General features: G+C 35.6%; 4 protein-coding genes across 13 annotated transcripts; 1 reads left to right on the top strand and 3 right to left on the bottom strand.

Moving 5' to 3' along the window:
- Positions 1 to 34,955: 34,955 nt before the first annotated feature.
- LOC147079370 (DENN domain-containing protein 1B-like) lies at positions 34,956 to 46,504 on the bottom strand. The gene is made up of 12 exons (XM_085940234.1): positions 46,324 to 46,504; positions 46,071 to 46,229; positions 45,453 to 45,590; positions 45,134 to 45,302; positions 42,384 to 42,641; positions 41,993 to 42,094; positions 41,524 to 41,636; positions 41,173 to 41,281; positions 40,912 to 41,055; positions 37,919 to 37,989; positions 37,276 to 37,522; positions 34,956 to 36,937 (listed from the first exon to the last, which is right to left on the bottom strand). The coding sequence occupies exons 1-12, from the start codon at positions 46,338 to 46,340 to the stop codon at positions 36,797 to 36,799; spliced, it is 1,668 nt and encodes a 555-aa protein (XP_085796360.1). The 5' UTR covers positions 46,341 to 46,504; the 3' UTR covers positions 34,956 to 36,796.
- Positions 46,505 to 50,160: 3,656 nt separating this feature from the next.
- Positions 50,161 to 58,015, bottom strand: LOC147079369 (DENN domain-containing protein 1B-like). Its single transcript, XM_085940184.1, has 12 exons — positions 57,841 to 58,015; positions 57,588 to 57,746; positions 56,970 to 57,107; positions 56,651 to 56,819; positions 55,992 to 56,249; positions 55,601 to 55,702; positions 55,132 to 55,244; positions 54,781 to 54,889; positions 54,520 to 54,663; positions 51,527 to 51,597; positions 50,884 to 51,130; positions 50,161 to 50,545 (listed from the first exon to the last, which is right to left on the bottom strand). Exons 1-12 carry the CDS (start codon positions 57,855 to 57,857, stop codon positions 50,405 to 50,407), a joined length of 1,668 nt encoding a protein of 555 aa, XP_085796310.1. The 5' UTR covers positions 57,858 to 58,015; the 3' UTR covers positions 50,161 to 50,404.
- Positions 58,016 to 64,812: 6,797 nt separating this feature from the next.
- LOC147079368 (RNA polymerase-associated protein CTR9 homolog) lies at positions 64,813 to 93,137 on the bottom strand. Of its 9 annotated transcripts, XM_085940410.1 has the most exons (8): positions 92,877 to 93,134; positions 79,792 to 80,291; positions 78,809 to 79,585; positions 75,108 to 75,294; positions 68,837 to 69,078; positions 68,372 to 68,610; positions 67,145 to 67,340; positions 64,813 to 65,253 (listed from the first exon to the last, which is right to left on the bottom strand). In XM_085940410.1, the coding sequence occupies exons 5-7, from the start codon at positions 68,906 to 68,908 to the stop codon at positions 67,256 to 67,258; spliced, it is 396 nt and encodes a 131-aa protein (XP_085796536.1). In that variant the 5' UTR covers positions 68,909 to 69,078; positions 75,108 to 75,294; positions 78,809 to 79,585; positions 79,792 to 80,291; positions 92,877 to 93,134; the 3' UTR covers positions 64,813 to 65,253; positions 67,145 to 67,255. The 9 variants fall into 9 exon arrangements, with proteins under 9 accessions (XP_085796536.1, XP_085796554.1, XP_085796523.1 ...); XM_085940428.1 differs by lacking the exon at positions 78,809 to 79,585 and having other exon boundaries at positions 80,102 to 80,291; positions 92,877 to 93,137; XM_085940397.1 differs by lacking the exons at positions 78,809 to 79,585; positions 79,792 to 80,291 and having other exon boundaries at positions 83,977 to 93,137.
- A 1,517-nt stretch (positions 93,138 to 94,654) lies between these two features.
- Positions 94,655 to 131,149, top strand: LOC147079367 (E3 ubiquitin-protein ligase UHRF1-like). Of its 2 annotated transcripts, XM_085940169.1 has the most exons (17): positions 94,658 to 94,913; positions 95,419 to 95,560; positions 100,679 to 101,228; positions 102,743 to 102,886; positions 109,819 to 110,018; positions 111,315 to 111,415; positions 112,775 to 112,979; positions 115,115 to 115,203; positions 116,076 to 116,160; positions 116,269 to 116,395; positions 119,738 to 119,800; positions 121,770 to 121,919; positions 122,745 to 122,883; positions 122,978 to 123,266; positions 125,177 to 125,397; positions 127,993 to 128,091; positions 128,946 to 130,090. In XM_085940169.1, exons 1-17 carry the CDS (start codon positions 94,764 to 94,766, stop codon positions 129,087 to 129,089), a joined length of 2,898 nt encoding a protein of 965 aa, XP_085796295.1. In that variant the 5' UTR covers positions 94,658 to 94,763; the 3' UTR covers positions 129,090 to 130,090. The 2 variants fall into 2 exon arrangements, with proteins under 2 accessions (XP_085796303.1, XP_085796295.1); XM_085940177.1 differs by lacking the exon at positions 119,738 to 119,800 and having other exon boundaries at positions 94,655 to 94,913; positions 128,946 to 131,149.
- Positions 131,150 to 144,179: the final 13,030 nt, after the last annotated feature.

Here is a 144,179-nt window from a genome sequence, read left to right as displayed (position 1 = left end):
ATAATATTTTAAAAAGTACTAATGAATAGGTACCTACTATAGTGTATTGCGGGTAGATTTAAAAAAAATGTACATTATATAAAAACTGAGCTTATTTTTTATACTATTGTTATAGATATAATCAGTTCCCCAAAAACGTAAAAAAAAACAAATTATTTATGTGAATAGAATATTATTCTTCGTCAGGACGTCCTCATGACTGAGGATCATGGCCTGGATGATTTAGCTGTCGAATAGCCTATAAACGGGTTGGACACACTTCTCTCGGCATTCTTAGACCCGTGGCACTCATAAATTGGTGCAACTATCCGGGGCATCCATTTTTTGGTTTAACATTCCGATGAGACATGTTTGAAAGACAAGACAGCGCGGACGACACAAACTAACACTAACGGTCCTAATAAATATTACAAACCACTGGTGATGATAACCACTGGTGGATGCAACAACTCGCAGTAACTTATAAGTGAACGTTTAGCGCTATACTCAAAGGGTGGAGTGTCTGGGTAGGGGAATGTCCCTCTAAAAGTACGGTATTCCGTATTTGAAACGTCGGGAAATTATTTTCTTAACTCTGAACCCTTAAAGATCAATAGAAAAACATTATGGATATTTTTCAAAATGGACCCCCCCCCAAACCAATTTTCTATGTGCGCACCTAGATATATAATTAATACATTTTGGAACATGATATAGCGTTCCGGTTCGTGATATTTTCTATTTCGAGCACCAATTTCACCACCACGAGGCCATTTGTTATGTATAATTTCTACAATCAAAAATCGGCTACATAATGTATTATAAGCTCATTTATTTACGATTGTTCAATCAGCTTGGAAAGGCCCTCATTCGGCAGTGGATTGATCAAGGCTAATAATTATCACGATAAAATTGAGATAATATTTTTATAAACATATGCCATATGCTTGGCATATTGGCTATCATTATGAAAGTATAGAAAAGATATTTAACAAATAATATACATAATATGTATGTACATTATTATCCTTATTACTGTATCATTACTAAATTTACGTTTTTAACGTAAGTAGATAATACTAATAAACTGACAAAATACGTAATATAATATGTAGATACTATATAATAAATTATTGATTAGCAATGTTATTATTACATTTCTGTATAATTGTATTAATATTAATTAAAATAATATTATGGTAGCCCTAACATTCGATATTTGAAAATTTTGTTTTGAAAAAAATATTGTTTTGTTTATTCCACCATTAAAGGAAATAATTGAACTGTAAATCAAATTATATTCCCAATGACGTCCCTAGACAAAATGCCGCCCCTAGGCAGCGCTAAAATGCCACCCCATTTTTTATACAATATTTTTTATCATCCTTCCGTGACTCCAATATCTAAGAAATGTGTTGTATGGATAGAATATATAGACAAATAATATATAGGTCTATCAATGTCAATATAATATAAATGCCATCTCTACTTCAAAAGACAATATTGCGAGTCCACGGTTTTCAGACAACTTTCAAAACTCTTCGATAAAATAATTAGGTACTCTCCAACAAGAAGATTTAGGCAACACCCGGAAGGCGCTATTGTCGACTAAATGGGTGGAGCTCGTTAGTTTATAATGGAATTGCGGTAAAAAATGGGAGGAGCTTGTAGTTCGCAGTTTTAACACGTAGCCAAGAAGATGTTGTTCGAGTATAAGTACGAGTATGTACCTACCTATAATTCAAATATAATTTTCAAATCTGCACGTGCCATTGCTCGTCATCAAGGATGTGACGTCCAAAGACAACGGGAGTAAACTAGACATCGCAAACCTGACAATAAAATACACTCCGGTTAAACATTCCATGTCAATACATTTTGTTTCCAACCAGTGAGCTGTTTTTTTAATGGAGATATATTTCCGTAATTACTAAGTTAGGTACCTATTTCTATATATACCTAATGATTCTTCTCGATTTGCCGCCCTTCGAGTAACTGCCGCCCCCAAGCGACGCTCAATCTGCCTACCCCCACGGGAGGTCACTGTATATTCCGTAGTAATTCGTAAGGAAATATGTCATTTCCTGTTAAAACTTATCATACACCAGTACCCCAATTTCAGATTTAAGTGGTTTTCTAGAATTATATGTAATTATTCTGATTTTTTATATATTGAGTATATAGAGACTATAGAGAGTATTAAACCACATTACAATTATTTTGTGTCAGATTCACGGAAAGGTATAATAAATACGATTTTGAAAATTTATTATATATCTCTAAAAATTTAATTTCTTGAAGAGTATCCTCGATTCAAATTTATGACAATATTTCTGAAATGCATAAATCGAAATAAAAATCAACACAAACATGGACCCTTCCAAACCAACCGCCCCGCACCACACTCGGTCTTAATCGAAATCGAAATAAAAATCAACAACACAAATTATATGGACCCCTCAAAAACAACGCGCCCTGTGCCACATTCGGTCTTCATCGAACTATCACAGGCCCTATATTTAGTGTGAAGCATCAGCAGTTGTTTACGCCTGGATATGTCTCAGGAGCAGATGCCCAAGACAGGTCGCCACTCTCTTTAGTGAGCTTTGACTGAGTTTACTGAAAGACATAATTTAATAAGAAGTGCCATGGGAACGAAAGGTACGGAGACTTGACAGAAATAAATGAATTTAATGGTAGGTATATAAGATACAGAAAACAAAGCTAAAACAATACTATGTGAAGAGATATTCACGTCCGCAATAAGACAGCGCAATGTTTTTAAATGCAATATATTTGGCCTTTGTCGGACGGTTCGATGGCTCCAACAGCTGGTTGGGCTTTAACAACTCAAGAGCATACTTCAGTGAAACGGCAAATAATTTTCAACAATAGATAGACGCAATTTTGCATGCATTGCCAGTTGGAGAGCGATAGTCGACTTGTCAGCACGTCAATTTGTTTTGTGATGGCGTCGGAGGAATTAATTCTTAAATCGTGTAAAGATTACTAAAAAATGTTACGTATTTACTCGAAAAACAAAACATGTCAATGAATATATTATTATTATTACTTAAATAACAATAAACATAATATTAAATGGACGCATGTTAAATTTTTATGACAAATTATGTTTTGTTCTTCACGCGTCGTTTGCACAATCTGCGCGTCGTGTAGTCACGATCGTTTTAGACCGTGCCTCAGCTGAAGTATAGCCTTAAGCATCTCTTCCTTCTCGGAGCACATTCTCCGACATTCCCAGTGAATGTGGTTTACATCCTGTAGTTCTTCGCCACATGGACATGCTGGCCTTGTAGATGTAGACAGACCTTGGCAGCAATTCCACCATGGCCTGTCAAAAACTGACTGGTGTAGTGGTCAGGAGTCAATTTGGTTCAAAAAATCAACAAAGTGTTATTTTGATAATAAATTTGTGTATTATCCAAGAGGATTATGGATAATAGTTATACTGATTATTATTATAAGTTAATAGGGCCATAAATATATGAATTTAAAAATGATCAACCATAATGTTCTGAAAATTCATACCGATCTTATGTGGCTTAGGTACGTACAGTGGCGTTTCGTGGGGTTATGCAGGTCATGCGTTGCTTAGGGGAGGCACATTTATAAAGGGTGGCAAATGAAGAAACGAATTCGAATATTACAACTTTTGAAAGCAGTAGCGGTTTTACACGAAGCAGACGACGAGTTCGATTTATTAGACATCTTAAAGTAAATAAACACTGATAACATTACTATTGTTATAGTATTAATTATACTGAATGGCGTTTGTCGCACAGGAAACATTTTCAAAAAGGGAACCTCCAAACTTGTCAGACTCTTTGATCTCCAGACACAATATTTGTGTTTTTTTTAAAGATTGCCGTTGAATCTGTCTGTCTAATACCGGGTCCACACTGGCAACATGTCGCCGGCAACCTCGTTAAATTTTACGATAATTATCATACTTATCGTAAAATTTAACGAGGTTGCCGGCGACATGTTGCCAGTGTGGACCCGGCATGATGGCTGAAAATAAATAGTTAAATAAGAAAGTATGATACTTACCACTAGGGACGCCACTGTATTGGTATATAATATTAATAAATATATTATATGGGTATGCGAGTATTCACTAAATTTAAGTACTGACAATAAAACGGGAAAAAAACTTATTCTTGTGTTAGTTGCTTTATATTGTAAATCGGGCATTTCAATAACAGTATGGAAAGTACATGCATAAAAAATTCGTGCCAATGTGGGGAAATGAGCTTGCAACGAAATATAAATATAGAACTATATTTGAATCGTTTCTTAACGATTTTATTTTTAAGCGATGTGCCACTGTCTATATTATATTCTCGTCATATTTAAAATAAACAAATTACTTGCCTAGAATGTTATGTATTTATCTACTAACTGTATCCACAAAACAGATTAATAAATAGAATTCCGATAAGCTTGGCGCAGGGTTTTTAACGTGCGATTGTCCTGCAAAAATGAATGAATGCATGCAGGGGCGGCTCTACCTTAAGGGTTCGTAGGGACCATCCCCACATAATTATCATGTCAAAAATACACGTCCGATATTTTTATAATTATCATAATAATATACATACTTAATTACATGATTAAATCAACTATTTAATTTATTTTATCCATATAAAACCGTCGTAATTTTATTTAAGTATATACAGATACAAAAATGTCGTTCTACAAATAGTGTGAATGCATTAGCGTTAGTATACGCATACTGGGGAGGGAATGAAATAACCCCTAGGTGAGTAAAAATGCCCGTTGTATGTAGTTGTTCAAAACTGATAATGGTAAGACTTTAATAATGACTATCATTAATTATGTTAATATTTTAAGCAAGGTTTTTAGATGCGATTAAGTAACGACTCAGATAATCACATTATTTATTCTGAAAAATTATTCATTTCCTCATTAATAAAATCATATTATTATAATTAGCTTGGTATATAATGTATAATATGAGAAAGTAGGCAGGTATCTATATTTAATAATTAATGGCTAAACCACACCATCTAGAAAGTCGTCGAGCCGCCACTGAATGCATGTGTGTTGCAACCTTCAAATACACCAATATTAAATGAGCGTCAGTGCATGAACCGAGAGCAGTTGTCAGAACGAAGGACAAGCGTATCCTTGAACAGTGACGTCCCTAGACAAAATACAGGCAGCGCTAAAATCCCGCCCCATTTTTATAAAGTATTTTTCATTATCCTTTCATGACTAAAATATCTAAGAGATGTGTTGTATAGATACATTACCGAGTACCGACAAAATATCGTCGCCTCAAATGCAAAAGGGCACTTGTGCATAAATTGAGTTTTGAGAAAAACGCATTTTAAGTGTTTTTGGAGTGAAAAAAAAACGTGGAGAGGTTATTACTTAATATTTTTTAATGAAATTTGGAACACATGTGACCTAATTACTCAAGATTGAAATGCAACTTTTATTTTTTTTATAATTTTTCAATTTTTGATTTTTAAGAGGTTTTAAGTCACATGTTACCTTTTTCCTATATGCATTTATGAATAGCTTTATTTTTATCTTTTGATTTGCGAGCGTCCACTTTACGCTTGTTGTGATCTTCCAAAATATTTATTTGGGCCTCTTTGTCCGCTGCAACATGTTTTTAAATTTTGCACAAATTTCACAAGTGCCCTTTTTCTGCAACGAAATTATTTTTTTTTGTACAAAGGCCCTTACTCACTTTTAAATAATTACACTTGTTACCTATTTCCTATATTACTTTTGTAAACATTACACATAGTTCCTAAAATCGTGTACATGTTACCATTTTCCTATACATTAAATGGAGATCAGTTTACAAATACACAAGTAATCTTTATTTTCTTTGCTCAATTGTGAATTCATGGGTTTTGGTTCACAAATGCCGTTTTGCCCATAATGTAGAGAAAAAATTACGAAGAAAACTGCATTCATAACTCAAAACCGTCAAAATTGCACACGTGCCTTTTTGCTTTGGGGTGACGATATATACTAGTAAATTTAATTTGAATGCTATCTCTGCTTCAGTAGAAATATCCACGTCCACGTTTTCAGATACATCTAAAAATACACCTGGCAACTTCCAAAACTCGCGAGTGATTATATATTATATTATAATAATATATTATTTACAAACAAATTTCTTGGCACAAGTTTATTGGACCACACGTACTGAGTTGCATCGCTCGTTGCATCTGAGACTTGCGTACACAAACTGGTGACAGTATTTCCAACTCACCTCTAAGTTTTAAAAAATGATAGTAAATGCCAAAGGAAAAAATACTATACCTACTCAGAATCACTAAATTGTTCTAAAAATTACAAAAATATTACTTTTTATCGCATTTTATATGACCTATAATGAAATATATGATGATTACGTGGCTGGGACACGTATTCCGGATGCCGTCAAAGAGTGCGGCACTCCGTACCCTTGTGACACAGCCTCAAGGGTTCCGTCGCCGGGGCCGGCCCTCCCTCACCATGCAGCGGTGCTACAAAAGTGACCTACGTGCTGCAGGTCTGACATGGCGAGAGGCGCAGGAGTTGGCGATGGACCGAGGGAAGTGGCGCCAACTTTTGGGACATGACAGGTAGGAAGAAGAAGAAGAAGAAGATGATGAAATACTACGAAACACCGATTGAAAAGTTTTACATTAGATTAACCCCGACAGTCAAAATATTACAGAATGCACGTCGTCAGTATTAGCCTACAGGTGGCTTTTTTCAAGTATTAGGATAGGTCTTTCATCTTTGACCGATATTTCCTAAAATATCAGATCATAGTAAACATCAATAAGCAGTAAACTATTAACCAGCTGTTTGTTAAAATATGATGGCTTAGAATCAGAATCTTTAAATAGGACACGCTATTATCTGTCAGTATTTAGTATGTAATAGCCAATACGTATACCCATTATACTTTTGTAATTTGGAATTTTCTTCCATGCTAAAATTACAGTCTTAAGATTAACTTTATATTTAATTATTTGAAATAGTAAAAAATAGTTTCATTCATATTATATTTATTTTCTATTTCATTAATGCCTAAATCATGAAAAGCTGCTAAGTAAAATGCGCTGAAAAGGTTAATTCTCCCTACCAGTCATACTTACCCCCCCCCCCCCATGTTAGCATTTTTTAAAACATTAAGTTTTCAAAATACGTATTTGGCGTAGTGTTAAATCTAGCGCACACAGTGACGACCCAAGATAAAATGCCGCCCCATTTTAACACTTACATTTTTTTTATCATCGTTTCATGACTCCAATATCTAATAAATCTCTTGTATGGATAATTAAAACAAAAATTATAGGTAACACTAATACATACAAAATTAAATTTAGATATAAGCGTCGACCTATAAGTGTCGTGGGTCTCAGGTTCGAATCCTGGGTCTGGCAAGTACACGTATTGTTTTTCAATTTGTGTGTGAGTCAGATTAAGGACCTAATAGATTGAGCAAGTGGCTGACATCCATTTCTCGGAAAAACAAAAATCTGTTAACACAAAACCTCCACTCTGAGGCCCATGATATGATCTTCTTAGGATCGGACATGGTAGGAAATATACCCAAATCATCAGAGTCCGAGGTTCTATGTGGTTCATATTTTACACACATTGGTTTGTATTAGGGATTGCAATACCGGTATTTCAAAATCGGTATTCCAGTATTTATCAATACAGAAATACCGGTTTTAAAAATCCAAAATACCGGAATTTTCGGTATTAGGAAGCACACTCATTTACGTTTATGAAAATGAATGTGCTGCTAAAATGCAAATATATTGAGTGAATCCAACAGAGGTGAAAAAATAAGAAAACAAATTTCATCAAATATATTTTACAAATAATCATAATATTATTTTGAAAAAAAAAATGTTCAACTATTCCATACTTATTGATGACTGTACAAGCGATGAATTTAAGAAGCTTTTCCTGCAGCTGGACTTATTTGCACTTGATGAACTTTTAAGGGCAATAGTTAAAATTATCAATATATTCAAATTATTTGTAAAAAATCACTACCTATAATTATGATGAATATATATTTTTAAATTTCAACATAAAAATGTAGGTATGTAGGTTTTTGCTATAAAATAATATTTTTAAAAGATTTTAATAGCTATATTTATTGATAAACACCTACTTCTGTTTTTTTAATGTTTAAGAAATACCGGTATTCAATAATAAATACCGAAAAACCGGTATTGACATTTTCATTCGGTATTGCAATCCCTAGTTTGTACCATTAAATTTAGCAATACACAGATTTATTATTTCCACACCATTTTTACTAAGTATCTATGCTATTATTGTAGGCTTGTAAACAAAATAATTTTAGCTACCTATGTCTATATATACCAAATGATTCTTCTCGATTTGCCACCCTTCGAGTAACTGCCGCCCCCAAGCGACGCTCAATCTGCCTACCTCCACGGGACGTCACTGAGCGCACAGTTTAAAATTTCTCTTTAAAAGGCTAGATTTTTCACCAGATTTGTTTTAAAATCAACATGCTGTCCTTTGGACTTCATATCTTAACAATAAAATATGTGTAATGCAATATAATTTATACGATGGGCATTAATTTATATATTAAAATAATAAATTTTAAGAATATTAAGCATTTTTTTTTCAGCCAACAAGCTTATTTTCTAACGTCACTGGCATATTTTTATGGACGACAGTTGGAAACACTGCTTACCATGTTTCCACAGCCTTACGAACATAATAATATATTGTGATGTTACTAAAGAGAAACACTTTTTAACGTTGTGCCGGAAGTTTCGCACGAAGAACTTCTCAAGGTCCTGAATTTGAACGGTGAGCGCGAATTATTTTCCTTTAAATAACAAAATTCGTCAAACGATTAGTTTCCAACTGACCTTCTACAAGGCATGCTCGCTTTTCACTCTCTCTTTCAATCTCGTACGTCACTTCTGCTCTTCAGACATTTTTGCCTGACGTCCTAAAAAAATAAATTTTATATGCGCATGTCAATTGGCTACGTGGTCGCAGCCATGACTGAGTCAGAACTGTGTCTTCATGTCAAGCCTATCAGGCACTATTAGAGCGGGGTGCAAGACTAGTCAATGCATAGTCATTTTCAGTGATGTGCTGTGTATTTTGTTTTTGAAATTTTATTTTACTGTAATTGTCACTGTAAACTTGTTTATATTTTTTATTTTTTCTTCTTCTCTCTTGTCAGGGTAATAATATTATTTGTTATAATGTAAATCTCATGTTGTGAACGTCCTGAATTTTGATTTGTTATGTCCACAATGTTTTGTTTTCTTAAATAAATAAAGAGTGTGCAGGATTTTTAGTTCAAATATTCTTAGTGTTATTTCGATCGGGCCTAGGTGAAAAGAAACCTTCTCTCTCGCCGTATGACGCCGTAAACTTATGAATGCTAACTGCCTAAATTTCTATAAGGTTCATTATCGAAAATCTGTATACAAGTATGTACAGTATTTCTGTCCTATTCTGATAATACGTCTACAGCAGTGGTTCTCACGTGAAATTTAACTGTGGCTGCACAAGTAACATTGACAGTTCTATGGAAACGTCTGGTGGCCGCACCAAATTTCACTTTTAATTAGTAATCACTTTTTTTGTAAAATTTATTTACTAAAAAAATGGATCCATTTATCAAAGACAGTTCCATTTAATAAAAGACATTTGAACATTTTAGTACATAAGTATATATTTATTTAATAATAATGCCAATGAAAATTCCTCAATACTCATTTTTTCTAATGCGAGCCGCATGGCTGCCTCTAAATCTACATTAGTCAGTTTTTTATGAAGTGCATTACACTGAATGATCTTTCACAGTATACAGTAGTAGGAAAAATCGACAATATTAATAAAGCAATTGTTTCCATATTTGGTCCCACATTTAAACAAATGCGTAAAATTGTATACCGGCAGAAAATTAAGTCAGAAACGGACTATTTCACACATGATCTCATCACAAGAATACTTTATGGATTATTTGAGCGTGGAGAGAAATTTAAGACAAGTTATGTGTATTCCACCAATTTCATAATTTTATAAATATTTTTTTTAAATATAATTCTGGTGGCCGCACATGAGAACCACTGGTCTACAGTAATTCATCGAATGTTATCGTAGAAATACACATAACCTACACCTAATTTTCAATGGTATGTGCAGATAAAACTAAAATAAATACGTACCTGTCTACCTACTATAATATAATAATATAATGTGTCGTGTCTTATAAATATTATATTATATATTATATAAATAATATTATATATATTACGTAGGTATAAGACACAATACAACCAAGCAATTAATAATTGATAGAGTATTAATTAGTACATATTGTTTGAATTCGTCAGCTGTAATACCACTAAGTATGCCATTGCCACTGACTCGGTCTATATATACCAGGCCATATCATTTCAACCGGTTCAACTAAGTAACTTCATAAAATACACCGTAAATCTGAGAAATCAACTTATACCTATATTTTATAACAATAATATCACAAAGATAAAAAAATAACTAAATACAAGTTAAAAAGAACTTTTTTTATACCATGTTTGTAAATTTTCTGTTGAATCATAATATAAACTTAACAATTCTATGATAAATAAATAATTTTTTTGTACTTGATAAAAATACTGAATAAATATTGATTTCCATAGTAACGCACGTATATATTAATAATTTAGTTGCTATAATAGGGGGTCCCTTAGCAACCAATAATAGTGAGTAGTACCTACTTACTTTTAACGATTTTTTTTTCGAAACATACAAAACAGAATTAACTGAAAATGAATTAAATTCTGCCTAACGATGGCCAAAAGTATTAAAAGAATGCATTGTCGTCGCGTGTTTGAACATGTACTGTTTAAAAAAAATCGATTAGGTACATGTTAAAACACGCATGATCTTAATCCCTACTTCATTTATCGTTTGTCAATGTATGGCTACGGCCGTATGTTATAGCTTAGCCACTGGGAAATGCCAATAGAAATGGCGTATTTCAAAAAAACACTACCTTATTCTTAGGTCAATACTTATTATAAAGCAAACATTATTCGTAGGATGTTTATCACATTTGAATGGTCAAAGACATAACTTGTAATCAGTATCTTTAGAATTATTATCTTCAAATGTGTTAATGGTGAATTAAATAATAAAATGCCTAATTCTTGTCAAAATTGGGATCACAGAGATTATCAATATAATTTTTTATTGTAAATATTTCACTATAATAATGTCGACATAAATTTTACTAATGGTTTTTTAAATGTATTTAAAAATTAATAAATATAAAAAATCTTAACACCACTGCACATGGACGTACTGAAATATGACTATATTCTAAAACATTAGAGCGAGAGGCTTAAAATAATACTATTTTATGTAATAAAAATACTTTATGCAGTCATCAAATGTTTAATATAAATATAAAGGATAATAAGGCTTCAAAATTATATAAATGGATTATCTACAACGTTTAAGGAATATCCAGGGTTATGCTCTGAAAATACCATAAAAGCTCAATTTTGACCTACTCTGAGCATGTGGGCCGTTAAAAGAATGCATTGTCATCGAGTTCTGATATATTCTAAAAGTTTCAAAATGTCTATCTAGCGGGAGGTTAGTCAAAAATATTGGACAAATACGAAAAATTTGTACTGAACACACAAGACAAAATCTGTACCGGACAAACAAGAAGACGAGCTAATGAAAACGTGGTAAAAATACGAAAATTTCTTTTCGTAAACATAATGAGCGCGAATTTACAATATGCACCCATATTGCAGATTTGTATACACAATTTTGAAAAACACTTCTGAGAAAATATATTATAACCAATAGAAAAAATCTTTTTGAAAAAAGTAATACTCGGGCAGGGAATCGAACCCTGCATCTCCTGGGTTTACGCCCCATCCGAGCATTATCCTCTATGCTACAAGGTGACATAGTAATTGTAACAAATTTTAACTATTGGCCTTTTTTAATACCTAGGTACATATTGTTTTCGTTCAATTTGTTGACGCCGTTGATGGACCCATAGATGTAGGGTTTTGTTTTCGAAAAGTCAGAGTATTTCGATAAAAACATTATGTATAATATATTGATTTATTTTTACGACACGCGTTTTGTCTACATAGCAAACATTGTCAAGTATGAGTAGATACTAAAAAGATGCACATTTCTGTTTACATACCCTAACATTGAATCTAAGAATGACGAATTGTTGGCAACGACAATCGGTCTTATAACATATATTTTATGAACGGTGGAAATATCTTAAATAATCGCTGTATACCTACTATCATCAAAGATTTTAGGCTTACGCATCAAAGCCTATCGTTTTGCATACATTGGGATAGACATGTTGAGGTCACGTGACATTATGTCCACACAAAAAACACCAGCATCCCGGCGAATAATCCGATAAATACGTTATAGACAGATGGGGCGGGGGCGCTGTGGAATATTTTTTAAACCTTCAACAGATAGTGCTGTAACCTGTATTTATTTATAATAAATTCCTACATATACGACATATCATCATCATCAGCTTGAATCTATCCACTGCTGGATGAAGGCCTCTTCAAGCTGCTTCCACTTCTCTCGGTCCTGTGCATTGCGTTACCACGTACTTCCGCAGAACTTTATCATTGTATCGATCCAGCGACCTCTAAGTCTACCTTGCGGACGTTTTGTACTTCTTGGATACCACTGGATGACTAGATTTGTCCAACGATTGTCTCTTCTTCGAGCTATGTGTCCAGCCCATCTCCATTTGAGGCTTTTAATAAACTCTATTACATCGCAAACCCTTGTCTGCTTCCTTATCCACTCATTCCTCTTTTTGTCCTTTCGCGTTATGCTCAGCATGCACCTCTCCATACCACGTTGTGCTACTCTAACTTTCTGGATCTCTCTTTTACTTATGGTCCATGTTTCACACGCATATGTGATCACGGGAAGCACACACTGGTTGAATACTTTGCATTTTAGGCACAGTCGAAGGTCACTTTTGAAGACATTATTCAGGCGGCCATAAGCACTCCAGCCTAGCTTTACTCTGCGAACAATTTCATCAAATTAATATACATCCATCTATAGACACTTGTTGTCCCAGATAGATGCAGTTTTTCACCTGTTCGAACTGAGTGCCATTGATGAGGATTTCTTTTTGGCCCGCAAAGCAGTTGAACCTACTATATATACATATTATATTTTAATATGTGGGATATAAATAATATTTTAACTTGTGACATTACGCATTATTTATATATGCGTGCCTACTTAAAAATCCAACTCATTTTGTACGTGTGCTGGTATATGTATTTATACCAAATGCATTTCATATTAATCTCTTATCTTAATTTTGCCCGTTAATGTCTAGGTAGCCTGGGCGATCTGTTTTGAACTTACTCTGAAACGTGTTCAATTTTTTACTTTTCAACATCAGACAGATGACCAACTCATAATAATTTATCATTATGCTATTTTCGTATAAATTATACTTTAATCATCACATCCACCCTAGACGTAGCATATGGATACACAGTATGTTTTTGAGGTAGTATTTATAAAGTGAATTCCACAATCTAAATTTAACAATATCTTTGAAAAAATCTAGAATTATACCTAAGTCAAATTATTTCACCATTGTATTAATAATATATATCTCAACTAAATAAATTGATATCAAATAATATATTATACTATTTATGTATTAATAGTAAAAAGTTGTATCAATAACGGAAAGGTGGGCTATGAAGAAAGAATCAACACATTTTTAATTACAAATACAAAAGTAACATAACAGAAGTTTGTAACGGATTTTGTAAAGGATCACTCCAGAACAATAATTATCGGCCGCGTGTATAATCTATTATATGCACGTGTTGTTAGCTTCAAAAACTATTACCTACTTATTGTGAATAAACTTTATAATATGATGGCCAAGCGGTAACGTGTTGGCTTATAATGTCGCGGGTCTCGGGTTAAGATTCTGGGTCTGGAAAATTCACATGTAGTTTTTGAAGTTATACTTTTTTTGGGACGTAGTGAAATTGAGAAACCGTTACGGAAGTGGAAATGACGTCGGCCGAGCATGCTTAAAATTTCTTTTTCCCATTGTTTAGGTAAATTATTTTATAATGGTTAAACGATGACAAAAATATTAAAACTATACAAAATAAATTCAATAACTATAAAAACACAATTAATATAATTGAAAGTCTCTACAATTAGCGAATAAGTGATTTAGAGCCCGTGATTTTTCACGATATGGTAACACTGGACCGACGTTCGAACTCGTTGGACAGGAGCGATTTACACGAAGCTTACTGGTCAGACGGAGATTATTATTGATACTAATAGGCATTTAGACTGAGCAACTCATCAACTTCTTTTGCCATATATCCGCCCCTTAACTGAAGCATATTATGGACACCACGCGGCGCCTCCAAGAATCCCTGTCACTCGCCAGTCTTCTTGCTTTGTTCCAGGTCAAACCAGCATCCCGTAGCTCTGCCGTATACACTCTGTAGATTGTATTTAGCGGCCCTCCAGGACACCGGAATCCGGTCGGCTTGAAGAACAAACAAGCCAGGTTGATGTTCTCTTCTGGCATCCGCAGCACGTGGCCGAGCCAGGTCCAACGTCGCCTCTTCACTTTCAGCGTGCGTTCTCTTATCTCCGCATTGCTCCTAAAGTCATACCACCGCACACCCAGTATTCGTCGCAAACATCTGTTTTCGAAGCTCAGTATACGGTTGCTCTTAGCCTTCGTAAGGTGCCATGATTCGCTACCGTAAAGCAACACCGTCAGAATGCAAGCGTCGAATAGGCGGCATTTGGTTTTGACCGAGTACAATTGTGAGTCCCAGACATTCCGCATCGAGTTGAATGTTGCTCCAGCCATTCCCATTCAGATAGCGAGCTCTTTCTGCAAAATGCCATCTCCCGTGATGTGTACCCCCGGGTACTTGAAGCTGTCGACGCTCTCGATGTTTTGTCCGTCGCTAATCAGAGGAAAATCTGGATCAGGACAGGTGCTATTACTCATCCACTATGACCTGCTAATTATATAATGAATATACCTACGTCAAATTTCGACTCATTGTTGATAAAGTTTAGTTTGCTAGTGAGAAATCTGCTAGCCTCTGCATTATTGCACTTCGATGTTACGCGTATCGAATGTGCTGACTGTATATGCGACAATTGTGGGATAGTTTAAATGACATGCTAATTATTACAATGTTGAAATAATGATGACAAGGCACGAAGTCATTGACCACAACAAATGTCCAAATGTGTCCTTTATATTTTTTTTATTAGTAATTTTCTGGTGGACTGAATAATCCAGCAAATAGGTATAAATTAACAAAATATGATATGTCTCTTTCACCATTGTCCAACCATCGCTGTATATGTCTCCTAATCCTCCTGTTCCTTTCTGTTACATGAAAGAGGATACTCTCGTGTGATTGAGTGTGTTCCGTTCTTTGAATATGACCTGCCCAACGGAGTCACCCAACTTTCCCAAGTGAAACGAGGGGGATCATTGTACATCATGTATAGCAGTGGTTTACAAACTTTATGTTACTACGCCTCCCTTTTAAAAAAATCTAATCTTGGCGCCCCCCCCCCCCTTTATTTCATTAATAATAATAGACATCTTTTTAAATAGTGAAAAATGTACAAATACAAAAATGAAAAAAAATATAAAAATAAAAATAAACAAGGTTGTTATAATTTAAATTAATTTGTTTTTCATGCGATGAATGTGCTTGCTCTTTTTCTACTAAACGGGATCGATATTTGGATTTCATTGCAGCTAATACAGAAAATCCCGTTTCGCATAAATATGATGTTGCGAATGTTAGCCGTACTTTACTTACATCTTGCATTGCTTTTCTTGACAAAGTATCGTATTATTTCTTCACTCAGATACAACCAAAATTTAACTAGGGTTTTTGTTTCAATGAATTATCGCATGATAATTCTACCAATTTTTCCTTTTCAATCCAAATTCATCATCGTTCATTGACAAATGGATTCTATCATGGACCCCACATCCTGAAGCGGGCCCCCAGGCCAGGATCTTTTGCGGGCTTACCTACGTATCGCTGAGGTTAAGGGCAGTGTGGTGCTCTAAAGTAGTGTTTCCTAAATTATAATTATACGGGAGTTATCATTTAAGTATATCAATCATCATATATCTAGATAACACATCAAATTGCAACGCAAAACCACATATTTAAGCTATTTAATAGCTCTGAAATAAAGTAGCGCTGCAGGCGACTATTTTACTATTACAAAATTATATTATAAAATTAGTCTCCATATCAAACTCCAAACCTGTAGCTACATTAATTATGTTAAACTTTTCGCGCCTCCCAGTTTGGAAATCGCTGATGTATAGTTTGCGGTTGTACCTTCCTCGCAACATGCCATCTTCGTCGCATCTACCAATGGTAGAGCTCCCTGGTAATGAATTCTCCCGAAAATACAATATAGGCATTAATTATTGCATATTCTCGTTGTGCGTATTATAATATGCATTACTTTTTGTTTTGCTATAATATGCAAGGCTCACTTTTCATAGTCACGTAATATTATTGAAACGGAGTCCGACATATTTTTCAATCTTGAAGGAATATTAAGTATAGATAGATCTATTTTTAAATGTGAGCTGTATGGTGGTAGAGCGTTAAATTATTATCCACTTGAAAATTTATAATAGGATACCTACCTAAATAGCATACCATGTCCGGAAACTTATAGTCCCATGACTCCAATGTATCAATTGAGATCAATCATGAAAATGAAAAAGGAAAATTGTGACGAACAAGAAATATTTATCTCTATCCTATCCAATTGGCATTAAAGTTAGCAGCGATGACACAATAATATTAGTAATTTATTATTTTACAACGTTTTTTTTAGCTCGTATTCTTATTTGTCCTGTTGTTCTTTGTCCGGTACAAATCTTGCAATCGATTTTTAACTAACTTCCCGACTAGCTCTAGACATTTGAAACTTTTAGAATAAATCATAACACGATGCCAATGCATTTTTTAATACTTTTAGCCATCTTTACGTAGAATTGAATTCATTTTCAGTTAATTCTGTTTTGTATGAAAAGTTGTTTCGGAAGAAATCCGTAATCCAATCCACTATTATTGGTTGCTAGGGATCGGGGGTCCTAGCAACTAAATTATTAATATATACGTGCTTTACTATGGAGATCAATATGAATGTCAAAATGACATTTCAGTATTATTTCTATCAAGTACAAATTTTTTTGATCGTTTAAGCTAGTCAAGTCAAGTTTATATGATTCAACCGAAAATTTAAAAATGTTGTATATAAAGAGTTCTTTTTATCTTGTAATTATTTTGTATAAGTACGTATTTAATTGAGTGTATAATATTATTATTATAGGACATTTTGTTGTTAGTTGCAAGCATTTTGTTACGCTTCGGGTAATATTATTCAATTTGTGATAAATACCTACGCATATTTTATTTATTTATTTATTTAAAAAAGACACATTGAGCACATAACATATTATTAATTCAAGACGTTCACAGCATGACATTTAGAATAAAAAGTAAGTACAAGTAAATCAACTAGAGAAAAATACAAAACGAGAAATAATTTTCTAGAAAAGAAATAAAATTAAAAAAAAAACAATAATTCAATCAGAGATCAATCGTGAAATTCAAAAAATAAAATAATGACATTAATTTTTTTCTACAAGCCAAGTATTATCGTTTAATTCGTTACCCCACGGTGGACATTATTCGGACATTTGCATAAAATTGCTTACGTGTAAATTGTACGTATGACGTTCGCCGTGAGTTTTCTTAACGTAAAGAAATGACTGTCTACTAGGTATACGGTCCTCTCTATTTTCATAGCCGATTTTGGCAAAATTCATGAATTCAAGAATGAGAACCTAACTTAACCTAACCTAATCTAACAAATAATCCAGTATATCGGCTATCTTCAAAATTTGTTTGCCGTTGGCTTTCTGTAAACCGACAAGAACCGTGTTTATTTAGACATGAATTTTATCTCAGTAAAAGAGTTAAAGAGGTTGGACGGTCTTTAGTATAAGCCCATATTCAATCATACTCATCACAATCTACTATCAAACTCAGATACAACATTTGAAATGTGATACGGCGAACTGCATAAGATTTTTTTTTTTCATTCAAAGATAAACTTACAATAAAATTGTAAAAAAAAATGTTATAAAATGTGAATTCGTTGCAGGGTCCCATCTTATTATTATATTATATTTTATGGTCATATTTATTATTAAGGGCGGACGTGCTCAGCGTGGGTCAAAATGGAGCTTTTTTCTATTTTCAAAGCATGATCCTGGGCATACCTTAAACGTTGTAGATAATCTATTTATATAATTTTGAAGCCTTATTACCCTTTATATTTATTTTAAATATTTGATGACTGCATAAAGTATTTTTATTACATAAAATAGAATTCTTTTAAACCTCTCGCTCTAATGTTTTAGAAAATAGCCATATTTCAGTACATAAATGTGCAGTGGTGTTAAGATTTTTTACATTTATTAATTTTTAAACGCATTATAAAACCATCAGTATAATTTATATCGACATTATTATAGTGAAATATTTACGATAAAAAATTATATTGATAATCTCTGTGATCCCAAATTTGACAAGAATTAGGCATTTTATTATTCAAAAAATGGGCAAGATTAACACATTTGAAGATAATTCTAAAGATACTAATTATAAGCTATGTTTTTGACCATTCAAGTGTGATAAACATCCTACGAATAATGATTTCTTTATAATAATTATTGACCTAAGAATAAGGTAGTGTTTTTTTGAAATACGCCATTTCTTTTGGCATTCCCCAGTGGTTAAGCTACAACATACGGCCGTAGCCATAAATTGACAAACTATAATTGAAGTAGGGGGTAAAATGATGTTAACGCGCGTGTTTGAACATGTACCTAACCGATTTTTTTTAAACGGTACATGTCCAGGATTATGCTTTGAAAATGCAATAAAAGTTCCATTTTGACCTACGCTGAGCATGTACCCCGTTAAAATTTAGTTTATTAAATTTTAAAATTTTCGCCGTTCAGATTTTTGACTAATTCATAGTTTTAATATTTTTTATATCTATTTTAAAAAAACATCGATTTTTATAAAAAAAAAAATATAAATGAGTTATACACATTTATATTTTTTTATCTTTCCTTACCTTTCCTAAAATGCCTATGTGATAAACCGCCAATGAGTGTTTAAAATATAATAACGTATGTCTCACCAAGATCTCCAAAAGCTCTGATTTTCTTTTTGAAAAAAAGATTGTGAATTTGACGTGCTTTCTTTAACATTTTGTTTGGTACTTTATACGAAGCAACCGCTTCATCAGCGTCATAAAAATGGCCGATAACGAAGAAGCATGAGAGAAAAACGTCTTCTTAATCGTTCAATAATAATTCTCGATTTGATCAGTCCAGCGCGCGGATATTAATTTAATCTTTTGAAACGATTTGGTTCTAAGGGAATTATTAGGCACCCCCTAAGGAAAACCGTCGTCTATAAAAATAACTCTTACAATAAAATTCCATTCACACAAAAAATAATACAAAAGTCTATTTGACAAAATAAAATAAAAATTGACACAGAAAAATATGGATACGTCAATCTAACTGACATCTAATATATATTTGCACATTTTAGGGATAAAGAGAGGGAGACAAATTATTATTTTAATCAAAAATTTACATAGGTAGAATGGTGTCAGATTCTTCTGGCAGTGCAGGCGACTCATTCTGGTGTTGATATCGTTAGTTTCAAATGACACTAACACCGTTCCAAAATGATTTCGTTGTAGCCGCAATGCCAGAAGAATCTGTCTTTTATCTACATACTTTTACATTATTATTTAAAATTCTGTCAGAAAAATAAATTATAAATCTGGATACAAAAATTTTCCAGCACTACAGAAACGTAGAAACTTTAATCAAAAATATGTCATTGTATTATCATATTTAATTAAACTATAGATATTTCAAGTTGGATTCTTTAATTGTCTGGGATTTTTATTCGGTTAGTTAACGGCCGGGGAGTTTTTATCAAAAGGTTAAATACCATATTACCAATAATTTGTGTATATCAACTAGTACTATTTTTGATGCAATAAGGTAAATTTAATGCATGGGACTGGAACGAACAAAGATAATTACATTACCATACCTTGTTTCATTTAGGTATATAGACTTGGACTTGGACTAGGGATTGCAATACCGAATGAAAATACCAATACCGCTGTTTCCTATTGAATACCAGTATTTGTGAAATATATTATGGAAAAAAAAGTATCTACCAATTATACAACTATATAAAAATATCTATAAAATATTAATATTTTATAACAAAAATATCTAAATATGTATGCATATAATATGTAAACCTTTAAAAATATGTAACGGTTAAATATGGTAGAGATGCTGCGGCAGTGACGTCCCTAGATAAAATGCCGCTCCTAGGCAGCGCCAAAATGCCGCCTCATTTGTTCATACATTATTTCTATCATCCTTTCGTGAGCCCAATATCTAAGAAATGTGTTGTATACATTACTAACCAAATATCGGACTAATTTTATTATTCGCAAATCTGCTCGTGTCGTTTCTGGTAACCAAGGACGTCGAAGGGCGACGGAAGTAAACTAGATATCGCGAACCCGACAAAACCAGTAAGCTGATTTTTTTTAATGTAAAGATATTTTCGTTATTACTAAGTTAAGGTACTTAGCTATTTCTATATATTCCAAATGATTTTCCTCGATTTGCCGCCCTTCGAGTAACTGCCGCCTCCAAGCGACGCTCAATCTGCCTACCCCCAAGGGACGTAACCGTGCTGAGGTTTTTTTTGATAAACTTTTATGTTAATTAACACATTTTGTTTCCACTTTCAATAAAGAATATATCGGTATTGTCTGATTTCTAAAACCGGTATTTCGGAATCGAAAAATATTGGGATACCAGTATTGCAATCCCTGACTTGGACTAAGGATTTAAATATTTTTACTTACCGTAGAAGCAAGCCCGAGACAATTGTGATGGTCACACTTCGTAGCCAATATGGCATGAGGATGTCCGGATAATGATGTGATAATTATCATACACAGCACTATGAACATGCAAAGGACAATTGCCAGGATACACAAAGCTGTGTATCCGATCTTCTTGGCGCAGACGTGTAACGAAACAAATATTGATCCATCGTCATGGGAGACTACGTCTTCCAGTGGTTCCTCAGCCAGCTCGACCTCGATATCTTTACTGTCAGATGTTATTGGCTCAATTTCAATGTCGCAACCCTCTTCAGTCACCAAAGTCATTTTATGTTTTTTTTTTTACAAATTATATGTCACTCAATGCCACTGATTATCGTTCTTATCTTGTTTTGCATCACCTGTACCCAGGTAGGTAAATTTAATTGAAATTATTGAATCACAATATTCCCGACCAATTTCAAACGCGGATACTATGCGATCAATCGTATTGTACCAACAACCGATCGATTGCACTACGAACCGTTGACTGTAATATAAATAAATCCCTTTGCCTGAAAATTTCCTGAATTTGGATCACCTACTATGTTGCCAGATCCTCACTCTTATTCAGAGTTGATTTAAAATTTTGATGTTAAATTACAAAAAAAATATGTAATACAATAAGTTCCTAGAAAAATATAATTTTGTAACTACGATTTTCATGTTACGCCATCATAGGACGAATATTGTGATATTTTTGGGAGAAATCACATTTTTACAAAATTAAGATTTTTATGCCAATGTGTGTAAAGGATTGTGCTCTTTTTTTCGTGTCCGGAAACCTATACGTATGCAGTTCACCGTATCACACTTCACCGTGAAATGTTGTATCAGAAATATAATGCCGTATATTAAAGTCCGTCCAACCTCTTTGGGTCGTATAGTACCTACTGAGATAAAATTCATGTCTAAATAAAACACGGTTCTTGTGGGTTTACAGGAAGCCAGCAGCAAACAAATTTTGAAAATAGCCGATATACTGGATTATTTGTTAGCTTAGGTTAGGTTAGGTTTTCATTCTTGAATTCATGAATTTTGTAGAAATCAGCTATGAATATTGAATTGATGTTCATATTGAATCTGAGAAAATTCGGGACCGTCTAGTAAACAGTCATCTTTTTCCGATAAGAAAGCTCACGGCGAACTGTGCCACGGTGAAATGTTTTACGTACAATTTACATGTAACCCCTTATTGTGTATCATAGATCTTGTCACATGTAAGCAAAATAAATATATATTATGTTAATTTGTAGAAATAGTTTTAATTGAGAAAATCATTTTTAACTCTAGGTAAAATTACTTATTCAAGACATTGAATATAGCACAATATCAAAAACTTAACCATACATAAACACATAATTGAATAAGTATATATAATTTCGATAGGCTATACCCCAATACACTAATTTTTGTCGCAGAGTTTTGAACGTGTGTGTGTCATATTAAAATGAAACACACATTATATTCGTGCAATAGTGTGTGTTGCAACTTTCAAAAACACCAATAATGAATGAGCGTCAGTGCATAAACCTAGAGCAGTTGACAAGCGTATTCTTGACACTTGTTTAAGTTCATCTCATATTCTTCCACACTCGAGATCGGTTGCCTGTTACTCCACACCCGTTAGGTATTTCAGTTCCCATTATTTCTGAGTTTCCTGATAAATAATAATAAAGAAATTAATTTATAAGCAAGTATTTTAAAAACTATGATATATTTCAAAACTAGTTATCTCAGCTGCAACCAAACTGACTTAAGCACTATATATATATATATATATATATTTTTTTTTTTTTACTATAAATCCGGCTAGTTTTGTAAAAACCTTTTTAGAATTATATGAAGTTAATTAATTTTATGCACTTTACTTTTTCCACAAGACGGAACGATAATTTTGGGGGTTTCACGAACAGGAACTGCGCTCCTGTCCTTTCCGGTCCATTTCGAGAGTTGTAAATATTGCATGTACCATTATTGATCAAACCAAGATTATAATTTTAGGTATTTTATTTTTCCTAGGTAGAAGTAAATATTATGCTTTAAAGTTAAAGCAAAAAGTCAGTTCAATGTTGTAAAGAAAATTTAATGATATTCTGTTTTTTAAATTCTATTTTATTGTTTAATTTGTACTTTTTGAATCATTGTTGTTTTTTTTAATTTTATTTCTTGTGTATAAAACTATTTTTGCTTTCTTTTTTTCTTCCACTTTGTTTTTTCTGATTTTCCGAACTGATTACTTGTAATTTTTATTCTAAATGTCATGTTGTGAACGTCCTGAATTAATAATTTGTTATGTACTCAACGTGTCTTTTTCAAATAAATAAATAAATAACACTGCACTGTATTAAAATTAATTATTGTTAATATCTATTTCCTATATGCATGTCACATTATATACTATGCAATCTTTCTTTTAAACAGTAATTTAAATCTATCCAATCAATATCAATTAATTATAACATGCAAACCATTTTTTTTTTCAAATATGGCAACACTGAATTGATTGGTGACGTATGACTATGACTTACTATGGTTGATATAACATTTTTAGTTCTATGAATCCATGAGTTCCATAGTACATAGAGTATATTAAAATTATTATAGAGAAAAGATAGGTCAGGGTTGGCGAACCTTTTTACGTACGCGGGCCAAAATTTCCCAAATAATATTTTTCAACCGTCTGACGTGCCAAGTAGTTTTTTATGGCGAAACAATAAAGTTTTCTAAAAAAGTAATTTTAAAGAATTCTCCCACGGTGGCCGCGCGGCTTAAGCGTTGGACTATCACGCCGTGGGTCTCAGGTTCGAATCCTGGGTCTGGCAAGTACACATATTGTTTTTCAATTTGTGTGTGAGTCAGGGTATGGACCTAATACGTTGAGCAAATGGCTGACATCCATTTCTCGTAAAAAACAAAAATCTATTAATACAAACATCTACTCTGTGGAGGCCCATATGATCGTATTAGGATCGGACATGGTCGGAAAAAAAATATAAAAAATACAATTGAGTTCTTGATATTCTATCTTCCATCGTATTTCTAGCTTAAGGCATATCTTTTATTCTTTGAATATTTTTCCTTGTTTTCAAATTTCTTAAAGAGATCATGGAAATGTTTAAACCCCCTTCTTTCGTATTATATTCTCCATCATTGAACGGATTTCCATTTTTAGATGTTATGTTTGAGGCAAAATAACAAGCAGTTATTAAGCATATATAATTTTGAAAAACACTTTCTGAGAGAATATATTATTATAACCAATAGAAAAAATCTTTTTTTGAAAAAAAGTAAGCCAACCCGACGGGGAATCGAACCCCGTATCTCCCAGCTTTACGCCCTATCCGTTGCATCACCACTATGCTACGAGGTGACATACTAATTGCGAAAAATTTTAACTATTGGTCAATTTTAATACCTACTCATCAGTACTCTTCCAAATCAAGCTTCTTTGGCAATCGATTTTTGTTTCTTAAATCAAAGTAGTTATTGGGTCTAGGACGATTTGGCACCGCGAACTGGCCTCCGGTAATTGGCCGCCGGTACAATCGGACGCCGGCCCAATTGGACGCCGACCCAACTTGACGCCGACCCAATTGGCCTCCGAGTGGATTGGACGCCGCACAGTTGAATTAAATGCGCAAAGGAATAGACGTACGTTACGATTTGTTGGAGTAAATAAGCATGTCAGTGCTGTTTTTGGATTTTCCCAGTACCATGAAATTCTTAACTCTAGAGGTGGACTTCTGGATAGGATTTTCAGTAACGCTATTTTATCAATTTCGCGATGTGCATTACCTTTGATACGAGAGGATGTGTACCACCCTACATTGTTTTTTTTACACGTATTTCATGCAATTCGCCCGCTGCGAACAGAAATTCTCTCACACGGAGCTAATTGGTGTGGGGGATGGAAGTTTGATGGTGGAAATTTCAAGCTGCTTTACTCTTTAATGAGTGAAGTAGATTGGAGTGAGTTGCGTGAGATTTTTGATGTGAATGAGGCGGTACAATACTTTTATAATGTTGTATATAATGTGTTTAATAAATGTTTTTCAAGGAAGTCACTATGTCGAGGTGGAAGACGATATCCGAAGTGGTTTTCTCGGGAGATTATTAGAGACATTAGAGTCAAACACTACTATCATACAGCCTGGAAGGCTAAGCATGGTCAGCATGACTATGAAATGTTTGGCCTTTATCGTATGAGAGTGATACAAGCTGTTCGACTGGCCTATCGAACATATATGGAATCGGTAAAGGATTGCATTCGCGAAAATCCTAAATCGTTTTGGGATTATATAAAACCATTAAGAAAGGATGGTGGATTTGCCAATTCGATGACTTGGAAGGGCGAAGAGGTGACTGGACATAGAATGGCAGAAGCATTTGCTGGTCATTTCAGGTCCGTCTACGCAAGTAGTACTCCGAATCTGGATGTCACCTCAACGTCAAGAAAACGATCGTGCGGTGCTCAATCCGTTGACATCTTCCCAATTGATGAAGGTGACGTGTTTAGATTTATTAAAAAATCGCGAATTGCGCAATTTTTGCAAGAGACACAAAATCCATTCGTTCTATAAAATGGTCTCTCCTGAAAAAACCCATTTTTCGTAAAAAACGGGATTTGTCTCTCTTGCAAAAATTGCGCAATTATTGATGTTTATATTTTTTTTATTTTTCGGGATTTCGTCCGGCACCCATTACCTAAGTAGTTTATCAATCAAACTACTGAAACATTTATACTTAATATTTTGTTTTTAATTTCATACTATCTTAAAATACGCATTTATGCATAATAATATACATGTTTAAGCTTTATTATAATATTAAGTCGATAAAACGCTGAAATATAATGTTATTTTCATTCTAACATCTAACATTATTTTTAATATTTGTTGTAAATATAAATAAGTACCCATGTATAGACAATAAATTAATTGATTATGCACATCTTTAAGTTTTAGCGAGGGAAAAATTATTTTCTTTTAATAAACATCATAAGGCATAATAATTATTCTCAATCTATATTAAAAATGTGTCAAGCGCGAAATGTATAAGGTACAACTACTGAGAAAATAGAAGCATATTAAACTGACTTGCTTATTTACTCCAACAAATCGTAACGTACGTCTATTCCTTTGCGCATTTAATTCTACTGTGCGGCGTCCAATCCACTCGGAGGCCAATTGGGTCGGCGTCGAATTGGGTCGGCGTCCAATTGGGCCGGCCTCCGATTGTACCGGCGGCCAATTACCGGAGGCCAGTTCGCGGTGCCAAATCGTCCCATTCCCGAAAAACCGAAGAAAATACGCATGACCATACCGTTATTATTTTTTAAATGTAGTACTTAAGTAAGTAAGTACTTATATATTTATTTGTATTTTTTTTTAATATAAAAATACACTTTTCAATTAGGTATGTAGGTATAAAATAGTAATTTCATTTCTCTTCAAAATCAACATTCGCGTGCCATGAAAATTCATCTCGCGTGCCATAGGTTCGCAATTCCTGATATAGATAGTAGGTACTGGGTGTAAACCAGCGATACATCCACCGATCCAACGTACCCAGAAGCTATGCTAGAACATCCGACTTTTGTACCAAGGTGTTGTTTTCAACCGTTATATTATTTCAATGCATTAATCTAATAGTTTGAGTAAATAGTAAAAAACCAATCCTCGTATCAGGTAGATGGATATCGGATATATGTCACACTGTTGTAGTCTATTATATTTTTACCTTGTCACAGTGACGAAGGATGGAGTTAGGCTGTTAAGATCATACATATTTAAATAGTTCACACTAAACTTTGTCAGTCAAAAATATCTGTTGTCATTGGACTAAGACTACAATGTATTTGTTAGTTTTTAGCTTTAGCTTTTAGCGGCTTAAGCGTTGGACTATAACGCAGTGGGTCCCAGGTTCGAATCCTAGGTCTGGCAAGTACACATATTGTTTTTCAATTTGTGTGTGTCAGGGTATGGACCTAATAGGTTGAGCAAGTGGCTGACATCCATTTCTCAATAATAACGAAAATATTTTTCCATTTAAAAAATCAGCTCACTGGTTGGGAGCGAAGTAGTTTATTAACATTATAAAAGGTTGAACAAGACCGCATTTTTGTCGGGTCTAGCTTATTTCTGTTGTTCTTGACCGACGTCCTAGGAAAGACACGTGCAAATTTGCGAAGTACATTATCTTGAATTATAAAATTAAATCATAAGTGCGAGTGAGAAAACATTCGACACGCATGCTTCACGCATGTAACTGATAAATATTATTAGTTGGTCAAAAGTTGCGAGCACGTGTTGCTGAAATTCATAGTTTTTGTGTGAAATATAAAGTTAGTGGTACAAGTGGTAAGTACTTAATTATTTTTAGTTAATTTAGTAGAAAAAATGGTTAACTGTGATGTATACACATAAATGTGCTGTAGCCGTACTGAGAAGCAAGAAGCTGGTATTACGTTTCATAATATGTCAGTTAATACATGCTCGTGATAATTTATTTGTATATTATTATATACTTATTTTAGTTTATTAGTATATACAGTGATGCCACAGCATGCATGAAACTCCACAAACAGTCGTGTAAATTCCCCATTAACAAAGGTGTCCGGCAAGGTGATACCATTTCACCTAAACTATTCACCGCTACTCTTGAGGAAATATTTAGGAAACTTGATTGGGAGGAAAAAGGTGTTCAAATTAATGGGGAGCACCTCAGTCACCTGCGCTTTGCAGATGATATAGTTATATTTTCACAAGACCCGAAAGACCTCCAAGGTTGAATGCAAGAACTCGCGGATGTCAGTCAAACGGTCGGCCTAAAGATAAACGTCTCAAAGACAAAAGTGATGAGGACTGTTTTTCGGACCCTGCGATTATCTGTATTAATGGCACCTAACTCGAGCAAGTCAGCAGCTACGTCTATCTCGAATAGCAGGTGTCCATAGATGGAAGCATGCACGATGAAATTGCTCAAAGAACAAAGCTGGGATGGAGTGCTTTCGGACGTCTTAAGAATATTTTCAAAAGTGACCTAGCATTGTGTCTTAAGCGTAGGGTGTTCGACCAATGTGTGCTACCCGTGCTCACGTATGGCTGCGAGACGTGGACCCTCAACACGAGAGATGTCCAAAGGCTAAGAGTCGCACAGCGAGGCATCGAGAGGTGTATGTTGGGCATCACGCGAAAGGACAGTAAGAGAAACGAATGGGTTAGGAAGCAGACAGGAGTACGCGATGTAATAGACGTTGCCAAACAGCTGAAATGGAGATGGGCAGGGCACATTGCTCGCCGTAAGGACGGCCGCTGGACAAATGCCGTCATCCAGTGGTACCCAAGGGCCACAAAACGGCCACAGGGTTGCCCTAAAAGCCGCTGGATTGACGAACTAGTAAATTTCGGCGGAAATACGTGGCAGTAAACGACACAGGATTGAGAGAGTTGGAAGAAGCTTGGGGAGGCTTTCATCCAGCAGTGGATTGACCCCGGCTGATGATGATGATATACTTATTTAAATATCAAGTGATGTAGTGTTTTTCACTAATAACATAAATTATGGATCTCTTTACCTAATGGCAGTGACGAGGGGTGGAGGTAGGCTGTTAAGATGCGACATACAAGTGAACTACAAGCTCCTCCCATTTAGTCGACAACAGCGCCTTGCTATAGGCTAAATAGCCTAGAATTTGGCATAAATATTGTACTGTAGCTCTAGCTCTGGACCAAGCGGGTAGCACAGCCGATATTATTTGAATAATGGTTTAGCATGCTAGGAGCAAAATATGTCCAGCATGGTCGCTGTTAGTCACTTCCAATCCGCCAGTCGCTGATGATACGTTCAACGGTTACCGCTACTATGCCTCCAATTTATCCTTGTTGACGAAACTTGTGACATTTCGACAACCGAACAATTTTCTTTGTGTGTTAGACACATAGACTAAGAAAATAACAACAAAATTTATGAACAATTCATTCAATTTGTTCCTGTAACAAGCACCACAGGAAAAAGCTTATCTGACAAAATATTGGAAAGTTTCCATAATTAATATGGTATCGATTTGTAATATTTACGTGATAACAAGGTTACGACGGTACCGCATTAATGAGCGGGAAGTTTAGTGGTGTCCAATCTCATATTATATCCACAAGCTTTATTATGTTCATTGTGCATCACACAGTTTGAATTTGGCAATTGGAAATGCTGTAGCTGTGACTAAAATAAGAAATTGTATTGGCATTATTGAAAAAGTATATAATTTCTTCAATACCCCTAAGAGACAGGCAGTCCTTGTTGAAAATATTGATAAAAAATATTCACCGGAAACTAAAAGACAGAAACTACGTCAAGTATGCCCAACTAGGTGGGTGGAACGGCATGAAGCCATCATGACCATGGTAGAACTATTTGATGCAGTGATTCATAGTTTAGAAATAATTACTTGTCTCGTATTCGTCTTCTAACGCAAAACTTTTGAATAATTCGTTATGTGAGTTTGGTTTTATATTATCATTACTCTGCTTGTAAACTATATTTACGTACTATAGGTGAGTTGAAAATACTGTCACCAGTTTATGTACTCAAGTCTCGGATGAAACTATCCATACTCAGTATGTGTAGCCCAATAAACTTGTTCCAAAAAACTTGTGATGATAATATCATCGCGAGTCGCTCGCTAGTTGGTAGACTTTCAACACTATTGACATTAAATGCGCGCGAGCGAGATAGCACTTGCATTCGAATGACATAATCGTATGTATGAACAATAGGTGATAAATTTTGTGTAGTAGCACATTCCCTCGCGAATGTGGTAAGATGACGCACAGGCTTGTTATGACCGCTCAAAACATGTTTAAAATTAAATAAAAAAATTACTGTTATTCACTTTATAATCTAACAGAAAAACAACTCATAAATTTAAAATATGTTTAAAATTTTATAATAAATTGGTCGTTTCGAAAAGCTGAGCTCAGAGCATTTTTAGCGATTCTATTGAAGCCGATATTCCAAATACTAATATGGAGTTAGTTTTAGTTCCAGTTGAGTATGAGACTTTATGTCGCATACGCACGCCAAACGCTCAATATAGTATTCCCAATATTAGTAAGTATTTTGGAACAAGTTTCAATACTAAGTACTTATTTTTTATACTGGTAGTAAGTAGATATACTTTCAAAATCGACCAGTTTTCCCACCTCTATTGCGTACAGTTTGCCATTGTCTAAAATATTGCAAAAACTAAACAGTGACCTTTTAACTGCCCTAACTTATGTTAATGATGTTGTGGGTGAACTAAATACCGTTCGCAAAACAACAGAATCTTCATTTAAACTTATTTATGGTGAAGCGTTTGCAAAAGCTTTTAATGTTGACATAAAAAAGCCGCGAACTACAATATGGAAACAAACATTGAGGTGTAATGTTCCAGCTGGGCGGCACTCGTGGTGCAGTGGGTAAGGCGCTGGCCTTCCGCCCGAGAGTTCTGGGTCCAATTCCCGGTGAGGACACAATGTTTATGTGTTTTTCCCAAAGCCTGAGTGTTTGTAATTGTCCAAAATTACTAACAACCACCTTGTACGAAAAAGCAAGGACATGGTTATTAAAAATTCTAAAAAAAATTGTTCCAGCTGATTCAGTAGAAGAGTATTTCAAAAGAACTATCTTTGTTCCATTTATTCACCAAATATTAAATCAGCTCAACGAACATTTCATGCGACATCGCGAAGTACCTACTGAAGCAGTTTTTAACTCTTCTTCCAAACGGAAAAGATGCTCCGACAGAAAGTGCATTTGAAGAATTTCGTGAGCTGTGCGAATTTTATGACCGTGTATTATGGTATAAAAAGTTCGATAAATCAAATGCAGTCACTCCATGCAGAAATGCTGTTGATGCCATTTCAAAATGCGACAAAATGATTTACCGCAATCTTGAATTTACTTCCCGTCACAACATCAGTGAAAGATCATTTTCAACCTTATGCCTTTTAAAAACATACATAAGGTCTACCATAACGCAGTCAAGATTAAATGGACTGACATAACTTTATATACACAGAGAGATTAAATTAATCACGTCCAAAGTAATTCAAGAGCTTTGTAAAAAGAAAAGAAAACTTGATTTTGTTCTGTTAATAAAATTTTCAAATCCTACTTTTTTCATTTGCATGAAAAATTGAGCTACCTAATAAAACATATTTTAGTAACTAGAGTAAAAATACCCAATAATAATTTATCGTAGGTAATTTGTGTACCTAGTAACCTATATATCAGCTATTAGTGTTGTTTATGTGCCTCACTCATTAAATGACAATGGTGAGCGGCTCGTAGAATTCGCCACTCTGAACGAGCTCGCCATCGGAGGCACCGTTTTTCCCCACAAAGACATTCACAAATACACGTGGACGTCTCCTGATGGGATGACGCACTAGGACGCAGATTTACCACCACTTCTTGTACAGCTTGAAGCACCGAAAGCAACTTCTCGGCGGGCACACTTACAGAGGCACCGATATCAATAATTGCGATCATGAGTTACTCATTAGAAATATCCGAGTAAAACTCGGTGCCAGGCGAGGCCTCCAAAGCGTAGACGTTGGGAAGCTCCGACGCCACAGAATTCGGATCGACTTCGAAACCGCTTTACGAGATAGTGTAAATCAGTGGTTTCCAACCTCTATGTTACTACGCCTCCTTTTAAAAAAATCTGATCTTGGCGCCTCCCCCTCTTTATTTCATTAAATAGTCAACCATGGACTAATACAAAAATGAAAAAAAAAATATAAAAGTAAACAAGGTTACTACTTATATTAATTTTTAAATCAATTTGTTTTTCATGCCATGAATGTTGTTATTAGCACAATCAATTTCAATAGTAGTCAATCAAAATTCATCATCGTTCATTGCCAAATGGATTCTATCATGGGCCCCACTCCTGAAATGGCCAGGATCTTTGGCGGGCCCACTACCTATCGCTGAGGTTGGTTAAGGGCAGTGTGGTGCTCTAATGTAGTGTTTCCTAAATTATCATTTAAGTATATCAATCATCATATAGGTACCACATCAAATTACAATGCACAACCACATATTTAAAATATTTAATAGTCCTGAAACAAAGCAGCGCCGCAGGCGTCTTTTTTGACTATTAATGAAATGTGAAAATTGCATTAGCATACTAACCAAGAACTCAGTAAATAGATATTTGTTTGCTTCAATAATATCTGGCGCAGAAATCTTTTAAAAGTGGAAACATGGCGAACTTATTTTTCCCAAAGCTTCAATTTTTTTAAATCAGTGAATGCATTAATGGTCCTTGCATTGATTTATTCACATATTTTTTTTAAATTTCAACCAAATAGACAAGTTTAACAATAAAATTATCGTTCCTAAACAAATTTGCCTCAAATTTCAACATTATGGTTGGACCCTTTTATTTAATTTTTTCACGAGATGGCCAGCGCGCTTCACAATAGTATTGAAGTGAGGTATTATAAAATTGGTCTCCATATTTTCAGACAGGTTTGCAAACAACCTTTTATAGGACTTTTTTTATGTAGTTTATAACCTATAGGCCGTTATATAAACTATGCATTTGCAAACTGAAAACCGGTGGCTACATTAATAATTGTGTTAAACTTTTCGCGATACCAGAAAGAGTGAGCAGCCAAAGTGGATATCTGACGAAATGTGGGTTAAAATTGGAAAACGAGCCAGGCTGAAAGCCCTGAGAGACGAGGAGACAGACCCCGACCGAACCGAGGACCGCCGGAATAACTACCAGATCCAAGACAGGGTAGTCAAACGATCCGAGCGGTTGGATAAGCGCAATTTTATGTGTCGGCAGAGGAGGCAGCAAGTAGAAATGACACCAGGAAACTCTTCCGAATCACCCGTGAAGTCTGCGGCATTCGTGGCCCCAGTGGATAAATAGAGTCTGAAGCATAATGCGTCAAGAAGATTTGGAAGAATCATTTTTGCGGAGTGCTGAACCGCCCACCCCCTTTGGATCCCTTCGACATATCTGCGGAAGTTTTACTTTTGGACATTCCCCGAGCAACCGACATTTCCGATTGCACGCCCATGCACACCGAGATAGAATCGGCTATGAAAAGGCTCAAAAGAGGAAAGGCACCCGGGGAAGATGGGATTCATCCTGAATTCCTCAAGTACAGCCTGAGCCCAATCCTGCACCCTATGTTTCATCTGATGACAAAGGTGTGGGAAGAAGACCGCTGTCCAGGGGACTGGGTGAACGGTGAAATCATCACACTTCATAAAAAAGGTGACCCTCTGAGCTGCGACAATTACCGAGGCATTACGCTACTCAGTGTTCCGGGAAAGATTTTGGCAAACATCCTCTGGATGAGAATAAGGGACCCGATATTCCACGTCCTCAGGAAAAACCAGGCCTAGTTTCTACCTGATCGAGCGCGTGCAGACCAAATCCACAACCTTCGATGTTTCTCCAGCAGAGCCATGAGCTGAACAGTCCGATGGCTTGCTGCTTTGTGGATTATGTGAAGGCTTTCGACAGTCCGCACCGCCCCTCCCTCTGGATGATACTGGGAGCAAACGGGATCCCTCCCAAGATCATTGCCATAATCAAAAGTCTGCACGAGAATAGCGAATGCTGTGTCAGAATTGGAGACACTGTCACGGAATGGTTCGGGGTCACGACCGGAGTCGGACAGGGTTGTGTCCTTGCACCGTTTCTCTTTGACTTCATACTACGGAAGTCAATACCACCCGACCGAGGCATACCTGTTACCCCCACAGTGAAGCTGTGCGACCTGGAATACGCTGTCTTATTCGACAACTCAACCGAGGGCATTCAAGAGACAATCGACAGGTTGCATAACAACTCCTCTCGCGTTGGTTTGAAAATCAACGCGAAGAAAACCAACGTCTTGTGTAATAGCACCTGTCCTGATGTTGCTAATGCAACAGAGGTAAATAACTATGACCTGAATAGGAAAGACAAATATGCCTTGATCATATAAAATAATGTGGTATAAAACTGTAATTATTGATCCTCAAGAAATCGAAAGAATGCTAAGCCGTTCGATGTACAACCACTCACATATTCTGATATGTTAGACTTATCTGGATTATCCAAAAATATTATTAAAAATCGGAATAAAGATGAGAACGGTCAAACAGTCAAATGGCTGAAAATTAATGTCAATTACTATGATGCGGGAGTGAATAAGTATGCACAGTTAGTTACTTTTTAGTACAATTACTAACAAGCAAAAGTTGGCAGGTAGAATTAGTATCAAGTAAGAGTTGGTAAGTACAACCAAATTTTTATTTCTTGTTGAAATGTATGGTAAAAAGGTGATATAGGTATATACTTTTTATAAATAAATACATTTAAGGAATAAAACGAAGATTTTTTTTTAATATTTCACTCGTCGTGTTCTTTTATTGATTGATTTGGGATGAACTTCAAACTTTCAAATCGCAATATCTCACAAACGGCGAAATGTTAGTTACCGATTTCTGCCAGCAACCCGATGATGTGGCCGAAGAAGAAAGATGCGTGTGTTTGTGTAATTGTTTGACTCTCAGCTTAGCTGTTGCTAATGCAAAAGAGGTAAATAACTATGACCTGAATAGGAAAGACAAATATGCCTTGATCATATAAAATAATGTGGTATAAAATAGTCGATAATAAAAGTCTACACGAAAATTTCTTCTGCCGAGCTCTATGGGTTAATAAATTGTAAAAGTATGTTTATGTGTGTTTGTAGACAATACATAATATGGATACTCGTAAATAAAACAATATATTTGATCATAATGATTTTTAATACTTTTGGTAAGTTTCAACAAAAAATTATCATAAATCGACAATTAACAAAATGTTTCAAATAAACACTCGGTAAACCCATATCCGTAGAGGTATTCATATAATGCAGCACAAGTGCAAATTTCATTGTCTTTAATTGACTCAACGACCGTCTTAAATATAAGACAAAATAATTGCTCCAATGTGAAGCCATTTCTTTATTATTTATCGCAACTCAGACTAGCGACACAAACTAGATAGGTTTTATAATTATTAGGAGTGAGATAGCAGCCCGTAGGTCTTACTAATCGGTTATATGTACATAGTAATGATTAAATACTAATACGCATCAATATTTCTAGTGATTTGATTTTACGAAGCTCAAAAACAGTCGCATTGACACGTCAAGAAATAGCAGAATACTGCTATTTCTCTAAATCTATCAGTTCAATTTATTGTTTTGTTCATAATTATATTTTTTTACTAAGTTACTAAATCACAGTCATCAAACGTGAGTATTATTATTATTTAATATTAAATAACACAACAAGAGAAAAGAACGTTAAATGTTACTCTTCTAAATGAACATTACTTTGGTATAGATTAAATAAGAATAACTGAATATAAATAAATTTAATAATATATCTTGGAAATGGAAGTACGTTTATTTACTGGCTACCTAATACAATGTACTTATATTAATTTTTTCATTGATACATTATCAGTCCTTCGTTCTCTATCGAGATCTATAATAATTACATTATGGCACTTCATTGGAAAAAGAGTTGTATAGTATAGTATGCAAAATGCATTAATTAATAGAACAAGATCAACATTCTTAAACTCACCACGTAGGTATGTATATTGATTGAATTCCTATTTTTTACTTCAAAACAAATTAGTACACCGTTCAGAAACAAAAAATTTCCGAGCAGAAATACCTATAGCTATAGCATAGTGACTATAGTTTCTACAAATATTGATAATTTCAACACCATGTTTGGAAATCCAATAATAACAATAACAAATTCATTATAATATTGAGCAAAGATTCTTGTATACAATACAACATAATATAATAAATTATAAATTAGAATGGAATTCATCAGAAATCAATAGAATATCGGGAGATCGTGTAAGCCGTGTTGCGGCCTAATATTAAGTAGTATTTATAAAAATCGTGGGGGTAATATTATTTAAATTTTCTACAATTTCAGAATTCAGTTAGAAATGCCCGAAAGTTGCCTGAAATCCTTAAATATTTCATATTTTACCAAGTTCCTAAATCACAGCCGTACAGTCTTATTTGTGCTTTTAATTTCTTTTCACCCCTATATCATATAAACTTTGGTTATAATAATTATTAAATAACTGTAAATAAATAATCTCGAAAAATGTAAATATAATATGAATTTGAATCTTTTTATGTAAGTACTTAAACAATACTTTGTTAGCTGGTATAGCTTGAATAAGACAAAAAGCTGCACTGTCGACCGAAATCGAAGCAGACATATTTGCTAATTTGTGAATTTACATATCAGTCATTTTCTTACGAGACCTACAACTACATAATAAATAGAACAAATTCCCATTTTTTTAATATTCTGAAACAAATTAGAAATACCGTTCAAAGACAAAAAATCTTCCGGCAGAAAACATAGTGACTGCAGTTTCAGTAAGGAACAAACGCTCCGGGAATATTAAATATAACAACACATTGGCAACTTAACACTGGAATAATAAAAACAAACATCTTAAAATCAGTAATAGGAAATTAATCATAAATCACTGGAATTGTTAAAGATCATGTGAGCCGATTTCATTCTGAAGTGTGCGATGGGTCTAATCGAAGTGGTGGTCGTCGCGGGATATTTTCAATTTGTCAAATTCTATTCCGTACTTTCTCAAAAGGTCTGTATCTCGCTGCCTCGCAGGTGTGGACTGATCATCATCTCGGGTGAGATTCGAGGCCTCTCTGCTGGGCTGCAAACCGAAGAGTATGAAGTGTTAAGACATTTCTATAGATCTGGCAAAAATAATATTCTAGATGAAGTGTTGCACTGCAAAATTTTGAAGCGGAATATCTTTTAATTGACATTAGGGCAATTGCAAATTTCAGAAAACATGCTTTTCTATATTCAAATTAAAACATAAATCGGTGGGTGGACTTTTCAGTATGCGAAGTCACCTGCATCAGTAGACCAGAGGTCCAATTTTTGCTTCAATTTCATACATTTAGGCTCCATCTCTATAGAAGAATGTTTGTTTTCAACATTTTCGATTATGACTAAAATTAATAGATAATATATTATAATATTTACCATTGGCACGGGTTGGGGAGAAAGCCGCAGAGGCGAAGACCCACATGACAATCCAAGACTTGAGTTAGGAGAATTCTGTGTGAAAATTGTGGCAAAATCCAGTGAGTGTGTCAAGGAGTCCGAAGATGCTCCCTGAACATCCAGCGATTGGGTGACATCTGGATTGGATGACGTTCCGGGAAAGTCAAGCATCTGGAAGGTATTCAAGGCATCGAAATCGACATTCTCAGAGAGGCGAGAAGATGGTCTGCAAAGAAAGATATAAATTTATCTCTGTGAATTGATGTTAATCTGTTGTATTTTTATAAATTAGCCCGCAACATCCGTAATTATTGCTATCACCCATTTTTCACTAGTTTCCCGCTTGTCAGACGTTAAAGTGAAGAGGTCAGTAGGTGTAATTAGATGTATATATGACTCGAAATAGTTTTATTGGAAAACATTCCTGTCCTCTCAGTGGGGTGGGGTTATCTCAAGGATATTGCCCGTGTCTGCTGTAAAGTGTATTGATCACAATCAACTACCTGGATGTCGACCTCTTCATGATCAGTGTGGATCTTGGCATTTTGCGATATTGATTTAACATCGATTTTACATTGATATTATGATTGCATATTTGATTGTAAAGTGTGATATCAATTACCTGGTTGTATTCTTCTTCATTCTTAATTTGGATTGGATGGCTTGCATGACCTCACGACCGCCTTGGCGAACCTATAAAACGAAATTCATTTAAACATTAATTACCAAACAATCGCAGTAGAATTATTAGTTTCAGCGTGCACCGGACTCGCAGACTGAATCTATCAGATTAGAATCACATTAGCCACGCATAGTTAACCCGGCGCCCGCTTCTGTCACGAGTGTAGTACGCGAAATTTCGCAAAACTACGGGGCTACAGCGCTTCTGTCGCCAATGTTGTACGCAAAAATGCGCCGGTCGATTATGTAGAATATACATGACGCATGATTTTGAAATCTCTACCATAATTTGCCTTATTTCATTACCAACGGTGACATATATGTAATATTGTCAAATAAATTGTGTTACAATACTAAAACTAAGATGTTTGACATGCCTTCGACAGGCCGTCAATCTACGCTCATTTAATTTTGGTTTGAAACATCGTGCCACTTTACTGCGTTTGCGCAGTATGCGTAATATCACTGTTGTGAGAGGACTGTACAAGGAATCGCTCTTGTCGTTTTTCCGTACAAAATATTACGTATTTTACGCGATCTATTGTATTGTGTGAATTTTATTATAATATTTTGTCTGTGTTATTGTTTATGTGTTTTTAACTATACCATTCATGTGTATTAAACTGTTATAAAGTGTTTTGACTATATTTTTTTGGACTATTTTACCTTTGTTACGGTGTGAGTGTTTGGTTGAGAACTTTTTTCAAACTTCAATATGGCTGGTTTAAGTGAGGAATTGGACTCCGATTACGAAATGTCTGAAGAAGAATTGGAACCATCTGACCTCAGTGATGTAGATATATCAGAAGAGCCAATTGAACACTTGAGAACATGGACATCTGGACCCCATGTTCCGATCGTATATGAGTTTGATGATTTTCAATCCGGCATAGCAAACAGCGATTTGACTGAGACTTCGCCTGAGTGTCTTTTTTTGAACATTTTTTAAACCGTGATATAATGTTGAAGGTAGTCCAACAAACAAACATTTTTTTCCACTACCAGTATAACACTCAAGAACTTGGACCAAAATCACGTTCTCATAATTGGATCGATACAACTGTATCAGAATTATATGTATTTTTTGCGGTGTCAATGCTCATGACACGAAACAAACATTTGTCACTAGAAGAACACTGGAGTACGGATTGTTTTTTAAGTGCACCCATTTTCGGTCAGACGATGCCTAGAGACCGATATGAGTTATTGCTCCAAATGCTCCATTTTTCCGATCCAACAAGTGTTACCTCAGATAGACTAAATAAAATTAGGTTACTTTTAGAGCATACACGCAAAATTTTCAAAGACACGATGATTCCGCATCAAAATCTCTGTATCGATGAGAGCATTATTGTTTTTAAAGGGAGACTTATTTTTAAACAATTCATTCCATCGAAGCGTCATCGTTTCGGTATCAAAATGTTCGTGCTGTGTGACGTTATGACGGGTTATATTTTAGATTTTATTATTTATTGTGGTGACGGGACAGACATAGTGGATAGCCAAAACTTTGGAATTTCCGGAGCTGTTGTGACAACGCTGCTGACCGAGTATCTGGGCAAAGGGCATTCGTTGTGGTGCGATAACTGGTACACCGGTCCACAGTTATTCAAACACCTCCATGAAAATAAAACCAATGCTTGTGGGACTGTACGTAAGAATCGCAAAGAAATGCCATGCTTCAAAAAGCTGAAAAAGGGGGAGACAGAGGTAAAGTCAAACAGCCCATTGTTGGCTCTCAAATGGTGTGACAGAAGAGATGTCCACATGCTTACAACCATGCACGATGACTCCTTCGGTCCAACCGGTAAAACTAATTTTAGAACCGGAGAACCCATTATGAAGCCAAAGTGCATCTTAGAGTATAATAAAAATATGGGGACTGTCAACAAGGCCGACATGATGCTCAGCAGCTTGTCGTGCATGAGGAAATCTGTGAAATGGTACAAAAAAGTAGCATTTCACATGATTGACCTCTATTTATTAAATGCGTTCTATATGTATAAATCTGTTACTGGTAGTAAAAAAACTTTAGGAGAATTTCAGTTAGTCGTGATAAAACAATTAGTAGCTAAGTACGCTGTGAAAATCACGAAAACTCCACAACCCAGACCATCGACTAGTGAAAATCCATTGAGGTTGTTGCCTAGAACTTTAACAGATCATTTGCCGCAACACATTCCGCCCACGGCAAATAATAAAAAGCCCAGAAGACGCTGTCATGTGTGCGGAAATTCAAAAATTAATAAAAAAAAAACATCTCTATCTAGATATATGTGTTGTATTTGCAATGTGGCTTTATGTCTCAGTCCGTGTTATAAAATCTACCACTCTTCAAAACAATTTTAAATGTGTAAAGTAAAAATAAATATGTAACTCAGTAATAATATTTAATAGCTGTTTAAGTGTCTGCCTAAAAGTTTGTTTAGTCTAAAATTATTGTGCTATTTTTACGACCCTACTCAGGGAAAAAACATTATGTGTGATTTTATTACCATTTGTGAAGTGTTTCTATACTCGCGTCAAGCACGAGCGTGACGAATAACAAAATGCAAGCCTTGCAGTGCTCCATATACATAAAACAAAATGGCGGAAATCTTATAAATGGTGAGTCTTTGTATAGAATTAATTTCTTCGGATATTTTTGACATTATGACTGATTTATTACGGTTTTTTAATGTTGTAAAATAATCTGAACATGTCTAGGCGCCTAAAGAGCCATAAAACTCATTTTTTATTGCCATTTTTATTATGAAACACAGAAGTTAAATTAAACAAAAACCGTCACCGCGGAGAGTGAATTCGTCATACTACAATAGGCCGCGAGTGCCAGGTTAATCATCGAGTATTGAAAGTCTCTGTGGAAAGTGATGCATTAATGTACTGAACACGTGCGGATTAACTTATAAAAAGCATTGGCATTTGCAAACTTACCGATTCTACCGCTGTGTCTACGGCCGCTGATAGTCGTTTGCCACCGGACAAGTTCTGTGCGGACTCCCAAATGGCGTATTCATATTCGAATTCATCGGAGTGAGTGTTGCCATCGACGATACGGGCCAGACGCTCATCGATAAACTGAAAATCAAAATACAGAATGTGTGAACACAAGTGGAACGGCCCTAATTTTTAGTATACAAAAAACAATGGACCAATTCCAGACAGAAGTAAAATATATATTTATTATAATAATACCTGTTGGAATTTTTGCGTCATTAACAGTTGTTTTCTGAAATTGCGGGTAGAATTCTTGGAACCGCGGACGAAAAGATCTCCGTCGAAGATTAAATTTCCTTCATTATACCTGAAAAACAATGGAAAAGGTATACAACTTCAGACTGAATAAGAAACGGAAGATGTGTTATGCAATATTTGGAGGCATCGCAAGAGTATCTTTGACGACAATCGGCCGTTCGCTCAAACTCTCGGGAAAATATCATAATAGCACACTGAATCGACAGATTTATGCATAAAATTTCCTATTCAGATAGAGATTTAACTATGTAAAGAACTGATAATGACATTTAAAAAAAAAATCATATTCACTTGATGGAAGCTTTGTATCCTCCGATGATTTGCACAATAGTCTTCAGAAAAGCTCTCGAGACTGTATCTTCTCCAGGCTCCGGAAGCTTGATGCTGCGGTGCAATGAAAATTGCTAGAAACCAAACCATAATATATTTAAACATAAAAATAGGAAATCATATAATGCTATCATGAAGTACAAGACGAGCTCCTGAAGCAATCTGATGAAATTGGTCTCAAGATTCAAGAATAGGCAGCATGTGAATAAAATTCATCCATATAGGCAAGTAGGGCTCTACGAGAAAGTGTTGATACTACAATAAATCGATTGCCACGAAATTTAATTCCAAAGATGATGAAAAGTAGAATAACTATTGGTATTTCATCAGGTCGGAGAGGGCGAGTTTCCTCCTGATGCGACAGATTAAATGAGAATACCACACGTTTTCCATCGGATTGCGTTTGTACGCCACATTGAGGAGAACTCACCATATCAACTGGCAGCAAAGACAGATCATCAAACGGTGTTATAAAGATACTCCTATCAGCATCCAGCAAGACAACTTCGCCAATTTCAAGCGGCGACAACCACTGGAAAGTATACAGTAAAAATGGTATAGAAAACATTTTATAAAGTAATTTTATCTATTACGAATATTAACCGCAAAAAAATAAATGCCTTTCTGAATGAATTCTAACGAGATAAAGACAGTAAAAGATATTATAAAATGTTTTCCGAACATACTACCGATTAATAAATTAATTATTTAGCTACGTACAGAGTGAGGTTACACGTTATTCAAATAAGATAAACCTAATGTAATTAATTAATAAACGCTTTGGACAGATGTATACACGAGTAATTAAATTACATACGTACCGAGTACATGGCTTCCGAAACGCCAATGAGGAACGGCATGGGGGCCGAAAGATAATCGACCAAAGACTCGGGCAGGATAGGAATAAAAATGTGCTGCCAAACAAGGGGATATAGAAGATCATTCGCTGCCTGAACGCAAGCCGAGAGGCGAGTTGGATTCTTCGACTTCACAATGATACGTCGCTCGTGGAGAAGAGCTCCCAGCATCCCGACCATGGCTCGCGAATCCACCGCATCGAAGTAGTCTGTCAGGTTTCGCTGTTAAGAATTAAAGGAATTTCCGAAGGTACAGTGAATGTTAATAACATCCAAGGGAATCGTATAATAACATAAATACAACTCGCATCGTTAATCGTAATGCAATAAAATAATCAAACGGTCATGATAAACATGAACATGCGCTCATATTCAATTATTTCTCATATATTTTTTGCGAAAATTTATGATATTTGATATAATCAACAATCATAAACCATACAGGAGCCAATACAGTAATAATTTAATTCACGAGTCCATGTCAATATAATCGCTAACGCTATATTTAGAGACAAGAACATTAATGATGAAATATCGCAGATGCAATTTCGCCAAGATAAATATTAATTAACCAGTAATCACAGTCAGTGACATCACAATAAGGTAAATGTACCAATTATCGGCACCAGAAGGAAAATGTGGTCATGAGATCAAAATAATAGGCTCAGCTTAAATATATTTGTATATTTCTTTTTTTGTATTTATATTTACAAATATTGTTAACAATAAAAAAGTTCAATATCAACAATATTTTAAGTTAATTATTATTTTTTTTATGTTTTAACAACATAAGGACAATTGATCCTATTATCGGCACCTGAATTAAATTTAGGTACTAATTTCCGGCACCTTATGTTCGTATTATCGGCACAACTAAACTTATACAGGACATTTCTATAAAGTTAAAAAAACTTAACTGAAAACATAAGTTTAAAAAATGTAGGTACAACAATTACTTTGTAAGTAACATTTGTATTTTTCTTCATTCATATTTTGCTACAATATAATATATACAGTAGAACCTCGATAATTCAAAAATCGATAAATCAATTCAATTTTAACCCCCAAGAATCATTTTTCATACAAAAAAATCGAAATATTCGTTATTTCGTAATTCGAAATGGAATTTGGTCCCAAAGGCCATTTTTATCCATATAAATCGAAATAAATAATAGCAAAATACTTATTTTCTTGGAAAGTAATAAATTTAATGACTGCAATTAAGTAGGCAAAAACCTGCAAATTTACTGATGGAGGCAAAACCCAAAGTTTAAGTTGTGGAAATACCCAAAAACTCCAAATGTACTATGACACAAATTGCAGTGGATGTCAATCAAGGGTTCATTTACTTGTCATTCATGTAAATTCAGAATCCATTATTTTATTAATGTGAAAAACATGTTGTTTTACAAGGTAATCTTAGCACATAGCTATTAAATGGTTTTCAGTGAAAAAAAAATATTTATTCACGAAATTTCGTAATTATTAAGTGCTTAACTATATTGTGACATTTTTTTATCACTGACAGAATTACGTTTTTAATATTATGTATTTAAATAAACAATGAGTTTCTTTTCTTTTCAAATTTAAGTTGATAACAACTGAATGTTTAGATTAAGCTGACAATAATGAATACAGTGACCCTTTGTTTGACAGGACTATTTCACTAATTGACTTAATGAGTTCACTTGACATTTTTATTATTGTTTATAGAATATTAAAGAATTTTATTTTAAAGCGGCTGCCGGCTGTATAATTTTCGCACCTTCTTCATCATTAAAATAAAAATGTTCCAATTATCGGCACCATTCATGCTTATTATCGGCATACATTGTAATCGTATTTTATAAAGTAAACTATAATTTAGATTTTATTTTAAAAAGTTTTAAATTAAGAAGGAACAGTATTTCTTCCTAAAATATCTGCTACTTGTGTAATCAAAAATAATTTAATAACAGTATTTAATATTTTTGCATAATGATCGATATCTCTTATTACCGGCACACTATGTGCTAATTAACGGCACACCAAATTTTTAAAGTTATTATTCAATTTTAAAAGATTATTTCTGATTCTCCTGATATAAATTTGGTGTGCCGAAAATTAGCCAGGCGATTAATTAATATTTAAATAATTTAAAAAGATTTTAAAATATTAAATTATTTAATTTCTATCCAACAATAATGTGCTTTTAAAAGTTTGTTTGCATGTCCCTATTATCGGCTTTGTGCCGATAATAAGAACAAATGCAAATCGTATCGGTGCCAATTACCGGCAGCAAAATTTACTTGATTTTTAGATAAACTAACCGCTAAACACATAAAATATTTTACAATTTCGGCAAAAAAACAATTTAAATATTAAAATATAACCATACATTTAATAATTCAGTTTAAAAAACGTTTTAAAATGCTTAACACTAAATATTCGAAATGTTTACTTACTTGTCAAGCTTTTGTCTCAAATATCACAGTAGGTCTAAATCACTCGACATATGGCAGAAAACTATCAAATTTCACGAAGTACTTACAAACATTTAACAAAAACTTTGTATCTTTCTATCGCATACGAAATGTGGATTTCGGATAACACATTTTTACAACCATAGAAGTCTTGCCATTCTTATTTTTTTGAATTTCTTCTAAAATTGCCGATAATTGGAGCAGTGACGGAAATTGGTACATTTACCTTATGGTAATAATTAACGTTCTCACATTTCCCGGAATGCGAGGGAGTTCATGTGGTATATAATTATCAACGGCTGTGGCCCGGATCTCCCTCAGGTAGTGATTGAGCTGAAATGTTTCTCCTTCGTATTCCCTGCTAGGTGTAGCCAAATCGGCGGGGTCCGAGCCATTCCTCGAAGCAATCACATCCAAATACCTGAAAAGAATAATACAAATAATGCAAATATTTCAATAGGTAAATCATTAATAAATTCAACAGTAACAAAACATTCATATATCAAAGTAGGACACAGAAGTTTAGATTTATAACGGCTTCTGAAATAATCATGGTGTGAAGTGAACTTACTTGTAAAACTCATCATGATTTTCGATATACGAGAGGAATACTGTGGCATTGTCGACGTGCGGATCGTGCCTGCAATATCCATATGTAAATTTGGCATCCGCGTCCGTTAGAACGAAGGAGAAATGCTGTATGAGATTCCTGAAAATTTGTAATTAAAATATTGATACACACAAATCATAAACCTTCATATTATGTGGCCTATGCAGAAGCAAGGAAAACCCAATGCAATACAAAACACATGAACAGGTACATACATGAAACTCATCCCAAAGTATTTAAAAAAAACAAACCAAAAAGTGAGGTTATGTTCAATGACGGAATTCAAAAACAACATTATGCATGAAAGAAACACAGCAATCATACATATTATAGTGATAAAGTGCAGTATTTTTTCAATCGTTATGCATGTTTACCTTTAATAAAATACAATATGTACCGACATGACTCTGATCAACGCTAAATTGGCCATTTAAATCTTCGAGATTGACATCCCGGTATGTATTTGAAATTAATAGAATAACGATATAATAATATTATACTTTCAAACATTCGATTGCAGAAAACACCGATTCACGATCGTATCGAATAAGATAATCCACGATAAAAGTATTTATTTACCTTTCAAATTCGAAAGGGAAGACAAACTTAACCGCACTTTTCACGAGATCATCATTTTCGCTGGAGGTTGGAAATTTATACACAATTGTGGGCTCCGAAGTCTGAGATGACGGCGGAGCAATCTCGCAATAATATTCGAAGTACCTATGGACGACTTCTCTGAAAATTAAAGGAAATAAATGATTATGAAGTATGCGGTCTAGCGGCAGATATTATCGTTCACGTTACGCACTTTTATTGGATAAATAATCACCTTTTACGCGAACCCATACTGAAGATATGTGGCTCACAATACAATGTTCACAATTTTCTCAGCAATTATCACCAAACCAATGTAAAATAATGTAATAAAACGGTCGACTACAATGTTATTTCACAATAACGTCAAATTTCCTAACCTATTCCTAATATCAAGTGTCAAGCGTCACCCCACCACCGACGAATTTACAATGGCCGCCACACGGATGCCAACGTAGAAAGTGAAATCACTGGCTGAACGTAAAAAATTCAAGTATTAATGATAATAATATTATATTTTTATAATTTCGCTGTAATAAATAAAATCGTATAGGTTATAATTTAAATTAAATCCAATGTGGAATATATTAAGAACACACGATTTTAAATATTACATCGAATTGATTACAATATTATAATAAAAAATATATTATCAATATTACACGAACATTTTGATCATGAAAATGTTCAAGTATAAATGATAATATTATTTTTCACTTAATGTAATCGCATATTTTAATTTATTGAATATTATTTGCAATCCAATACAGTTCGCTGTGAGCTTTCTTATCGGAAAGAGATGACCGTATACCATATGGTCTCCAATTTTATTAGATTCAATAGTAAGATTAATTCAATTTTCATAGCTGATTTTAGCAAAATTCAAGAATGAAAACCTAAGCTAACTAACTTAACGCTGTCCAAGGGACTGGGTGAACGGTGAAATCATCACACTTCATAAAAAGGTGACCCTCTGAGCTGCGACAATTACCGAGGCATTACGCTACTCAGTGTTCCGGGAAAGATTTTGGCAAACATCCTCTGGATAAGAATAAGGGACCCGATATTCCACGTCCTCAGGAAAAACCAGGCCGAGTTTCTACCTGATCGAGCGCGTGCAGACCAAATCCACAACCTTCGATGTTTCTCCAGCAGAGCCATGAGCTGAACAGTCCGATGGCTTGCTGCTTTGTGGATTATGTGAAGGCTTTCGACAGTCCGCACCGCCCCTCCCTCTGGATGATACTGGGAGCAAACGGGATCCCTCCCAAGATCATTGCCATAATCAAAAGTCTGCACGAGAATAGCGAATGCTGTGTCAGAATTGGAGACACTGTCACGGAATGGTTCGGGGTCACGACCGGAGTCGGACAGGGTTGTGTCCTTGCACCGTTTCTCTTTGACTTCATACTACGGAAGTCAATACCACCCGACCGAGGCATACCTGTTACCCCCACAGTGAAGCTGTGCGACCTGGAATACGCTGTCTTATTCGACAACTCAACCGAGGGCATTCAAGAGACAATCGACAGGTTGCATAACAACTCCTCTCGCGTTGGTTTGAAAATCAACGCGAAGAAAACCAACGTCTTGTGTAATAGCACCTGTCCTGATGTTGCTAATGCAACAGAGGTAAATAACTATGACCTGAATAGGAAAGACAAATATGCCTTGATCATATAAAATAATGTGGTATAAAACTGTAATTATTGATCCTCAAGAAATCGAAAGAATGCTAAGCCGTTCGATGTACAACCACTCACATATTCTGATATGTTAGACTTATCTGGATTATCCAAAAATATTATTAAAAATCGGAATAAAGATGAGAACGGTCAAACAGTCAAATGGCTGAAAATTAATGTCAATTACTATGATGCGGGAGTGAATAAGTATGCACAGTTAGTTACTTTTTAGTACAATTACTAACAAGCAAAAGTTGGCAGGTAGAATTAGTATCAAGTAAGAGTTGGTAAGTACAACCAAATTTTTATTTCTTGTTGAAATGTATGGTAAAAAGGTGATATAGGTATATACTTTTTATAAATAAATACATTTAAGGAATAAAACGAAGATTTTTTTTTAATATTTCACTCGTCGTGTTCTTTTATTGATTGATTTGGGATGAACTTCAAACTTTCAAATCGCAATATCTCACAAACGGCGAAATGTTAGTTACCGATTTCTGCCAGCAACCCGATGATGTGGCCGAAGAAGAAAGATGCGTGTGTTTGTGTAATTGTTTGACTCTCAGCTTAGCTGTTGCTAATGCAAAAGAGGTAAATAACTATGACCTGAATAGGAAAGACAAATATGCCTTGATCATATAAAATAATGTGGTATAAAATAGTCGATAATAAAAGTCTACACGAAAATTTCTTCTGCCGAGCTCTATGGGTTAATAAATTGTAAAAGTATGTTTATGTGTGTTTGTAGACAATACATAATATGGATACTCGTAAATAAAACAATATATTTGATCATAATGATTTTTAATACTTTTGGTAAGTTTCAACAAAAAATTATCATAAATCGACAATTAACAAAATGTTTCAAATAAACACTCGGTAAACCCATATCCGTAGAGGTATTCATATAATGCAGCACAAGTGCAAATTTCATTGTCTTTAATTGACTCAACGACCGTCTTAAATATAAGACAAAATAATTGCTCCAATGTGAAGCCATTTCTTTATTATTTATCGCAACTCAGACTAGCGACACAAACTAGATAGGTTTTATAATTATTAGGAGTGAGATAGCAGCCCGTAGGTCTTACTAATCGGTTATATGTACATAGTAATGATTAAATACTAATACGCATCAATATTTCTAGTGATTTGATTTTACGAAGCTCAAAAACAGTCGCATTGACACGTCAAGAAATAGCAGAATACTGCTATTTCTCTAAATCTATCAGTTCAATTTATTGTTTTGTTCATAATTATATTTTTTTACTAAGTTACTAAATCACAGTCATCAAACGTGAGTATTATTATTATTTAATATTAAATAACACAACAAGAGAAAAGAACGTTAAATGTTACTCTTCTAAATGAACATTACTTTGGTATAGATTAAATAAGAATAACTGAATATAAATAAATTTAATAATATATCTTGGAAATGGAAGTACGTTTATTTACTGGCTACCTAATACAATGTACTTATATTAATTTTTTCATTGATACATTATCAGTCCTTCGTTCTCTATCGAGATCTATAATAATTACATTATGGCACTTCATTGGAAAAAGAGTTGTATAGTATAGTATGCAAAATGCATTAATTAATAGAACAAGATCAACATTCTTAAACTCACCACGTAGGTATGTATATTGATTGAATTCCTATTTTTTACTTCAAAACAAATTAGTACACCGTTCAGAAACAAAAAATTTCCGAGCAGAAATACCTATAGCTATAGCATAGTGACTATAGTTTCTACAAATATTGATAATTTCAACACCATGTTTGGAAATCCAATAATAACAATAACAAATTCATTATAATATTGAGCAAAGATTCTTGTATACAATACAACATAATATAATAAATTATAAATTAGAATGGAATTCATCAGAAATCAATAGAATATCGGGAGATCGTGTAAGCCGTGTTGCGGCCTAATATTAAGTAGTATTTATAAAAATCGTGGGGGTAATATTATTTAAATTTTCTACAATTTCAGAATTCAGTTAGAAATGCCCGAAAGTTGCCTGAAATCCTTAAATATTTCATATTTTACCAAGTTCCTAAATCACAGCCGTACAGTCTTATTTGTGCTTTTAATTTCTTTTCACCCCTATATCATATAAACTTTGGTTATAATAATTATTAAATAACTGTAAATAAATAATCTCGAAAAATGTAAATATAATATGAATTTGAATCTTTTTATGTAAGTACTTAAACAATACTTTGTTAGCTGGTATAGCTTGAATAAGACAAAAAGCTGCACTGTCGACCGAAATCGAAGCAGACATATTTGCTAATTTGTGAATTTACATATCAGTCATTTTCTTACGAGACCTACAACTACATAATAAATAGAACAAATTCCCATTTTTTTAATATTCTGAAACAAATTAGAAATACCGTTCAAAGACAAAAAATCTTCCGGCAGAAAACATAGTGACTGCAGTTTCAGTAAGGAACAAACGCTCCGGGAATATTAAATATAACAACACATTGGCAACTTAACACTGGAATAATAAAAACAAACATCTTAAAATCAGTAATAGGAAATTAATCATAAATCACTGGAATTGTTAAAGATCATGTGAGCCGATTTCATTCTGAAGTGTGCGATGGGTCTAATCGAAGTGGTGGTCGTCGCGGGATATTTTCAATTTGTCAAATTCTATTCCGTACTTTCTCAAAAGGTCTGTATCTCGCTGCCTCGCAGGTGTGGACTGATCATCATCTCGGGTGAGATTCGAGGCCTCTCTGCTGGGCTGCAAACCGAAGAGTATGAAGTGTTAAGACATTTCTATAGATCTGGCAAAAATAATATTCTAGATGAAGTGTTGCAGTGCAAAATTTTGAAGCGGAATATCTTTTAATTGACATTAGGGCAATTGCAAATTTCAGAAAACATGCTTTTCTATATTCAAATTAAAACATAAATCGGTGGGTGGACTTTTCAGTATGCGAAGTCACCTGCATCAGTAGACCAGAGGTCCAATTTTTGCTTCAATTTCATACATTTAGGCTCCATCTCTATAGAAGAATGTTTGTTTTCAACATTTTCGATTATGACTAAAATTAATAGATAATATATTATAATATTTACCATTGGCACGGGTTGGGGAGAAAGCCGCAGAGGCGAAGACCCACATGACAATCCAAGACTTGAGTTAGGAGAATTCTGTGTGAAAATTGTGGCAAAATCCAGTGAGTGTGTCAAGGAGTCCGAAGATGCTCCCTGAACATCCAGCGATTGGGTGACATCTGGATTGGATGACGTTCCGGGAAAGTCAAGCATCTGGAAGGTATTCAAGGCATCGAAATCGACATTCTCAGAGAGGCGAGAAGATGGTCTGCAAAGAAAGATATAAATTTATCTCTGTGAATTGATGTTAATCTGTTGTATTTTTATAAATTAGCCCGCAACATCCGTAATTATTGCTATCACCCATTTTTCACTAGTTTCCCGCTTGTCAGACGTTAAAGTGAAGAGGTCAGTAGGTGTAATTAGATGTATATATGACTCGAAATAGTTTTATTGGAAAACATTCCTGTCCTCTCAGTGGGGTGGGGTTATCTCAAGGATATTGCCCGTGTCTGCTGTAAAGTGTATTGATCACAATCAACTACCTGGATGTCGACCTCTTCATGATCAGTGTGGATCTTGGCATTTTGCGATATTGATTTAACATCGATTTTACATTGATATTATGATTGCATATTTGATTGTAAAGTGTGATATCAATTACCTGGTTGTATTCTTCTTCATTCTTAATTTGGATTGGATGGCTTGCATGACCTCACGACCGCCTTGGCGAACCTATAAAACGAAATTCATTTAAACATTAATTACCAAACAATCGCAGTAGAATTATTAGTTTCAGCGTGCACCGGACTCGCAGACTGAATCTATCAGATTAGAATCACATTAGCCACGCATAGTTAACCCGGCGCCCGCTTCTGTCACGAGTGTAGTACGCGAAATTTCGCAAAACTACGGGGCTACAGCGCTTCTGTCGCCAATGTTGTACGCAAAAATGCGCCGGTCGATTATGTAGAATATACATGACGCATGATTTTGAAATCTCTACCATAATTTGCCTTATTTCATTACCAACGGTGACATATATGTAATATTGTCAAATAAATTGTGTTACAATACTAAAACTAAGATGTTTGACATGCCTTCGACAGGCCGTCAATCTACGCTCATTTAATTTTGGTTTGAAACATCGTGCCACTTTACTGCGTTTGCGCAGTATGCGTAATATCACTGTTGTGAGAGGACTGTACAAGGAATCGCTCTTGTCGTTTTTCCGTACAAAATATTACGTATTTTACGCGATCTATTGTATTGTGTGAATTTTATTATAATATTTTGTCTGTGTTATTGTTTATGTGTTTTTAACTATACCATTCATGTGTATTAAACTGTTATAAAGTGTTTTGACTATATTTTTTTGGACTATTTTACCTTTGTTACGGTGTGAGTGTTTGGTTGAGAACTTTTTTCAAACTTCAATATGGCTGGTTTAAGTGAGGAATTGGACTCCGATTACGAAATGTCTGAAGAAGAATTGGAACCATCTGACCTCAGTGATGTAGATATATCAGAAGAGCCAATTGAACACTTGAGAACATGGACATCTGGACCCCATGTTCCGATCGTATATGAGTTTGATGATTTTCAATCCGGCATAGCAAACAGCGATTTGACTGAGACTTCGCCTGAGTGTCTTTTTTTGAACATTTTTTAAACCGTGATATAATGTTGAAGGTAGTCCAACAAACAAACATTTTTTTCCACTACCAGTATAACACTCAAGAACTTGGACCAAAATCACGTTCTCATAATTGGATCGATACAACTGTATCAGAATTATATGTATTTTTTGCGGTGTCAATGCTCATGACACGAAACAAACATTTGTCACTAGAAGAACACTGGAGTACGGATTGTTTTTTAAGTGCACCCATTTTCGGTCAGACGATGCCTAGAGACCGATATGAGTTATTGCTCCAAATGCTCCATTTTTCCGATCCAACAAGTGTTACCTCAGATAGACTAAATAAAATTAGGTTACTTTTAGAGCATACACGCAAAATTTTCAAAGACACGATGATTCCGCATCAAAATCTCTGTATCGATGAGAGCATTATTGTTTTTAAAGGGAGACTTATTTTTAAACAATTCATTCCATCGAAGCGTCATCGTTTCGGTATCAAAATGTTCGTGCTGTGTGACGTTATGACGGGTTATATTTTAGATTTTATTATTTATTGTGGTGACGGGACAGACATAGTGGATAGCCAAAACTTTGGAATTTCCGGAGCTGTTGTGACAACGCTGCTGACCGAGTATCTGGGCAAAGGGCATTCGTTGTGGTGCGATAACTGGTACACCGGTCCACAGTTATTCAAACACCTCCATGAAAATAAAACCAATGCTTGTGGGACTGTACGTAAGAATCGCAAAGAAATGCCATGCTTCAAAAAGCTGAAAAAGGGGGAGACAGAGGTAAAGTCAAACAGCCCATTGTTGGCTCTCAAATGGTGTGACAGAAGAGATGTCCACATGCTTACAACCATGCACGATGACTCCTTCGGTCCAACCGGTAAAACTAATTTTAGAACCGGAGAACCCATTATGAAGCCAAAGTGCATCTTAGAGTATAATAAAAATATGGGGACTGTCAACAAGGCCGACATGATGCTCAGCAGCTTGTCGTGCATGAGGAAATCTGTGAAATGGTACAAAAAAGTAGCATTTCACATGATTGACCTCTATTTATTAAATGCGTTCTATATGTATAAATCTGTTACTGGTAGTAAAAAAACTTTAGGAGAATTTCAGTTAGTCGTGATAAAACAATTAGTAGCTAAGTACGCTGTGAAAATCACGAAAACTCCACAACCCAGACCATCGACTAGTGAAAATCCATTGAGGTTGTTGCCTAGAACTTTAACAGATCATTTGCCGCAACACATTCCGCCCACGGCAAATAATAAAAAGCCCAGAAGACGCTGTCATGTGTGCGGAAATTCAAAAATTAATAAAAAAAAAACATCTCTATCTAGATATATGTGTTGTATTTGCAATGTGGCTTTATGTCTCAGTCCGTGTTATAAAATCTACCACTCTTCAAAACAATTTTAAATGTGTAAAGTAAAAATAAATATGTAACTCAGTAATAATATTTAATAGCTGTTTAAGTGTCTGCCTAAAAGTTTGTTTAGTCTAAAATTATTGTGCTATTTTTACGACCCTACTCAGGGAAAAAACATTATGTGTGATTTTATTACCATTTGTGAAGTGTTTCTATACTCGCGTCAAGCACGAGCGTGACGAATAACAAAATGCAAGCCTTGCAGTGCTCCATATACATAAAACAAAATGGCGGAAATCTTATAAATGGTGAGTCTTTGTATAGAATTAATTTCTTCGGATATTTTTGACATTATGACTGATTTATTACGGTTTTTTAATGTTGTAAAATAATCTGAACATGTCTAGGCGCCTAAAGAGCCATAAAACTCATTTTTTATTGCCATTTTTATTATGAAACACAGAAGTTAAATTAAACAAAAACCGTCACCGCGGAGAGTGAATTCGTCATACTACAATAGGCCGCGAGTGCCAGGTTAATCATCGAGTATTGAAAGTCTCTGTGGAAAGTGATGCATTAATGTACTGAACACGTGCGGATTAACTTATAAAAAGCATTGGCATTTGCAAACTTACCGATTCTACCGCTGTGTCTACGGCCGCTGATAGTCGTTTGCCACCGGACAAGTTCTGTGCGGACTCCCAAATGGCGTATTCATATTCGAATTCATCGGAGTGAGTGTTGCCATCGACGATACGGGCCAGACGCTCATCGATAAACTGAAAATCAAAATACAGAATGTGTGAACACAAGTGGAACGGCCCTAATTTTTAGTATACAAAAAACAATGGACCAATTCCAGACAGAAGTAAAATATATATTTATTATAATAATACCTGTTGGAATTTTTGCGTCATTAACAGTTGTTTTCTGAAATTGCGGGTAGAATTCTTGGAACCGCGGACGAAAAGATCTCCGTCGAAGATTAAATTTCCTTCATTATACCTGAAAAACAATGGAAAAGGTATACAACTTCAGACTGAATAAGAAACGGAAGATGTGTTATGCAATATTTGGAGGCATCGCAAGAGTATCTTTGACGACAATCGGCCGTTCGCTCAAACTCTCGGGAAAATATCATAATAGCACACTGAATCGACAGATTTATGCATAAAATTTCCTATTCAGATAGAGATTTAACTATGTAAAGAACTGATAATGACATTTAAAAAAAAAATCATATTCACTTGATGGAAGCTTTGTATCCTCCGATGATTTGCACAATAGTCTTCAGAAAAGCTCTCGAGACTGTATCTTCTCCAGGCTCCGGAAGCTTGATGCTGCGGTGCAATGAAAATTGCTAGAAACCAAACCATAATATATTTAAACATAAAAATAGGAAATCATATAATGCTATCATGAAGTACAAGACGAGCTCCTGAAGCAATCTGATGAAATTGGTCTCAAGATTCAAGAATAGGCAGCATGTGAATAAAATTCATCCATATAGGCAAGTAGGGCTCTACGAGAAAGTGTTGATACTACAATAAATCGATTGCCACGAAATTTAATTCCAAAGATGATGAAAAGTAGAATAACTATTGGTATTTCATCAGGTCGGAGAGGGCGAGTTTCCTCCTGATGCGACAGATTAAATGAGAATACCACACGTTTTCCATCGGATTGCGTTTGTACGCCACATTGAGGAGAACTCACCATATCAACTGGCAGCAAAGACAGATCATCAAACGGTGTTATAAAGATACTCCTATCAGCATCCAGCAAGACAACTTCGCCAATTTCAAGCGGCGACAACCACTGGAAAGTATACAGTAAAAATGGTATAGAAAACATTTTATAAAGTAATTTTATCTATTACGAATATTAACCGCAAAAAAATAAATGCCTTTCTGAATGAATTCTAACGAGATAAAGACAGTAAAAGATATTATAAAATGTTTTCCGAACATACTACCGATTAATAAATTAATTATTTAGCTACGTACAGAGTGAGGTTACACGTTATTCAAATAAGATAAACCTAATGTAATTAATTAATAAACGCTTTGGACAGATGTATACACGAGTAATTAAATTACATACGTACCGAGTACATGGCTTCCGAAACGCCAATGAGGAACGGCATGGGGGCCGAAAGATAATCGACCAAAGACTCGGGCAGGATAGGAATAAAAATGTGCTGCCAAACAAGGGGATATAGAAGATCATTCGCTGCCTGAACGCAAGCCGAGAGGCGAGTTGGATTCTTCGACTTCACAATGATACGTCGCTCGTGGAGAAGAGCTCCCAGCATCCCGACCATGGCTCGCGAATCCACCGCATCGAAGTAGTCTGTCAGGTTTCGCTGTTAAGAATTAAAGGAATTTCCGAAGGTACAGTGAATGTTAATAACATCCAAGGGAATCGTATAATAACATAAATACAACTCGCATCGTTAATCGTAATGCAATAAAATAATCAAACGGTCATGATAAACATGAACAAGCGCTCATATTCAATTATTTCTCATATATTTTTTGCGAAAATTTATGATATTTGATATAATCAACAATCATAAACCATACAGGAGCCAATACAGTAATAATTTAATTCACGAGTCCATGTCAATATAATCGCTAACGCTATATTTAGAGACAAGAACATTAATGATGAAATATCGCAGATGCAATTTCGCCAAGATAAATATTAATTAACCAGTAATCACAGTCAGTGACATCATAATAAGGTAATAATTAACGTTCTCACATTTCCCGGAATGCGAGGGAGTTCATGTGGTATATAATTATCAACGGCTGTGGCCCGGATGTCCCTCAGGTAGTGATTGAGCTGAAATGTTTCTCCTTCGTATTCCCTGCTAGGTGTAGCCAAATCGGCGGGGTCCGAGCCATTCCTCGAAGCAATCACATCCAAATACCTGAAAAGAATAATACAAATAATGCAAATATTTCAATAGGTAAATCATTAATAAATTCAACAGTAACAAAACATTCATATATCAAAGTAGGACACAGAAGTTGAGATTTATAACGGCTTCTGAAATAATCATGGTGTGAAGTGAACTTACTTGTAAAACTCATCATGATTTTCGATATACGAGAGGAATACTGTGGCATTGTCGACGTGCGGATCGTGCCTGCAATATCCATATGTAAATTTGGCATCCGCGTCCGTTAGAACGAAGGAGAAATGCTGTATGAGATTCCTGAAAATTTGTAATTAAAATATTGATACACACAAATCATAAACCTTCATATTATGTGGCCTATGCAGAAGCAAGGAAAACCCAATGCAATACAAAACACATGAACAGGTACATACATGAAACTCATCCCAAAGTATTTAAAAAAAACAAACCAAAAAGTGAGGTTATGTTCAATGACGGAATTCAAAAACAACATTATGCATGAAAGAAACACAGCAATCATACATATTATAGTGATAAAGTGCAGTATTTTTTCAATCGTTATGCATGTTTACCTTTAATAAAATACAATATGTACCGACATGACTCTGATCAACGCTAAATTGGCCATTTAAATCTTCGAGATTGACATCCCGGTATGTATTTGAAATTAATAGAATAACGATATAATAATATTATACTTTCAAACATTCGATTGCAGAAAACACCGATTCACGATCGTATCGAATAAGATAATCCACGATAAAAGTATTTATTTACCTTTCAAATTCGAAAGGGAAGACAAACTTAACCGCACTTTTCACGAGATCATCATTTTCGCTGGAGGTTGGAAATTTATACACAATTGTGGGCTCCGAAGTCTGAGATGACGGCGGAGCAATCTCGCAATAATATTCGAAGTACCTATGGACGACTTCTCTGAAAATTAAAGGAAATAAATGATTATGAAGTATGCGGTCTAGCGGCAGATATTATCGTTCACGTTACGCACTTTTATTGGATAAATAATCACCTTTTACGCGAACCCATACTGAAGATATGTGGCTCACAATACAATGTTCACAATTTTCTCAGCAATTATCACCAAACCAATGTAAAATAATGTAATAAAACGGTCGACTACAATGTTATTTCACAATAACGTCAAATTTCCTAACCTATTCCTAATATGAAGTGTCAAGCGTCACCCCACCACCGACGAATTTACAATGGCCGCCACACGGATGCCAACGTAGAAAGTGAAATCACTGGCTGAACGTAAAAAATTCAAGTATTAATGATAATAATATTATATTTTTATAATTTCGCTGTAATAAATAAAATCGTATAGGTTATAATTTAAATTAAATCCAATGTGGAATATATTTAGAACACACGATTTTAAATATTACATCGAATTGATTACAATATTATAATAAAAAATATATTATCAATATTACACGAACATTTTGAAGGTCCATTTACCTGGATCACCCAATGTTAAAACTCCAATTTTTTTTGGGTGCGTTTGTTTGTGCATCGTTAGTGCACGTTTGTGCACGATTTTTTTTCGTTTGTGCACCTATAATAACCGAAAAATTCCAATTTCAAATTGGGTGTTCCAGCTAACGTTGGGTCACCCAATGTTGAAATTTCAACTTTTTTGTGTGTATTCGTTTGTGCATCGTTAGTGCACGTTTGTGCACGCGTTTTTTTCGTTTGTGCACGCACATTAAGGGGGTTATTCGGATTTCAATTTGGGTGACCCAGCTAAATGCTGGATACTTGTGTCACTAAACTTAGATTTTTTTCAAAATTTAAATTGTAAACACTAGTGCGTTGGTAGTGAACGTTAGTGCACGATTTTTTTTTGCCTTTTCATCTATATTCAGCGCGCTCTTTAATTTTTAAGTTTGTATGCAAAACCTGACTGCGTGGGTTTAAAAATATTTCTTTTAGTAAAATCTCTTGTCGCATAGCTAATGCGCAATTCTGCATACTTTTTTAATTTTTTTCTCATATAGTGCGTGAGATATTTGATATGAAATATTTGATGAACGTTAAGTCGAACCACCCAACAAACTTTTTTAAATTTTTATTAGGTCATCAATTTGTCTATTATTGGCTTACGTTTGTGCACGTGCTTTTTTGGATTTCGAGATTATATCTTGAGAGATATTATTTTTTTTAATTTAGTTACTTGATACTTGAACCGTTAAATTTACTTTAAAATTGTTTTGTTAAGTGCATACGATTACATATATTTTTTTAAACTTTTAACATGATTTTTAAATTTTTATCTTTTACATTAAGCTATAAATTTGATTTTGAATGGCCGTCAAGTTTTAACATCGAACATTTTTTTTCACATTTTTTAAATGCACAGCTTTGAGTATAATTACATGATTTTTTATGTATTTTTTATTGTTTTTTCATGTAAATTACGTGAAAAGTTCTCATTTTTCCATTTTCACTAAGTACCTCGTCAAAATATCCCGAACAAAAACAACCGCATCCGCATGGATGGTCTGGTCAAAAGAGTTTCGCAAAACAGCCAATAATCCATGATAATCAACATCTTCGTGCTTCAATTTGGAAAGCACCTGTATATATTTTTATTGGTGCGTCTTCAAAATATACTTTGCGAAGCCATTCGCAACAGTCATAGCTGTCACCAAAAATGTTTTCACCACTCCAATGTCACAATATTATATTATTTATCTTACAAATTATTGATGGCTTTCACTGTATCTTTAGACCTCGTGCGTTCATAAATGTTTCGTTATGCATTAATTTATGACGAGCAAGCTTTATATCCAACGCTAGTTAGGTACTTTAAAAATCCCAATTTTAAGACATTAATAAGACAACCAATAAACAAATTTATAAGTTGTTATTATCCACCTTATCGTTTCGAATGACAGCAATAAGAATCATGTATAATTAATAATTATTAAATATTAGTATTTTGTCAAATATTGTCTATGAATATAAGTATATTAAGTTTGTTGTCGTTGCCTATCATACGTCAAAATCATCTGTCACATGAGATGCGCCTTTCATGTTTAGGGTACTGGAAATACTATTTAATAAAACAATGCAAAGTCAGAATGAAAATAATATATTGACGTGCTCTGATAAACTAGAAGGAGTTAAGACAAGGATCTCTACAAATGTTTCAAAGGACCTACCAGACCACCATTAAAAACAAGCAATTAATTTTGGATCCGTCTCAAAAACAACTAACTTTGCTGCAAAAGAAATTTCATCATTACATTCATACAATCAATATGACTGGATTCGAAACCGTTTCGCAACCAATGCCGAAAATTCTATAGAACCGCTTTCTCTATAAATTTGAGAGGAATTAATTGAATTGGGAAACGATGGGACTCTAAAAACTGAATTTTGCCGATGTTCCATTGGCTATTTTCTGGATTTCGGTTAAAAAAGAATATTCTTGGATTTCCGACAAGGCTATTGCAGTTCAGCTACCGTATCTACGATATATGTGTGCAAAAGTTTTTAACTCAACTTATAATTAAAAATTTCGAGAATGTAGTATAACCAAGAACTTCGGGTTGTTCTTTAAAATATCAAGTCAAAAAATACACAGGGTGGGGGACTGATAGGCCTCTAGCCTGAGGGACCAGGCTCAGGGGTGGGACTGCGTGGCAGGTCAACCAGATAAGAAAGATAAACACAAATTACTAATTTGCTCACATATTAAAAAGAGTCGACTGCAGCGCTATTTTACTACGCTGGTAAACATTCGATTGTAGGTTACAATAATTATTTATTATTATTGTGTCAATATTCGACAAACAAATCGTCCCCGTATTGCAGAACTAGCCTAACTGATTTTTGGACATTTTACAAGAGAGCACTTTTAAACTTTATTTTGTCATTAATTTGAAAACTGTAAATATAAAAAAATTGATTTAAATATATGATAATGCATTGGTTAAATGCTTTGTTTATGTGAAAAAAAAATACCAAAAAGTATATTCCGTCACATATTTTATGCAGATAGGCTTCTTTTGCACTACAGTATTTGAAATCAGCACTATCTTATTTGAGTTAAGCTTGTTCTGCATAACTATTAGGATATAGTTGTACTACAATAATTCAGATCAGAACTATCTTAATTGAGTTAAGGTATTTGAACGCGAACATAAGGCAATAAAAAATGGTACCTTAAGCGCATTAGGAAGTTAGGCTAAATTTGTATAGCACTACAAAATAAAAATTAAATCTCACGACATAGTTTTTTTATTCACAAAATCTACCAAACACTTCAATGAACATGGGTACTTATAATATACTGTAGTTATTAATGAAAGTTAAAGTTCAAGAAGTTATATAAATGAAAAGGCAATAAAACCTATTACTCATAAGCACTATTTTTAATTTAATCACTGTAAGTTTCATCCCTATTCACTTCTTGTGGTGAGGTGATCAGTCCTGTATAGAAAGAATGGTAGTCAACAGGGATTATTTTCTCCGGGCAAAGATACATTAGGTCACAATGTTTTAGCTTAGCTATTGGTATGACCGAACTTCTTACTGGCATCAATTTGAAGTCAGTTATCTTTTGAATTAGTGGTCCACGGCTACGCTCAGCTCTATTAACTGGTGCAGGCGAATCTTCAAAGTTGTACTCGATTTGGAGTGTGTGTGGATTTTCTGGCATTACTGAGATTCGTTTTATCTTTTTCCAAGAAAATTTGATTCCACGTTCATCCTAATCCCAATTTTTGGTTGTTGATTTCAAGCAATGTAGGCGTAGGGTCTCTTCCTACATGCTGATCGTGCTATTGAATACCACTAGCTCGGTGTATATACTGGTATTTTCTTGGCAGCCCTTTCAATAACACTATGAATCGAATCAACTTCATTCTGCGTGTGACCTTTTTCTGAAAAGATATGTGTTATTTTACAAGAGAAATTGGCCGCACAGAACATGTACATACAGTACATGAAATGGATACAATTTTTTCCAGCACGATTATCTGAAAAAAATATGAATTCTTTTATCCCTTCCGATACCTGTTGTTTGATGAAATCAAAGACACAGCTTCCAAATTTCACACACTCCTCTCACTCCAATTGATCCATGCCACATAAAACAATGATCTTGTTGTGATCCTAGATCATGAATACTGAGATTGTATGTGGCATACTTTCGTTTATGTTTATAGTATAGTTGTGCGGCTTCTGCTCTGGGATTTGTAAGACTTGTTGCGCAATAGGAACGTTTTATTTAAGTTTGCCTGCTCCTTGACATTTATTTTAACTTTCGGGTAATTTCTTTATTTTTTAAATGAGTATCATAATATTCTGCTTTCATAATATCTTTTTCTTCATTACTGCTCTGCTCATATTTCAAGAAAAAGTCACACTGGTCCTTCTTCGGAGTAAAGAATAATTAAATTCATTACTAAATATGCCTCTATATGTAGGTAGGTACATTGAATCAATGGCTACTGTCAAGCTTTTTCCTTCGTAGTCCTTTTTATATAGGTCAAACATCTTTGTTATATTTAATGCTGCATCCAAGTAGTGCTTCGTGGTCTTTTTTCGGCAATAAAGGCTGCTTACTGTAGAAAAGCTGTTAATGTGATCCCTCACGTTTTGCTTCATGTGGTCGCTTACCGCAAATATCCTCTGCGACCCTCTGCTGTCATCAGCAACCGTGCTTGAATTAAGGTGGTATGAATTCTTTGCAGCAGTCTTAACCATTTGATAACGTATGCTCAATGAGTTTAAAAACAATTGGCATATTTTAATCTTGTTAAGATCTTCTGAAAGAAAATTTGAGTTGTCAGTCATTTTACGATGACTTCTTTCTCGACCTTCACTTATATCAATTGTAGTTCTTTTTTTTTATTAAATTCAACGAAGCGCTTCACGTTGATTATTTATATCACCTAAATTCCATAACTGATGAAATATTGCAACCCTCTGTTCTTGGGTAATTTTTATAGAACAACCAAATTTGCATGTTTGAGGAGAGGGTTCCTTCATTTGACGCTCACATATTACATTGTTTTTCCAGTTTATAAATTCGTTTCCAGAATTTCGCTACTTTTTTACTACATTTCTGCGCCACAGAGCTTCATTACGATGTCTTTTCCTAGTCTTTTTTTCCCTGCTTGACTTGAGTTATACACCTCTAGGACAGGTGCTGAAAGTCGATTTACAATATTACCAATACCATTTGATGAGTTTTCATCACTGTGTGATGATAGTGAATGCTGTGGTGGTTCATAGTCTGATACACTGTCGGTAGAAAATGGGTCCACTTTCCCATCATTATCAAAGGAATCAGATGTCGAAAGAACCTCTTGATCATCCATAAAATTATTGCAAACCCTGTCGATGATTACAGAGTCTGAAAATATATACATCATTGAGCTAATGTGCGGGATAGAAGCAAATTGCAGTTCTTATTTCAGTCAAGAAAGTGTTTATTTTTGTTGTAAAAGTGAACAATAAAACTCATAATTACCTCGTTGTTCTAATGTAAAGTGGGCCACTGTGGCACTGATTTCTCCTTCGTTATTTCGAGTCAGCGGGATCAATCGATTTGGTGTTGATTGAACTCCAGTCATGCCACTGATTTCGGTAGAAAATGTGTTAACTATCTCATCATCATCAACCGAATTAGATGTGGAAGGAGCCACTAGATGGTCCATAGAATAATTGCAATACTTGTCGGTAATTACAGCATCAGCGTAATTAGGTTGGCAGTTGACATTGACAGCGAACTAGTACAAATAAATCCTAACTGCAATAGAAAGAGGCGATATTGCCAACGTGTAGGTGTACTTTTGCGTGCAGAACTAGCTTAACGTCAGTTAGGCTAATTTAGTTCCAAAATATTTTTAAGATTGAATTTAGGCTTGGAATGATCTAAGCTGATAACTTTTTTTATATTGATAATTCAGATACGCCTGTTCGGACTCCAAATAGAGAATCAAAAAAGGAATTTTTCTATCAAATAAAAAAAAAATCACAAAAAATCAGTTAGGCTAGTTCTGCAATAAGGGGACGAAATATTCTTAACCAGACAACTAACCATAATTAAAGTGGATGTATTAATAAATACAAACATTCAATACCATTAATTTTACCTCAAACACCATTTTAAAAACTCTATTTTAGAGTATCACACTGTCTTTAACCTTAGCGATAGGTAGGAGGGGCAAATATCCTAGTCTGTGGTCCCCCTTCAGGATGTGGGGTCCATGTTTTGGTGTATAAATTGTTTTACATGTGGTGTGTCACTGTCTTCTGCGAAAACCTGTGGTGTGTCTTGGGTGAGAAAAGGTTGCGGGGCACTGATTTACGTATGTAATAACCGGTATCGGTGCAAGTCGGTTTACAGGAAGCCAGGCGGGAACCGCGCCAATTTTCATTGCTGATTTTGGCAAAATTCATGAATACAAAAATGAAAACCTAACCTAACAAATAATCCAGTAGGTACCTATACCAGCTATTTTCAAAATTTGTTTGCCGCTGGCTTCCTATATACCGACAAGAACAACATACCTACCTACCTGCACTGTTTGAAAACACCTCAGAAACATTGGTACTTGAAAAAATATGACACCTGACAGGATTCGAACCTGTATACATCGAATTCTGGCCGATGTGCTTTACCAATTTAGTCACCAGTATTATATCCAATTACGGCATAACTAGCCGTAATGTGACTGAAGCTTTTTACAAATTATGCTAGTATTATTGACCTTTGCGGCTTGGTCAGAATACAATGGGACACAGCTTCCAGCGGTTCCATTATTCGAGCAGATATGTTTTAAAATTGTGTATGTTCATAAAGAATGTCACCCTCACAAATATTGTGATATAGTATATTCTATAAGATCCCTTTAGAGCACAGTGTAATTAGTAATATAATGCTTTCTGCGAATATTATTTAATAATATTTTATAACTTAACAGCTGAGCAAAGGAAAGGGTGAAAAAATGAAAATAAATTTATCATAAAACATCAATTATTTATTAAAATACTTAAAACTACCTATCTATTAAAAATCATCAATCCAAGAGGTACTTAACTGGGTGGTCGATTTAAACTTAAAAATGTAAGGAGGTGTAACATGTAATTTCTTTGCTTGGTCTAAATATATTACAATAAATCATCAATGTTATAAAGGAAAAAATCAATGTGGGTAGGTAGTTACATAGGTAAGTATTAAAAGTAATAAACTTCTGTGACCAATCAAAACGTGGGCGGACATTCTTCTCAGGATGAGCACCATGGTGTAGAGTAGAGAGCCGTTACACGGCCCAACTCATCTGGCTCGTAGCAAAGCTATATTGGCTTCCTGGAGTCGATTCGCATACGACACTGCTCGGGCCATGTAAATCAAATCATCCACATTATGGTGAGCGTGGAATTTGTTTAAACAATTCTCGTACTGCAAACAAAAAACCATTGATAAGATTAAGCAAACGTGTACAGAAATAACACAGAAATAAACAGAATATTACTTAAAAGTATTTGCTGTATAAACGTATACATACTACGTAGTCAACAATTTATTGTTTTTACATTTCATTGCTTGTTTGACCATTAGATGGGTGAGCAGCACATTGCATAGAAAGCCTTGGGGCATAGATAGCAGTGGTGAAGGGTGGAGGAAGGCTGTTAAGAACTGCCATAAATAGTGCACATTAAACTTTGTCAGTCATGCATATTTTTTTCATTGAAATAAGACAACAACTTACAGATGGTGTTGGGTTAGTTTTTTTAAATTCAATTAAACCCTGCAAAAACAAGTCTTTTACAGATTAACATCCACATAGACTTTTTTGAAATACACTTTTTTATCCCAAATTGCTCCATGAGATTTAGTCGACCAACCTTGTCATATAGATACACATATTTCGGAGCATGAATTGGATCTACAATATGGCTGCTGCTCTATATAAAGACGTGCTTGGTGAATTGTGAATCTGAATCACTAAACTGTTTTACAAGTTTCACAATGCAGATAATAAACGCCTCTTCTCTGAAGTGTATATTGATCTATCTAGTATCAACGATGAAACAAAGACAGATGACAAAATGACTAAGATGGTTATACATAATTATTATATCTTTAAAAATGAAAGTTTATGTCTTGTATATTAATAAAAAATGGGATGATATAACTGCAAATCAGACTGCTCTAATTAAATCCAAGCTTCAATGTCATCTGGGGAATTGATCAGTGACTTTCTTGAGATGTGCACGAGCTACATCTCGTTAAGATTGAAAGTTGATGTAGCGTATAGGGATCCAAGAATTTTTATTATCTCGTAGTTGTTTGGTTGAGCCTTTATGACATTTTCGAAACATTGGGAGGCCCAGTGAAGGAATAATTGTTGAATACAATAAAACAACTTAATATATTTATACATTGGCTTTGGATGAATTATTTTAATTCGCCTACTTACAGTATTGACAATAATAATTACAACATTATATAGACTAGAACATAAATTTCAGTCCTTATGCTTGATAAAAAAAATAAGAAAAAACTCAGCAAAAAGTTGGATGGCAAAATTAAAAAGTGGGCACGATCCTCAGCCATGAGTGAACGACCAAGAAGAAGGATGTATGTGGCAGTGAAGAATTATGGACCGAGAAAAATGGAGGAAGCTAAGGAGGCCTTCATCCAACTGTAGATCGACCCCGGCTGATGATGATGAATTGTTAAAAACTTATTGTGTGAACAAAACAATTATTGTAAAGCAATTTTCTTAAGTGGTGAATACCAGGTCATATTCTATTATATACAAAATTTGATTCATAGATAGCATAAGGATCTCTTCGAATTTTCATACTGACATACTAGTACTTTTTAATAGTTTAAATTAAATTATAGATTCTTCAAGATGTTACACAAGATTTAACAATGAAACATTCATCAATCTTCCATACATAACTCGAAACATGTTCAGAAACAAACCAAATTGATAAAAATGTTGGAACATGACATGGGAATCAACCCTAGATCTATCGCATGCCAGCTGAGTCAGCTTGAGAAGATCCAAGATATTTCGAATAGGTATTTTACTGAGGCTGTTCCAAATTAAATATTTTCAATGAAGACTTACATTCTTAAATCACGTCTATTATTTAGGAATATCAACTGTGAAGCTGTGGACCCAATAGGTTGAGCAAACCATCATCTATTTCTTGTAAAAAATATCTGTTATGAGACCTCTTCGTGAGGCAGCCGAGATCCACATCAGATTGTAGGGCCAGTAAAAAATATATTTTTAACTGTACGCCTATACAAATATGATATAAAATATACATACATTCTCTGAATCCCCTCGATAAAATTATATACATCTGCTCGAGGCCAAAGTGGGGCAGGACAAATGCAGAAAGCGCAAACTGCGTAGCCTGGTCGTGGTGTCTCGTGCAAGTTAGTAACAGCTCTCCGCACACAACCCCTGATTCTCTGTGTTATGGAACGCACGCAGAGTCAGGTACTGGACTTGGATTGCAATCCTGAAAACAAATAACAAAACAACTGAATGAACTCAACTGAGAAAAATTTTCACCCTGCTGAATTAAGTGGATACACAAGGAGATTGAAATACTATTATGATTACTAGATAGATGGAGCAACGAGATCTTTTTAAAATGTATGTAGAAAGAATTTTATTCTTTTCCTCATAAATTTCATACTCATGTGATATATGAAATTTACATTATGTATGTAATTTTATTAATCAGACATTATTATAGGTTCATATAATTTCTTCATGTTTTCTTTACAGAGATTAAATGGTCCACATGCTGAGCGTAGGTCAAAATGGAGCTTTTATGGTATATTCAGAGCATAACCCTGGACATTAATAAGACGTTTTAGATAATCAATTTATATAATTTTGAAGCCTTATTATCCTCTATATTTATTTTAAACATTTGATGACTGTATAAAGTATTTTTATTACATAAAATAGTATTCTTTTAAACTTCTCGCTCCAATGTTTTAGAATATAGTCAAATTTCGGTACATCCATGTGCAGTGGTGTTAATATTTTTAAGATTCATTAATTTTTAAACGCATTTACAAAACCATTAGTAAAATTAATGTTAACATTATATTATAGTGACATATTTACGATAAAAAAATATATTTAATAATCTTTGTGATTTATATCTTGATTAATAATCTGAATTTTATTATTAAAAAATTGACACGATTAACACATTTAAAGATAATTCTAAAGATACTAATTATAAGCTATGTCTTTGACCATTCAAATATGATAAACATCCTACGAATAATGTTTGAATTACAATAATTATTGACCTAGGAATAAGGTACTTAGTATTTTTTTGAAATACGCCATTTCTATTGGCATTTCCCAGTGGTTAAGCTACAACATACGGCCGTAGCCATAAATTGACAAACGATAAATGAAGTAGGGAGTAAGATCATGGTAACGCGCGTGTTTGAACATGTACCGATTTAAAAAAATATTTTTTTTTCGGTTAGGTTAGATTATGGTTACAATGTAAGTATCCCAAACCTTGCTTTATCCTGATTATTTAGCTTTATAAAGCAATGGCCCATGCCGAAACGGAGAACAGCCAGGCGGTTGGAGTTGGTTTTCAGAGTTTCCCTGTAGAAGCCGAGAGCGCTGCGGTAGTCTTTTTTATTAAAAGAGATGTACACTTTCCATTCAACACAAAATTGAATTGAGCATCCGCCATCCACCACTTTATTACCCTCCAACAAGCACAAGTATGCTCGGCCCAAAAGATGATTCTGCAAAAAAAAAATGCAGCTGTAGGTACAGCATTTATGCCAGTAAATAAATTTGGCTGTTGTATAATGAAAAATCAGTTGTTTTCATTTTGTTTTTCCAAGTCATGTTGTGAATGGATTGAACTTGTAAATTGTAAAGTTCACTTCATATTATTAAATATACTTAAATAAATTTGAACAAAATTTGACTAGGTTGAATAAAATAGGTAATGAAAGTGGGTCTTACATGATCGTACTTGATGATTTTGTCGGCAGTGGTGTATACGTTTGTGGCTTTGGTGAACAGATCCCGTTTCATGTTTTAATTCTTTTCATGGTTAGCTTCCTGCACGCAGTATGCGGCGAGCATGTCCAGGCACCGCATCTGATCTTCCTCTGAGTTAGAATAATCGATGTTGGCCGCGGTTAGTGCGGCCCGCATCCAAGATTTTGATGAAGTCATCAGTTCTTTTTGTTTACGTACGGCACCTGTATAGAATACAAACATTTATATGAGAATACGCAATTTGAAAAAATAAAAGGACCCTCGCAAACGATGCCAATAGAAATCAAGATCCGACAGGTCCCATCCATTCATTCAAATATCATTCTCTCTGGACATAAAAATGTGGATAAAAGTGGTTGAAAAATTAACCCTGCCTACATCGCAAAAAGGCTTAATGTTGTACAACATTTCTTTCCAAAACGCTAATATATAATATAATATATTATATTGTAGCAAGTAGTTAAATATTAACTTTACCCACATTGCAAAAAAAGGGTTATTCAAGATTTTTGAAAGATGTCTTTGACCTATTCTGCAAAACTTGCCCACTTTATTATTGTGATGTGTGTATGAAACGGTGTATTATCATGGTACTTATATCAATGTATACAAACGAGTAAGTTTTAATACCCGCTCGGTTATTGTAACTTGGTTTCTATGGGGCACTATTTCTTTCAAAAAGTTTGAAACGTCATATGATGAGCAAGGTCTTTTTTCATTGAGGCATAACCATAATAGATTAAATTGGACTAGAAATCATGCATTCTTGCACGCCAATCGAGGTATCGGGAAGATTCTACAGGTGTCACTCTTAGCACAGCTATGAAAAACGCCCAACGTTCGGTACACCATGGTATACGCTCGACTATGTGTGTCGAGACGTGGTGGTTGGCGATGGAGAAAAGCAAACACCAGAGAGTAATCATTACCCATAAAAATTGATTAAAAAAGTATTCATTTACCAGTTATTTAGTATAATATTAATATGATACCTAGTTTTTTTTTCTACTATAGACTGTTTTCCCTAGGAAATTGATGGTGACATTCTAACTTCATTAGGTAGGTACCTACATACCATGCGTAAAATCTTATAAGTATTTACTACTTACGCCAACATCAGTGTTGCCAACCGTACTATAATTATAGTATTTGTACTATAATTTTGGTCCGCGTACTATGTACGATATAAAATAGGTATAGTACGGCCAAAATACTATAATTTTGAAAATCGTACTATAATTTTATATAAAAGTACTATAATTCTGCATTTGCCATTTCGCAATCGAGTGGTCTTCGAAAATTTGGAAATCTGCGGCCCGCGGCGAAATATTTTTCCTAAAAAAAACAAGCCGACCACGAAAAATCGGGAACCTGCGGCCCGCGACGAAATATTTTTCCTAAAAAAAACAAGCCGACCATGAAAATTTGGGAACGTGCGGCCCGCGGCGAAATATTTTTCCTAAAAAAACAAGCCGACCATGAAAATTTGGGAACCTGCGGCCCGCGAAGAAATATTTTTTCTAAAAAAAACGAGCCGACTATGAAAAATTGGGAAAATTTTCATTTTCAAGAGATGACAACGCGTACTATATTTTATCCCCAAATACTATAATTTTGGAGGCTCTGTACTATAATTCCACTTTCAAAATATGGCAACACTGGCCAACATTGGACCCAGATGATAAATGGGATCTCTCTAGGCGAAGAATGAGCATTTTTTTCATCTCATGCGGTAGGTAATAAATGTTCGGGATACAACTTGATCACCTAAAAATAATTTAGATTAGGCAAACGACATTGGTTACGTAAATCACATGTCATAAAATGAAGTAAAATCACACCACAAAACTTTTGCTAGTTCAATGTAATAATTATAACGAAACTAAACAGTCAAAACGACAAAAGTCAAAAGTCGCATGACCAAGCACTAGCAGTAGGCATGAGGAACTAAAGAATGACGTCATTACATTTTAAACATACTAGACTACTAGTGTTATGGGAATTCACCGTCTTCGAGCTGCATTGAGAAAACGAAACTTGGGATGCCCCGTAAGGAATTATTACTTTGCCGTAATCTATTTTCACATTGCTGCAGAATTCATAATATATTAATTTTCTTATACGGAATAATCGTCAACTTAACCCTTTGTCTATTGTATGGTATAACGATACGCTACGGCGTACGCCAATCGATGTATGAAGCTTCTCTAAGCAACATAGAAAAATAATGAATCATTTCAGCGTATAGGCATGTGGGGCTTATAAAATTTGTATAAAAAATACGACTTGTGGTACGTTTACATTTGACACTAATGTCGTCATATTTATGTATGACAAGACAATCGTCATATTTATGTATGAGTAAGTATATTTGTATCTGCCACTTATTTTGCGTGTGTCGACTCTCACCTGCCACTTATTCAATCTACTTATATACGCAAATGTAAACATCGCGTATTCGACAAGTTCGAACTTGGAGCGATATATCACCGAAGTTGGACCACCGTCTACTTTTATGTCAAGTACCTGACACATTATTCGTAGTTTGACAGGTACCTAGTGAATTGCATATGTATATTTCTAAAACAACGGACAATCAATTATCATAGGTACACCATGAATGTATGCCCAACGTTTACGTTAATACATGTACTGTAGCGATCTGTCAAAAATCATAGACAATGAGAAATAAATCGGATGTGCCGTGTTCTATGGATTTTGTTCGAAAATAAAATATCGCTTGTTCTCGGCACATACGATTAATTCTGATGCACTCTGTGAAGAAAAAATGCGCTTCAAATGGTATTACCTAATTCATTTTGGCCCACACCTGCACTCGTATTAGGTACGATAATATTATATTGAATATGCAATGACGATCAAGTGCTAGATATCGCAATGTTACTGTTAATCGTTCTTCTACGCATTTCTGAATTGTGTGTCTTGTTTTTTGGCAAAAGGTCCAATCTTGCAAACTAAAGTTCACAAATTGAGTTGGATCTTCGATTTTAAACTCTGACATTAAACGGAAGGCACCTAGTTCTTCTCGTCGCTGAATCCATTCCCGCATCCATCTAGACCATTTTTTCCACCTTTTTGTTGCCAAAAGACTTATAGAAAGATAGAAAATAATAACACTCGCTGCTTTCTTTTTTAACATTCCCATATTGACAACTGACATAACGTTTTTGAGAAGTATACGAAATAAGTGTCCGAATAAGTTACAATACCATATGTAAACACCGCATATATTTATTCCAAATGTTGCCATTGAATAAAGTGTCGAGACTTTATTTCAACGAGAAGTATACGAGCATTTTATGTCAGATCCATGCAGGTGTAAACATTAAGTGAATTTTTATGTCAGACACATCAAATAAGTATAACGGTATAAGTGTCAGATGTAAACGTACCATAAGAAGTTAAAGGCTTAACATAGTATACGATCACTTCGTTATAGTTTTTACGATCTGCTATCACATAAACAGTAAAAAAACACAGCATAATAATATTATTAATGATTTGCTGTATTTTTTACCTAACAAGGATAGTATGTAGCTTACTGATTGTTTATCTTTTTACACAAACTGCAACATCGCATGCAACTCTAGTGACGTTGATATGCCTAAAAAATGTGTGCATTTTTTTTAACAGTCGTGAGATAATAATGATATTATCATGGGAAAAATGACTCTGTTTTGTACAGAATACTACAAGAAGAAACACCGCTAGATTAAAAACTCAGGTTAAATGGACGAGGCTCAAAAACAGCAGTTAATAAAATTGACAAAGCTCCAATTTCTGCAAATATTTAACTACTTATCTATTTCATTACACTATTTCTCATTGTAGAAGGAAACAAGCCCTACTATTCAATATTTGCCCGGTGACATTACAAGTACGTTTATGCATAAAGACTTCATATCAAAAGATACGTATCTCAACTGGTCACAATATGACGTTTATAAAAATCTAATCAAAGAAATTTAATGAAGATAGGTACCGACCTACATTTTTTACTAAATTGGGACATGAGGAATATGATTCTTTGGATGTAATTCTAGATTGCGACATTTGCGTTTCATACAAAACACATAGGTAGGTAGGAGTAAAGAAGAGTTGATTAAATGGTTGATTAGCACGTTTTAGACCTTTTCACTCTCAAGCGTGACTTCAAAAATATTACCAACCGATCAGTGCGAAACAAAAATTTGACGTTATCTGCTTTCTTATAATTATTATATTTTATGATAAACTCAAACAACATTCATGCCGAAGAGACCACTCTTAAATGGTTCCATGAATAAACAGAACTTAAGAAAAAAAAACGGTGACAAAATAGAGCAGCGATGAACAGAACTATGACATTTCAGGAGAAATATAACTTTTAATATGGTATTTAAAATTGTCGTAGGTACCTATCTCTATAAGGTGAATAGATTTTTAATAACACAGGTTTTCAATACGCCGTAATAAATCAAATTAAATATGAGTACTTATATTATAATATAGGTAGGTAACTATTCTATCCATACATATACTGCATTCCTAATCGCTGAAAAGAGGACTCAACTCGGTGTTGCCGGCAAGTTAGGTACCCAGCCAAAGCTGACTGGAAGAACGAAATAATGAATTTAATAATTCTGTGAAGATAAAAAAAAACAGGAAGATCGTCTGTCTTCTAATTATAGCAAGGAATCAATCATTTTGAGGCTGCTGTTGAGAGATGTCCCATGACTACAAATTTATTGTTATAAAGTTTTTACAACCCCATTTTTTCATTGTACCTAGTCACCCAAGCATTTCGAACCTATAAGATACCTAGACGAAATAATAATTATAGCTTGCCAGCGATTATTATTAACCAATGCCCATACAGGTCACATTGAAGTTAAAAAAATGTATGATAGGTAGGTACCTACCTACCATTAGTAATCGAGTGACAATAGTCATGCATGATTATCATTTTTGAGGTTTTTACACCGAATATGTATAATATGTACATATTTCTTTTATAAGTATTTAATTAATACATAGATAGGGTGACTTTTATATATGAAAATTGGCCATAGTATAGTAGTTGGCCGTTTCAACTTTTAGTTGATAAAATAAGGTGTCGGTAATTATTTTATTACGTCGTCTGTTGATATTATGTATAGCTTGGTCTCCATTTTCACACAGAACAACTTGAACCAAAATTATTCCCTGTGATTTGTTGGTTGATTGAAAGTTATTGGTGAAGAAAAATACAAAAACTTCAAAATGATAAACACTAGAAAGGCTGTGAAGATACCGCCAAAATTTATAACTTGTTTCAATATTTTGGAGTTATTTTAAAACATCAGAAAATGAAAAGACCAGAGCAGCATTAAATTTCACTGCCACAAGGTAATAGCTTCTACTGTGCAAATACACAATAATAAGCAGTTACAGTTACAGAAACAGTAAAGAACACTAAATGATATACAACCACAGTCTTATCACGAACCGACAATCATACATAATATTATTATCTCAGCAAGATGACATTCAACCATCCACATCTGTTTATTTGATCCACTGTGTCGCAGTTGAAAAACTATGTATTCCGGTTAAAAAACCTAAATGAAAATTGAAGAAAAAATTAAAAACTTCTTTTTGCAATAGTGAAACGCAACAGTTGTTATTAAAATAGGTACGAGTACCTAATTCGGAAAATATTATTCTTTGCAGATGATACATAATAGGAATTATCGATATTAATGATATTTTATTAATTATAATATAGTACTTATAGCAATTATTATTCGAATTTGACTTTGAAGTCCTTGAGATAGGGTTTGCTCTTTCTTCTTCGCGTGAGGATATATTCTACTAATTTATTTTCCCTTTTCTTGTCGTTGGTCGTTCCTGTTTTTATTTACTGGTCATACCCGCGCGTAAATTTTTTATGTATGTAATTTGGGATTCTTTTGTCTTCATTATGGATTTGCCTTTTGACAGTTTCAGATGTAGCCTATGATTTGACGTTTCTAATTATCAAAAAAAAATTATCTTGGACGAACGTTAAGTGATAGTTAAGTGAACGTTAAGTGATCAGTGATTATGGCGCAACATCTGAATTACCGTGAGGAGGATATTCTAAAAGCAATGGACAACAGACGGCGAAGCAGAACTGCTACAGGAGGAAAAGTTCAACGTAGGTACGAGCGTCGATTAAGATGCTAATGTTTGAGGTATCCTCGTTACGTACCTTATTTCAGCAGGGGGACCAGCAAGGAGTGGCACAACGCCCAAAAAACAATTCTTGCCCCTACGGTCGTAGAGTTAGGTCTAAATGACAAGTTGCGTCGGTGCGACCACTCGTCATCAGCTAACCATCTGACGAAGAGGACCATCGCGGCCCTCCAGAATGCGATGTTTTCCCATCGGGACAGCTTCTGAAAGCGTATGCAAGGGTTAGTGGATTGAGCAACCAATCCTCAAAAAATCATAACAGCGATGAGCCTGTACCAAAAAATCGAAGGGGGTTTTGGGGACAACACATAATAAAATTTGCGAGAACATGACTCAGATCCTTACCGGAAGGATACCTTCACTCGGGAGGCACTATCAAGGATTCCTCCGAGCTTAAAGTCCCGGAAGGCCCTCGAACTCAAATTATGGCCGGGGTACTCCCAAGGGGCGACGTCCTGTGGGAAGGGAGTTCTCCATCGGAGGTACGGGCTCCACCAGGGATCCGTACTCTAAGCGAAGGTGACCGCATCTGGACGACCAATAACATTGGGGACCGCCTAAGAGACTTTCGGGGAGTCTGAATGGCGTAGTGTACCCCACCCCAACATTGGTAAAAAATAATAGCCGTAGCCCGCATACCTTTTGTGCGGATACCACTATTGGTAAGTCCTTCTTTACTTTTACGGAAAGATTTTAAAACGCAACAATCAGCAGAGGTCACTCTCGAGATCGAGGACTTAAAGAACTCAGGGGTTCTAGAAGAAGCGGGTCAAACCCCCAGTTTTTTCTCTCAACCCTGTTTCTGATCAAGAAAAAAGACGGGGCTCTATGCCCTGTTTTCAACCGAAAGCGTTTGAATGCGTTCCTACAGCCAAAGCCATTCAAACTAATTCACCATTACGAGGTTGCAGCCGTCTTACAAACAGAAGACTGGCTAGTAATAATAGACCTAAGCCAGGCGTCCCTCCAGGTACCAATGGCTTCTCAACATCGTCGATTTGTTCGACTAGCCTATCAAGGGGAGCTCCTACAATTCACGTGACTCCCGTTCGTGCTGCCAACCGCTCCGATTATGTTGGCATCCCTGACCAATTGGGTCGCCGAACACCTACGAAAGAATGGCTGAGAATATTCACTTACCTAGACGACTTCTTAGTAGCCAACCAATACGAGAAACAGTCTCGGTTCAGGTGGAATACAGGATAACCTTCCTACAGTCTTTAGGGTGGTTAATAAATATTAAAAGATCCTGTCTGAACCCAAGCCAACAATGAGGGTCCCTGGACATCACGTAGGACACACACACCAAGCGGAGGTTCCTGTCGCCGGAGAATTGTGTAGCACTCCGTCACCATCTGCTAATGCAGGTACAAAAAGGCAGTTGGTCCCTCAGACAGGCACATATCCAATCCCTTCTGGGGCGACTCAACTTCACATCCTACCTCCACGAGGAAGGTTGCATTGCCGACGGCTACAACGCTCCAGTCATCAATATGGCCGAGGTCCCATCCTCGCCAATTGATGACAATCCCACCACAGGCCCAACGGGACATCACGTGGTGGCTCTATGCGATAGGATCCTCAGAGTTGACATAACGCAGGTACAAAAAGGCAGTTGGTCCCTCAGACAGGCACATATCCAATCCCTTCTGGGGCGACTCAACTTCACATCCTACCTCCACGAGGAAGGTTGTATTGCCGACGGCTACAACGCTCCAGTCATCAATATGGCCGAGGTCCCATCCTCGCTAATTGATGACAATCCCACCACAGGCCCAACAGGACATCATGTGGTGGCTCTAGGCGAAAGGATCCTCAGATTTGACACAACGCGGGTACAAAAAGGCAGTTGCTCCCTCAGACAGGCACATATCCAATCCCTTCTGGGGCGACTTAACTTCGCATCCTACCTCTACGAGGAAGGTTGCATTGCCGACGGCTACAAAGCTCCAGTCATTAATATTGTCGAGGTCCCATTCTCGCCAATAGACGACAATCCCACCACAGGCCTAACAGGACATCATGTGGTGGCTCCAGGTGATAGGCTCCTCAGAGTTGACACACATCAATCACTTCCTGATGACAGACGCAGCTGACACAGGCTAGGGAGCCCAACTGAATGAACACCACCTATCAGGTACGTGGGAACAAGACCAGTTACCATGGCATGGCATTCCAACAGGAAGGAAATGTTTGCAATTCAATCTCAGGTACAATCAATCATAGGATCAGTTCTGCTTCTGCAGACAGACAACAAAACAGTGGTGCCATACATCAACAACGAGGGCGGCACAAAATCTGTCACCCTCCTAAACCTATGCCGACAGACACTAGTATTTACCAGTCTAGCCAACATCATGTTTACTACATTATACACAACTGCGTGGCAGATCATCTCTCCCGCAGACAACTCATTCCCGAATGGCACCTCATCAACACCGCAACCACCCCCCTGTTTCTGTTCCCGAGGTGGATTTATTCGCAAGCGAAACAGCACATGTCATTGCAACGTATGTGTCACGAGACGTTACAGACAGTGGCGCGCTGTTTCACGACGCCTTCAGCCGAGTGTGTGACTTCAGATTGGCGTGAATATTTCCCCCACCAAACTTAATTTCACGAGTCCTAGCGCACCTGAACTCAGAAAAAGGGAAGTACTTACTAGTGGCACCGAGCTGGAAATAATGCTTTTGGGGAGTGGACTTACGAAAAAGGGCGATAGTACCTCCTTATACAATGCCGCACCTACATACGACACTAGTAGGTATGGAGACCAACCGTCCACCTCCAAGGACCCAAGACCTGTTCCTTTAACTATGGCTAATTTCGGGTGGGGTGGAAATAACATCAAATTGAATGGTGGAAGAAAGGGCACTCCTTACTTTCAGATGGCGGCCTTAGACTCTAAAAACTTACAAACCAGCTTGGAACAAATGGAAGACAATGACATGAGTAACAAGAACCTAATGGATCATAATAGCCCTCAACGAATGGAATTGGCCAGATACCTAGGCAACATGCACAACAAAGAGGGTTTGTCGTACAACACCATCCTGGTGCATAAGTCAGCCATAACCACTTTTTGCAAACCGATTATCATTGTAGATATCAGCATCAACGTGGTAGTACAACACAATATGTTACAGGCAATTTCGGTACATAAAACGAAACCCGTCAAACCACCGGTTTGGGATCCAGGACGAGTGGTAGATCATCTTAGGAAAACAACACCGGTGGAGTACAACCTATTCGAAACCTCTCGCAGGACAGCTACCTACTCGGCTGCTTCTCGCATCGGGACGAAGGGTTCATGGCCTCACACTACTAATAGTAGACAATGGATTGGTGGAAAAACGTGACTACATAATTGTATGGCCAATGTTTGGCGCAAATACAAATACCGCCAAGCATCGTCAATCGGAATGGAAGCTAAGCGCTTCCACGTGTCAAAACATCGACCCAGTATTATTCTGGCGTAGTGAGTCAATATTTCACGACAACTACCAGAGAACGATGGATACACCACCATCAGAAGGGGAAAAGAACCCATTAACTTCTCTATTCAACCATATACATGGAAAGTCACGATGGTCTTTTACCTCGTCAATGAATCATTGTCACATACAGGAATTTGGCATACCCAACACCAGGTGATAACAAACAGATATCTCAAGGACTTCAAAGTCAAATTCGAATAATGAAAGGAGTTTTACCTACCAATAAAACTCTTATTATTCATGTTGACTTTGAAGTCCAGGTAACTTCTACCTGGTTCCTTGAGTCATATCATAATGAAGACAAAAGAATCCCAAATTACATACATAAAAAATTTACGCGCGGGTATGACCAGTAAATAAAAACAGGAACGACCAACGACAAGAAAAGGGAAAATAAATTAGTAGAATATATCCTCACGCGAAGAAGAAAGAGCAAACCCTATCTCAAGGACTTCAAAGTCAACATGAATAATAAGAGTTTTATTGGTAGGTAAAACTCCTTTCATTATATTTAACAAAAAAAATATTGCTCCAGTATTAGGTTAAAACTAATGACTTATATTCGAGCACTGCAATATAATGGATCTAATAAATGGAAATATTAATTTCAAACTGCGTTTTAGTGAAGAATAGCAAGAGCTCCCTGTACGATTAAATTAAAGTACTATTATGCAACCAAAATTATTTGCATCCTCCCCTCAACTATATCAAGAAAGGCATGAAATAAAATAAAATAAGTAAGAATACCTTCAGTTCTTGAAAACAAGTTAGTATGGTGGCTGATTATCACTAATTTTATAATAATCTGTCATTTGAAATCTAACTCGAAAATTAAAATGAATTAAATATTATTTCGTTCATTTATATTTATGTGATGCTTATTACCCCTATTTATGCGATTTTATCAAATTTTCCAACATAATGTAGACAAGCAATATATACTGTAAAACTTGGTACTGTTTATTTTAATTCAAACATTGTAACTCCCAGCTCAAATCTCAAAAAAACAAAAGCAAACCATATAACTCCTCTATATTCTATGTTAATAAATATTTTGTAAAAATGACCAGATTATTCGAATTTGACTTTGAAGTCCTTGAGATAGGGTTTGCTCTTTCTTCTTCGCGTGAGGTTATATTCTACTAATTTATTTTCCTTTTTCTTTTCGTTGGTCATTCTCCCCTTTTTATTTACTGGTCATACCCGCTCGCCTTTTTTATGTAGGGAGTTTGGCATTCCTTTGTTTTCATTATGGATTTGGCTTTCTTATAGTTTACATGTTGCGCTGACAGTTCATTCTAACTATTAAAAAAAATTATCTTGAACGAACGTTAAGTGATAGTTAAGTGAACGTTAAGTGATCAGTGATTGTGGCGCAACATCTGAAGTTAGGAGGATATTCTAAAAGCAATGGACATCAGACGGCGAAGCAGGACTGCTACAGGAGGAAAAGTTCAACGTACCTACGAGCATCGATTAAGATGCTGATGTTTGAGGTATCCTCGTTACGTACCTTATTTCAGCAGGGGGACCGGCAAGGAGTGGCACAACGCCCAAAAAATAATTCTTGGCGGCCCTTACGGTCGTAGAGTTGGTCTATATGACAAGTTGCGTCGGTGCGACCACTCGTCATCAACTAACCATCTGACGGAGAGGACCATCGCGGCCCTCCAGAATACGATGTTTTCCCAACGGGACAGCTTCTGTAAGGGTATGCAAGGGTTAGTGGATTGGGCAACCATTCCTCAAAACATCATAACAGCGATGGGCCTGTACCAAAAAATCGAAGAGGGTTTTGGGGACAACGAATAATAAAATTTGCGAGAACATGACTCAGATCCTTACCGAAAGGATACCTTCACTCGGGAGGCACGTCCTGTGGGAAGGGAGTTCTCCATCGGAGGTACGGGCTCCACCAGGGATCCGTTCTCTAAGCGGAGGTGACCGCATCTGAACGACCAACAACATTGGGGGCCGCCTAGGAGACTTTCGGGGAGCTGGATGGCGTAGTGTACCCCCCCCCCCAACATTGGTAAAAAAATAATAGCCGTAGCCCGACACCTTTTGTGCGGACACCACCATTGGTAAGTCCTTCTTTACTTTTACGGAAAGAATTTCAAACGCAACAATCAGCAGAGGTCACTCTCGAGATCGAGCCCTTAAAGAACTCAGGGGTTCTAGAAGAAGCGGGTCCAACCCCCAGTTTTCTCTCAACCCTGTTTCTGATCAAGAAACAAAACGGGACCCTATGCCCTGTTTTCAACCGAAAGCGTTTGAATGCGTTCCTACAGCCAAAGCCATTCAAACAACTTCACCATTACGAGGTTCCAGCCGTCTTACAAACAGAAGACTGGCTAGTAATCATAGATCTAAGCCAGGCATACCTCCAGGTACCCATGGCTTCTCAACATCGTCGATTCGTTCGACTAGACTACCAAGGGGAGCTCCTACAATTCATGTGTCTCCCGTTCGTGCTGTCAGCCGCTCCGATTATGTTTGCATCCCTGACCAATTAGGTCGCCGAATTCCTACGAAAGAATGGCTGAGAATATTCACTTACCAGACGACTTCTTAGTGGCCAACCAATCCGAGAAACGGTCTCGGTTCAGGTGGAATACAGGATAACCTTCCTACAGTCTTTAGGGTGGTTAATTAACATTAAAAGACCCTGTCTGAACCCAAGCCAATGAGGGTTCCTGGACATCACGTGGGACACACACAAGCGGAGGTTTCTGTCGCCGGAGAAGTGTGTAGCACTCCGTCACCATCAGCTAATGCAGGTACAAAAAGGCAGTTGGTCCCTCAGACAGGCACATATCCAATCCCTTCTGAGGCGACTCAACTTCACATCCTACCTCCACGAGGAAGGTTGCATTGCCGACGGCTACAACGCTCCAGTCATCAATATGGCCGAGGTCCCATCCTCGCCAATTGATGACAATCCCACCACAGGCCCAACAGGACATCATGTGGTGGCTTTAGGCGATAGGATCCTCATAGTTGACAACGCAGGTACAAAAAAGCAGTTGGTCCCTCAGACAGACACATATCCAATCCCTTCTGGGGCGACTCAACTTCACACCCTACCTCCACGAGGAAGGTTGTATTGCCGATGGCTACAACGCTCCAGTCATCAATATGGCCGAGGTCCCATCCTCGCCAATTGATGACAATCCCACCACAGGCCCAACAGGGCATCATGTGGTGGCCCTAGGCGATAGGATCCTCAGATTTGACACAATGCAGGTACAAAAAGGCAGTTGGTCCCTCAGGCAAGCACATGTTCAATCCCTTCTGGGGGCGACTTAACTTCTCATCCTACCTCCACGAGGAAGGTTGCATTGCCGACGGCTACAAAGCTCCAGTCATCAATATTGTCGAGGTCACATTCTCGCCAATAGGCGACAATCCCACCACAGGCCTAACAGGACATCATGTGGTGGCTCCAGGTGATAGGCTCCTCATAGTTGACACACAGAACGACATTCAATCACTTCCTGACGACAGATGCAGCCGACACAGGCTAAGGAGCCCAACTGAATGAACACCACCTATCAGGTACGTGGGAACAAGACCAGTTAGCATGGCATGGCATTCCAACATGAAGGAAATGTTTGCCATTCAATCTCGGTTACAATCAATCATAGGATCAGATCTGCTTCTGCAGACAGACAACAAAACAGTGGTGGCATACATCAACAACGAGGCCGGCACAAAATCTGTCACCCTCCTAAACCTATGCCGACAGATACTAGTATTTACCAGTCGAGCTAACATCACGTTTACTGCACAAGACTTCCGCAGAAATTACAACTGTGTGGCAGATCATCTCTCCCGCAGACAACTCATTCCCGAGTGGCACCTCATCAACACCGCAACCACCCCCCTGTTTCAAAGATGGGGTGTTTCCGAGGTGGATTTTTTCGCAAGCGAAACAGCAGATGTCGTTGCAACGTATGTGTCACGAGACATTACAGACAGTGGCGCGCTGTTTCACGATGCCTTCAGCCGAGTATAGGACTTGCGTGGATATTCCCCCCACCAAACTTACTTTCACGAGTCCTAGCGCACCTGAACTCAGAAAAAGGGAAGTACTTACTAGTGGCACCGAGCTGGAAACAATGCTTTTGGGAAGTGGACTTACGAAAAAGGGCGACAGTACCTCCTTATACAATGCCTCACCTACATACGACACTAGTAGGTATGGAGACCAACCGTCCACCTCCAAGGACCCAGGACCTGTCCCTTTAACAAGGGTTATTTCGGGTGGGGTGAAATAACATCAAATTGAATGGTGGAAGAAAGGGCACTCCTTGCTTCCAAATGGCGGCCTTCGACTCTAACAATTTACAACCAGCTTGGAACAAATGGAAGACAATGACATGGTGTAACATGAACCTAATGGATCATAATAGCCCTCAACCAATGGAATTGGCCAGATACCTAGGCTACTTGCACAACATGGAGGGTTTGTCGTACAACACCATCCTGGTGCATAAGTCAGCCATAGCCACATTTTGCAAACCGATTATCATTGTAGATATCAGCATCAACGTGGTACCTAGTACAACACAATATGTTACAAGCAATTTCGGTACACAAAACGAAACCTGTCAAACCACCGGTTTGGGATCCAGGACGAGTGGTAGATCATCTTAGGAAAACAACACCGGTGGAGTACAACCTATTCGAAATGTCTCGTAGGACAGCTACCTACTCGGCTGCTTCTCGCATCGGGACGAAGGGTTTATGACCTCACACTACTCAGTAATAGTAGACAATGGATTAGTGGATAAAGGTGATCACATAATTGTATGGCCAATGTTTTGCGCAAAGACAGATACCGCCAAGCATTGTCAATCGGAATGGAAGCTAAGCGCTTCCACGTGTCAAAACATCGACCCAGTATTCTGGTTACGGAAACTCGTCTGCATGTCAAACCCAAGGAGAGAGGAAGGATATTTCGGAATTATTTATATCTTCAAGAGAACCACCAAAACTAGCCACCAGGACAGTTATAGGGAATTGGATAAGGTCAGTACTGTTGGAAGCAGGTGTACAAGAACCACCAGGCAGTGTCCGCTCAGTGGTGGCTTCCTTAAACAGTAAATATACCCAATAGATGATATCTTAAAGAGAGGTAACTGGCGTAGTGTCGACATTTCACGACAACTACCAGAGAACGATGGACACACCACTATCAGAAGGGGAAAAGAACCCATTAACTCCTCTATTCAACTATATACATTGAAAGTCACGATGGTCTATACCTCGTCAATGAATCATTGTCACATACAGGAATTTGGCATACCCAACACCAGGTGATAACAAACAGATATCTCAAGGACTTCAAAGTCAAATTCGAATAATGAAAGGAGTTTTACCTACCAATAAAACTCTTATTATTCATGTTGACTTTGAAGTCCAGGTAACTTCTACCTGGTTCCTTGAGCCATATCATAATGAAAACAAAGGAATGCCAAACTCCCTACATAAAAAAGGCGAGCGGGTATGACCAGTAAATAAAAAGGGGAGAATGACCATCGAAAAGAAAAAGGAAAATAAATTAGTAGAATATAACCTCACGCGAAGAAGAAAGAGCAAACCCTATCTCAAGGACTTCAAAGTCAACATGAATAATAAGAGTTTTATTGGTAGGTAAAACTCCTTTCATTTACTCATTTATAACATTTAAATACATACTAAAAGTGTTTTTCAAATTTCCTAAACCAGTCCGTTTTATTTTAAAACAGTTTTTTCTTCCTTCTGTGAAGTTGGTCAATACGATGTTCCGCGCTCTCTCCGCGCTTCTTTTGAAGAAAACATCGTTGCATAAAAATACATTGCATTTTTAAAAAATATGCATACCAACCTAATTATTGTATTATAACTTATTTATTTTTTATTCCGGATCATAAGTTAAAAACAGTAGGTAAGTATAATTATTATTTACTGCGTTTTTGCTTATGAAATTAAAATTGATCCATTCAAAATCATAAATAAAAAGACAAATTTTAAGTTTAATAATGATTTTTTTTTAATTTTGACACTTTTGAGTATACAAAATATTAATTTTAAGAAATCTATTATAAACCGAAATATTTAGAGAGCATACACCGTTTTGGCTTTTATGCGAGACTCTGTTGACTGGATCTTCCAAACGGATGCGGTTGTTTTTGTTCGGGATATTTTGACAGGGTACTTAGTGAAAATGGAAAAATAGGAATTTTTCGCGTAATTTACATGGAAAAACAATACAAAATACATGAAAAATCATGTAATTAAATTACTCAAAGCTGTGCATTTAAAAAATGTGGAAAAAAAATGTTTGATGTTAAAACTTGACGGCAATTCAAAATCAAATTTATAGCTTAATGTAAGAGATAAAAAATTGAAAAATCATGTTAAATTTTTTAAAAAATATATGTAATTGTATGCACCTAACAAAACAATTTTAAGCTGAATTTAATAGTTCAAGTATCAAGTCACTAAATTTAAAAAAATAATATCTCTCAAGATATAATCTCGAAATCAAAAAAAGCACGTGCACAAACGTAAGCCAATAATAGACAAATTGATGATCTAATAAAAAGTTTAAAAAGTGTGTTGGGTGGTTCGACTTAACGTTCATCAAATATTTCATATCAAATATCTCACGCACTATATGAGAAAAAAATAAAAAAAGTATGCAGAATTGCGCATTACCTATGCGACAAGAGATTTCACTAAAAAAAATATTTTTAAACCCACGCAGTCAGGTTTTGCATACAAACTTAAAAATTAAATAGCGCGCTGAATACAGATTAAAAGGCAAAAAAAAATCGTGCACTAACGTTTACTACCAACGCACTAGTGTTTACAATTTAAATTTTGAAAAAAATCTAAGTTTAGTGACACAAGTATCCAGCATTTAGCTGGGTCACCCAAATTGAAATGCGAATAACCCCCTTAGCGCTTGGCCGTAGTCATGGGGCGTGTAATACGCGGAATAGGCGCGAGGACGGGCACGGGTAGAGTGTCCGTAGTAGCCCGCGCGCGTCCGGTCGTTTTCAGCGTCAAATCAGGGATAGGAAACCATAAACACAGAAAAGTTTTTGCTGGAAAACTACAATTTGAAATGGCAAAACTTTGCAGCAAAATATGGGGACAATGAAATCAATATGGAAAGCACTTTAACAGAAGAATTTTATAACTTATACAAGAAACTGCGGGAACAACCAGACAAATTTTTCTAATAAGAGTAACATGAGCAAATATTTGATTAAGTATATTCTAATTGACTGAAGGTTTTTACTATTCTTTTTGAGCCATTTTTTGCGATCCGAATATCGCCTTTCGGCATCTTCAAACACTACCAATGGTGAATACACACTGTCATCTAATACAGTTAATTCCTGTTTATTTGTTAAATTTATATTTTTATTAATTTAAATTTAAATTCCATCAAGTACCCTTGGTTGATATTATATTTTGATAATATATTGGATAATATAATTATAAGGAAACTTAGTTTAAAAATGACTTTTGGGTTCTTAAGGTGTGAATGAATGTAGGTGTAGAGTATACGCTTCATAACTTTGCACCCCGGCTCTAGGATGGAAATGACGTACCTACTTAATATATTTAATTTTTATTGTGTTTATATTTTTTTAATTAAGGAAAACAAACATTTACATAGATTACAAATATGTATAAAATAGACTAGAAAAAAGATATTGCAACCAGCAAAGTTTCCATATAAATTATAATATAGTTAAGCCTAACAATATATAAAGCAAGAAGAACATAAAATACAGAGAAATTAGATAAAGAGATAAATGAGAAAGAATATTGAATAATTATATACAAAAAAAAACATTTTTTAAGTACCTTTATAAATATAAGTAAGATAAGTATACAATATTATAAGTATGTGTGTTAAGAATTATTGAAATTTAAACATATTATTTTTACATATACTTAATATTATTTATAGGGGCAAGTTGTGTTCCTCTGGACAATCTCCAGTTTTAAGCTTTCCTGATTTTTTTTCTCAAAAACTATACAAAAATTAGAAAAAAAGATTAAATTATTTTGAGCTCAGATAAATGATGCATCACTTTTTTTTTTTTTTTTCAGTGAATGTTTTTCAATAAGCGAGATATAGACACTTTTATAAAAACCTCTAAATTGTCCAGAGGAACATACCCATGTATGTTCCTCTGGACATAGGGTCATGTTCTTCTGGACAGTGTTGTTCCTCTGGACAACACAAAATCAATCATTTTTAACCTTGGAATAAAACGATATTTAGGTATTACTCAAAATATTTTTATTTAAATTGACAATAAAAATGATACATTTTTGTTATACATAAGTAGGTACTATTTAATGAGACAAACATAGTCAAATTTGATGTCTTTGTAAGTACATCTGCAATTATTGACACTCACTACTAAAAGATTTGTCCGATTCATTATTTCAAATATTACACTTTTCACACACAATAAAACCTTCACGTCACTCCCTGGTATATTTTCTCTGTGATTCTTAGCAATACATGACCTATGAACGTATTACTGGCATGTATCAATCACATTTTACTAGGTACGATAGGTTCAGTACACAACCTTTTACAAATGCTACAAGTAACCATTAACTCATTACTTAAGATCTCTCGATGCATGTTTTGTGGCATTTGGCTGATACCGAGATCGAAAGAATCAATAATTGTATTCCTTTTTCAGATTAAGTTTTAGCTTAATATATCCCGTATAATTTTGTTTTTAGATTCCTTTTTTATGCTTCTTTTCAATGTCACTGATATTAATGCATTTTTCTCTGGTGTGTTAGTATTGACTAACACACCGATATTGATCCGGGATTTTCCTGGTTTACTTCCACTTACGATTTTCTTTGGGGGTGCTTTTAGGTAAGGACTAACTATTTCAGGTAATTTGCTTGTATGCAACATTTTCCTGCAACTCGAGGTAAGAATAAAATGTCTCGTGCACCTGCTCAGTTGGCATCTGAGCAACTTTGATTGACTCAGAATTCTTTGTTTCTATGACTGAAATCAAGCCATCCTCCTGTTGGTTTATTATAATTGGTTCAAGATTTTGCGGAGGATCTTTAACGTAATGCTGATAAAAAATCATCTTCTTTAAAAATAGCATCGTTGAGAGGAGCGTTACCTGTTACTTAAAATTGCTTACGACATATTGTCAGTAAGTTATGATCCACGAGGTGATCCCGTGTCTTTCCAAGTTTGCTGCGTGACACTTTAATATGAACTGGGTAGAGATTAAGTTACTTTGTTCATAAAAATATGATGCATTGTTCCTCTGGACACGACCAGAGGAACAATCAAATATTTGTCCAGAGGAACATGACATGGCTATTTTTAACGGTTTTTAATGTTATACTTTTTGGAGTTAAGTTATCAAAGAGGTAATGAGCTCTAAAGCATTCTAAAACAATACACTATTGTGTGACATTAAATAGTGCCATACACAAGGCTTCTTTACAATAAAAAAGTCACTTGATAATAAACAAAAATACTTACTTTTTCATTGAAAAAAAGACAAACACTATGATTGTCTTTCACTTTGAGACATGAGACTAAACGTCAGGACAGTTTTGCCTGGTGTAAAAATGTGCATTCGAATGTGTTGAAAGAAGAAAAATATGATTACCCGTTTACGAGAAAACACCACTGTCCAGAGGAACAATCGTCCAGAGGAACACAACTTGCCCCTATAGTAAAAAGTGCAAAATTATAATATACCTATTTTACATCACTTCGCACTATCTATGCTTTGCGAAGATAATACCACAAATGCACCTGACGCGCGCGGTAAGCTCATGATGGTTTGAGACACCCGCTGCTCGCTCGTTTCCCGCGTTGGAGCCCGTCCATTCAGTGCGGACATCTCTATGCGCGCAGTATGGGAAGAGCCCGCCGCATGTACGATCTTGTCTGCGCCAAGCTACACGCGCCAAAACAACACGCGCGAACACCCGTCCCCGCGCACTGTCTACGGACACGTCGAGACGTGTACATACGTTTGAGTTGCCCGCACCGCCGCCGCCCCGTGCCCGCCAATCCACCACGTCCGAGCACTTAATGTGCGTGCACAAACGAAAGAAACACGTGCACAAACGTGCACTAACGATGCACAAACGAATGCACACAAAAAAAGTTGAAATTTCAACATTGGGTGACCCAACGTTTAGCTGGAACACCCAATTTTAAATTGGAATTTTTCGGTTATTGTGCACAAACGAAAAAAAATCGTGCACAAACGTGCACTAACGATGCACAAACAAATGCACCCAAAAAAAGTTGGAGTTTTAACATTGGGTGATCCAGGTAAATGGACCTCATCTCAAGGGACTTCAGAGTCAACAAGAATAATGAAAGGAGTTTTACCTACCAATAAAACTCTTATTATTCATGTTGACTTTGAAGTCCTTGAGATAGGGTTTGCTCTTTCTTCTTCGCGTGAGGATATATTCTTCTAATTTATTTTTCTTTTTCTTGTCGTTGGTCATTTCTCCGTTTTCATTTACTGGTCATACCCGCGCGTCTGTTTTTTATGTATAAAGTTTGGCATCACTTTGTTCATTATGATATGACTCAAGGAACCAGGTAGAAGTTACCTGGACTTCAAAGTCAACATGAATAATAAGAGTTTTATTGGTAGGTAAAACTCCTTTCATTATTCGAATTTGACTTTGAAGTCCTTGAGATATCTGTTTGTTATCACCTGGTGTTGGGTATGCCAAATTCCTGTATGTGACAATGATTCATTGACGAGGTATAGACCATCGTGACTTTCCATGTATATGTTGAATAGAGAAGTTAATGGGTTCTTTTCCCCTTCTGATGGTGGTGTATCCATCGTTCTCTGGTAGTTGTCGTGAAATGTCGACTCACTACGCCAGTTACCTCTCTTTAAAATATCATCTATTGGGTATATTTACAGTTTAAGGAAGCCACCACTGAGCGGACACTGCCTGGTGGTTCTTGTACCCCTGCTTCCAACAGTACTGACCATATCCAATTCCCTATAACTGTCCTGGTGGTTGGTTTTGGTGATCCTCTTGAAGATATAAATAATTCCGAAATATACCGACCTTCCCCTCTCTTTGGGTTTGACCAGCGCTCGAAATGGAAAAGATTACAAACCGGAGCGCTCGAAAATTAACATGGTTATCAAATTTTATGTGTATTTTATAAACATAAGTGTGCTAGATTTTTTTTTTTTTTTTTTTTTTTTTTTTATTATATGGCATATCTAGCTCGGACGGTCAAATTATTTTGTCCACGAGACGGGGCGATAACTTTACAGATTTCACGAACCGGAACGGCGCTCCGGTGCGTTCCGGTCCATTTCGACCCCTGGGTTTGACATGCAGACGAGTTTCCGTAACCAGAATACTGGGTCGATGTTTTGACACGTGGAAGCGCTTAGCTTCCATTCCGATTGACGATGCTTGGCGGTATCTGTATTTGAGCCAAACATTGGCCATACAATTTGTGGCCACTTTTTTCCACTAATCCATTGTCTACTATTACTGAGTAGTGTGAGGTCATGAACCCTTCGTCCCGATGCGAGAAGCAGCCGAGTAGGTGGCTGTCCTGCGAGAGGTTTCGAATAAGTTGTACTCCACCGGTGTTGTTTTCCTAAGATGATCTACCACTCGTCCTGGATCCCAAACCGGTGGTTTGATGGGTTTCATATTTTCAGTTATCATAACCGAAATTTCCTGTAACATATTGTGTTGTACTACCACGTTGATGCTGATATCTACAATGATAATCGGTTTGCAAAATGTGGCTATGGCTGACTTATGCACCAGGATGGTTATGTACGACAAACCCTCCATGTTGTGCATGTAGCCTAGGTATCTGGCCAATTCCATTGGTTGAGGGCTATTATGATCCATTAGGTTCATGTTACCCATGTCATTGTCTTCCATTTGTTCCAAGCTGGTTTATTTTTAGAGTCGAAGGCCGCCATCTGGAAGTAAGAAGTGCCCTTTCTTCCACCATTCAATTTGATGTTATTTCCACCCCACCCGAAATTATCCATAGTTAAAGGGACAGGTCCCGGGTCCTTGGAGGTGGACCGTTGGTCTCCATACCAACTAGTGTCGTATGTAGGTGAGGCATTGTATAAGCATTGTTTCCAGCTTGGTGCCACTAGTGAGTACTTCCCTCTTGCTGAGTTCAGGTGCGCTAGGACTCGTGAAAGGATGTTTGGTGGGGGAAATATCCACGCCAATCTAAAGTCTTACACTCGGCTGAAGGCGTCGTGAAACAGCGCGCCACTGTCTGTACCGTCTCGTGACACATACGTTGCAATGACATGTGCTGTTTCGCTTGCGAAAAAATCCACCTCGGGAACACCCCATCTTTGAAACAGGGGGGTGGTTGCGGTGTTGATGAGGTGCCATTCGGGAATGATTTGTCTGCGGGAGAGATGATCTGCCACGCAGTTGTAATTTCTGCGGAAGTATTGTGCAGTAAACGTGATGTTGGTTCGACTGGTAAATACTAGTATCTGTCGGCATAGGTTTGGGAGGGTGACAGATTTTGTGCCGCCCTCGTTGTTGATGTATGCCACCACTGTTTTGTTGTCTGTCTGCAGAAGCAGATCTGATCCTATGATTGATTGTATCTGAGATTGAATTGCAAACATCTCCTTCCTGTTGGAATGCCATGCCATGCTAACTGGTCTTGTTTCCACGTACCTGATAGGTGTGTTCATTCAGTTGGGCTACCTAGCCTGTGTCAGACGCATCTGTCGTCAGGAGGTGATTGATGTGTGTCAACTCTGAGGAGCCTATCACCTGGAGCCACCACATGATGTCCTGTTAGGCCTGTGGTGGGATTGTCGTCTATTGGCGAGAATGGGACCTCGACAATTTTGATGACTGGAGCTTTGTAGCCGTCGGCAATGCAATCTTCCTCGTGGAGGTAGGATGCGAAGTTAAGTCGCCCCAGAAGGGATTGAACATGTGCCTACCTGAGGGACCAACTGCCTTTTTGTAACTGCGTTGTGTCAAATCTGAGGATCCTATCGCCTAGGGCCACCACAAGATGTCCCGTTGGGCCTGTGGTGGGATTGTCATCAATTAGCGAGGATGGGACCTCGGCCATATTGATGACTGGAGCTTTGTAGCCGTCGGCAATACAACCTTCCTCGTGGAGGTAGGATGTAAAGTTGAGTCGCCCCAGAAGGGATTGGATATGTGCCTGTCTGAGGGACCAACTGCCTTTTCCTGCGTTATGTCAACTCTGAGGATCCTATCGCCTACAGCCACCACATGATGTCCCGTTGGGCCTGTGGTGGGATCGTCATCAATTGGCGAGGATGGGACCTCGACCATATTGATGACTGGAGCGTTGTAGCCGTCGGCAATGCAACCTTCCTCATGGAGGTAGGATGTGAGGTTGAGTCGCCCCAGAAGGGATTGGATATGTGCCTGTCTGGGGGACCAACTGCCTTTTTGTACCTGCATTAGCAGCTGATGGTGACGGAGTGCTACACACTTCTCCGGCGACAGAAACCCCCGCTTGTTGTGTGTGTCCTACGTGATGTCCAGGGACCCTCATTGTTGGCTTGGGTTCAGACAGGATCTTTTAATATTTATAAACCATCCTAAAGACTGTAGGAAGGTTATCCTGTATTCCACCTGAATCGAGACTGTTTCTCGGATTGGATGGGTTTGTAAGACGGCTGGAACCTCGTAATGGTGAATTAGTTTGAATGGCCTTGGCTGTAGGAACGCATTCAAACGCTTTCGGTTGAAAACAGGGCATAGGGCCCCGTCTTCTTTCTTGATCAGAAACAGGGTAAAGAGAAAAACCAGGGGTTTGACCCGCTTCTTCTAGAACCCCTGAGTTCTTTAAGTCCTCGATCTGGAGAGTGACCGCTGCTGATTGTTGCGTTTGAAAATCTTTCCGTAAAAGTAAAGAAGGACTTACCAATGGTGGTATCCGCACAAAAGGTATGCGGGCTACGGCTATTATTTTTACCAATTGTTTTGAGGATTAGTTGCCCAATCCACTAACCCTTGCATACCCTTTCAGAAGCTGTCCCGTTGGGAAAAAATCGCATTCTGGAGGGCCGCGATGGTCCTTTTCGTCAGATGGTTAGCTGATCACGAGTGGTCGCACCGACGCAACTTGTCATTTAGACCTAACTCTACGACCGTAGGGGCCGCCAAGAATTGTTTTTTGGGCGTTGTGCCACTCCTTGCCGGTCCCCCTGCTGAAATAAGGTACGTAACGAGGATACCTCAAACATCAGCATCTTAATCGACGCTGGTACGTTGAACTTTTCCTCCTGTAGCAGTTCTGCTGCGCCGTCTGGTGTCCATTGCTTTTAGAATATCCTCCTCACGGTCATTCAGATGTTGCGCCATAATCACTGATCACTTAACGTTCACTTAACGTTCGTCCAAGATAATTATTTTGATAGTTAGAATGAACTGTCAGAAGCAACACGTAAACAAAGTAAGTGTCAAATCCATAATGAACAAAGTGATGCCAAACTTTATACATAAAAAACAGACGCGCGGGTATGACCAGTAAATGAAAACGGAGAAATGACCAACGACAAGAAAAAGAAAAATAAATTAGTAGAATATATCCTCACGCGAAGAAGAAAGAGCAAACCCTATCTCAAGGACTTCAAAGTCAAATTCGAATAATAAGAGTTTTAATGGTAGGTAAAACTCCTTTCATTATTGTCAAAACGGCGTCGGCGTCCGTCAATATCACGGAGCGTGGTATAATTCACTTGAATAAAGGAAGAAAACGGACATCTAATGTTTTAAACTGGAAAAATATCAAAGCTAAGAAGCTGAAAGATGTAGGAAAAGAGTATTTATCCAGAAAAATTATTATTAAGCCTGCAATTGACCCGTCGAAACAGTTTTGTAGAATAATGTTGTATAGGTACCATTTGACAGTTCTGTTGATCTCATGAATAAAATTATTACGTTCGACATATTATTAATATGTCGAATGTTAATCGATTGTATTCAATTGATTTATTTATATTGTTATGTATTGGAAATGTTGTTTGATAATTATTCTGGCATTATAGTGCTCTATATATTGTAACTTAATCTAATACCGTTTCAATTTTTTTTAATCGTTCCTAGTTCTATTTTGCAAGGTTGCGTATGTGCCAAAAAAAATTGAATCCGGGATGTGTTCTCGATTTTAATATCAAGACAAATATTCAATTAGAATTCAGGTTACTGAATCACAATGGAGAAAGTCATCATCTCGTCTCATGTATTGAGATTCGAATGTCGGACGCTATGTTCAGAAAGCAGACGAAGATAATTCTAAGCTCAAAGACCTCAATGACATGTGTGAATTCATGTTAGATGAGCATTCTGTCTTTTTAAGGTAGTATTGAGTGAAGCAGAATAAATAAAATACATTTTGCGGAATAATTTTGTATGTGAAATCTTCATATACAACATTTTCCCACTAATTTACTATATTTTTTGTAGTACATTCAAATTAAATTGCCTTTATTCACCACTTTACATTTAAAACTCTTAATAATTGTATGTTTATTGTATTTAAAATATAAAATGTAACAAAACATAACTGGTTTAATTTTTTCCATTTTTCTCAAAACAAGAATATTGTTGGATACAACGTTATTCCGGGCAAGGGCTCAAATAACACTGATAGTTAATATATTTAAATTGAGAATTTTTTTAATTCAATTTGAAACGAGAAAGGGCGAATCAATATGTCAAGCAATCCAAACAGTGGACCACTCGTTACTTGTGCAAAAAGATAAATGTTCAGGCTTCATTAATCTAAAGATGGCGCTGGTCTGTTCACTATAATTTCCATTCTTATCGACAATGCGAAACAAATTCTACGCTTAATAAGAATTCGAATCTTTTATTGAAGAATTTACGCCGTAAAAAATATTTGTTGTTACATACCTACAAGATTAATAATAAACAAATGGTGATTGTTCTGTGTACACTCATTAGCCATAAAAAAATAAATTGTTTTGGTAAGTTCGCGCCAAAAATCAACACCGTCAAACAACGCGTAGTTTTTCGACTGTCAACACGTATAGTTTGTGCACGTTTTCTTAATAAATATTTAACAATAGTACGACTAATGGTGGTAAAACACTGACAAAATGCACGTGAGGGTAAGATTCTGTGAAAAACCGGCGGCGATAGTGGTTGTCCCTTCAAGATTGACTACAATCGACACCTTTCGAAAGTTGCTCGAGGATAAGTTCGACGTTGAACCTTCTCTCCAGAGACTCTTCTACGGCGGAAAACTGGTAATGCAATGTTAAATTAGAATTCTTTCATTCAACGAATCAATTGGTATTTCCTAAGGCTTCGGCCACATAGGCAGGTGCTTCACTAGTGCTGAGCTAGGTGCTATGCTTGTCTACGCTACTGCCATATTGCACACTACATGCTTAGGTACAAATTCATTTGACATTTGGGAGCGCTCAGGGGCCCTATGTTAGAACTTGCGAGTGCCAGCTGCCCGGTCGACATGACGTCATATGACATCATTATGACGTACTACCGAAGTGATAATAGCACTCGAGAATATAACGCTACTCATACAGCGGCGCTATTCATTGTCACCATACACATATAGGTGTTTCATCATAATATTTTCCTAGCCTAAGCGAAATGTATGAATTTTCATATCAATTTCTTTAATAAAAACTTAATTTCATTAGTTTTTTGCTTAGGAAATTATACGTTTTCACTATACTTTACCTACTTCATGACGTTTAGTATTTAAAGTCTTGATTATGCTTATTCTAGCTTGAAGATGGATATTCTTTTTATGACTACAACATAAAACTGAATGATGTGATCCAACTCATGCAGAAAGTTACACCGCTTGTCCTTGAAAACGATAAGCAAACTGTGGAAATAGTAGGCGAGAAGAAGATTGAATATGATGGTAAGCTAATATTTATGTAATGTATGATAACTGCTGTTTCATTGTATACAGCGAGATACAGAAGCTACCGTTAGTACTTACTGGGAAATTAAGAAACAACTGATTTATGTAATTTCTTTACACCCCTGTTTTATAGTGCCTGTACACGTGACACATGAAATTACTGTCGGCAATAGTGCTTATTTTAAACTATCGTGACAATAACTAACTGTTTACACGTAAAAGAGCTGACTGTCTCTGGAGTAAGCAAGGCGCGATGTCATTTTATAGTACTATTTGACAGGACGTATTGAAAATCGGTTAACCTCAAAATGAATAGTTTGGTTTTTTTACTGGCAGGTTCGCCATTATCGTTCTACTGCGCAGGCGCAGATCTTACTTGCGCGTAAAAAATCTTCCAAGCTCGTTTGATTAATACATGCAATCTTGCCGACTGCATGATAATACATGTTTCCCCATACATTTTCTTGTTGTGCACAGTAAATCTATGCACGTGTAAACAGGGTATGAGTTTTGTACTGTTCCATCTAAGTCATTTTGTACGACAGAGCATTCAGTTAAGTCGTTCAATGCGTAAACCGCACCTGGCGCGTAGCAATTAACATTATAATTATGTGGTCATCAGTTAACGAGTTAATCGATTATGAATTACTTATACCTTAATATTGTTTATTTGTTTTTTTATTTAGTATATTTAGGGACATTTCTCATTAGATACCTAATTTTATTATCCAGGCTTTATGGGTACTATCTGTGGCTTTATACAGTTTCATAAATCCTCCAGTGTTCAAATTTAGAACTAAGCCCATCACGGTATAAAGAGTTGAATGATGTCAAATATTAGCATGAGGCGCCCAGACAACTTATACTGATGAACCTTTCTTCTTCTTCTTTCACCCTGTCACATCCCAACATTGGGGCATAGGGCAAGCACAAGTTGGCGCCACTTCCCTCGGTCCATCGCCAACTCCTGTGCCTCCCGCCATGTCAGACCTGCAGCACGTAGGTCGCTTTTGTAGCATCGCTGCAGGGTGAGGGAGGGCCGGCCACGGCGACGGAACCCTTGAGGCTGTGCCACAAGGGTACGAAGTGCCGCACTCTTTGGCGGCATCCGGAATACATGTCCCAGCCACGTGAATCGTCTCTTCGTGATAACTTCAATCACCGAAGGCTGTTGTGTCTGCTCACGAACTCGGATATTTGTAACGCGGTCGTACCAATGTACCCCTAAGATTCTGCGGAGACATCGATTCTCAAAGCTCAAAAGCCGTGACTCTTGAAGCTTCGTAAGATGCCATGTCTCACAGCCATACAGGAGCACAGGTAGCACGCACGCGTTAAACAAACGACATTTGGTCCTCACAGAATACAGCCTTGACCTCCATGCGACTCCAAGTTGGTTGAACGCAGAGCCCGCCACACCCATGCGGATTCCAAGCTCACTAGAAATACCACCATCATCGGCAACCGTGGCACCCAAGTACTTGAATCTGGACACCAGCTCGACGGGCAGACCAGAAACCCGCAGAGGAGTGTCGGCGTCGATGCAAGCAGCACTGCACATGGATTTGGTCTTAGCGGCATTCAGATGAAGACCCACACGCATCGAGTTCGCGGCTAGCCTGTTCACGGTCACCTCCAACCTCTCGATCGTCGAGTCAAACACGACTGCGTCGTCTGCATACTCCACAGTCTTTCTTCGCATAGATCGCTTGTGTCATCATGATGTAGGCGTATCCCACTGTCGGGGCAAACCGTCTTACGCATTATGAAATCCATCATGATGATAAAAAGAAAGGGCGCAAGTACACATCCTTGCTTGACTCCTGACGTGATTTCAAAGAGGTCAGAGGATGTTCCGGCTGCTCTCACGCGACACTCTGTATTGGTGTAGAGAGCACTTATCACGGCGACCAGTTTCCGTGGGACACCATATCCTAGCAGAATTTGCCACAGAGATTCACGATGAGGACTGTCAAATGCCTTTTCATAGTCCACGAAGCAGCAGGCGACAGGTATATTCATCTCTTGGTACTGTTGCAGAAGGCTTCGGAGAGTTGAAATATGCTCTGAGCAGGACTTCCCCGGGACAAATCCACTCTGCTGCGCACGCAAAACGTCCAGCATGGGACTTCTAATCCTGTACAGGAGAATCTGCGCCAACACCTTCCCGGGAACGCTGAGGAGAGTGATTCCTCTGTAATTATTACAGTCTTGTGGGTTACCCTTTTTGTGCAGAGTAACAACGGTACCATCCCTCCAGGCTTTGGGGCACTGCTCCCTTTCCCACACCTCGTGCAGAAGGTCACACAAGGACGGCAATACAGCGCTCAGTCCGCAGAGCAGAAATTCTGCATGGATGCCATCATCTCCAGGAGCTTTCCTGCGCTTCAGTCTTTTGACAGCCTCTTTAACTTCAGCAGTTGTCGGAGGATCTTCGCAGAATCCCGATGCAGTAGTGATTCCGAGGGCGGTGATCTCCGACGGAATATCGAAGGGATGCAATGGAGGTGGGCGATTCAGGACATCACTGAAATGTTGGCGCCATAGCTCCTGGACCTTTGCAGGTTCGGTGACTGTCACTCCGTCAGAGTTGCGTAATGCAGTGACCACTGGACGTTTCTTACCGCAAATTGCTCTGGTGATGCGGAAGAGAGCACTTGGATTATTCTTGCAGGCAGCAGATTCCGCATCCCGAATGAGGTCATCCAGGCGTCGGCGCTTATCGCGGCGGGCAGAACGCTTTACCACGCGGTCCATTGTCTGGTATTCCGCGCTGCGCTGTGGGTCGTATGTACCATTGTCTCGCAATTCTTTCAGGAGCTTCCTCTTCTCAATCATCTCCCATGTATGAGGTGACATCCAGTCCGGTCTGTGCGTATGCCGCTCTCCTAATGCAGTAGTTGCGGAGCTCATTATAGCATCCCGGAATAATATCCATTTTCCTTCCAAGGGATCCGAGTCGATGGAAGACGTGAGAGTTCTAGCATCATATAAGCGCTTCTGCAGCTCCAGCTCATAGGTTGCACGCACACGGGTACTTTTCAGTTTTTCCACATCGAGTCTGACCGTCCTTTTGGGTTTTGGGACTCGTTTGAGGTCTATACGGGATTTCCCGACCAAGAGTTCGTGGTCACTGTGGATGTCTGCACCTCTATATGTCCGCACGTCTAGCAGTTCATGCCGGTATTTCGCTTTGACCAAAATGTGGTCGATCTGGTTTCTTGTATTACCGTCTGGCGATGTCCATGTATATTTGTGGATGGTCTTATGAGGGAAAAGACTACCACCAATCACAAGACCATTCATTGAGGCAAAATCTACCAGACGGGAACCATTATCGTTCATTTGGCCAAGGCCATGTTTTCCCAGCACAAAGGGTCCACGCGAGGGGTCAGATCCTACTTTGGCATTAAGATCACCAAGGATAACTGCATGATCACAGCTGGGGATATTTCCAGCGGCTTCCGCCAAACTTTCGTAGAATGTATCCTTATCTGCATCGCTAGCAGCCTCTGTGGGAGCATAGCACTGCAGAAAAGTGATGGAGCCCGACTTGGTCTTGAAAGTAGCGCGGAGTAGACGTTCGGAGATAGGTTCCCAGCTGGTGAGGCACTTGCAAGCTTCCTTGGACATCAGCAATCCGACTCCACTACGTCGCAATGTGGCGTGTCCGGAGTACAATAGACGAAACCCACGAATAAACTTCTCGCCAATGCCAGTGAGTCGACCCTCACTGATCCCGAGAACATCTAACTTGTATTGAGAAAGTATTTCTGTTAGATGCTCGGCCTTTCCAGGGACATTTAGAGTACGGATATTGTAGGTTCCAAAACAAAATCGTTTACCGAATTCAGGCGAGGTCGTCAAGATGGAAACGGGGGTCCGAGGCTTCCCTGTGCTTGGATTAATCTGTTGTTTTAGGGTGTGCAGGTGATCATCCCACAGCACCCGAGTTCACTGGTGGGGCTGCCACCTTAGGGCCCGTGAACATGCCCTGGTTTTCTGTAGGGGTTTTCCTTCCCGTAGCCAGAATGTACCAGTTTTTAGGCGCTGGTGATTCGCCTTGCACCCTCCTCTATCTGCTACAGCATGCTGCATTGCCTAGGGACCCCCACGGAGAGGTTAGAGGTAGGATTTGTTGGCAGAGCTATCATGGATAGTCGACATACTCAGCATTTCAAATGGAAGCACACCTGATCTGGCATCAAGGCATACCCCACTGAAGTCATACCAACCTTTAGTATGCTTACATATTTCTTTTGCCCATGTCCGATCCTAATAAGATCATATGTGGCTCCACAGAGTGGAGGTTTGTATTCAGTTTTTGTTTTTACGAGGAATGGACGTTAGCCAATTGTTCAATCTATTAGGTCCATACTTTGACTCCATCCACAAATTGAAAAACAATATATGTATTTGTCAGAACCAGGATTCGAACCTGGGACTTATGACATTACAAGCCGCTTGGTATTGCAGCATTGTAGTAGATACACATTTCAGTTCTCAGTTTTTTTCTCAAGCTTGAACTAACAATCACAAAACTTGGAGAGAAAGTGCCGGAGAAAAATAAACATCCGGTCACTGAGACGGTGCACTCCACCACCACTACACCATTGTTAATAATGCACCAGTTTACATGTCTCACTGATGCATTATTATAATGGTGACAATACCTATTTGGTCTTTAAAGAAATCGAAAAGGTATGGTACCTATTCATGTTTCGCTCTTGTCTACCAAAAATTCTTCTATAAATGTCGTATTCCGTTCCACAGTACAAGATGTCTATGGACGTCCTGTCATATCACATCTCACAGAATACGACGTCTACAGACGTTGAGTCCGTGGATGTGTTAATAAATTTGAGGTTCTACTGTGCGTAATACGCAAGAAACACGGCTTCATTTTGCTGAACAATAGCCACTCTCTTTATATTATTACTCTGAAGTCTTATGTTCCCGTTTTTCATGAATTTTGTTTTTTTTTTATTATTACTTTTGGTTATGTCATCTGTTACCTTGACCTGAGGCTGATTTCAGATGAAGCTTTTCCTGTCATTTTTGTTTAGTCCATACAAAATAAAAATTAATTAACGTCATTATTTACTCTTTTTATAGATGCTGTCAGTAAATTTTATCGTGTCGGCGACCTTGTTGATATCTACGATAAATTTCTCAGCGGCTGGTTCGAAGGAAAGGTTTCACAAATAGTGAAAGATCCAGAATACGTATCTCCGTATGATTGTACGAATGGAACCCACTCAAATTCAAATGAAGTAGATGAACCTAGTACTAGTAGATCGCCATCCAAAAAAACCAGTCAGGGAAGTCTGGAAAAAACACCACAAAAAAATAATAAGGAAGATAAATTTACAACTCCAAACAGTAATAGAAAGTCTCTGCGGAAAGATGCTGATGATAAACATAGCAGTAGTAAATGCGATACAAGTCCTGAACAACCGAAATCGCCCCAATCTGCCAACACGACTCCTAAACGTGCTGTCAAAGACTATTTCTCTGCCAAAAAGAAATTGGTTTCACCGGAAGTAATAGAGGAAGAGGAAGTATCAGAAGTCAAAGATGAATTAATTAAGAAAAACGACACGAAAATTACTAATGGAAATGAAAGTTTCACCGATGAAGAAGGGTTATTGTACAAAGTTATTAAGTAAGTTAATTTAATTTTACACTTCATTTACGATCATTTAATTGTGTTAATTCATTCATTCACTTATATGGTGGCAGTTTTTCAAAAATAAGACAAATTAAAACACCGAAATTTTTTTCGGATTGCTACTTTGTTCTGGTATAACAGCAATGAAAACCAGTAGCATGACATGCTAGTATATTGGGGTATAAGTAGTTTTTTATACCTAATATAATTTAACCTATTAAGTATGTCTCAAGGTCCCAATTTCAAGGTTTCAGTTTGTCATTTTTGACATTGTGTCCCCCCACTATTATATTTCATCATAAATTCTTTTACACCTAGTTTACATTATATCACTTTTCAAATCCCTTCATTCGCTAAAAAAATTGTTCATTAAAAGTTGTCACTTTCAGAATTTTATTCTATTCATTTATTTATTATTTTATTCATAAAAAAAATAGTTAGTTTGGTTGGTTTTGTGACATCACATTTACTACACCCCCCATATCGCCTTCGTCACAAATCACAACCTTACGTCAGACCCCTTCCCCCACGACAAACCCTTATGCGATATGTGGATATGTAGCGAGCTTCAAAGAAAAAGATTTGATTTGTGCTGTCCCGTGGTGTCACAGTAAGCTGCCGCTACAGGAAAAAAGTGTGTAATGGTCGTTTTTCTTGGTTTTTAAAATGTTATCAGACTGATGCTCCCATCCCATTTTGAACCTTCAAATGAACATTGCAGTTAGCAAATCTGCCGAAATCGCCAGAACAACAATGAGGTCACCTCACGCGTACCGCGCTACATCGGCAACCGCATGACTCAATGAACGTTTTTTATTATGTTCTGCATGCTTACACATTTTGACTCACATCAAAACGCGCGCTCTCTGTTTTTATTTTTATTTTCTATGGATTTTCTATTAAATTATTATCTATGTCTGGTGTTTACATCTATTATCTATGGTCTGCTGGTTGGGTTCTGTTCAAAATATTATCTCTGGATAGAATATCGCAAGTAATTTTAACGTACGCTCACATAGAAACTGTTAAAATTAATTGAAATTAGCATGAATAATGAATAATAATTCAAAATACTAATACATCAGAGTTGGCACTTTCCATAATTAAATTTATAGAGATAGTGATCATTCAAAATATTCTGTGGACTGATGAAACCATAGACTAAATTTGTTGCCGTACCAGCATGTGACGTGATCATAATGTAATCGCAGCATTAATGTGCACACAATAGAATAAGTTATTTACTTGAAAAATTGGTATTTTCATGTTTACATATTTTATATTAGTAATGATTGTCTATGAAACATACACAATTAATATTGGTTGTTGGACTTATTTAAAGTGAGTTTAATGTCATATTTGGTAATTAAGAGAAAAATAGCCATACCTAAGTGGCACAATTTTCATAAAAGGTAGACGACTGTTAAACTGTTTATTCGACAGTAATTATTAATGCCTGTGATATCTATTGTATTTAGTTTGTGTTTATCAAGGTCTTTATTTTATAGCAAATGTGAATGTTCATGGCGGTACTGCAAGTTGTCTGAAATAAGACCACGGTCGAGAACTGAAATAAAAATTGAAGACCTCAAAGTTGAACAAATGGTTTTCTTAAATTATAATCCGGTGGAACCTGATGAAAAAGGATTTTGGTAAGTCTTGCATTGGTGATAAGTGATAACAAACATTTGAATCCATGAAGAAATATTTTTCTCTCCTCTCTTGAGATTAAATTATAGGAGTCAATATTGAAACTTCTTCTTAATGTGCCATCCCCTAGCGGAGTTCGGTCACCATCAAGGCGATCTTAAATTTGTCGTCTGCTACCCAGACCAGTTCAGTGGAGCTGCACTCGTACCAATCACGGAGGTTCTTAAGCCACGAAATGCGGCGCCGTCTGCTACACGTAACATTGATCTTTCGGCTCTATATTACGACAGCTTACCCAGGATAAACGTCTGATTTCTTTATTCAATACTTGAAAGCATCTAAACAACACTTTTTGAACATAGACAATCATGGCAAAACCGCTATTATAAGCGTAGACAATAAGTACAAATATAAAAATCATTTACAATGAATAAAATTCAAACATTATTAATGAAATCGCCGTTTTCAAAAATCATTTTAGCATAATGGAGTTTGCCAATGCATTTCATAAAATTAAAATAAATATAATGTAACCTTTGACACGAAGGCACTCGTGCTTAATCCTTTGTATAAAAACACTCTAAACATGCGAAAATAAAGAAATATTATTCCGTTTATTTTGTAGTCGGTAACAAGGATGATAATATTACCTATGTCATCAAATACGTTGAAACATAGCAATATTTATACATCATCCTTGTGGTCATAAATATAATTACCTATAAATTATATTAATTTATTGAATACGTAGACGGTCATAAGAAGAACGGAGCATAAAGTACCTAGGTATATATTTTTATTATTAGATAGGTTAGGCGGGTAGGTGCCTATTTTTAAAAATTTACGAAACCACATAAATATAACGAGTATTCTATGCAATATAGTATTCATCGATAGGAATTGGGGCATTAATTATTATCGACGATTCGATTAGGTACGTCACCGCTGTGCTGTTATTGTCTCATGACAAATGATATTTTTTGAAGTTATAGTTTGATCCGACAGATGGCAGTGGCCTCGCGTCGCGCGAACGGTGTCCTTTTTTAAATTTCCGTCACTGATGTTCACTAAAATGCCAAGAATATTGACTTTTCCGACTTGATATTGACGTTATGGCGTAAGTATATTCATTTGGCGTGTCACCCATCATTTAAATGCGCCCGAATCACCTCAATCCAAAGTTGATTTCATTTCTTGCAATCTCCCGTTTGAGATCGCTATGGGTTGATAAAGCGCGAGGGCACGCCGGAACGAGATAAATTTACAATCTAATTTAACTATCTTATCACTCGATGGAGAACGATTAAACTTTGGAATATGTAAATGAGTATCGTCTGAAACATATCTACAACGCGGCTGCACGCACCCTCAGCTGCCGTCGATGACAGTTAATATAAGTTTCTAATTAAGCGACTTATGTTTTAGTAAATGGACTTTTAAAAATCGGGAATCACAGTTACGGTTCCGTATAAATAACCCGTTAAGTTATCAAAATATATGAGCTACGTTTCATATTAATCGTCTCAAAACCATCTGTCTATTTAAAGAGAGCGGTCACTGAAGACCTAGCCGGGTTTATATTTAAATTAATGTTTTTTTTTTAAATCGGGAGATTTAATACTTAATTATGAATGAATAATTATCACGAACCTAAATATATATTTATAACATCAGCTTCATTATAGGAATAATCGATCAATTAAATAGGTAGGTAGGTAATTTAAAACAAGGGATACATGTTCATTCTTCTTTTTTGAATTGCAAATTTCACCTGACAAATGGCGGCACGCAGCGGTGCGGTGACGTGATGTATCGCGCGAATCGTGAAGCGATTTGAATTTAAGGTGGCTGATTATCGAGATAATATCAAATATGTTGATTTATTCCACTTAACACTCTACGGTCCGGCAACGCCACATTGGCGTCCTTTGCGAGCCGAACGTTACTATATCTACTATATCTTTACTGTGAAAAATAAATATGAAATTCAATATTTGGTTGCAAGATCTATCGACAGATGGTTGAATGACATGTGCAAGAAGTAAAAGCACGATGGAAAAAAAATATTTCGGGGTTTTTACAGAGATGGCGGACGTAATACCATTCAGTATTTTTTTGTACCCAAGACATGAACAAAAAAGGTAATAAACACTCAATGTTATATTCCAGTGTCGTCACTTCAACTTCGAAATTTAATTGTCGACCCTTTTCAGTGGTAGTCAACCATTTATGAACCTGCATTCTTTTTTTTTAAATGAACGCAATTTTTAGCTATGAAATTGCGTGCTATTTGATATGTTGTCTTTAATGGTTTACTACCCATGAAACGTTCACCATGCTTCATCATCCATGATAGAAATTTTATCTTGAAAATGAGAACAGTTATAAATGTGAACTTGTATTGCGTTGTCATTTTCGTTCGCTTTTTTCGGGAGATTATTGCTTGTGTAACTGCACAAATAATAGCTATTATTATTTATATTTGTAGCACTAATTTCTATATTATAAGTATATTTTATATATTATAATTATATAATAAGTATATTTTAGCTAGGATATATATTTTTTATTAGTTTTATCTCCAAAAACACTTTTTAAAATGGAGGATCAATCGTTTTTAGAGGAAAACTATGCGGATTGTATGTCAGATATTCCCAGTGACTGTGAAGATATCGGAGATTTTAGTGATATTGAAACAGACTCATTTGCTCCTTTGAGAACACGCGCACGTACAACATATTGCGTGAGTGATTCTGAGGATCTCCGCCGAGAGAGAACAAGCTATTTGAAGGATTATCAGGAGTAACATTTGACACTGATAATTTAAGTCCTGAAGCTAAATCTAAAAAATGAGTGAACATAACCATGTCGGAGTTAAAAAAGTGGTTCGGGTTGGTGATAATAATGGGAATTGTCAGAAAAGCGACTCAGTCTTTTTGGTCGACAAATCCACTTATAGAGACTCCCATATTTTCGAAAACTATGCCACGTAAGCGGTTTTTCAAATATTGCGATATTTACATTTCACTAATAATGAAAAATGAAATTTCACGATTTTTTGTTGAACATAAAGTTTGGATCGAGGATATACAGACATCTGAATCAATTGATGTTACGGAAACGCATGCACCTTCTATATCTTCTGATACAGATTCAACCCATAAAACCAGTTCACCTACTTCATTACAAAGACTCTCTGGCAGTATAAAACTACATCAAATATCTCCGCAATTTTCAGTCACAATCTAATATTTCCGGGGATTTCCGCAACTAATAAACGTTTAAGAAGAAAGTGTGAAGTGTGTTCCTCACATAAACTTCGAAAAGAACCTATTTACATGTCCAAAGAGTGTAAAGTACCTCTACATCTACATATTGGTAATTGCTTTTCTTATCATTTAAAAAAATGTATTAGTTGTTAGTTCATTTTACATTCATAGTTTTATAAACTATTTCAAATAATTTCAGTTTTAGTGTTTAATTTGTTTTAAATCTACTCGTACACTATAATATTATGTGCCAATAATTATTTCGTGCCTAACCAGTTATCTAAAGGTATTATCCATAAGATTGAGTGTTCATTCAAATATTTTTGTGGAATATAAGTAGATGTTTGTTTTACAATTTATTGCTCATAGATTTTGTTATATGATTTTTTACGCACGCCTCTGCACTGTTATTGGATTGTCTCGATTCTTACAAAAATACCAAATTGTAATAAGCGGTGGGAATGTATATGCGTGCATTTTATTTAATTGAATTTACTCGAAAATATGCACGCCACTGCACTGCCTCTATCGGCTAGGCCTCAGCCATAAAACCAATAAATCAGTAATAAGTGTTCGTTCGGGAATGAATGTGCATTTATTTTTAAACATTTCACAGTTTGTGTGAAGTCTTTGTTATTTTATTATATTTGATAATCAGAGATATGAGTAGCTAGCGCTAAAAATGAATTGATACGTATTCTATAGCGGTGTAAAACATTTTGTATTTGAATATATTATTACATTTTTTAATTAAAAAATAATATATTGTGATTGCTTTATATCAATAGGCTGTTTCCTTTACATTATATTTAACAAATTGAACTAATCTAATAACATATAATAAACAATTTACGAAAATTTACAAATTATATACTTTACATTTATGAAACGCGGGCCAGAGGTTGACAAGTTTTGAATAAATGACACAATTTGATGCATTGATATATTTTAAGTATTTTCTGAAAATTTAATAAATTTATAATCAAAAGTTATATCATTTTTAACTTCACGATCAAAATTTGTTGATTTTCATTTAAAAATACCGGATATTGGTGTAGGTACGTCGCGAAAATTCGCGGACCGTATAGTGTTATGACATTACCGCATAAATATATTCAATAGGCGTGTCACCTATCATTTTAAATGCGCCCGAATCACCTCAATCCGAAGTTTATTTAATTTCTTCATTAGAGAACATAGATCAGGTATAGAGAATATTATACGCAATGTAAACGAGAGGTTACAATTACAATTAGGAATATTATACGCAATGTAAACGCCCACAGTGGCCGCGCGGCATAAGCGTCGGACTATCATGCCGTGGGTCCCAGGTTCGAATCCTGGGTCTGGCAAGTACACATATTGTTTTTCAATATGTGTGTGAGTCAGGGTATGGACCTAATAGGTTGAGCAAGTGGCTGACATCCATTTCTCGTAAAAAAAATCTGTTAATACAAACCTCTACTCTGTGGAGGCCCATATGATCTTAGTAGGATCGGACATGGTCGAAAAAAAAAAAAAAACGAGAGGTATTGTTGCCAACTTAATAACTGTATTGTTAATTATTAAGTTTATTAAAATATTTCACTGTTCTCTGTGACCGTACTTATTGTCTACACTTATAATAGCGGCTTTGCCATGGTTGTCTATGCCCAAAAGTGTCGTTTAGATACTTTCAAGTATAGAATAAAAAAAACTGACGTTTCTCCGCAGTGCGCTCTCGTAACATTGAGCCGATCTTTCCTTGAATGACAAGTTAGGGAATGCTGTACTTTTGTCCCCTCATACTGTGGCCGAGGTATTGTAGTTTCCTGGTTTTGATACTACGCAGAACTTCTCGGTTCTTCCCCATTCGATTGAGAATTTCAACATTTGTCACCCGGTCAGTTGCAAGGAATTTTGAGGATGCGTCTATATAGCCACATCTCGAAAGCTAACATAGAAAAATTATTGCCTTCTACTGTAGAAATTCCATCATAAATCGTCCGGTGTACGAATTTAGAACTAAGTTCATCACAGTATTAAATGATATGAAGCGTTTAAAAGCAAACACTGATATTTCCAATTTGTAATGTTACTAGTAAATGACGTTTTGTGTTTTACTTTTAAATTATTAGTTTTAACGATAGTTTAGTTTTTCCATCATATTGTATTTCCAATTAAGAACAATATGCATATTTTTATTAGAGATTACACTCACGATGGCCGCGCGGCTTAAGCGTCGGCCTATAGCGTCGTGGGTCCCAGGTTCGAATCCTGGGTCTGACAAGTACACATATTGTTTTTCAATTTGTGTTGAAAGTCAGAGTATGGACTTGGTACTTGGTTGAGCAAGTAAGTGGCTGACATCCATTTCTCGTAAAAATAAAATCTGTTATGCAAACCTTCACTCTGTAAAGGCCCATATAATCCTATTAGGATCGGACATGGTCAGAAAAATCAATAGTTGCAATAAATATAAGCAAAATAAAATAATGATATCGGCATTTGCCTGTAACTATTTAGCTTGTCTTATGTATATGATATTCTATGCATTCATTGTGTCGATTTAGTATGAAGTAGTTAATTTTATCAAATGACATGAATTAGTTTTTTTTTGTCAATCATTATCTATTAGAACCAGCGGCGGCTGATCTAACATCATACAAGTGCACTGCACTGCTTGCATTGCTATGAAACATTGTTCAACATCGTAAATCATATTTTTTCTTCATAGGTTTTTAATATTATCGCTCATTTATTGTAATGCAAACCATAAACCGATGTGACCATATTGTCAATAGGCGATAATACAGTCACTATGCACCGTATACGTCATCCTCGCTGAAATCATTTGCGCCCGGGCAACATATTTAGTTTACTTAAAATGAACCTAAAGCTTAGTATGAACTAAAACCATTAAAAAACAACTTAAACCGTGCTAATACGTTTCGCCATACGTAAAGTTCCAGAATATCGTGCGCCGACCCGGTAAAATGAGATTATTTGGTCTGAGTAGAGAGCAATTACAGATTTTAATTATGGTTTGTTATTATGTTTAGTATTATATTTAGCAATCTCGTATGTAAAATGTCTGTAAAACTAAAAACAATAGAATTCATTATTTTCTAAATTTAACATCGGTAAGAAATACAATGTCGGTAACATATTTTGATTTATGTGTACTCTGTGTGTTGACTAAATGCGAAATGATGTCGGTTATTTATAATATAGTAAATTATTAATTCATGAATTCTAGTGATAAGCTAATAAATCTTAATACTATTTCACAAAGTTCAGTTTCATAATAATCATTATTCATATAGTGTACAAATTGGTAAAGATACCTAATTTTACAAAAAAATCACAAATTAATACAAGTACAAATTGGTAAAGGTACATAGAATAAGATGGTTTTCTTTAAAAGTAAGAGGTATTTATCTACTATAAGAGATACAATCGTTTCTTAAAACTAATCAAATAAAGATTTAATTAACTCGTATCATGTTTTATTAAAAATATAAAATATACAGGTAATTTTCCAAATGTCAATAACGTTTTGTCAAATCAAAAACAACGCCGAATTGATTTCATTTTTCAATAAGGTAAGTTTCCAGCGCACTCTCAAAAATTACAATCCAAAAAATCACCGGCCGCCACTGATTACAACTATAATTTTTTTTCAGGTTTGATTATTGCATAAAAGAGATAGTAAAATTACATAAATATACTGAACTCATCGGAACACTATACCACAGAAAAGACATTCCACAGAATGACGTGAAGGTGAAATGTCATGATAAGATTTTCGCAATCGAAACTGTAATTCCTCTAGCCGATAGAACGGAAGAATATGAGATGTTGATGGTGACACCAACTGAAAAACGTAAAATATACATATTATATCCTATTTCAAATTGATTATTTAATATCTTAATATGTACTTGACTTATAGATTTATCGAGGGATGGTTGAGCATCACTTATTTTATTTGGTTTTATTTATATAATGTTTACTTGTTCATACGTCATATTTTTATCTGTCAAACTTCGTGATGTGCATGTTTATCCCGGCTCTCAAATCTAAATTCGCCTCGTCTGCCGCACAGCCATAAATCAAACCTTCCAAGAACGTCTGAACGGTGATCGGCGAGCCGGTATAGGAAAGACCAATTCGTAGGTGTTTGTATATGCGTCCAGGCGTCTTCGACTCGCAGCCCGAGAAGCATGCAACAGTAGATTTTTTTTTCAAACTAAAAAGTCACATTTGACCAATCTGTGGAGCTCCATTTATCAATGTGTGTTTTGTGAATAACGATGATGTCACATCGACATATTCGACACGTTGCAGGCGAGATGAGTTTTGATGTGAGAGCCGGCTGTATGACGCTTGCAAAATGTGTGTATTTTTTAGTACAGTCCTAAATGATATGTGGAATGAAAGTAAAAAAAATAATACTAAAAATGTTCTCCTAAAAAATCCTACCATGAATATGATTGGCTTATTCAATCTTCCAAGCCATGATTTATTATATCGCAGTAATAACTTTGTTTGAATTCAGATTTAGAATTAGTCCAAAAGTTGTGTAATTTTTAATTTAGCAATTGTAATTTGCTAATTTTTATCAAACATTTCTGGTATATGACATACTAATTAAAGACATGTAAACTGTTCATTGATGATTGGATAGATTATGACTTTTTTGTGTTCAAAATCAATCGAAAATATACTTTTTCCCTTGAATTTAGGATCATTTTGTTATATAAATAAAGACATAATTTAATAAAAACTGCCACGGAGACTTAACAGAAATAAATCAATTTAATGATATATGAGATACAAAAAACAAAGCTAAAACAAAATTATGCGAAGAGATCTTCACGTCTGCAATAAGACACCGCAAATTTTTTAAATGCAATATAGTTGGCCTTTGTGGGGACCAGGTTGGACGGCCCGATGGGCCCAACAGCTGGTTGAACCGACTTAATGCATCTCTTCCCTCTCGGACCACATTCTTGGACATTTCCAGAGGATATGGTTTGCATCCTGTAGTTCTCCGCCACATGAACATGTTGGCTGGGTAACAAATCCAGCAGTGGCAGCGAATTCACCATGGCCTGTCAAAAACTGACTGGTGTAGTAGTCAGTTATACTACAATTAATTTGTTTTCATGTTAACTAGGTGCTGCTCCTTTGACGTGCACGAAATGCCGGGACAATACAGAAGTCCCTTGCAGAGAATGTGGCTGCTATGTCTGCGCCGGAAAAAATTCACCCGAAGAGGTTTAAATATTATTTTTGAAGTTATACTTCTTTTGGCGCGTTTGGGAAATCAGATCAGTGTATTTTTGGCGTGTGACATGTAACACATAAATTATTTTTTCACATGAAAAAAATCGCACTCGATTGGATTCGAACCACCGATTGTTCGGTTATCAGGCGAACGCACTACCTTTACGCCACAGTATGATACTGCAATCGTGACGATTGTACAGTATAATATTATAGTTTAGAATTGTTCTAGTGCCTAGGCAGCGAATTTATTATTGTCGGCCATTTGCAATTCCTTACGCAAACAAACGATTAAACGTCAGAGTGACAGTTGGTACTTTAAAAATAAAATTGACGAGTAACCATTATATAATTTAGTAATATAAGTTAAAGTGTATAGAAATAAACCAACAGCATTCTAATAAGCTGTCCTTTTTCTTGAGTGTGTAATTTAACAAGATAATTAAGAGCTAGTCAAAGAATCTAGTTTATCACAAGTTTTATTTTTGTTTTATTACGCCAAAGAATTATAACTTGTAATGCGCGTACATACTTTCCAATTAAAGGGTAGTTGAGGGATGACAGCAGTAAAATATCTAGATTTATGCAATTAAATCATACATAACTTCGAATATTTTCGAACGATATAATAATATTTTCTATCTATTATTGTTTGGTTAGACAGGGCTTAAGAGCATACTTCAGTGAAACGGCAAATAATTTTCAACTATAGGTGCGACGAAATTTCGGACTCGCTGCCAAAATCGGAGAGCGAAAGTCGAGCTTTGAACACATCAATTTGTTTTGTGATGACGTCGGGGGAATTAATTCTTAAATCCTGTAAAGATGACTAAAAAACGTTACCCATTTACTTGAAAAAGAAAACATGTCAATGAATATATTATTATTATTAATAGAACAATAAACATAACATTAAATGGACGTATGTTGAATTTTTATGATAAATTATGTTTTGTTCTGCACGCGTCGTTTGCAAAATCGTCGCATAGTCACAATCGTTTTAGACCGTGCCCCAGCTGAAGTAGCCTTAATGAATTTTAAAAAAATTATTCAGCAATATTTGTACTTTTAATTGTAAAAAAGTCTAGATATTCCCTCCTCTTCAAGCAAACCGGATTTTGGTATCCAAGAAACCCGCTAAACACTTTGTACTGCATGGTATCTGTATTGTCCAACCGAGCGATGGTTGAAGAATATTTCATCTGGTATTTTGTCATTTTTGCTCTGTTGAACATATTATGAATTAGTGACATTTATAATGAAAGAACCAAGAATCACATTCATGTTTTTACTGCATGGTTCATTGTGAACATTGAATTGATACTTACTGCTGTGATATATCGTTTCTAGATGGTCATGTGTAATGAATGCGGCATGATCTACCACATGACGTGCTTGCAGCCTACTATGGAGTGCTACCGCTCCGACGATTGGTACTGCCCCGAATGCAAGACAGACCCTGATTCAGTGGTCGCTCCCGGCGCCAAGAAGCAAGTCAAGAAACCCAACCAAGGGAAGTCGTCCAGGGACTGGGGCCGAGGGATGGCTTGCGTTGGTTTGTATATATTATTTGGGTACTGTTCGGTTATTAACCTAACATATAATCCAGTTTATCGGCTATTTTCAAAATGTTTTTTCCGCTGTATTCCGTATAACCGAACAGTACCATTATTTGTTCATCCTTTAATTTAATGTTTCAATAAGATTAGGCAATAAGCAATATTGTCATGTGGGTATCAGTTAACGCAGTGTGGGGTTCTGGATTTCTGTAATAACTCTTCATTTGTCTCCAGAGTGACCACTCGCCAATTTGTGCCTCATAAACAGGTTTTTTCGTAGCCAGACTGTTCCGTTATAAGACAGTAATACGGCAAATATAAACATTGCAATCTTGCTGCTTGATTGATTGAGATTGAATTGTTTAAAATTTTCCATTATGTATTTTTTCGAGTCCGGAAATTTGTATGTATACAATTGACCGTAAGACACTTCTTCGTGAGCCGTTGTTCTTGAAACATGTGTTTGTAGAGTATTTAATCAAATGACGACTTGTTTGTTGAACATTTTACCATTGAACGACTGCGTATGTTACTAGATGCGACAGTAATTTACAATTATGTTCCAATTAGATAGCTACATTAAGTATTTTCGAGAAATAGATAAAGTTATGTTTATACCGGTAAAACTGTAAATTATTTATATTGAAGTAATTTCGCTATTTCGGTTAACTGTACGAACACATGTTTCAAGGAGAACAGCTTACTAATGCGTCAATTACATTGAGCTACTTTACGAGCTCTTTGTTAGCGAATTTACAATCTGCCTGTAAAGTCGCCCAGTGTAATCATTGAACAAGCTAACAAGCAGATTGTAAACAATCTACCGAGAAAAGTTGAAAGCCGGTCAACTTTACACGCTACACGCCGGCGTGTGGGCCTACTGCGTCTGCGCAGTAATTTTTAAATAACCTTCTTGCTTCCGCCGAGATGCATAGAATATTGACAGTCAAATCAAAATAACGTTTAAAGCCATGCATTATATAAAAATAGAATGACAGATGCGAAAATCTTATTTAACAAAGCAACGCTGCGTTCCGCAATCAAAGTTATTGACATTTTTTAAATTTCGATTGCCTGATAGTTATTAAAATATTTTTTCTTCATTGAACACTAGACACTGATTACCCGAAAATAAAATAATATGATACGCGCGCCATTTTTACGTTTAATTTTCACTGAGATGTGTTTCACAGGTTTTTATAAGATTATTTATGTATACATGCTTACTATATTGTTTTGGATTATGAAGATGAAATATCTTGTATCGCGCGAGTGGCATAATGTTTTTGATGGATGTATCTGTTTAATATGTATATATTTGTTGTCAGAGGTGCAACTAGCTTTATTAGCCTGAACTTAAGCTCAGCGCATCTATTCTATACACAAGACTGCTTTCGTCCGCTACGGCAGCTATCTAGGGTAGGTTTGTATCAAAGTATTAGCACTTATTGTAACAATTACATTAAGATAGTTGTAATTGCTACAAATACAAGTGCTGTTTTAATAGCACTTCTTTTGGCCGTGGTAAATTTTAGAGTGAGATTGATAGTTTTGACTGTTTAGACGCCTAACTTATTGTAATTATTACAATAAGTGCTAATACCGAAAGCAGTCTTGTGTATAGATAGATGCGCTGGTATAACTAAATATTAGGATATGCTGTTTTTTTTTCCACTGGTGCATGTTGAAATCTGGCCACATTTATTATTAATATTATTAATTGATGGATGAATTCAATATTTTCGCCTTCTACTTAAATGTCTGCGGTACCAACGTATAATAATCTATGCTTCAGCGTTTGATGACATTTTGCTTAATAGCGTCTGGCTGGGAGTATATTATTTTGACGTTTCAAGACGTGAGTGTCGCTAGTGGCACTAGTAGATGTGCACGTTCGTCATATGCAACAATGTTTCGCACAGCTGTGAACGAGGCGAGTTTTGATATGAGAGCTGCCTAAAGCTTAAGGACCGACCTATGTAAATATATATTAACATTAAACGTAGGTAATGTTTATTCTTGAAGAGTATTTACCTGCTATTTTTTGTACAATGCGATCTGTCATTTATTATTAGTATAGGTATTTTTTTCTCTTAAAACATTGCAAAATTTTATTGTTACGTTATTATAGGAAGAACTCAAACATGTTCGATGCCAACCAACCATTTTGGACCGATTCCTGGGATAGAAGTCGGGATGACATGGAGATTCAGAATCCAGGTACTGTTTTTGGAATTCATGGTTATTGCTGCATGTTCAATGTACAGAAAACCTCCTTAATACGAATTCCACGGCACCGAAAATCGAACAAAAATTCAAAATACGAAATATGAAATATATTTAAATACAATTTTTTTTTTTTGATTTTCATTTCGTTTACAATCAGATTATTGTTTTTAATCACAGTTTTTGTTTTTTCTCTGAGTGGAGTGCAGCTGTGCCACTGATAATGGATGTGATAATGATTTTATTAATACGTCATAAAATGTCAGGATTATTTTATTACCTTCATAAAATAAGCAATTTATGATGTTTTAAAAAAGTCTGTCACAATTTCTAATGACGGACTCATGAAATTATGTACTTTCTTACTAATAACACCCACGGTGGCCGCGCGGCTTAAGTGTTGGACTATCACGCCGTGGGTCTCAGGTTCGAATCCTGGGTCTGGCAAGTACACATTATTGTTTTTCAATTTGTGTATGAGTCAGGGTATGGACCTAATAGGTTGAGCAAGTGGCTGACATCTTTTTCTCGTAAAAAACAAAATCTGTTAATACAAACCTCTACTCTGTGGAGGCCCATATGATCCTATTAGGATCGGACATGGTGGGAAAAAAAAATATATAATTATTGAATATTTTTATATGCTAGGACTCTGAAATCATTTCGTATTACGAAATTCGAATTAAAGGTATGGTTTTTATGAAAATAATGTTCAAGGGACTTTTTTTTCGCGAAAATTTCGATTTACGGCGAATTTAGAATTATCAGTTACTGTATTGTCTTTCAATACACTACAGAATAAGCAAAAGTTTTAATTTGAAGAAATATGTACTTTTGTCTGACAAATATGCTTGCTTTCTTTCTAGTTATCAGAGTCCGGAGTCCATCGACCGCCGGTCGCCGGAATACACGGCAGAGATATGGAAGGCGCTTACAGCATTGTTCTTTCAGGTTAGGATACATCTTATTTAAATACTTTTGGCAAGCCAGCTAAATTGTTGGCCACAGTTTATGCCTGTCATCAAAAAATTATAAATGATTTTGTGGTTTCATCGACAGGTGGTTATGAAGATGATGTGGACCATGGACTTGAATTCACGTATACAGGCAGTGGGGGACGGGATCTCTCTGGGAATAAGAGAACCGCTGATCAATCTAGCGACCAGACACTAACCAGGCAGAACAAGTATGTGTGGATGATTAATTTAGTTTTTTTTCATTTGCATTGGCTTTATAATTATTCTTAACATCAGTACTAGATCTAGCAAAATGCTTGGTTTTGTTATGAGGGTTTCAAAATCATTCGAAAATGTCCGAATGCTACGTACATTATACGTATCATACGTGTTAAGTATTCTTGAATATTCCATCATTATTTGGATTCCTAATAGGTCCATCGACACAATTAAGTTGGATCGAGTCCACAACAGATTTTAGATTTCTCTACTTAAGGGGGATGTCATCAAAAGTTTCGTTTTTATAGAGCCATCTATTCCCCGAATTACAAAGCATATAGGTCAAAATTATATCAGAATCTAATTCCAATTACAATCCAATTTGAATGAATCTTCGAGGCATCTTATCTAGATGTCACTGTAATTGTATATTAATAAAAAATCTAAAAACAGATGATATAATTACAGTTATTATTTAAACAATGGTATATATATTTTTTGCATTTTATTTCAATCGGACTTTTTTATATTTTGTCAGATTATTATAAAAATATACGTGGACCATCGACCTGGTAGTACCTTATAATAATTACTTATGTGAGTTTAATTGGAATGGATTGGATTGTATTAGAATTTGGATTTTATAGTAATATTAAAAAAATATATACATATAATAATATTGTGTAATGATATTTATATGTGATAACAATCTGTGAATTATTGACATTCTCATAGTAATGAAGATAATTAATTAGGTATGGAATCATTAGACCATACACATGATCTCCATAAAAATGGCGTCATAGACTATTTTACAACACATTTTTAGAAAATAATGATTAGGTTACCTAAGTAAAAATATAAATATTATCAATACATTATTAGAACAATCCGAAGATGAGAAGCCGGTTTGGTGATTTAAAAATAATTAAATATACCCAAAACATTGACAATAATAATTTATTCTCATCATAAGAAAATATACCGAACATCTGAATAGAATAGACCGGACTCAAAACAGTACGTCGAATGTGTTGATAATTAATTTTGTTGTTTTTTGTAATAATAATAATATGTAGGCAGGCACACTGCAGGGTTTATTTGGAAAGCATCTGTCAGTCGTGCAGGTACCTACCTAGTAATATATCAATGCTAGCTGAATTGGCTCGCACAGGGAACTCAGAAATATTTTTTTTCTTTTCTGTGGTCTCGGACCATCGCAAACAAGCAATGTTGCGCCAGTTTTAATTTGTGACTAGGTATAAATATGCCAGTCGAGATTATTTTTGGTAGGTAAATACTTCTGATTACTTATACAAATATTGGAAACTGGTTAAGTAAAACCAAATAAGGACTGATCTAATTATTTAAATCTGAATAGGTATATCCCAAATTAATTTTATAATTAATTTTGACATTATTTAGTTTGCATATATTTTATAAGTAATGTTTTTTTTATGTAGCTACTTACAAACATTGTGTCAATTTTATTTTCGATGAATATGTTTTAAGTAGGTATGTTAATTACTTAACACATTGACTGCTGATTAGATAATTGCTTTTTAATTACCACTTTTAAATAGTATGCTAATTATGTCGATTGGCCACCTAATCGTTACGCACTAGGTACGTCTTTAGTGTCCAAGTCGATATGCCCTGGATCGAGGGGCCCTGGCACCTCCAAACATGAAAATTATCAGAATGATTTTAAACATTGAAATTGAAAGCCAATAAACTATACCTTTGGGCTTAGACAAATAAAAACACGGCAAAAAAATTATTTGTAATAATTTTCCAGCACCCTTTTTAGAAAAATTTCTTAGATTTTAATTTCTAACACAAAAATTTCGAAAAAACCAAAAAAACAAACAAAATTTCAGAAACCCAATCCCTAATGAACTGTCAAAAAATTCTCGGTGTCCAACTGAATTCAGGAGTGGTGTTGGTCATGGCTGGGGAGGGCTGACAGGGCTCTAGTCTGGGGCCGGGTTGTGGGGGGCCCGGCGTGTCGGGTTGACCAGATAAGTGAGATAAACACACATCATAAAGTAGCTTTAATAGTAGAAAAAGTCGCCTGCGGCGCTATTACACTTCATGGCCATGAACATTTTCAATTACTAATAGATATAATTGTGCAATATATTTTTTGATTATTACGTGTCGATACTCGACAGCTCCATTATTAAAGTAGATGTATTAAAAATCGCCAATAATTCACTGTATAAGTAGCCTTAATTTGAACTAAAACACAATTTGAAAAACGTTAATGTAGTGTTTCACACTGCCTTTAATCTTAGCGGTAGGTAGGAGGCCCGCCAAATATCCTAGCCTGAGGGCCCGTTTCAGGATGTGGGGACCATGGTGTAGGTACACCGAGTGCAATAGACAAAAGACCGATAAACGATAAATTAGGCTGTGTAGAAGAAAAAGAGCCTATGGGACTAATTTACATTCCCCCCCCCCAATATTAAATCCTGGGTGCGCCACTGCTTATTGGGGTAATAATTAGATTCATTTGCGAAAATTCGCGTTCACATTCACTTGAAGTAATGGTAATAGAATTCAATGCATATAATATATCAAACGCGATAGTTTTTCAGGATATGTATGTCTTTTCATATAAGATGATTCAGGAAAATTAGCTTGCACCTACCTACTACGTAAGCTCGAACATTATTTCGTCTAATTGCTTTTTTATAACTGAGAATGTCTCAGGAGCAGTTACCCAAACTGAGGTTGCCATGCACTCAAGTGTGCTTTAACCGAATTTATATGACTAGTCGAGAGTGGCCATGAAAGAAAGGAACACATAAGTAAAATTAAAAATTTTGGTAGCTCATACAAAGCTGATAATTATGAATTATCTAAGGAAGTAAAAACATCTTCACGTTGACAGTATGACGCCGCAAATTTTCTAAATGCAACAAATTGGCTTTTGTGGGACCAGATCGGGCGTTTTACTTTTTTTCTTTATTTCCTATTTTTTTATTTAAGTAGGTACTTCAAAAATTATCGTTGTTAGTGTTATTATTATAAAAAATCGCTGAAATTAATAAATAGGTACCTACCTTAACAATATAAGTTTTAATGAAAAATTGTATGTGTTTGTTTGTGGGGGGGGGGGGGGGTGTAAATTTACCACACCGGCTGACGGGTGACACCAACCCTATTTACGCCACTGCTCAAATGCGTTGATGATCCGCACACACACAATAGAAAAATTAGAGGGAACGTTGCTAGCAGAGTATTGAAATTTACTGATGAATGTTTGCTTTATTTTATCAATATACAAGTAAACAAATGAGAAGACGGCTTAATGTAAATGCTAACATAAATTTCTCAAATTGTTTCAGACCATTCGTAATAAAATATATTACCATGTGCATGCATACTAACCGCACGTATCTACATACGAGGTAGGTACCTATTATTCATGCGAACTAGAATCTAATACAGATGACAGTTATTTCGGTATCGCACGTTGTTGCCGCTAGAGGCAGCACGTCCTTGACGACTGTATTTAATTTGAAATTAGTAAATAACATAATAAATTTAAATTAAAATATTACGTTAAATATATCTAAAAAGTAAGAAAAATATATTGAACAGGCCCACGTTTTCGCTTGATGCAATTATTGAAAATTGAACATTTTTATTTTTCGTAAAAATCGATTGATTTTAGATTGAAAAAAAAACATTAAAACTATAATTAATTGACAAGAGATTCACTAGTTCCAAGAAAACTTATTAAACAACATTAAATCGATACTTTTGTTTCAAGAAATTACTTGGAACAATAAATATTTATTTTAGTAAAACCCTTATTTTTAGCCGTTTTTTCAAATTTGTCGCTTTCTCTTTGAAATAAAAAAATATATTTTATTTTTCCCATTGTATTTAGATAGGTATCGATCGATTAAAATATGTTTAAAGCTTTAATTTGATAATGAATTTCTATGCCTCTCCCCCTTAAGAACATACTGGTTCTTTCCTTATAATAATGATAATAAAATGAATTTCCCGACTCGTTTTCTTCTGGGTATGCTATCAATGCAATCCTTGTTCACCCGAAGAGTGATTGCTCTATTAAAGCATTTCTTTTTACTTCTTCGTGGATTCATTTACAATCTGTATATACTGGCAAATATTAATTTTCAAGTTCCCACCAATATCACTCGTAACTCTACGGTCTTCAAGATACCTCGTCGCAGGACAAATGTTATGTTTCATGATGCTGTGTATCGTGCGATTAATTTATTTGATGGCACCATAAAGGTTGATTTATTTTTATTAACTATTATAAAGTTTGTGGACGTGTTAAATAGGTTAAATTTATAATTGTATATGTTTTCATACTACTTTCTACTTTCTTGTTATATTAGTTGTTATTTGTAATTAAGATATTTTTGTAATTTTGTATTATGGCGCATTGGCCAATCGCTGTAATGCCGTAATACTCTTTTTCTAAATAAATAAAAATAATTCTCAGGTTTTAGAGTCCTTCAGATAGTGTCACTATTCCTCGTCTCTAATTCAAGACGCTTTTATCCCAGTGGAGCCCCGGCAAATAAATCTCAGCTTCAAGTTACTAAAAATTAACTTTATCTACCTAATTATTTAACGTATCCTTATCTACTTCACTTTAGCTCAACTTTGATAATAATAATTAGGCTTCATCTTTATTGATCAAGGTTTTCTTTGTCTTTGGTTAAAATACATTTCCTCAGCTGAATGCAGAACTATTCTACAATTACATTTGAAATTTTTGAGGAGAGTTTTTTTGTAACAACTTTTTGAAATTATTTATTATCTTTATGGATAAATATGCATCATTTTTTAGTAGGATTATTGATGAAGTAAATGGTACATACATTTTTTTGTGTATATAAATAATAAATAACTGAAGTAGGCTGTTTTTTTCAAAAAACTCTTCTGCAAAATAGTTCTGCATTCAGCTGACAATTTGACACTTTGTGAATCAAATTATTATCCATTATATCATTACTTAATCAAGCTATTCAGGTCCGTGGCCGACTGCACAACCATCCTCCAGGTATCTCTATACCGAGCTCTTTCTATCTCTATCTCTCTAGTCGGTCACACCCAGCCTCTCTGTAACCCTCTTAACATTATCCGCCCATATCCTTGGGAGGCGGTCTAGGAACTGAGTGCCTACAGGGGTTTTTTCATAAACTTTATCGAGAGCTCTTGATCCATCGCATCCATCAACATGATTAGGCCATCTGATTCTTCGCACCCTCAAGACATTGACTATATTGGATTTAAATAAAATTGTTCACAGAGCTCAGTATTCATAGAGATGCCCTGTTTTCTTTTGTTCTTCCAAGTATTTTTCGGAGATTTATATCATCACAACTGTTTCAGAGCCCTCGCAAGGAATTGTGCTGTGAAGGAAGTGAAAGAGGAGGGCGCAGATGCTGGTGCCAAATGGAGGGATGGAAAACCAGTCCGTGTCGTCCGATCTTATAAGATGCTCAAGCATTTCCCTGAATATGCACCCCAGGAAGGAATAAGGTATATATTTACCATGTGGCTACAATGGGATTTTACTGATTAAAAATCACAAAATATAATTATGCAGACACGACCATTATCGTGTTGTTGCGAAATGTACTGTATTTCCCATAGTGTTTGTTGGTGCGCCGAATACATGTGACTTGCTGCGATGGTGGGTCCATAGGTAGTGCAGTTACTGATCACCGATCATTGTGTATGCACCAGTGGCGAAGAGTGGAGGTAGATTGTTACCCGCCATAAATAGTGCACACTGAACTTTGTCAGTCATACATATTTGTTTTCATTGACAATTTACAGGTGTTGGTTAGTTTTTAAAATTCAATTAAACTCTGCGAAAACCAAGCCATAATAGATAATGTCCAAAAAAAACCCATCTATCCAAAATATAACTTTCTGTAGATAGAATAATATTTCTTATCTCTTATAGTTTGGTTTAGGCAGGGCTTGTATTCTTAATCCAACGTAAACAAATAAGCGTAAATGAAAAATTGCCATTAATTTTGTCGTAACACCCAAAATATACCAAAACTATCTATGGTTTGGTTGATGCAAGGTTTAATTGATTTTGAAAAACTAACCAACACCATCTGTAAATTGTCGTCTTAGTTCAATAAAAACAAATACGTATGACTAACGAAGCTTAATGTGCACTATTTATGGGGGATCTTAACAGCATACCTCCACCCTTCGCTACTGGTATGCACACACCCATTAATCACCCGTAATGATGCCAAACGGCGAACACATGGGCTAAACATGTGGATGTTACTGGGCTGAGACTTTTCTAAATTATATATATTTCATAAATATGTATAATTGCAGATATGATGGGATTTACAAGATTGTGAAATATTACCAGGAGACAGGGAAGTCCGGCTTTAAAGTCTGGAAGTATCTTGTCAGACGAGACGATCCAAATCCTCCTCCATGGGAAGAGGGTGGAAAGACTTTCCCGATTGTGGTAATGTATAATTTCTATTGCTTGAATCAGGCAAATTTTTCATCTTAAATGGTCTTGTGCAATTGGTTTTAATTTTATTTTGTTGTTTTCACAGTACCCTCCCGGCTATCTGGAAGCAGAGGCAGAAAAAAAAGCACAGAAAGAACGTGAAAAGTTGAAAAAGAACCCTTCGTCAACAGTAGGCACTCCCACGAGGGTATTACGGGTGAGCAACGGCAACACTGACGAGCCGGGGAGCAGTACAAACGCGGATACACACCACAATAAGAAGAGGAGAAGGTCTAAGAAGGACGCCGACAGTTCACCGCCTCTCAAGAAAATGAGGACGAGATCATCGATGGGTCAGGATTCCAAAGATGAGAACAAACCTAAACTGATTAAAGGTTTGTATTTATATTATAAATACAGTCGAATTCGGTTATTACGATCACGGATATAGCAAGGTCTCGGATGTAATGAGGAAACATTCGTTGACATTTTAGTTGATGATTTTCTCCATACATTTATTCACTGTTATAACGAGCAACTTATCGGATATACCGACCTAAAATATCATAAAAAATTTTCTTAAAGCTGTTAACGTGTCGATCGTTTAAAAATATTTCGACCCAAAGCAATAAAATCCGACCGGACAGGATACTGCCGGGATCGCATTACGCTTATGACACTAGTTAAGTGTCTAAGTATCTACCTAATTGGTGTTTTTGCCGACGATATTGAAAAAGTTTCCACGTATATGCTTGAAATTGCATGTAAAAAATTCCAAGGTTTGTGAAGTCAGTAGGTACCTACCAGCGTTCATTACAATAAACAACTTCTTTTGTAGTTTATGAATACCATGCTTGTTTCGGGGATTTTTACGATGGCTTTCAAATTTTTTATTTTCGACTTTTTGTGTTTTGTGACCGCTCATTTAAAAATACCAATTCTCTGATATAACGAGTAACGCTTATAACAAGCAAATTCAGTCGGTCCCATCTTCCTCGTAATAACCAAGTTTGACTGTATAATGAAACTGGAGATAAATCATTCTTATTGTTGCCTTCCATAGGATTTAAACATCATAGGAACAAAAAAAAATCAAAAATGTTTCTTTTTCTATAGAGATGGAGCCTAAATATATGAAAGTGAAACAAAGTATTCCATGTCTATTAATTTTCACACAAACTGAGTAATGTTTTTGAAAAGTTTTGAAGGTAGTACATATACAAAAACGGCATTGATTACGATTGGGAAAAACATCTTTGGATAAAACCGTCCAGTGTAAAATAAAAAGTGAATACTCATGTATAGTCCTACAACAAGAAATCGGCAAAACAGGAAGTCACTGTAGTCGCATATAGAAGACTTCTCAGTGACGCACCTATCATGGCGGCAACGCGCACACGGCAGGCGTGTTTAAATAATGTATCAGCTCTCTTTTTATAAGCGAATTCTTTTTCTTCTTCGCAATAAACCAAAAGTTTACTAATAATAATTCTAACATCACTCCTGATCGTTTTAGACATATTTTTATTATAAAAACTTCAAATTAAGTAAATTCGTAGATCCCGTACACCATGGGAGTGTAAAATGAAATGATAAATTTGGGGGCGTTCCTCATTTGAAAACGGAAGTGTTATTAGCTCCACTAGAGGGAATTGTTAGTTCACAGTTTTAAGACGTGGACGAGAAGTTCTTGTTTGATAATAGCGTAATACATATCTACACTGCTCATCTATTCTATACACAAGACTGCTATCCGCAGCTATTTAGGGTAGTTTTTCATAAGTTTGTATCGAAATATTATAATTGTTACAATAAGTTAGCCGTCTAAACAGTCAAAACTGTCTATCTCACTCTAATATTTAGCACGCCCAAGAGAGGTGCTGTTAAAACATAGCACTTATTGTAACAAATACAACACACTTTTTGTAATTGTCACAATAAGTGCTAATACTTTGATACAAAACTACCCTCGATAGCTGTCGATAGCAGACCTGTGTATAAAATAGATGCGCTGGAAGTTAATTATTCCCAACCCTTTTTATATTAAGTAAGCTGTATATTGATTGTACCTTAAGAATTTATAAAACACCATCTACATGTAAACGCTCACCCAAGTGGAATATATCAATATCTGAAGCAATACCCACAGTTATTGTTCCAATTGGCATCACCATTGACAGGTTAGTTCTGAACTTTGGGAGAACAAATGGTACACTGAAATTCTTCGATCACAGATACAGATCCAACACTAACAAAAATTGTTGAGTCATTATTGTCACATAAATTTGTGTTTTTTTTTTAATAGACGAGAGTGAATCAAAATCTCCTTCCAAGTCAACAAATCCATTCGCCATGGCAGCGAGCAGCAAAAAGTCCAAGCTTTCAAACGGGGTTGCTGATGCGCCAAATGGAAACCTTGAACACGATGTACTGTCTAAGGAAGATAAGGAGGCGATCAGAAGTGATGTACTTAATAAAAAACTTTGGGATGAGTGCGTAGAGGCATTGAAAAAAGAAGGAAAACAGGTACATATGCATTGTCAATCATTCTATCTTGAACCTGTTTCGTTTCCTGCAACTTTTTAAGTTTATGAAGGGTTTACATAAAAACATTGAATAAAACCCTTTTCTCAACTGTTGAGCAATTCTTACCATAAATAGTAGTGTCAAAACTGCTTTGCTAAAAGGATTTACAGTGACAGTTTGAATAGGAGTAAACTGTGTTTGTATCTATGGGGTTTTACTGTAATGTTTCCACAGAATATTTTATTCTAAAAAGATAATGAATTTATGTTTTGTTGTTAGTCACATTTTCTATAACTGGCTCTTCTCCAGACCGTGGCCATCAGTCCGCGATACTAAATTGAAAGTTTCGATGGTAGTGTTGGTTTACAGTAAATGAAGATTTTCGTATTTCAATAACAATAACATAACTATGATCAAAATTCACTATTTCGTGCTGCAGCCAGACTATAGAGCAGTGGTTCTCACCTGAAATTTAACTATGGCGGCACAATCGACATTGACAGTTCTATAGAAACGTCTGGTGGCCGCACCAAATCTCACTTTTTGTTGTGATTGAAAAAATAAAGCTAAATTTTATTTATTAAAAAAATGGATCAATTTATTTATAGACAAGTCCATTTAATAAAAGACATTTGAACATTATATACATATCTATTTTGGGTGGGTCGCCGTTGGTCCCAGGTTCGAATCCTGGGTCTGGCAAGTACACGTTATTGTTTTTCAATTTGTGTGTGAGTCAGGGTATGGACCTAATAGATTGAGGAAGTGGCTGACATACATTTCTCGTAAAAAACAAAATCTGTTAATACAAACCTCTACTCTGTGGAGGCCCATATGATCCTATTAAGATCGGACATGGTCGGATAATAAATTTATTTTAAAATAATGTAAATGGAAATTCCTCAATACATATTCTGTCAACTAGCTTCGACATTTGTTTTTTATGCAGTGTATTACACTGAATACAATACAATATGTAGAGGGAAAAATTGACAATATTAATAAATCAATTGTTGCCAATTCTTTGAATTGACTTGATTCTTGGTCAATTTATAACTTCGACCAAAATTTTTCAACCATGGTATTATTAAAATGGTTTTTAAGTACTTGGTCATGACTCATTTCCAATAACGCATACTTAACGTTAGCCCAGTTAATTAAATTAAATACTGATAATGATGTTGGTGGCCGCAGCAAAATCATCTGGTGGCCGCATCATGACAACCACTGCTATAGAGGGCCTTGCTCCAGATGGTTCACATCAATACGTATTACGTTACTTATAATAATGTTAAATATAAATATAATATGTTATAGAAAATTATGTCATTGTTATTTTTACAAGGAGATAAAATCTATTTAATTCTATTAAGGCTATACTTCTGGCTGGGCGATGCGTGAATGGATTGTGCAAATGACGTGTGCCGAACGAAATATAATTTGTCATAAAAATCCAAAACGCATCCATTTAATGTTATGTTTATTGTCATATTACTAATAATAATAGTATATTTATTGATTTGTTTTCTTTTTTAAGTACATACGTAAAGTTTTTTAGTCATCTTTACACGATTTAAGAATATTTTCATCCGACGCCATGACAAAACAAATCGACGTGCGGACACGTGAGAAATTTCATCGCACCTACTGTTGAAAATTATTCGCCGTTTCACTGAAGTACGCTCTTAATACTATCGACCGAGGGTACTTGATGAATTTAAATTTTAATGGATTTAAGTAGTTACAATTTTACGCCTATTGATTGTGTTATTAGTGAGTAGTTATCTAATGATTTATTTAGGGTTTTGATGATTTATACACTTTGAATGTATTATTAGTAAATTTGGTTGGGTTTTTTTTACAAACACCTCAACTATTTATAATTTGTTTGTTATATTTTTATTGTTGTGTATTGTTTTAGTTTATTATATAAGTTGTAATTGACACTGTATTCATTGTTGGTGTGTATTTACCATTGGTGAGTGTGCATGTATTTGAAGATGCCGAAAGGTGAAACCCTGGTCTCAAAAAATTACTCAAATAGAATAGTACAAAATTTAAATCCGAATATAAATAGGTATATTCGTTAATCGGCAAACTGGGTGTAAAAATGCGAAATAAGCGATTAATCGGAGTTCAATTCCAAAGTGTAACAATATATTTTACTTGGTACTGCGAAATTTGATCTTAAGGTGAAGCCTTTACTGAGCTTTTTTTAAAGAGGCACCTAGGCATTTTTTTTTGATAATTTACAATTTCAACTGTTTTAAGTAATAAATATGTATCTGAAAACATTAAAAAGAAAAATATTTTTTATTTTAAGTCAAAGATAAACTTACAATTGTAAAAAATGTGAATTTGTTGAATCGGACCACATCTTATTATTACATATTATATTTTATGGTCATATTTATTATTAAAATTTAGTTTATTAAGTTTTCTAAGCATCGCCTAAGAGATTTTTGACTAATTCATAGTTTTAATATTTTTTATATCTATTTTATAAAACATCGATTTTTATAAAAAATATAAATGTGTATAACATGTGTTACAGTACCTAATGTCTTATTTTATTTGTTTTTTTTTTTGTTTCAGGGTTTGATAAACAAAATGACGACACACTTCTTGTGCATCATTTGCCAAGAGATCGCTGCTAATCCAGTCACCACATTTTGCGGTCACAACTTTTGCACGGTAGTAACACAACCAATTGTATTAATATGTTATTGAAGTTATACTTCTTTTGGCGCGTTTGGGAAATCAGATTCTATTTTTGGCGTGTGACATGTAACACATAATTTATTTTTTCACACGAAAAAAAACGCACTCGATTGGATTCGAACCATTGATTGTTCGGTGATCAGCCAAACACACTACCTTTACGCCACAGTATGATACTGCAATCGTGACGATTATACAGTATAATATTATAATTTAGAATTGTAAACAAGCGATTAAACGTCAGTTAGTAATATAAGTTAAAGTGTATAGAAACGTCAAGAGTGACAGTTGGTACTTTAAAAATAAAAACAACGAGAAACCATTATATAATTTAGTAATATAAGTTAAAGTGTATAGAAATAAACCAACGGCGTTCCAATAAGCGGTCCTTTTTCTTGAGTGTGTAATTTAACAAGATAATTAAGAGCTAGTCAAAGAATCTAGTCTTATCACAAGTTTTGTTTGTGTTTTGTTACGCCAAAGAATTATAACTTCTAATGCACGTACATAAGTACACGCACCGATTTTTTTTAGTCAATTTGAATATACATGGCTTAAGAATGTTTTATTCTTATTAATGAAATTGTCTAAAAAAAATGGTCTAAGTACGGCTTTATACCACACCCAGTAGGTTAAGCTAGTTCCTATTAATTTTGTGTTCCCTGTCTCTATATTACCACATAAGAACACACCCAAAGTTTTTTTTGTGCACATGTAACATAAAGTTGAAGAGAACAATGCTTTCATATTATATTCCAATTTTATATCTTTCTTTTGTATATTAAGTTGTGGTGAATTTCTAATTTAGATATTATTTTAATTTTTAGAGCTGCTTGAAATTGGCATTCAAAAGTACTGAGAGTCAGGTTTGCCCGCACTGCAGGACAGACCTATCGAAAGAAGAATTGACGAACAATGACAACTTGAAGTCGGTCCTGAGAGCTGTGCTGCCAGGCTATGACGTTCGCTAGAAATAATAATTACTTTAATTATTTAAGACGTGGCAATTATTTGCTGAATTAAGTATTACAAGTTGTGTTCTGAAAAAAGAGGGTTTTATAAATAGCTGTGATGATTTAGATTGTAATTAACACATGTAAGGTTGCTAATTACAAAAAGCGATAAGTTCACAATTCGATATTTGCAGGAAACAACGTTTTTATGTTTCAAGCTTCAATTATTTGTTTTAACATGAGATTATTTTTTTCGTTGTATTCTATGTCGAAATTAGAACCAAATGGTTTCAGCCGATAAACTCTTGAATGTAACAAATATAGGCAAAATAAAATTGTACGTAGCGCTACTTGAACCTCACTTTTTAATTTATCCTGCATAAGGCACATATTTCCGTGGCACTGTCATGAGTTTACTGGATGCTACAGCATGGGAGACGCCATTTCCAATATTGAACGTTCCCTTATTGGCTGACTTAAACACACCAATCAAGCAAGCTTTAAATAATATGAAACACGGACTTGGCGCTTTTTGTAATAATAATAATAATTTTCGTAGGGTTTTGTTGCGTTTTGGAATTTATAGATCAATACATATTGTGTAACATTATGCAAAGAATACGTGCATATTTTTTTCATGATTTTGACCAAATGTGGACTTATCGCTTTTTGGAATTAGACGCCTCATATATTTAAATCCCCTCACTACCTTTATAATATTGTTTGTGTGAATTGCATTAGACTTTTTAGTATCTAACTCACTAAATTATTTAAATTCCTCTATATGGGAAATTAATTTAAAATATTCAGGTTAATATCTTGACTGTTCATTCTTATTTTATAATTTCTAAGGGCCAGGTGAAGCCACACGTACATGCGTGAAACTTAGTTGCTCCACTTGATGGCAAAATCGTGAAATGCAAGTGACAACTGTCAAACTAATCGAGTATGTCATACACAAAGAAGAGCATTTAATTTACTCATTTGAAATAAGCAAATTGTATGAGTACTGATTTTCGAAGAAAAAATATTCTATCATAAATAGATAATATTTTAAATGTGCATAAGGAATGATGGCCAGTGAACGTATGTTTGACGTAGTGTTGTCATTGAAATATGCTAAGAATGCAAGCGGCACTGTATTTGCGGTGTGTGAATTTATTCAACTAAGCCTCTGATTATTACACAACCATTATGACCCGTTAACACGTTCATGGATTTACTGCTGACTGTACATATCGCGGCCATAAAAAAATGCACGTGTAAACACATATTATCGTGCAAATTGTAAGATTGCTTGCATGGGTCAAAAAAGTTCAGAAACTTCTAAATTTTCACACAACAATTAGGAGTGCGCGATATCTGCGCATGCGCAGTAGAACGATAGTGGCGAAACAGCCAGTAAAAAAACGAACTACACCAATACACCTACAGTTAACCGATTTTCACAACCTGTCGAATAGTACCATAGTTACGGTACAATGATAACATTGCGTCTCGCTTACATTTCACAAAGATACCACAAATTCTTTATTTTTGCCCATAACGGAGATTGCATTTATTAAATTTAAGTTTTGTATTGTCTTTTAATAATTATGAAGCCAAACGTCACCATGTCGTCGTAGTGGCATGAAGCGATTCGCAGTGTCGTCTTTACATGCAATCGTTGAACATAGTCATCGAGCCAGGCATGGCAATAATATAAACTTTCCTATTTTGTGTCTTCAATGCGACATTTTTATTGTACAGATAATGGGACTGATGGTTGGAATTGCATTGTTTCATGTAATATGAGCATTGGTAGCATAGTTGTGAAATGTCCATTTTGGGTTTTCATATTTTGATCTCAAATTGCAACATGCTTGTTGCATAATCCCCAATCATTGATGGGATGTGTAAACTATGTGTTATGGGTGCATTTGCTTCCATCAATAAATACATAGTTAAATTTAATATGACAGTCATGCCAAAGATGATAATTATGTGTCTGTTTACAATAATAATTTATTGTTTTATTCTGTAATTGAATAATTAATAATATGTTTAATATTTAGTTTGAATTGATTAATAAATGTGCCATTTTAAAATAAATATTTGTTTTCATTTATATTTCCTCAGTGCTTATGACACCAATCTCCAATGCCGGTGAAATTAATCTAGAGTGTATTCATGTAAATAAACACGGGATTTGAAAAAAACTTAGAATGTTTATATATACAATGATTCCCAACAGGTCGACCGCGAAGCAAAATTTGATTGATCCCAATTACGATCGTAAATTTTTAATTACAGTTAGTTGAATTACAAAATGATGTTATGTTGACACAATTGAAATCTTCTAACATGGAAAGTACTGAACCCAGAAAAATACGTTAAATTTAGAAAAGGACGTCTTTTGCGAGGTCTTATGGTTAGGGGAGGAGACAGCTGGGGATGACCAGGAGGTGTAGATGAAGAGTCTTCAGGAGGAGAGATGAGTAGTCGAGATTTGGTGAAGGTTGCTCCGATGGATGCAGGAGCGAGTTTTATTTGCAGCGTAAACAGTTGGTACAAGAGTATGTTACAATACTTATGATATCTATTGACCCAAGGTCCGAACTCGTGGGACAGGAGCGACTTACACAATGCTTACCGATCGGACGGTGATTATGATTGATACTAATACTGCCCCCATAAGCAAAAAGGCAGCTATTCGCCAAAGTAGCATTTTGAGATGATGACACATTTACGTTTTTTCAACTTTTCTTAAGAAAATTTCCAATAATGTAGGTAGATGAATCTTTTGATTTATGGTACATAATTATATTATAGTTGTTTTTAAAATCATTAAACTTACATAAAATATCATTTAATAATTAAAATCATAGTATTTGTTTTTTTATTTTATATTGTGAATATATTATATGCTACATAAATATAAACACAGTATGTCACTATTCATAACAAAGAAACCCATGTGATACTTTGTTTTTGCTTATGATTCTTGATCAAACTACACTGTTCTATGCAGTATTACATATTAATCATTCAAGACGTACCTACATATCTTTTATTTAATTTTGGTATAATTTATAATTTACTATTAATTTATTACACATTAAACAGTGATATATCATTACAAGTAATTAAATTTAATATGTCCAAATATAACTAGAAATTTTTGTAAACCTTTATTAATCATGGAATTATATTAGTTTACAAATACAAGTTGGATATAATGATAATTTTAAAACTTACAAAATATCACTTTGTTTACATGTTTACAATAGAATCTTGTCAAAAAGTGCATTTCATACTCTATGGAATCATTGTCGTAAGAATTTCTATATTTTAAGAATTCAGATCACTAATTGCTTTAACATTTACAATATTTCCATGTATGGCCAGACCACATTCGCTACCATATTATTTACAATCGGTATATATCCTAGATATAGACCTAGGAGAGCTTCCAACAAGTGATATTACGTGTTGTACCTACAGCTATTTGCACTGAGGTTCTTGAAAAAAGACTGAATCCAATATTGATACATAGGTATCACCTCTCCTGTTCATTCATATTAATTTATTTACTCCAAGTGATCATTTCAAATTATAAATTCAAGACGTTCTCAACATAATATGAATTTAGTAACAAGATAACATTCACTGTAATGCAGAAACCCGTGCATCGACATCGACAGATGCACTAAATTTTGTAGCAGACTTTTGACTGTGTGAGTGTCCTACAAAAATTAAACACATTATAGACGTGCAATAGTGTGTTGCAACCAGTGACGACCCGTGGAGGTAGGCAGATTGAGCGTTGCTTGGGGGCGGCAGTTACATGAAGGGCGGCAAATCGAGGAGAATCATTGGGTATATAGAAATAACTCGAGTGCTTAAAGTAAGACAACGTTATCTACAAAAAAGTGTTTTTTTTTTTTTTTGAGATAACGTTATTTTACATTTACGTCTACATGATAGTCAAACAACGGTATGTCAATCTTTTCTAATTTCTTATTAAATCGTCAGTACAGTTTAACGCTAACTACATAAGTTACCCTTGTTTTCATATTTTTTAAAAACTATCCCTATAAATTTTAACATCATCATAAGCAAGATGAATGTACAATACACAATAAATTATAAAATATTAACATTAGGTTTTTGAATAAACATTTCCTTTGTTGAGTTACAAGAATCTAAAATAACGATTTTTGGCTCTCCTGTAAAGTTGCACTTTTGTAGATAGTGTTGTTTGACACTAAGCCCTCGAACTGTACCTAAGCTTAGTTAAAACGAAAAATTTCCATTAAAACATTCAACTCACTGGTTGGACAATTACTATAAAAGTTTTAATATGACTATAATTTTTGTCGACTTCACGATGTCTAGTTTACTTCCGTTGTCCTTGGACGTCACATCCTTAGTGAATAGCAATGACACATGCAGATTTGCGAATTATATTTGAATTAGGTACAGGTAGGTAGGTAGTAAGTACATACTTACTTAATTTTGTGTAAAATGTTTGCCAGTCACTCACGAGTTGTCTGGTGTATTTTTAAATGTATCTGAAACCGTGGCCTCGTAATATAGTCTATTGAAGCAGAGATTGCATTTAAATTAAATTTAGTGGTATATCTTGTTAGTAATGTATCCATACAACACATTCCTTAGATATTGGAGTCATGAAAGGATGATAAAAACTGTAAAGAAATGTGGCGGCATTTTGTCTAGGGACGTCACTGGTTGCAACCGTCAAATACACCAATATTGAATTAGCGTTAGTGCATAAACCGAGAGCAGTAAAGTTGTCAGAACAAAGGACAAGCGTATTCTTAACATGTGTTTAAGTTTATCCCATATTCTTCCACACTCAAGGTCGATTGCCTGTTACTCCACACCCGTTAGATATTTCAGTTCCCATTAATTCTCTGTTCCCTGGTATGTACTTATCTAAGAAAATTTTGCAAATGTCGCAAATACTGTCACTTGCATACTATCTACTCATTTTATGGTAGATTTTAAAAAATCCGTTTTAATCTGTCACTTGCATATTATTAAAGTGTCATTTTCAGAACATATTTATTATTTTGTTTATTTATTGCTACGATTTAAAATCCTATCGGAACAACGTGGATGTTCTGAGAATTTTTAAACTGTATTTTCTTTGTCGAACTATAATAAATTTTCGTTCAGTTTTCCCGATCTTAGTGAGATCTAAGAATTATTGCTTATCTAGCAAAATTTGATATGGAGTGGGTAAACAGGCCGCTTCAAAGAAATTCAAATATATATATACTACAGCAACATATATTATAATCAACTTTACTATATCGAAAAAGATGCGCACACAGAAAAAGTGTTTGTTTTGAAAAAAATGTCAATAACAATATTGATTTTTAAGGTCGTGGAAGTTAATTAAAAAATCTAGCAGCACATGTGTTCTATGCTCAAGACTGCTATCGAGGGTAGTTTTTTTATATTTTTGTATTGAGGTATGTAGGTAATATAATTTTTACAATAAGTTAGTTGCAATATTGTTACAATAAGTGCTAATGTTTTAACAGCACCTCTTTTGGCTGTGCTAACTTTTAGAGTGAGATAGACAGTTTTGACAAAAATTTAGACGGCCAACGTATTGTACCAGTATTATTATACCTCAATACAAACATTTATGATAAACTACCCTTGATAGCAGGCGATAGCAGTGTTGTGTATAGAATAGATGCGCAGGTGTCACTATCTTCAACATTGACACTGCCCGCGGAATACCGCAGTTTTCCGGGTACATTCCCCATACCCAAAGACTTCAAACTATTACTCTAGCAATTGCCTGCAGGTATAATAATTAAGGGTGTTCAACTAGGGTTATTGCGAGCTGTCGCGTCCACAAATGCTTATCAATTACGCGTGGCTTAATGGTCATAATCATTAGAATTTGCTAGGATGTAGTTTTTAGACACGCCGCATCGAAATATTAAAGCAAACATTAGATGCCCTAGATCAGTGGTCTTCAAACTGTGTTCCGCGGCTTCTCTCTGGGGGTTCCGCGAGTTAAAAAAAAAATCGACAAATAGACCTAGATTTCAACAAATTTTGTAAAAAAATGTAATTATTTTAAGATATATTTTTCTAAGGATGGGATGGGGTTCCCCGAAAAAAAAATATAATTCTAAGGGTTGCGTGAGTCGACAAAGTTTGAAGAACACTGTCCTAGATAATTGCACCAATTCATGAGTGCCACGGTTTTTGTAAGTGTGTACTGGCCTTGTGTGTTGTAGAATGCCTAGAGGGGTGGGGTCAAACCGTTGAGAACGCTGTTTGACAGTCAAACCATCCGGGTCACAATCCTCAGTAATGAGGTCCTGACAAAGAAGAAGAAAAACTGGTTTTATACGTTTATCCTGGATACAGCGGCAAACACATTTTGACAATAGCCGATATACTGGATTATTTGTTAGTTTAGGTTAGGTTAAGTTATCCTAACAAATAATCCAGTATATCGGCTATTTTCAAAATTTGTTTGCCAGGATGCAGGATAACCGACTAGTACCGAAAAACTAATATGCGATTTACCTCAATAATTTGTAAGTTTTTTTTTCCATTTCTGTGAGGATCCGGACTCGATTATGTGAGTGCCTGTATCGAAGTGATTGGATCCTACCCGTTGTCATGTGATGGTATTGTTGGTTCAGCAGAATAACTTGGCTGCTCTCAGATTTTTTAAATATATTTTTCCTGTCGACTTATGATACATTTTTATTCAGATTTTGATTTTAGCCAGTATCTAACAAAAATGAGTGTGATGTTGGTAAGCTGAACGCAGAAATATTTCACTATATCGCACCCCCAGTAAGATACTGTAGTAATCCAAAAATTGTCATTTTGCAGGAGAGCCATTTGAAGTTTCAAATATTCTTTGTAAATACAGGAAAAGTCTGAATGCAAAAATTATTACTTATTTTTATGGAAAAACATGATCTATTTTCAAATGTATTCATCATTTTTCTCTTTTCTCTTTTTCTCGTGTATATGACAAATGGAGATATTTGAATATTTCTGAGTTACGACAGTATTTTATTAGGATATTTGAAAATTTCATGGTAAAATTTGAATCAACTCAATACTTTCTATGTACATTTCCCTACCATCACTCTAATAATTTCAACTAATTTGTTGGGCACTGTGAAGGAAGGTTTTCAAAATATTAAGTTATGGTACAATCTTTAAAGATTTATTGAAAAAAAACAAGAAAATACAATTATTAGTTCAAAACAACAAAAAAATACTTAGTTATTTTATTTAATGGGCAAATAAAAATTTTAGGTACGATTTTTAATTTTTAAACATCACTTGGAAGAGAAGCAAAAAATCATAATAAAATTCACGATGTTTAGCAGTGCAGAGAGAAAGCAAATCCTTCTTTTTAATTGTCGATATTTTTGGACGCTCTTGATATGCTTTGGATAAATTGAGACCATCCATTGGTAACGGTTTACCTATTTGCCGTTGACGAACATTCAATTTCCTACATTCCTCATGATAACGGGTTTAAAAAAAAATAATGTATAGATAGTCTCTGTCTACTTTTATAACTTTAATCTTCTGCCACAAAAATTTTTCTGCATTTTCATCCGTGTTGTAATTTTTACCGATTTCATCTGCTAGTTTTTTCATGGTGTGAAAATTATTTGTCGTCATGGGTTTGACAATGTATGGTTGTCCTGTTTTCTTACTCGTTTGTACAATGGTAATCATTTGGCTGGGCACAAATATTGGTCCACTTTTTAGAGCCCTATTCTTCTGCTGCTCAATTGTAGAATGGACAATATCGCCTTCATTTTGGGTATACCCGGTGACCAAAAACGTATAAGAGATCGTTTTATTTTTTTGTGAATTCCCGATGGCATATAAATACATTGCAGGAATGTATTTATTTTTGTTCTACCTGGCACAATTGTCTCTGTAAAAAATATAATGCTAAATGTGGTGATATTTTTCACATGTAATGTAATCGAGTACACAACTACCAATTTCATTGGATCCTCATGCAAACTCTCATCCCACATGTAGCAGTTTGCAATATTTTTAGTGATATTATAGACTGTAAGATTGTACATTGCCAACTTTCGTTTATAATATAAAGTTGACACATTTCCGCAAGGCAGCGGTAAAACAGCCTGCAAATCATATACAGCTACATTAATGACGCTATTTTGGCCATTAGTTCGGGACTCTGCTACTTCTTTGGTCTTTTTATCCCTTGTCTCTTTTTTCCAGGTTGATGTATCTCATACTTTTCTTGGAGTTGTTGTTTTTCTTCTGTGAAGAATTATTGTATAGGTCGCATTCAACGCACAAATCTTTTTTTAGGCGTAAAGAAGCCAATATTAAATTCGTCATTAAATATGGATGCGTATAATAGTGTTCTTTTCCAAATGGCATATTGCTGTCAGCTTGTTGTTTTTTTGTATAACTGATACATTTCAGCAATTGTTAATTAACCATCTAAATACAATCTAGACGTCTGTGCACGCAAATAATGTTACTCGATCACTGGGAACGATATAAATCATCATCATTTTTTTTGTTATTACCATGGTGATCACTTTGTTCTGGAATTGGCGTTCCGGAAAGGAGATCTCTTGTTTTCCAACGCAGTGGAACGCCGTACCTTTCACTCACCCCAAATGTGTTGATAAAGTATTTTTTGTATACTTCCTGTATTTTACTTCCATTTAACTGAAGTTGATAACAAAAATTGTTGCCTCTGCTGCTTCCAGTTTTTTTTATTTGAATACTTTGGAACAATAATATCCATGCAACTAGTGAGAAAATTACGCTGTATCTCAAGATATTCCTGTAGTAACAGAGTTACAACAGTATTTTTTGAAAAGTATTGTTTTAGTTTTTTACAAAGCTTCTTGTAAAATACTGTCGTAACTTAGTTACAACACTATTTTATTATCGATTTAACAGTTTTCGAAAAGTAATGTACTGTATTAATTGCTTTCTCTCTGACACTATTTGAGTTTGAGATACGACAGTATTTTATTAAAATAGCAAAAAAAAAATACGAATCCAACCACATCCATAACTCGAAAACGCCCATTGCAGACTTACGACAGTATCTTACTGGGGGTGCGATATGTACTAATTTTATTATTCATTAACAAATAGCAAATCTCACACCACACGGCATTTGCTTCCGTAGTGAGTTGTTCCGGGCAGCTAGTCTACTATTATTTTAAAATAAATATTCAATTATTGCTTCCAGGTTGATAACTTAATTTTCAAATAATTACAAGATAAAAAGAACTTTTTATATACCGCGTTTTTAAATTTTCTGTTGAATCATATAAAGTTGACAATTCTATGTATTAATAATTTAGGACAAATAAGGCAATTGTCAACAAATTATTTTTTTGTTATTTTGCAAAAAAGAAATATAAAATACTGAAATATCCTTTTGATTTCCATAGTAACGCACGTATATATTAATAATTTAGTTGCTAGGACCACCTCCTTAGCAACCAATAAGAGTGGATTGGATTACGGATTTCTTCCGAAATAGCTTTTCATACAAAACAGAATTAACTGAAAATGAATTCAATTCGACTTAAAGATGGCTAAAAGTATTAAAAGAATGCATTGGCATCGTGTTCTGATATATTCTAAAAGTTTCAAATATCTAGCTAGTCGGGAAGTTAGTTAAAAATCGATTGCAAGATTTGTACTGGATAAACAACCACCGGACAAACAAGAATACGAGCTAAGAAAAACGTGGTAAAAATGAATTCTGTGGTTTCAGGGTATAGTCAGTTTGGTTGAGTCAGGGCTCGAAATGGACCGGAACGCACCGAAGCGCCGTTCCGGTTCGTAAAATCAGCAAAATTATCGCTCCGTCTCGTGGACATATTAATTTGACAGTGAGCTAGATTTTCCATTTAACGTAAAAATCCAAAAGTTTGTCCACACTGGTAACCTCATTCAATTTCACGATAATTATCAAAATTTGTTTGACCAAAAATTATTTTATTTGAAATTTAATGAGGTTGCCAGCAACTTGTTTCCAATGTGGACACGGCATAACACACTTATTTTTATAAAATACACAAGCAATTAGTATGTTAAACATTTTCATTAAATATTGACCGCTCCGGTTCGTAAAATATTCCATTTCGAGCGCTGGAGGTACCTATATTATCGACAGCTTTTTGTAAAAAGGCCGAATTAACCAAAATGTTATTTTACAGGAGGATTTTTAACTTTTGATATTTATCTATTAATTAGGTAGGTATCTGTGGATGATTATAAATGTCTAACAAGTTATAACAAGTTGCCGATTTTTTGAATAATAAAATGCCTAATTCTTGTCAAATTTGGGACCACAGAGATTATCAATATATATTTTTATCGTGGATATTTTACAAAAATTATCTCGTTATTAATTATACTAATGGTTTTATAAATGCGTTTAAAAATTAATAAATGTAAAAAATCTTAACACCACTGCACAGTTATGTACCGAAATTTGACTATATTCTAAAACATTAGAGCGAGAGATTTAAAAGAATACTATTTTATGTAACAAAAATACTTTATGCAGTCATCAAATGTTTAAAATAAATATGAGGGATAATAAGGCTTTAAAATTATATAAATAGATTATCTACAACGTTTAAGGAGTGTCCAGGATCATGGTTTGAAAATACAACAAAAACTCAATTTTGACCTACGACGAGCATGTGGGCCGTTAAGTTTTCAATTTTTTGTCGTTTAGATTTTTGACTAATTCATCGTTTTAATATTTTTTATACTTATTTATTTTAAAAAATATCGTTTTTTATAAAAATATAAATGTGTAGGTATAACTTGAAATTTTTTTTATTTACTTATATCAAATCGAGCTTCAATATTGGGACCATACCTAAAATATATAAAAAAATTAAATAAACTAAACTTTAAAAATAACCTGCAACGAATTCAAATTTTATTAAATTTTTTTACATTTATCTTTAAATTAAAAATAAAAATCTTTTTAATGTTTTCAGATACATGTTAATTAATTTATTCAGTTGAAATTGTAAATTATCAAAAAAAAATCTCAAATTGCAAGCTTCGAAATTTTCCGCTAGGCTCTCTGCTGGCGTGCCTCTCCCCCATCCTTTATATTTATTTTAAACATTTGATGACTGCATAAAGTATTTTTAAAAAGTATTCTTTTAAACCTCTCGATCTAATGTTTTAGAATAGGTATAGTCATATTTCAGTAGGTACATCCATGTGCAGTGGTGTTAAGATTTTTTAGGTTTATTAATTTATAGTACCTATTATAGAGATGTCACGGAGACTTGAAGCTTTCGAGATGTCGCTGTATAGGCGCATCCTCAAAATTCCTTGGACTGACCGGGTGACAAATGTTGAAGTTCTCAATCGAATGGGGAAGGACCGAAAAGTTCTACATAGTATCAAAACCAGGAAACTACAGTACCTCGGCCACATTAGGAGAGGACAAAAATACAGCATTCCTCAACTTGACATTCAAGGGAAGATCAATGGGAAGCGTACCTAGCAGAGGACGGCGCCGCATTTCGTGGCTTAAGAACCTCCGTGATTGGTACGAGTGCAGCTCCACTAAACTGTTCCGGGAAGCAGACGACAAAGATAAGATGGTGGCTGACCTCCGCTAGGGGATGGCACAATAAGAAGTATTATAGTAGTCATATTTATATTAGATTATAAAAAAAATAATTATTAAGTCGTAGATTATAGTACCTACCTATTAAGTATTTAAAAGGCTTTCTTTGCTTCGGGATTCTATAATCTAAGTTCGGGAATATTTTTTCTATAATCTAAGCTCGCGAAGCAGTGTTTCGGTACCTAGGTTCAAAGTTGGTGAGCTGGCGGGATGCAGTGTGGGGGGTGAGAATGGAATATTCCTGACTATTCCAGATGTTAGATATTTGCACCCCATGTTGCCTGCTGACGAAGGGCCGGCGGGGTAGGTTTCTCTTTTGTCAGCGGGTGGAGGTGTGAGGGGTATCTAGGAAATATTGCAGGCGGCTGCAGGCTAGCGACTGTAAATTTGATATTTGAAAATTATCTTGGTAGGTACAACCTAGTATGAATATTTTTTTATTTTTTTGCAGCTTGTGGCTTATATTTGCCTAGGTTTGAATTTTAAGATTGCTTTACTCTAAGGTAATTAGTAATTTTATACGGAGTGAATATTGACGGTGTGGATATCAGCATCATCAGCATGAATCTATCCACTGCTGGACGAAGGCCTCTTCGACCTGCATCCACTTCTCTCGGTCCTGTTCGTTGCGTTGCCACGTACTTCCGCAGAACTTTATCATTTAATCGATCCAGCGGCCTCTAGGTCTACCATGCGGACGTTTTTTACCTCTTGGATACCACTGGATGACTAAATTTGTCCAACGATTGTCTCTTCTTCGAGCTATGTGTCAGCCCATCTCTATTTGAGGTTTTAATGAACTCTAACTCTAAAGGTAATTTGACTTTGAAGTTGTTAAAATTTCAAATGTATGAAATGGTCGGTCTATAATGTGAGTTTATTAAGTAGGTACCTACTAATCGTAAGAACGATGACTTTAAAATAAAGACTGTTCATTTATTAAGAAGGTTTCCAGAAGGTAAAGTTTGAAATAAAGAACATTTTGGTATCTTATCTAATTATATACTTATGTCATTTTTTCAAATTAGTGTCTTCTGCTAGAACAGTGACGATATAATGATAATGAGTAAGAAAAAAACGAGTTTGCCAATTCGGATGACTTCGGCACAACTTTTGGCGGGCAGAAAACCGCAAAATTTTGGGATTATTTTTTTTTTGGTTTTTCGCTTATATCTCAAAAACTGTTGGTCGTAGAAAAAATATTGTTATAAGTATACATAATCTAAGTATCAATAATTATTGAACTACAATAGCGCCGCAGACGACTTTTTTTACTATTAGAGCAAATTTGTGGTCTGTGTTTATCTCATTTATCGGTCGACTCGTCACGCCGGGCCCTTCCTGAGCCCGGGCCCCTAGGCTAGAGCCCTGGCAGCCCCCCCCCTTGTGGGGGCCATGACGTACCGTATTGTTGAATCGGCTGTCACTACAATGTTTTTGTTGTTGCTAGAGGAGTGTTTGAATATTGTATCGGCTTTCCTTCTAGATGCAACTCAATTTCTTCGTTGTAATAAACCAAAAGTTTAGTAAGTAATAATGATCGTAACATCACTCCTGATCGTTTTAGACATATTTTTGTTATATAAAGCTTCAAATTAGGTAAATTAATATATTCGTAAACCACGGGAGGGTAAAATGAAATGAGAAAAAATCTCATTTGTCAACGGAAGTCTCATATCACTCCACTGGAGGGGATGGTTAGTTCACAGTTTTAACACCTGGACAAGAAGTTTTGGTTGGACAGTACCTCTTCTAACACGAGAATTTCTCGTGTTTGGTCACAATGTGTTAAGAAAGAATAGGTACCATTTTTTACAAATAAATTTATTCATTACATAAACACACTACAATATGACATAGGTACTAATATATATTCATTAATTTGTTTTTTTGTATTAACAATTTAAATAGGTACTTATATAAAATCTTAGTAAATAAAGATACAAAAAAAAAATGTGAAATTTCAAACATTTCACAAATAACTATTGTCAATTGTTTGATGCTGATAAGGAAATTAATTTTAATCACAAATTTAGCACAGATTAATAAATAGAATTCAGACAGGCTACATTTTGAAGCAGGGTTGTGAATGTGTGTGTGCTAAGAAAATGAAACACATTATAGACCTGCAATAGTGTATTGCAACCTTCAAATACTTCAATATTGAATGAGCGTCAGTGCATAAAACGAGAGTAGTTGTCAGAACGAAGGACAAGCTTAGAATGACAAGTCTGTATCGTTCAACCTGAATCAAACAAACGAAATGGAACCGTTTGGTTTGGGACCGTTTGGTAAATGTCCACGGAAACGCTTTTTGACGACTAATTAGTGTTGCCAGTACTTAAAATTAATTCATAACATATTAGTCTCTAAAACAGAAACATATTTATTGAAACGTCAACTTGTTATGAAATTCTAACCTCCTATCGTTGTCTACAATAATACAAATTCGTATTCATTCATTTTAAATGTACAAAATATAAAGAATGCTTCGTGAATAGGTAGCCATTTAGTTAATTTATAAGATTTATAGGTATGACAAGTTTTTAAAAATTACTTTTGATAAGAGCTTTTTATAATAATTGACCACTTGTTCATGTCGACATTATGATTTTGTGACTTAACAGGCGTATGCATATAACAGCAAACTGCATTCAAGCTATTGACTGCAAATTTGCATGCATAAACCTAATGTATCTGACGAATAGTGACGTCACGTCGCCGACGTAATACGCGTCATGCCATGGGTAATGTTACCTAATTTTAAATTAAAATTTCCCGAAAATTAATTTAAAATTTTGAAATTGTGAATCGGTGTAAAAATGTGCAAACGGTACCATATAAATTTAATAATTATAAATAAATAATTATCATGAACTTTAAATAATTTATTTGTTATAAAATCATATTTATTTTATACTTCATAATGCACGAAATGATCAAAGTTTACCCAGTAAATATTTCCATAATATGGCAATACAGCTTCACGGATCATTGTCAATATTTACAAACACCTCCATTGACCCACGATCTCGAGCATTTTTACAAGCTTAGCATCATTTTCATTTTTTAGCATCATCATGAATCCTATTGTGGCACAACGACGACGGGCAGTTAACTTCACGCAAGATGAAAAGGAACTATTAGTTAGCTGTGCCGATAGGGAAACATTGATAATAAATTCGCGGATAACAAATGCGTTCAGTAACGCGCGAAAACGTGCCGCCTGGGCTAGGATAACAGTCGAATTCAATAGGCGAAGCCAAGGAATAACAAATGTCCATATCTCTGATGTATCTTTTTTGCAGTCGCAAGCGTCTCCTCCTTTCTGTTTCACACACATTTTCGCAATAATTTATAAAACCTACGAAGGTTTCAAGCCTCCTACTAAACGCTTGTTGTGATGAAGTCATTGTGTATTA

Source organism: Rhyacophila brunnea, unplaced genomic scaffold (genome assembly GCF_057557595.1).
Source record: "Rhyacophila brunnea isolate RB1 unplaced genomic scaffold, BYU_Rbru_1.0 scaffold_1, whole genome shotgun sequence".
NCBI lineage: Eukaryota > Metazoa > Arthropoda > Insecta > Trichoptera > Rhyacophilidae > Rhyacophila > Rhyacophila brunnea.
Note: the sequence above shows the minus strand (reverse complement) of the source record. Positions and strands in the feature narration are given on the sequence as shown.

Coding starts and splice junctions, on each gene's coding strand:
- LOC147079370 (XM_085940234.1), bottom strand. Junction 41,637..41,992: donor CTTTGCTGCCAGTTGATATG/GTGAGTTCTCCT, acceptor TTTGGTTTCTAG/CAATTTTCATTGCACCGCAG. Junction 41,282..41,523: donor GGATACAAAGCTTCCATCAA/GTGAATATGATT, acceptor ATTGTTTTTCAG/GTATAATGAAGGAAATTTAA.
- LOC147079367 (XM_085940169.1), top strand. CDS start 94,764: ATGCACGTGAGGGTAAGATTCTGTGAAAAACCGGCGGCGATAGTGGTT. Junction 94,914..95,418: donor TCTTCTACGGCGGAAAACTG/GTAATGCAATGT, acceptor TGCTTATTCTAG/CTTGAAGATGGATATTCTTT. Junction 101,229..102,742: donor TTATTGTACAAAGTTATTAA/GTAAGTTAATTT, acceptor TTTATTTTATAG/CAAATGTGAATGTTCATGGC.
- LOC147079369 (XM_085940184.1), bottom strand. Junction 56,820..56,969: donor AATCATGATGAGTTTTACAA/GTAAGTTCACTT, acceptor TATTCTTTTCAG/GTATTTGGATGTGATTGCTT. Junction 54,664..54,780: donor TGACGCAAAAATTCCAACAG/GTATTATTATAA, acceptor TTTGATTTTCAG/TTTATCGATGAGCGTCTGGC.
- LOC147079368 (XM_085940397.1), bottom strand. CDS start 68,908: ATGAAACGGGATCTGTTCACCAAAGCCACAAACGTATACACCACTGCC. Junction 68,611..68,836: donor AAATCATCAAGTACGATCAT/GTAAGACCCACT, acceptor TTTTTTTTGCAG/AATCATCTTTTGGGCCGAGC. Junction 67,341..68,371: donor AATAATCAGGATAAAGCAAG/GTTTGGGATACT, acceptor ATTTGTTTTCAG/GATTGCAATCCAAGTCCAGT.